The 135,395-nt window shown below is 43.6% G+C and overlaps 3 protein-coding genes across 3 annotated transcripts in view; 1 reads left to right on the top strand and 2 right to left on the bottom strand.

Moving 5' to 3' along the window:
• Positions 1–5,265, bottom strand: part of ADPRH (ADP-ribosylarginine hydrolase) — a 7,859-nt gene extending 2,594 nt beyond the window's left edge. Inside the window, exon 1 of the mRNA XM_060234456.1 lies at positions 4,898–5,265. Coding sequence (XP_060090439.1) covers positions 4,898–5,210 — 313 coding nt within the window. The 5' untranslated portion in view covers positions 5,211–5,265. The remainder of the gene's footprint in view (positions 1–4,897) is intronic.
• A 49,215-nt stretch (positions 5,266–54,480) lies between these two features.
• On the top strand, positions 54,481–118,269 carry CD80 (CD80 molecule). The gene is made up of 5 exons (XM_060235279.1): positions 54,481–54,599; positions 91,855–92,178; positions 103,699–103,974; positions 112,652–112,762; positions 118,127–118,269. Exons 1-5 carry the CDS (start codon positions 54,503–54,505, stop codon positions 118,246–118,248), a joined length of 930 nt encoding a protein of 309 aa, XP_060091262.1. The 5' UTR covers positions 54,481–54,502; the 3' UTR covers positions 118,249–118,269.
• A 5,322-nt stretch (positions 118,270–123,591) lies between these two features.
• Positions 123,592–133,332, bottom strand: TIMMDC1 (translocase of inner mitochondrial membrane domain containing 1). The gene is given in 8 exon segments (XM_060234452.1): positions 123,592–124,208; positions 124,210–124,278; positions 125,224–125,334; positions 126,931–127,009; positions 129,434–129,501; positions 130,410–130,498; positions 132,251–132,416; positions 133,121–133,332. Coding segments are annotated over 8 exon segments (753 nt in total). The 5' UTR covers positions 133,240–133,332; the 3' UTR covers positions 123,592–124,156.
• Positions 133,333–135,395: the final 2,063 nt, after the last annotated feature.

The raw sequence follows: 135,395 nt of genomic DNA, 5'->3' as shown, positions 1-135,395 counted from the left end.
TATACACTACCTTTTTCACATGCTTTCACTTGTTCCCCGCAGCTACACATCAGTTGTGGAGAACAGCTTTTTTAAAAAGTGCAAATAGGCTTGGAACAGCACCACAAGGGAGGGGAAGGACTCTTGCTCTCTCCACCCAAGTATTTTTGCATGAAAATGGTATTGGGAGGAGTTATTTTGCCAGTTTTGCAGTTCCCTGTACTCCAAGTGAAGTAGCAAGATCTGTGAAATAACTCTCCACCCTGTGCAGTTTTCACACAAGAACAGACAGAAGTCCTTCCCTCCTTCCACAATGCCATTTGGGTATGCTCTCTGTCTCAGCTGCTGTGTGGCTGAGGGGAATAAGTGAAAACACATGAAAAAGGTAACATGGTTTGGCTCTATAACAGGCAGTAGACCTGGCCTTCCCTAGTGCCAACAGAAAATGATGTGTGCTAGACCTGGTATCTAATTCAGACCAGCTGGAGACTGGCGTGCACTTCCTCTCCCTGCTCCTGCTGCCTCTGACAATTCCCATTTTATTGGGAGCAGAGATAAAAGCAGAACTGGAAATCATTGGGGGGGGGGGGTGTTTTCTGCAAAATCAGACATTGCCAATCTCATACCAGAAGTATCTAGTTGTACACCCCAGTCATTCAGATTCCTTCCTAAATTGTTTTAGCCATGACAGTGCCTTCAGCAAAGCCCCATGAACAGGTTATCTCTTGACCATGTGAGGGCCTGATGTCTGGATTTTCCATTTAAATCCCAAAGGCTGGTCTGTGGAAATAATTCCTGTGTGCACATACACACAAGTGTGCTCAGAAAACCAAGCATCCTCTTGTCTTTTGCCCTTTTCAGACATCTAAATGTTTAGACTTTAATCCAAAACAGTCATGCTAGAGCAGGGGTGGGGAACCTCTGTTCCGAGCGCCGTATACAGCCCTCAAGGTCACTTGGTGTGGCCCTCGGGGATTGCTGGACAGATACATAGATTGCCATGTGGCAGCCTCCCTGGGGCCTGGCTGGCCAGCGAGGATCGTGGGGCCCAGCCATGCTGTGCAGCAGCATTCCCAGGGCCAGGCAGAGATCACAGTACTGTGCGGGGGCCTGGCTGGCTGACCAGAATTGCTGCAGGGCCTGGAAAAGTTACTATCATGGTTCAGTTTGCACTTGATTATCCCAGATGGTGTGGCCTAATATGCTAATGAATGTGTGACCTAATATGCTAATATTAAGAGATGTGGTCTAATGTTCTACTGAGTCCTGCTGGGCTTTTTCTACAAAAAAGCCCTGGACCTATGCATTTGCCTAGGGCAGCGGGCCGAGTGTGTATGTGTGTGTGTGTGGGCCAGATAAGGCTCTCCCCACATGACTTCAATTAGAAAAACAATTATTTGCATTAATTTTGCTGGTCTGAATCATTCTTCCTCAGTGGAGCACTGTTTTTTAAATTGATAATTTTTTATGGCCTGCGAATAATGCTATAAATATTCATATGGCCCTTGGCAGCCCACCCCTGAGCTAGAGGAAGGTAACATCTCCACCTCTACCCTCTCACCACAGCCTCCTTTGCCCCCTAAAATTGTGCTCCTTTGGGTCAGCAGACCTAAAGGAACAGTGTCTGGGGAACAAATTAAGTGTCTGCAGGAGGAGGGAAGAAATCAGCAAAAAAATCCTCCACAAGCTCTGTCAAAAGAGCTGCTGAAGCTGCACCACCCAGCCAGCACCACAGAGTCCAACTAAGCCTTAGCCTTATCATGCATAAACAACATTATCTGGGTCTTTCTCCAGGTTCCCTGTGTTAACCCAGTAATCAGAGGAACTGATTAAGACTGGAAGGGTTAAGGAATTTATTTGTTCCCATATTGCAGATGGGTGGCTGTGGCTTAAAGTGTATCTTTGGTTGAAATGACACTGGAACGGGATTTCTCAGCTCATGGCTCATGCCTACCCCTTTGTGGCATCTGGTTAAGTCATGTGGCTTACAGCCGTTTCAGTGTTTACTTGGGTCTTCAGTTTTGAGTTTCTGTCCTTTTATGCACTCAGTTTTACTTCTTGGTGAAATCTTCATGTAGTAGATAAGGTGACAAGAGCAAAAGGAGCAAGCCACCTGCCCACTAGTTTATGTTGACAGAAATCTGAATGGCTATCACAATTCTGAGATACACCTTAAACCAAATACAGTCACAGGAGAACTCTGCCTCATGTAAGAAATAAATGTCTTCTGCTCCTCAAGATTCATGAATCAATGAGCTTCTAAGGGTACAAAAGGAAAGGACTCTGCCTCATGGACCCAGATATCTTCCATGAAGTATACAATACATATATGTAAGGAAAAATTCAACAGCATTTTTTTTTTAAAAAAGGTTTTAGAACAGATGTCCTGTGCCAATCCTATTTTGAGCTACTTTTCAATATTTCCACATCTGAGACTCAGATTGCTTTAAAAGCCAAAAGTCACAAGTTACATTTGGACCTAATGACCATTAATACAACACTCTTCTCCAAATTTCCCTATTCCAGCCATTCTGAAATTTCACAGGATGTAGAATATAACTACATAATCACAGGTGGGAATAGAAGAAGGTAGGAGAAGACAGAATAAGAGGAAACATCCCTTCCTCAATTTTAAGCGATTCCCCAACCACAGGACTGAAAAATCAGGCAGTGCCTCTCCTTAACAAGAAGAAACCCTAGATGAAGACAACTTTGCCAGTGCTGAAAAAGGTGGGGGCGGGGTCAAACCTTCAACACATAAATACACTGTGAAAATCTTAACAAATTATATAGCGTTTAATGCATATACAAAAAATGAATCAAAAATATCTTGAAGCACTTGTGTGTATCTGTGTGAAGTGCTGTCAAACTGCTTCTGACTTATATCAACCCTGTGAATTAATGCCCTCCAAAACATTCTATTGTTAACAGCCTTATTCAGATCTGCCTACTAAGGGCTGTGGCTTCCTTTATTAACTCAATCCATCTCATGTCGAGTCTTTCTTTTTTCTTGCTGCTTACAACTTTCCCTAGCATTTCTGAGTGTCTTGTCTTTTCATAATGTGATCAAAGTACAATAGCCTCAGTTTGCTCATGTTCGGTTAGCTTCTAGTGAGAGTTCAGACTTGACTTGATCTAGAGACCATGCCCAGGATATATTCTATTAAAAGCTTTACAGTAACCTGACAGCTTGCCTATTGTGCTGCTGTGCATATTCCATGTGCCAGTTCCATGGATTTGTAAATGCATTTTATCAATGAATCTAAAACATGTGAAAGCAAATCATGACAGTTCAAAAATGGTTTGAGCAGTAGATCTTTTTGGCCCATAATCTATCATCACGAAGAATGTTAGTCTATGAATCAGCATCCACAGTGATTAATAGCATTTCTGTCTGTGTATCTTTTTAAGATGACTTAATGTATTTAAAATGTAAAGTCTACCAATGTAATCAGCTACTGACTCAGAGTATTGATTGGTATTCCAGAACTGCCTTTGTGTGTATGTGCATACACATATGCACACGCACACCTGGAATTCAGGTTGACTTCCAGTGACCACTACTGGGGGGTTGGACACTCAGAGAGGTGGTTTCTATTGACTGCCTCTGCATCCCAGCCCTGGTATTCCTTGGAGGTCTCCTATTCAAGTACTTGCCAGGGTCAGCCCTGCTTATCTTCCAAGATCTGACGAGATTGGGCTTGCCTGGACTATCCAGGTCAGGGCATTCAGAACTGTCTATTTGATTAATCATAAGTAGCAGACAGATGATGACAGGATGGGGTTCTCCCAGCGTTATAACAAGAATGTCTAGTGTCATTAAGTGGGAGCTTCAAGAATGCCTTCAGTTCTCTTTGATAGTACCTCAGGAGGATTGTTAGTTAGCAGTCTGTAGAAGACAAATGCTTGTAAACAGTTATTCAGCCTTTTATGTAACAAATCCCGTTCACAATGACTGTTGCATGTCCTTTATCTATCTGCTTAATATAGCCTGGATCATTCATACAAATTTAGGTGGCCTTCTGTTCCTCTACAGAAAAGTTGTGTCTAGTTTTGCTATTCTCACTGTTCTTGTGGAAAGCCAGTTTGGTGTAGTGGTTAAGAGCAGTGGATTCTAATCAGGAGAACTGGGTTTGATTCTCCACTCCCCTCACATACAGCCAGCTGGGTGGCCTTGGGTCAGTCACAGTTCATTCCTTAAGAGCAGCTCTCAAAGAGCTCTCTCAGCCCCAAAGACTTCACAGGGTGTCTGTTATGGGGAGAGAAAGGGAAGAAGATTGTAAGCTGCTATGAGATTCTGAGTGAACGATGGGGTATAAATCCAATCTCTTCTTTTATATGAAGGACTAATTTAGGAAAGGTCCATGACATTATTCTCAACAGGGATTGGGCTGGATAGAATATCATCGCTGTGTGGTTCTGTGACATGGAAATATTTTTTAAACCAAAGAAACTGAAAGACAACCTCAAGATCACCATCTACGTGTGTCATGCTGGTTTGAAGGACAAAATAATAGGTTACAGGACACAGCACTCTTCTCCTAGCAGTCGGCCAAAATATTACTTTCATATATTTCTCATTAGTGAATGCCATTAAAATTTCTAGTAGTTAACAGTTCGGTGGCATTTGATAAAATATTTTAAAAGTCTAAAATGTGCAAATAGATTTTCTTAATATTCTGCAGATATTCTTGTTTGTTCTTCCTTGTGGAACTGAACTAGAGAAAGCAGCTGAGCAAAAGTGCCTTCATTTTTAGGCTCTGTTAATTGAATGTTATTGGGAATTAAGCCTTTCAAGAGTAGTGGAGGCAAAAACACACTACAAAATGTTCCAATCTAAACATTCCAGATGATCTGTGACACTTAAGAAATACAACCACATATTTTCTTATAAGTGCAAAACTTCAGAAAAGTTTACCTGGAGCTCTTCCACTCATATCTTTCATGCAGTCCCTATAGTTTCTTGCAAGGAGAGAATAGAGGTGTGCCAAATCTGGGTCTGTTCCAGCTGCTGCCAGGGCTTCCGCTGTAGCCAAGTGCATGACAGTATCATCGCTGACTTGCCAGCCCGCCACATTGATTCTGTCCACACCTCCCATTTCTGCCAGTTGTGCATGAATCTCTTCACCACAATAAAGGAATTCCCACTGCCCATTTCTAAAGCCCAGGGCATCTCCAGTTGCACTCAACACCATAGCTGCTACATAGTTTTCAAGCAGGCCGGAACACATGATCAGTCCCCCACAAATAAGAGCTGAAAAAAGACAAAGCCTTCAGTTAAAATGGGTTAAAGCTGTAGCTAGGATCCACAAAGTCCAGTGATTTTGTTAAATATCTTTCAGTCCAAACTGCCTATCACTGTATACCTGATTTCAGTATAAAGTTACTAAACATGGATGTTTTTAAGCTGAATCTTTTATATCAGCAGTCCCCAACCTTTTTTGGCACCAGGGGCAGGTTTTGTGAAAGACTATTTTTCCACGGACCGGGCGGCAGGGATGGTTTCAGGATGATACAAGTGCTCTTTATTTCTATTAGTTTGGTGTGGTGGTTAAGTGTGCAGACTCATATCTGGGAGAACCGGGTTTGATTTCCCACTCCTCCACTTGCAGCTACTTGCTGTATTTCAACTAACTTCTTGCAGAATTGTCCTTGAAAGGGCAGCTTCTGGGAGAGCTCTCTCTCTTTTTCTTGCTTCCACAACTGCGCATATAATGTCCTAGCAGCTGAAAGCAAGTACCAAATTATAGTTCTATCTTCTTTTGGAAATTTTTCCATTTGTAATCCCAACAGAAAAGTCTCTGCAACTTTCTTAAATTCATATCCCAAGATCCTAGAAATTTCTTGTTGAATCATCTGCCAATACTTTTTGCTCTTTCACAAGTCCACCACTTATGGTAGAAAGAACCTTCATGTTTTTTACATTTCCAACATCTGTCTGGCATCTTATTATTCATCTTTGCCAATTTCTTAGGAGTCATATGCCATCTATACATCTTTTGCATCTGTTAAAATTTTCATTTTAATTCTTGGTTTCTTCCCAGCCCACACAAACCCTGAAATTTTTCTTTGCCATCTATTAAATTGTTTACTGTCTTTCACAATTGGAATAGTTTAAAACAAATACATTATTCTTGGTAGAATATTCATTTTAATTGCGGCTATTCTACCCAACAGTGACAAATTAAGTTTATTCCACTTTAACATGTCTTCCTCCATTTTACGCCATAGCTTCTCATAATTATTTTTGAACAAATCAATATTCTTAATTGTTATCTCCACACCCAAATATTTTACCTTGGAGGTAACTTCACAGCCTGTTAGTCTCTGCCATTATTGTTGCTTATTTATTTGCATATTTTTACATAGAAGTTTTGATTTTTCTTTATTAATACAAAGTCCCGCCAACTCCCCACATTCTTGTATTTTGGCTAACAACAAAGGTGCGACTTGTATGGGGTTTTCATTTATAAACATTATATCATCTGCAAATGCTCTGTATTTGTAAGTAAATCCTTTTACTTTTAATCTTTCTATTTCTTTATCTTCTTGAATTTGCATCAGTAATATTTCAAGAGTCATTATAAACAACAGTGGGGAAAGTGGACAACCTTGTCTTGTACCTTTACTAATTATGTCTTCTGTAAGATCAGCATTTATACATAGCCTTGCACGTTGTTCAGTATATATTACTTTTATCATTCTTATAAAGCTTTCTCCCAGCTCCATTTTCTCCATTACTGCAAACATAAAATCCCAGTTTAAATTGTCAAATGCTTTCTCTGCGTCCGCAAAGAATAATGCTACTTCCTTTTCTGGATGTCTTTCATAAATATTCTACAATATTTACAACAATTCTGATATTGTCTCTTATTTGCCTTTTTGGGAAGAAACCCCGCTTGATCTTCCTTTATAAAATTTATCAAATATTGTTTAAACCGTTCTGCCAAGATTCTTGTATATATTTTATAGTCATTATTTAATAATGAAATTGGTTTATAATTTTTTACATTCGTAACATCTCTATCTTCATTAGGGTTTGTAGAATCTTTCGGGCTCAAGTGCCGTGTTCTACTGGAGAAAGTTTTTCTTCCAGACGTTTCATTCTCGGCTGCGGAGAACATCCTCAGTGGCGTTGCAACCGGAGCAGGCACTCTGACCTTCTTGGCTGCTGTGCATTGAGTGAGGCCAGGACTGCTGGAGAGCTGCTATTGCTAGGCTGGAGGGGGTGTGGTGAAAGGGCAATAGGTTTGTGGATGTGCCCATTGTTTGGTGGGGCTTCCTGGAAGGGTAGTGATAAGGAAACTGGCTGCTGAATGTGACCATTGTTCTGTGTTAATTGCTGGGAGGGTTGGAAGGGGTGTGAAGAAAAGGAAGATGGTGGTTGACTGTGCTGATTGTTCTGTGTAATGTGCTTGTTGTTCTGTGAATTTCTGCAATTTATAGCCTGTAGGATGTTTTGCAGAGCTGGATACCAAGATTGGTGGATGGAAATGCCTTCTTCCTTTCTGTTAAAGTTGTGCTGGTGTTTGTAAATCTCAATAGCTTCTCTGTTCAGGCAGGTATGATAATGTGAGGCCGTAGAAAGGACTTCAGTTCTTTCAAAGTGGATGACGTGGTCTCCTTCTTGAAGTGCATGTTCAGCTACAGCTGATTTTACTGGCTGAAACAAGCAACAGTGTCTCTTGTGTTCTGTGAGGCGAGTGTTGATACTGCGTTGGGTAGTGCCAACTTAAAGAATAATACTTAAGCATAATACTTAAAGAATTCTCTTTCTCCAGTAAAACACGGCACTTGAGCCCGAAAGATTCTACAAACCCTAATGATGTTACAAACCATGAAAACCTGAAATCTTTGATCTCTATCTTCCTTTGGAATCAACGAAATAACAGCTTCCTTCCATGTATTTGGTATTTTCCCTTTTGTTCTTATCATATTCATCAATTTCTAAAGTTTCGGGATTAACTCCTCTTTGAGGGTTTTAAAAAATTTAGCTGTATATCCATCTGGCCCAGGTGCTTTTCCATTTTTCATTGCATTAATTGTTGCTTCAATTTCTATTTTTTCAATTGGATCATTCAAAACTTTTCGCATATTTTCTGCTAAGGGTGCTATTTTTATCTTTTGTAAATACTCATCCATCTTTTCTTTCCTTATTTTAACACCTTTAAATAACTTGGCATAATACTTAAAGAATTCTCTTTTTATTCCTTCTTGATCTACCACCTCTCTTCCATCCACCACAATTTTATTAATAATTTTACTTTCTCTCTTTTTCTTCAGTTGGCAGGCCAAATATTTTCCGGGTTTGTTTACTCCCTCGAAAGATTTCTGCTACAATCTTTTCAAATTCCATTCCAGTTCTTTATTTAACAAATGTCTCATTTGCGTTTGTAATATTGTAATCTCCCTCATAATTTTCTTTTTCCCTGGCCTTTTTCTCAGTCCCCCTTCTTTTCTCTTTATTTCATTTTGAATGTCCAACATCTGTTTTTCTTTTGCCCTCTTATCTTTGTTATTCAATGTAATCAATATTCCTCTCATTACTGCTTTATAAGCATCCCAGACCGTCTGAAATTCTATATCCTCTTTATCGTTTATTTGGAAGAAAGCTTTAGTTTCATTTTCTAGAGATGTCACTATTTCTTTATTCAGTAGTAAATCTTCATTCAATCTCCAGCTTCTCAACTTCTTAGACAATTTTGTAATCCACATTATTGGGTTATGGTCAGCCCCAATTTTAGGTAAAATCTCTATTTTCTTTGTTATAAGGCCTAAGTCTTTAGTGCACCACAACATGTCAATTCTGGAAAAAGTTTTATGTCTTGCTAAAAAAAAAAGGTATAGTCCCACATTTTAGGATTAAATTTCCTCCATGTATCCTCCAAATTTTCTCGTTTGACCAATTAAAAAAAAGACTTTGGCAATTTTCCTTCCTTATTATTTTTTTTACCCCCAGACCTATCCAGTGTATTCTGAATTCTTCCATTAAAGTCCCCCATTATCAAAACTTCGTCATAAGTTAGTTCATCAAATTGTTGTATAATATCTTTTTTAAAAGCATCCTTTGAACCATTTGGTGCATACAGTCCCAATAATGTTTTTGTTTTGCATTTAATATTATTTCTACTGCTACAAATCTTCCATCTTTATCTTTAAACACTAATTTCGGCTCCAATTCTTGTTTAATATAGAATATCACTCCCCTTTTCTTCTGTTCAGCCAATGAGTAAAGTTCTAGTCCCAGTTGTATATTCCATAAAAAATTGTAATCCTTTTGTTTGATATGCACTTCTTGTAAACAAACTATATTACAATTTTGCTTTTTAATCCAATGAAACGTTGCCTTTCTTTTTTGTGGTGAATTTAGTCCATTTACATTCCAAGATAATAATTTGTAATCCATCATGGTGCAAATTCTTTATGTTCTTCATAAAACCTACGCAGTTCCTGTGTGTTTGTAATTGTAATCCTTTTTCCTTGCAGCTCAAAGCTCAGACCTTCAGGTATTATCCATCTATACCTCATTTCATTGTCACGTAGTTTTTCTGTCAATTTTTTGTATGCTTTTCTGTCATTTATCACTTGTCTTGGCAATTCTTTCATCATTCTTACTCTGCTGCCTCCCACTATCAATGTCTTTTCAAAAAATTTATTCAAGATTTTCCCCACCATTTCTTTTGTCATATATCTTATAACCACATCTCTTGGTAGATTATTTTTCTTGGCAAATAGTGAGTTCACTCTATACATATAGTCATACATGCTTCTAGTTCCTTCAGGATCTTCCTCCAAAAATTCTGCAATTATTCTTATTATATATCCTTTCAAATCAGTCTCTTCATCCTCAGGTACTCCTCTCAGACGTATCTGGGTTTCCATCAATTTGCAGTCATGAATTGCCATCTTTTCTTGTATTTTTAGCAAGGTGGAATCATATACTTTCACTCTCTCTTCCACCTTTTGCACTTTCTTTGATGTTACCACAGTCTCATTTCTGAGATCTTCTATATCTTTCCTTAGCTCTTCAATGTCTTTTCTAATTTCTTTTTTAGAAGCAGTTATCATGTCTCTCACCCCTTTCATCATTCTGGCTTCCATTGCTTCTAATTGCTCTTGCATTTCCAGGGTTGGAAAATGCTGAACTGAATTGCTTCTTAGAAGGGGAGCAGGCTGGGGTTCTGTTTGGGGTAGTGGAGGGCAATTTAATGCCTACTGCCTACTTTTCTCAGTCAGAGATCAGTCCAAGATATGCACAGGAAACTCTGAGGAGATTTACCCTGGCTAAAAGGGAGTCCCGGGGGGGGGCTCCTTTGAGGCTTTGAGGGGTCTCCGGAGACGAGTTGCATATTCATCATCTGCAGAAGTTTCCAGAGTCATTTATTTGACATAAGCTCGACAGGATCCTAACCTTCTTTGAGACTGCTAAACATCTAAAGCTATACAAGACCGGTGTTGGATCTGGATAACTGCAGAAAAAGATACTGATGACTATTTTCATTCCAGGACTATTTAAAGCTAAACAAAATAAAATCAGAAGGTGGGAAATAGAGATTCAGAAAGCTTGGAAGAAGAAGGGGAGAAGGGGCGAAATTTGAATTTAAAGGACAATGCTAAAAAGTGGAAAGGAATTTATTGTTCTGTCTACTTGCGGTTTTGGTGAAAAAGCCCCATCGTCACAGATTTGCAGCTCTCACAGTCAACACAGGAAATACGTCAAACATCGCGAGATCTTTTTACCAGTGAAAATGGGATTTGGTGGCAAGAAAAGCAGGAAGTGTTGGATGGAAAAGGGAAATCATTGAAGCAGCTAGCCTACTCTAGGACTATAATATCATAGAAAAACACTGGCGGCCATTTCTAGGAGGTCAAAATTTAAACAAAGTTTTTAAAGTGTTTGGGACATTAAAAATTGGTGAAGCTGACAGAGGTGACAATTATAAGGTAAATACTATTGGACATTATCACTGATAATTATTTTAAAAACCTTTTGAAGGAAATTTTTTTTTAAAGGGAAGCAGAAAGTCATGACCGCCATTTTGGAAGAAATAAAAACTTCAAAAATTAATATCTGCGCCCAGGAGGCTCTAAGGACGGCGAAACTAGGCTTATTGAAAAGGGCAAGCCTTACTCTATCAAACCTGATAGTTTAAATTTAATTTGGAGAGGTCAATTTTTTGTGTGTTTTTTTAAATGTCAGAGCATAAGTTAACCCGTGCAAGGACAGCCTCAATGGGAGCGCTCTCTCAGCCCCACCCACCTCACAGGGTGTCTGTTGTGGGGGAGGAAGGGAAAGGAGATTGTGAGCCACTCTGAGACTCTGAAATTCGGAATGGAGGGCAAGATATAAATCCAAGATCGTGATCTTATTATTACATTATAATAGATAATGAAATAATTATATAACTCACGGCCCGGTTGCTGACAGGCCACAGACCGGTACTGGCCCAGGGGTTGGGAACCCCTGTTTTATACCTTGCAAAAAAAAATCACAAAAGGAATCGCATAAGGTTTACATCAGTATGACCTGGAACCTCAGCCTGCCTGCAGCAGGTATATATTAAAAGCAAGCATTTTATAACTGATCAGGCCCATATATTTGTAAAAAGTCTTTCCCAAATACTAGGCTAGATTTGGAAAAACATGGAAGAATTCTCTTCACTTCCAAGGCTGCAAAGATTCTAAGAATTGCCCAAAACAAAATGACACTGTATCACATAGTTTATAGTTCTTTTGGCACCTATCACTCTCTCTCGGCTTGGCTTCGCGAACGAAGATTTAAGAAGGGTGCAATAGTCCACGTTTGCTGCAGGCTCGCTGGTGGCTGACAAGACCAATGTGGGACAGGCAGGTCCGGCCACAGCGGCTGCAGGGAAAAGTCTGATTTAGGGTTGGTCCTGTAGCAGTGCGATTCTTCCTCAATCTCCTTTTGTCCTCAAGACCAGCTATGCGTGCGTTCTCAAAGGAAGAGACAGCCTGGTGGATGGTGTGCCTCCATGCTTTGCGATCTGAGGCTAGGTCAGACCACTGGTGATGGTTGATGTGACAGGTGCTAAGAGATTTCTTCAAGGAGTCCTTGTACCTCTTCTTTGGTGCCCCTCTATTTCGATGGCCGGTGGAGAGTTCGCCATACAGGGCAATCTTGGGAAGGCGGTGGTTTTCCATCCTAGAAATATGCCCTGCCCAGCGCAGCTGCGTCTTCAACAGCAGTGCCTCGATGCTGGTAACCTCTGCCCGCTTGAGGACTTCAGTGTTGGTCACAAAGTCACTCCAGTGGATGTTGAGGATGGTGCGAAGGCAGCGCTGATGAAAGCGCTCAAGGAGTCGCAGGTGATGACGGTATAAAACCCACGATTCGGAGCCATAGATGAGGGTTGTCATCACAACCGCTTTGTAAACATTGATCTTTGTGCCTTTTTTCAGATGCTTGTTGCTCCACACTCTTTTGTGCAGTCGGCCAAATGCACGGTTTGCCTTTGCCAGCCTGTTGTCAATCTCCTTGTCGATCTTGGCATCTGAGGAGATGATGCACCCCAGGTAGCTGAACTGCTGGACTGTCTTCAGAACTGATTCACCCACAGTGATGCAGGGAGGGTGATAATCTTCCTGGGGTGCAGGCTGGTGGAGAACTTCTGTCTTCTTCAGACTAACTTCTAGGCCGAATAGCTTGGCAGCCTCTGCAAAGCAGGACGTCATATGCTGCAGAGCTGATACCGAGTGGGAGACGAGTGCAGCATCATCAGCAAACAGTAGCTCTCGGATGAGTTTTTCCATTGTCTTGGAGTGTGCCTTTAGTCGCCTCAGGTTGAACAGGCTGCCATCGGTGCGATAGCGGATGTAGACACCATCGTCCTCATCTAGATCTACTGCGGCTCTTTGAAGCATCATGCTAAAGAAGATCGTAAAGAGAGTTGGCGCGAGAACGCAGCCTTGCTTTACACCTGTGCCTATTGGGAAGGGCTCCGAGAGGTCGTTGCAGTGTCTGATTTGGCCTCGCTGGTCTTCGTGTAGCTGGATGATCATGCTGAGGAACCTTGGGGGACATCCTAAACGTTCCAAGATTTGCCACAGGCCTTTCCTGCTAACGGTATCGAAAGCTTTGGTAAGGTCGACAAAAGTCACATACAGAGCCTTGTTCTGTTCCCTGCATTTCTCTTGGAGCTGCCTGAGAACAAATACCACCTATCACTAATGCACTTGGAATCAGACAGTGTGATGCATTTTAAGAGATTTTTCAAGGACAAATCTAGCATGGTAGAGTTCTGGCATGCACACAAACTGGCAAATATGTACCTTGCAACACTGAAAACTTGGGGAGTTCACTTGGGCCTGTGCAGCAGACACACTTCTCCTTTCCTCAGCTATTATTTATATGGCACCATCACATGACACTTTAATTTATGCCAAAAAAAGAGAAGGCCCCTGCTCTGAGGAGCATACAATATAATTTCAACATAAGAGGGAGAAGGGAGTGGAAGGGCAAAGAGACTAATGATGAATAGTTAAACTTGGGATTCACTTCAGTCAGGGATGACTAAAGACTCTGCCTTGTTGATTCTAGATAGATGATTGATAAATAAGAGACAGATAAGATAGACAGACATACATGATAAACCCTAGATCAGAGACAGCAAGGTCATGATCACACACACTAAATAATGCACTTTCAGTCCACTGTAAATCCATTGTCAATGCATTGAAAGTGGGTTAAAAGTGCATTATTTAGTGTGATCACAGCCCAAGAGAACTTTATTTGTTGCTCATTTTGTGTTATATTAAAGCACCCAGAGATCAAGACAGTGGGTCTTTTTCTGGAGTAAATGTCCCTAGGCTTACAACCTAATGCTATAGTCTATGCACATTTACTTATATGAAAGTCCCAATGAACACCCAAGGGAGTAGCTTCTGAATAAACAAATGTGCCTGGAATATGTAAAAAGGTTCATAGGTCAGAGAATATCCGATCTTTCATTACAAAAGATGACTTCTGTGCTGCTCCTGTTTTATCTCTAGATGGCATTTCCTTGGTCCTGACAGTCTTGTCATGAAATGAACAGCAATGTCTGCTCTGCTGTCAGAAGAACACATGAAGTTGCCTTATTCTTTTTGCCTTCTCAAAACTATGGGAAATGAGAAAAACAAGCACAGGAATTTGCCTTAGTAAAACATGTAGCCAACCAACCTAGTAAGGCTACTGAACACACATCTTTGTCTCTTCCTCTGTTTGGAGTGGTGAACCAAGAGGCATATAAGAACATAAGAGAAGCCATGTTGGATCAGGCCAATGGTTCATTCAGTCCAGACTTTCCTGAAAGGGGGGGGGGGGCAGAGTCATGGGAATGATCTACTGCTGGGCTTGATTCCTTATGTTCTTAGAGAGAAGGGAACGAAGCAAACTAGAATGAAGGTCAGCAGGGCAGAATGCAGAACCACACCACCTCCCTTGCTAGGCTGAGATCTGAAGGATCCCTGGGTGGGGGTGGGGAGATCAGAACCCAACTCTGAATATTTCTCCTTTCTGAGAATGGATATATCTACTTTGTACGGTGGTGTTTCACGCAGTGGTCTACTTCCAGGAACCACAGTGTTATTTTAGATACAACTTTATTGTTTGCTTCTGAACCATAAATAGCAGTCAATTATTTTCAGAGAGTAATGTTAAAAAAAAAACTAAATGGGGTACTTTTGGAAACAATGCAGCTTGTCATAGCTGAGTAGTCAAACAGCTTTGTATGTGAAGGAGGGCGGTTAACATAGACAGTCTGTACACAGAAGTCATTACCTGAAGTTGTTATTCTTGAAATGTTCATGGTGTGTTGATAATGAATATTCTAGCTGTAATACAGGTAGCACTCTGTGTCACACAGTGGCAAAAAAGCCTAAGTGCCATCAGGAGGTCCATCAATGGGGCCAGGACACTAGAAGCCCTCCCACTGTTGCCCTTCCCCCCACAAAGCACCAAGAATACAGAGCAACACTGCTCCAGACAGAGTTCCAACAATACGCTGTGGCTAATAGCCACTGATGGACCTCTGCTCCAGATGTGTATTCAATCCCCTCTTAAAGCTTTCTATGCTTGTAGCCACTGCCATCTCCTGGGCCAGTGAATTACATGTGTTAATCACTTTTTGGGTGAAGTAGTACTTCATTTATCTGTTCTCGATTTCACTGAGGGCCCACAAGTGTAATCTGGGAAAAGTGGTGGAAACTGTTACTAAGAGTATTAGTAGGCACATTGATGAAGAAACGTTATTGAGGAAGACTAAGCATGAGTTCTGTAAGGGAAAATCTTGTCTCACTAACCTGTTAAGAGTTTTTTGAGAGAATGAACGAACATGTGGACAAAGGAGACCCGATAGATGTTGTTTACCTTGACTTCCAGAAAGCTTTTGATAAAGTTCCTCATCAAAGGCTCCTTAGAAAGCTTGAGAGTCATGGAGTAAAAGGACAGGTCCTATTGTGGATTAAAAACTGGCTGAGTAATAGGAAGCAGAGTGTGAGTATAAATGGGCAGTCTTCGCAGTGGAGGACAGTAAGCAGTGGGGTGCCGTAGGGCTCAGTACTGGGTCCCATGCTCTTTAACTTGTTCATAAATGATTTAGAGTTGGGAGTGAGCAGTGAAGTGGCCAAGTTTGCGGATGACACTAAATTGTTCAGGGTGGTGAGAACCAGAGAGGATTGTAAGAAACTCCAAAGGGATCTATTGAGGCTGGGTGAGTGGGCGTCAACGTGTCATATGAGGTTCAATGTGGCCAAGTGCAAAGTAATGCACATTGGGGCCAAGAATCCCAGCTGCAAATACAAGTTGATGGGGTGTGAACTGGCAGAGACTGACCAAGAGAGAGATCTTGGGGTCATGGTAGATAACTCACTGAAAATGTCAAGACAGTGTGCATTTGCAATAAAAAAGGCCAACACCATGCTGGGAACTATTAGGAAGGGAATTGAAAACAAATCAGCCAGTATCATAATGCCCCTGTATAGATCGATGGTGCGGTCTGATTTGGAGTACTGTGTGCAGTTCTGGTCGCCGCACCTCAAAAAGGATATTATAGCATTGGAGAAAGTCCAGAAAAGGGCAACTAGAATGATTAAAGGGCTGGAACACTTTCCCTATGAAGAAAGGTTGAAACGCTTGGGGCTCTTTAGCTTGGAGAAACATCGACTGCAGGGTGACATGATAGAGGTTTACAAGATAATGCATGGGATGGAGAAAGTAGAGAAAGAAGTACTTTTCTCCCTTTCTCACAATACAAGAACTCGTGGGCATTCGATGAAATTGCTGAGCAGACAGGTTAAAACGGATAAAAGGAAGTACTTCTTCACCCAAAGGGTGATGAACATGTGGAATTCACTGCCACAGGAGGTAATGGCGGCCACAAGCATAGCCACCTTCAAGAGGGGGTTAGATAAAAATATGGAGCAGAGGTCCATCAGTGGCTATTAGCCACAGTGTGTGTGTATATATATATATATATATATATATATATATATTTGGCCACTGTGTGACACAGAGTGTTGGACTGTATGGGCCATTGGCCTGATCTAACATGGCTTCTCTTATGTTCTTATACACACACACTGTGGCTAATAGCCACTGATGGACCTCTGCTCCATATTTTTATCCAATCCCCTCTTGAAGCTGGCTATGCCTCCTGTGGCAGTGGCAGTAAATTCCACATGTTAATCACCCTTTGGGTGAAGAAGTACTTCCTTTTATCTATTTTAACCTGACTGCTCAACAATTTCATCGAATGCCCATAAGTTCTTGTATTGTGAGAAAGGGAGAAAAGTACTTCTTTCTCTACTTTCTTCATCCCATGCATTATCTTGTAAACCTCTATCATGTCACCCCGCAGTCGACGTTTCTCCAAGCTAAAGAGCCCTAAGCGTTTCAACCTTTCTTCATAGGGAAAGTGTTCCAACCCTTTAATCATTCTAGTTGCCCTTTTCTGGATTTTCTCCAGTGCTGTAACATCCTTTTTGAGGTGCGACGACCAGAACTGTACACAGAACTGCACACAGTACTCCAAATCAGACAGCACCATCGATTTACACAGGGGCATTATGATACTGGCTGATTTGTTATCAATTCCCTTCCTAATAATTCCCAGCATGGCATTGGCCTTCTTTATTGCAATCGCACACTGTCTTGACATTTTCAATGAGTTATCTACCACGACCCCAAGATCTCTCTCTTGGTCAGTCTCTGCCAGTTCACACCCCATCAACTTGTATTTGTAGCTGGGATTCGTAGGACCTCCTCTCTCATCACCTCAATCTGACTCAGGTCTTTCAACACCCCTCCCAAAATTAGCGGTTCTGGAATGAGCAAGCACTTCTAATCTTCCACAGTGAAGACGGAGGCAAAAAAATGCATTCAACTTCTCAGCCATTTTTCTATCATCCTTCAGTAATCCTTTTACCCCTTGGTCATCCAAGAGCCCCACTGCCTCCCTGGCTGGTTTCCTGCTTCTAATGTATTTGAAGACATTTTTATTGTTCTTTTTTGTTTTTGCAATATGCTCCTCATCGTCCCTTTTCCCCTGTATGATCACAGACTTGCATTTGATTTGCCACAGCACGTGTTCCCTTTTATTAACCTCACTTGGACTAGCTTTCCACCACTTAAAGGAATCCTTCTTATCTTTTACAGCTTCCATTACTTTGTTTGTTAACCATGCAGGCCTTTTTCTATACTTATTTGTGCCTTTCCTGACTTGTGGTATATATTTTATCTGACCTTCTAGTATTGTATCTTTGTGTCTAGCTCCTACCAACTAACCTGTCTATGTTCTTCAGCTATCAAGCCTCAGTTCTGAGGAGCAGCAACATAAGACCCACTGGAATCTGTTCTTCTAGAATCTAACCACCAGATCTCTATTCTACTTGGAAATCAAAAGAACCAGAAAAGGTATATCAGTCTGTGATATGAAACATATTCCAAGCTGTAAACCTGGGGATTGAAGAGGATTGTTGGGTCATGGAATCATAAAGTTAGAAGGTGACATACAAGCCAGCTAGTCCAACCCTCTGCTCAATGCAGGATCAGCTTACAGCATGGCAATGGTTTTCCATTATCACAAGCAAATAATGATCTTTTCCAACCGAGACTATCTGAGATCCTTTACCTAGAGAGGCCAGGTGTTTGTCTGGGGTCTTTTCTGCATTCAAACCAAGTGAGCCACAACACTCTCTTCACTAGCATTACTTTAGTCAGTCTTCTTGTTTTATATTATGACATGTTTGAGTAAACACAGGATGGGTGTGCCACTTCTTCTCTGCTCTGAGCAGAGAGAGGGACTTCCCTCTGAGCAACTGCAACTGTTGAAAAGAGAATGTGAATTCAAAGGTTGTTCCTCAGTTCACATTACAGGCCCACTGGACATTGTTGAGAGCTCTGCTATATTTTCAGGTCATTTCAACACTAAAGGGGGGGTTCCCCCTCCACAAAAAAAGTTCACTTTCCACTCTACCTCCTTTCATGTTCTCAATATGGTTCTTTTCACTCCTTTAGACAGGTAGAAGAAGAACAGGTTTTTTTATACTCTGTTATTCTCCACCTTAAGAGTCCCAAAGAGGCTTACAATCCCATTCCCTTCCTCTCAACCCAGGCACCTTGTAAGGTAGGTGGGGCTGAGAAAGTTCTGAGAGAACTTTGACTGGTCCAAAGTCACCAAGCAGGCTTTATGTGAGGGAATTTGGAATCAAGCACAGTTCTTCAAATTAGAGTCCACTGCTCTTCACCACACTGGCTTTTTATCCATCTCATACATCTTAAGTGTCAATTTTACTCTGTTCAGCCTATCACAGGGAGAGCTGTGATAACTCCAAGTGGCTGGATGGCCTTTCTAAATTGCTCCTGGACTCCTAAGAACATAAAAACGGTCCTGCTGTATCAAACCAGTGATCCATCTAGTCCCGCATCCTGTTTCAACCCCCTCCGCCCCGCGTATATGTGCTTGTTGGAAGTAAACCCAGCTTATTTCCCTGAGGTTAGCTTCTGCGTAAACGTGTTTAGGATGGAATTATGTTTTAACACAGTTAAGAAATCCTTCAGCAGAAGTATGCCAGTCTACACAGAATCAGCCCTGCATCAGCCGTTACAAACAAGGTAAAGAGCATCTATATCGTATAGAAAATACTTGCGTTTGATGGGTAGTCGGACAAGGCTAAGCCCCGCCAGGAAATCCCCTTGGGCAAAAGTGAAAGTGATTGCTGGCTGACCGCGCGCTGTCACAAATCTCCAGCGAGCCGCTCTGGGAAACAACTGCTGTGCCCATCTGATCGGAAAAGGAAGGGAGAAGATAGGCGGCCCAGCCCCGCCCTTCCCCGCGTAGTCCGTGCTAGATTGATCTCATTAGATTTCAAAAGCTAAGTAGGATCAGCTATGGTTGGCTAGTATGTGGATAGGAGACCACAAAGGAAATTCAGGGTTGTGGCATGGAGCCAGGCAACGGCAAATCACCTCTTGCTTTGAAAACCCCATGGGGGTTGCTATAACTCAGCTGTGACTTGATGGCAAATAAAGTCAATCTTTAAAGGTTCAGGGGCCTTGTACCTTCATGTTTTTAATGCATGAGTTACCCATTCATTTCTAAAGAAAATGAGGGACATGTTGGTCTCTTTTTAAACAGGAACTATGTGTATAGGTGGGTAAGGGGAACTAAACACTGCTTCATTCATTCATTCATCCAGGAGTTTTCTGTTCCACCTCCTCATTCCTACTCATGGCAGCTTACAATTAAAATAATAAAATAACAGTATAAAAACAAGAAGACCTTAAAACAAGTCTGGGCACATAAACAGCATAAAACTATCCAAAAAACCCCCAAACATCAGACCAGAAGCAAACCAAAATTGGAACAATAATCCCTGTAATTATAAACCACATGATTAAATTGCATGAAAAGCAAACTATATATAAAAACTATAGAATGTAAAAAGAAATACAGAGAAGGGGGTCCTGGATGAGTGTCCCAGGCTCAGTTCCCAGCACCTCCTGTTAAAAGGAGTCTGAAGACGTAGGTGCTGTGAAAGACCTCTGCCTGAGACCCTGGAGAGCTGCTGCCGGACTGAGTAGACGGTACTGATCATGATGGACCAATGGTGTTACTCAGTATAAGGCAGCTTTATGGGTCCATGGTTGTATGTGAGATATATGTCTGCTGTAAAAAAAAAAGTTTACATCTGGCAAGTGATGTCCAGTGGAGTTCTATTGGGAAAGAGTTCTAACATAAGAACATAAGAGAAGCCATGTTGGATCAGGCCAATGGCCCATACAGTCCAACACTCTGTGTCACACAGTGGCCAAAAATTTATATATATATATATATATATATATATATATATATATATATACACACACATACACACACTGTGGCTAATAGCCACTGATGGACCTCTGCTCCATATATTTATCTAAACCCCTCTTGAAGGTGGCCATGCTTGTGGCCGCCACCACCTCCTGTGGCAGTGAATTCCACATGTTAATCACCCTTTTGGTGAAGAAGTACTTCCTTTTATCTGTTTTAACCTGTCTGCTCAGCAATTTCATCGAATGCCTACGAGTTCTTGTATTGTGAGAAAGGGAGAAAAGTACTTCTTTCTCTACTTTCTCCATACCATGCATTATCTTGTAAACCTCTATCATGTCACCCCGCAGTCGATGTTTCTCCAAGCTAAAGAGTCCCAAGCGTTTCAACCTTTCTTCATGGGGAAAGTGTTCCAGCCCTTTAATCATTCTAGTTGCCCTTTTCTGGACTTTCTCCAATGCTATAATATCCTTTTTGAGGTGCGGCGACCAGAACTGCACACAGTACTCCAAATCAGACCGCACCATCGATTTATACAGGGGCATTATGATACTGGCTGATTTGTTTTCAGTTCCCTTCCTAATAATTCCCTGCATGGCATTGGCCTTTTTTATTGCAAACGCACACTGTCTTGACATTTTCAGTGAGTTATCTTCCACAACCCCAAGATCTTTTTCTTGGTCAGTCTCTGCCAGTTCACACCCCATCAGCTTGTATTTGTAGCTGGGATTCTTGGCCCCAATGTGCATTACTTTGCACTTGGCCACACTGAACTGCATCTGCCACGATGATACCCACTCACCCAGCCTCAACAGGTCCCTTTGGAGTTCCTCACAATCCTCTCTGGTTCTCACCACCCTGAACAATTTAGTGTCATCCGCAAACTTGGCCACTTCACTGCTCACTCCCAACTCTAAATCATTTATGAACAAGTTAAAGAGCATGGGACCCAGTACCGAGCCCTGCGGCACCCCACTGCTTACTGTCCTCCATTGCGAAGACTGCCCATTTATACTCACTCTCTGCTTCCTATTACTCAGCCAGTTTTTGATCCACAAGAGGACCTGTCCTTTTACTCCATGACTCTCAAGCTTTCTAAGGAGCCTAATGCGGTACAGATATATAGCTGCCCTGAGCCTGCTTCGGCGGGGAGGGCGGGATATAAATTAAATATTATTATTACTATTACCACTGAAGACAATCAGAGAAGGGAGGAAATGTTGGTTTTAGAGAGAGAGAAGCAGTATCTGCCATGTGCCAGCTTTAAAGATCACAATTCAGCACTTTGCAGTAACCTGAAAACTAGATAGCAACCAGACAAAATGGCAGAAATGTTGCACCCATCAGTCAACAGGTAGTCAGTTACATTCTGTTCAGCCTGTAACTTTGAAACTTTTTTTTCAGAATAAACCCATGTAATAAACACATTTCACTGATCAAGCCAAAGGTTACAAAAACATAAATAATAGCTGCTAAAACTCTTTTCTTCGAAACAGGCTCTTCTTGTCCCATGCTGCAATTAATAAAATTAGTTTCATGCAATAGCCATGGGGATAAATGAAAGAATATAAGACCAATAGACACCACCCTTGGAGGAGAAGCAGGACACACATGACCATATAGTGCAGAGCAAGTGTTTAAAGCACATCTTGTGTGTTATATGTCATATGTCTCAAGGATCCTGTAAATTTTGCCAGTATGGTAGAGTAACCCCCCATGCAAAAAAAAAATGCTAGTCTTAATATTCTAACTAGGTATAAGGCACGATGATCCATGAGCCTTCATGAGTAAAGCCCCTCACCTCTTTCTGAGTAGAAACAGACAATTCTCTTGATTATGTTTTTAACTTTGACTATGGATGGCTGCTTGTCAGCAAAATTCCCCCCTCCCAGATGTTAAGACAGAGAGCAAATGATTTTATTTTTACATTTTATAAGTCTTTAAGATAGCAATGTATTAACGATGTTCTACAATTGTCCTTCCAAAAAGAGCTATTGTTGGAAGTTTATATATAAAGGAAGAAGAAAAAGCCCAGTAAGGACTCATTTGCATATTAGGCCACACCCCCTGAGGCCAAGCCAGCTGGAACTGCGTTCTTGTGCATTCCTGCTCAAAAAACGCCCTCTATACCTAACAACTTGCTTTATTAAGCATATTGTGAATACCTCAAACTAAGCTATATATAAGATATCTGTTTATAGGTATAGGATTGTCTTCTACTCATGCCAAGTCTGTATATGTTCCAAAATATCCTAATTGGCAAGAATAAGCCTTGAGCCCTTTTACAGGAAAAGGCGGAATATAAGCCTACTAAATAAATAAATTGATAGCATCTGGTTTATTTATGATAAGGTACATAAGTTAGCCAAAACTCCTACAGACCTACAGGGGGCCACTTCAACAGATAAGAACCTCAGAAACGTTTGTATAGTTTAAAATGTACAGCCATGTAAGATTTCTGTTTTGCTCATTAAGTGATGTCTAAGTGTCTGGGAACAAAACCTTGAAATTTTGGCTTAAAACATGGGTTTGGATTATTTTCTCACTAGTGGGGTCAATAGTACCATAGTCCAAAAGCACTAGTGAATCTGATTGTTGAACTTGTACACATGTCCCAGATTTCAAACAAAGAAATTGTAATTAAGCATGCCTGATGATGTAAGAAGAGGTTTTAACACATCATAATGGGTGGAGTCATCTCTATCTATTAAAAAGTTGTTGCTCCAGCAAACCCTTGGGCTGAAACACCTGCTGAAAAGAGTTCCCATTGTTAATAAAGTTTTTTCTTCTGCTAACCTTTATCCCAGCCATGGCGTGACTAATTGGCTCAAGCCACACTAGCCTAAGAACAGCCCCTGGGCTTATTGGAAACAACATGGCACCCTAAGCAGATGGGATGTTGGATTACTGCTGACTGAACCAGTCTTTTCAGCAGCTGCATTAGACACCTTTGTGACTCAGACTGGAAACTGCCTGCCTCTCTAGGATAGTTTAGTTAACCGCTGTCCCTATTTTTTTTTGGGGGGGGGGGTAGAGGAACAGATAGCAGAAGGACCAGGAACCACATGGGCGCTCCTCCAGGCCCCTGGGTTAGTAGTATAAGGGCAAAGGGGAGGGATAGGAGTCAGTAAGTAAGCCTAGAATCAGTCTTCTAGAGCAGTAGCCTCAATAAAAGAAGCATTAGCACACTGACTGAAAGGGAGGGCCTGTGCTTCTGGAAATCAAAAGGTTAAAAGTAGTACATAAATTATTGGGGGCGAGAGTAGCAGAAGGATTTGTCATCTTATACAGTGCACTTTTGCAATTTTTTTAATGGCCATCTAACATCTTAAAGTAATGTGTCATGACATATGTTTTGGGATTTATTTAGGAGTTCTTTTATTCTTGTGCACAAGAAGATAATTGAATGAAATTACATTTGGTACCATGGTTAAACTGGGTGTATGAAGTAAGCTGTGTTTTGTGAATTAAACAGAGAGAGAGCAGGAGAAAGAGGAGGCCCCTCCCTACTTTGTGAACAGCTGTTCTGTCCATGTGTTCTGCATGTTTTGCTGTGTGTTTTAGAATGGCTTTGTGATTAATTCATTGTATATGGAATGTATTTTGCTGGTATAAAAGAATGGTTTATGACTGAATATTTAACATCTGTGTCCATGTTTTGTGAACATGTGGCAAATTAGGTGATAGGTGATAAGATCTATGAATTAGATAAGATCTATAAATTAGGTGATAAGATCTATGAATGGTGTATGCTGATTGTTAAGACATTAACTGTTTGGTGTATATGGAAAGTGCTGGTAGAGGTTATACACTATCTGATTGCCAGAGGTGTGAATTTGTTCATGTTCATGGTATGAATATGATCATGGAAGATACATTGTAATGAGTCTTGATTTGTTAAAGAATTGTTAAACAATAAATTTATTTGTCTCACCAAAAGATTTTTCATGAAAAAAAAGTATTTAGAATGCAGAAGGATGAGTTGCTGGGGGTGGAGGAAATAATTGTATTTTAGAATAGATGGGGGAGAACTAGGGATTGTATTCTGCCTTCAAACACACACACACCTCCAGAGGGGGGGGGTGTTCTGCCTTGAACCCTTTTTTTTCCAGATCAAGTTAGCCTTTATTGGCATAAAATATATAGATATATATATATCAGAGCAAATTGGTTAAAAAAAAGATAAAATGGAACGATTGCATACATATACATCAAGAAAAGCATAAACATAAACTATTTCTATGAGATCCTCTGGCGTGCCTTTAAAACAGAATAATGAAACTTAGCCACTTTCTCAGTGACACTAGATGACGTATCGTTCAAAAGACTATAGACCTTACGTGCATCAGAACAATCAACCATGCTAACTAAAAGAGGATGTAAATACTTCTGACGAAGATCTGTATCAAATTACAAAAAGAAGAATATGAGTAACTGACTCCACACATTTTTGCTTACAGAAACAGTATCTGACTGAGTAGGCTGTCTTGTTAAATCTGCCATAAAGAATGGCAGAGGGCATGGCGTTGCATCTGGCAAGGGAAAAAGCTCTACGCTGCTGTGGCACCTGCAAGATGGATAGATATGAGGCCATTTCCCCAGTACTAAGAGAGATCTCAAAACTCAGTGGGGAACAAGTTTTCTTAGCCAGACTGTATAGGTCTTGGTGCTCAGTATCTAGCAATCTGTTTTTAATTTGTTGGACTGCGGTGGTGAAGGACAGCATGGACAATAGTTCTAGGGATAAACCCATTGCTTTTATTTTTCTCTCAATATGTGCTGACCAATTTGACAAATTAAATTCAGAGAGCACTTGAAAGATATAGCTCCCCAATTCAGAGTTGTAGTGCAAGCGTAGCCAGAATTTGAAGTCATGAGCCATGCACTAGTAACCACTAAAGACATGCCAGTTTCTAAGCAGATAACTGCATATGGGACACATTTTGGCATGCCCAGAATTTTACGCAAGAATTTGGATTGGACACGTTTGATAGCACACTCATAAGATCCAATCCAGATTAGGACGCTATACAGAAGTTGTGAAATCACTTTGGCTTTGAATATTTTTATGGCAGCTGGCACAAATTGGTTACCTCTGCCATAAAAAAGCGAGCTATGGCAGATGCACTGATGTTAGCTATCTTCACTGCATACTTGCAATGGGTAGACCAAGTCACATTATATTGAAAATAAACACCTAAGTAATTCAAATACTTGACTTGCTCTATCTCTTTACCATCAATAACCCATTTGTAAAGCCTCCACTTTTTTGAGAAAACTAAGATTTTGGACTTCTCATGATTGAGCTGGAACTTATTACTAGTAAAATACAGAACACAACGGGACAACAGACGTCTTAGGCCCACTCTAGAGCAGGACAGCAGCACCTTATCGTCAGCATAAAGTATCAAGGGCACATGTAATGCACCAAGTTTTGGACTATGGCAGTCAGGACCAGACAACTGAATAGCCAGGTCATTATGGAAGAGATTGAATAAAAAGGGAGCCAAAATGCAACCCTGTTTGACACCCTTATTCGCAGCAATCTTTGATGTTAGGTTGCCTGCTAATGAGCATTTGATCTGGCAGGTGGTAGAAGTGTGTAATCTCTTAATAAGCATAAGGAGTCTTTTATCCATGTTTAGTTTATCTAGCTTAATCCAGAGGAGGTCCCTGTCAACTGAATCAAATGCGCCTTTTAAATCTAAAAAAGCAACAAATAATTTCTGGTTATTTTGAACACTGTACTTGTTGACTAGATGGGATAGGGTAATGCAGTGTTCTAAAGTGGTCTTCCCTTTGCAGAAGCCCAGCTGCTCAGGGCCGAGAATTTTTTCCTGCAACATCCAGAGATTGAGCTTGACTGATAGATGTTTGGAGTAAAGCTTGCCAATGATGGAGTGTAGGCTAACCAGCCTGTAATTGGCAGGGTCAGTGTGATCACCGTTTTTGTATAGCGGGACCACTATTGCATTCAACCATGCCAAGGGAATTATGCCAGTTCGATCTACGATTGTAAACAGAGATAGATGCAAGGGGAGAAGCCCACCAGTCTGGGTATAATTTTAAGATTTCAGAGGAAATGGCATCCAGGCCACAATTTCAGTTGTGTAATTAATTCTTTTATTTCCGCAGAAGGGACAGGAGGCCAGTCAGGTAAATCAGCTAGAGGAAAATCAGATGGTTCAGCACAAGTTAGATCTTGATGAAACCAAACATAAGAGGAAATGACGGACATAGATGGGTCATCGGCCCGGAACGCACCTGAGACTATGGCCCAGAATTTATTAGAATTTTTTAAGGTAGTAGCCTGGTATAGCTCTTCCCATGAGTTTTAATATAATTGTGCCTCTTTTTTATGATAAGGTGGTGCAACTGAGTCTTAAGCTCAAAGTATTGTGATGGCAAGGTCAGGGCCTTTGAATTGCGGTATTGGTTGTAAACTTTACGCAGTAGAGGTTTTGTTTCTTTGCATTCTCTGTCGAACCATCGGTGTGTAGAGTTTACTAGAATAGTTGCACCTCTGCACAATTAAAGAGGATCTGTATTCTACAGTGGGACCAGATCTGAAGAGCTGTTGGGTTTTCCAAACTGTACGATTGCTCCATGGAATTCTGGGCAGTAAGTCAGACTTGTAAGGTTGCAAGAACAAGTTACAGGAGGGATAAATGTGAGGACCAATTTGAAGAGTCAAAATGAGAGGAAAATGGTCACTAATAATAAAATCCCCCAATGTAAAATCTTTGACATAAGGTTTCAATAAAGGAGAGATTAAAATGTAATCAATTACACTACAGCCCCTCGGGGAGACAAAGGTAAATTTTCCTTAATTTGGGTAGCCAAGCAAACCATTTAACCAAATTCTGTTGTATTGCATACAGAATTTGGCAAGACAGATGCCTGCTGAATTTAGAAGGCTATCCTTGGAGTATCTTGGATAGGAGAAAATGGGTGGAAGGGTGTTGCCTTGGTTAAAATCAAGAACTTTAAAAAATATGCTACAGTCCTTTTTTTTCTTCCTTTGCTGCAGACACTTCATGGCTTCACAATTAATTTAAAACAGGGGTTGTCAAACATGCGGCCGCCTGGGGGCCGAATCAGGCCCTTGGAGGGCTCCTATCAGGCCCCCAAGCAACTGGCTGTCATCTGCTTCCTTCATCCTCTCTCTTGCTTCCTTCTGCATCACAGCTTGTTCTGCAAGGCTTGCTCAATCACACAGGAACTACAGAGCAAAGTCTCTATTTTCTCCATTGGCTAAGGTTTCTCCCTTGGGGAAGAAGGGGGAAGGGAGAGCTTGCTTTGCCAGGCTCTCTCAATTATGCAGCAGAGTTACTGAGTCAAGTCTCTTTTCCTTCTTTTGGCTGAGGCTCCTCACCCTCCTGATCTCCTGGGGAAGAAAGGAAAGAGCCAGAGCTTCCTTTGTCCAGTTCCCTGGGAGAGATACATAGAAAGCACCATATATATATATATATATATATATATATATATATATATATATATATATATATATATATATATATATATATATATATATATATATATATATATATATAATTGTTTTTGTCTATGCATGCCCTTTATAAAGTTTATATCTCTGCTACCTAATCTTAAACACATGGCCCTGCCCAGCATGGTTCGGCCTAATGTGACAAGACCTGGGCCAGCAAGGTCTAATTTATGTCAGATCTGGCCCTCATAACAAATAAGTTCGACATCCCAGATTTAAAACTTTTGCTCCAGCTTTCCTTTTTAAAATTATTATTATTATACTCCCCCCTTCCCCTGTTCTCTGGAAAGTTGGTAAGGAGAGGAAGGTATTTTTGACTCTTGTGTAAACTGCTGTTTGAAGCAAATCTTGCCATCCTCATACACATCGCTGCAAGAGGAAAGGAAGTAAAGGGGGAAGAAAAACAGATATGTTGCTGCAACCGAAAAGTTGGTAAACTATAAATCATCAGCGCCCCCCCCCCCTTCCACAGCTGCCCCCTCTGCCTCATTTAAAGGAAGTGGGGGTTTATCTGCTGTGCTTATGAGCCGTGATTTGAAACAAGCATGCTTTATGGTGTAAAATTGCTTGTTGGTTAGAGTGGGATGAAGGCAAGCCCTCTCATTTAACTTGAATATGCACGTGCTTTTGAAAAGGACAGCTAAAGAGGCATTAAATTTTTTGTAGCATATTGTGGAAAGGAGAGGTGAAGACAAAAAAAGGAGAAGGTTGGAGACTTGGAACCTGAGGAGGGGCTAACTTGTCTGATTATTGCAAAGGGGATAAAACAATTGAAGAATTGTGGAAGCAAAGAATGTGAGCCCATCCCCCCCCTCCCAAAAGAGGTGATTGAGAAATGTTGTTGCACCATGGGCATTCTCATTCTTTCAAAGGGACAGAAGGGTGTTCCTTCAACGGTAGCTGTTGGTGCATTGCGAAAGCCACCCGGAAAAATGTGGAAATATGAATAAAGAGATTCTTGAACGGCACCCACACACAGATAAAACAGTCGTGGTTCAAAATTAACCTGTTTGTGTACAAATAACAGTTTGAAAGTTTCAGGTGGGCAACCGTGTTGGTCTGAAGCAGTAGAACAAGGGAGGAGTCAAGTAGCACCTTTAAGACCAACAAAGTTTTATTCAGAATGTAAACTTTCTTATGCATGCATACTTCATCAGACAAGGGAATGGGGCACACTGAGCAGAGCTGTTTATAGCTGGTAGACAGTGGTTTAGAATGCAAAGTGGTATAAAGTTAGAATCCAGCGGCAAAATAGTGACATTAACAAATTAAAAGAACATTTGGTCTGGATAGCATTTGCATGGGAAACCAATAAAACAGTAACAGGTCAGAATGGGAGAATTGGGCAATAAATTTGTTAATTACTCTATTGCTAGCAAGTCTGGGTGAAAATGAGGACATATCTTTCTTAGAGGTTTTTCCTGTCCACTTAATTTACTTTTTAACATGTAACATACATATAAACAACATTCTAGTTTGCCATTAGAAAAAAGAGAACATTAAAAGAAGATGGGTTTAGTATATATAACGAGATAAACAGCCAATATCCCTTATTTGAGTATGTCAATACAAAAAACATTATTCTGATACACTATTCTAAAAGAGAAATACCTTGGAATACTCTGGATATATAGCTATACTTGGTGAGAGTGGGTTTAGCATATGTAATGAGATTTTTTTTAAACCCAAAAGCCCTGTTCAGTCCAGGGGAAGTGTTTGTTCCAAGTTTCATAATAATTTGTAATTCAGCAATTTCCCTCTCCATTCTGTTCTTGAGGTTCCTTTGCAGTAAAACAGCAACTTTGGGGTCACCCATTGAATGTTCTGGAAGGTTAAAATGTTCTCCTATGGGTTTCTCAGTTTTGTGATTCCTGATGTCAGATTTGTGTCTGCTTATCCTTTGTCATAGTGTTTGTTCTGTTTGCCCTATATAGAGAAATGAAGGGCATTGCTGGCATTTAATTGCATATATAATGTTGGAAGATGAACAGGTGAATGAACCTGAGATGGTGTAGTTCATGCTGTTAGGTCCTGTGATTGTGTTGTCTGGGTGTATTTGGCAGCAAAGTTGGCACTTGGGTTTATTGCAAGCTTTGGTACTGTAAGCCAAAATGCCCTCAAAACGAGGTTGGGGAATTGTCAGGTGGGCACCTGGCTTAATCAAGATCTTTTTATCTCTATATACAGGATACACGTCCAGAAATTAATACTTAAATTTATCAGGGACACTAATTAAGTAAAAACAATTAAAATTTATTCCAGAAAAATATAGGCTTACATACAAGACAAATAATTCACAAAACACACATACAGTCCTAGGAAAAATAGAGAGATATATAGAGACAACACATGGATAGACAAACAGGGTGATAATTACTGACTGTAGTCTTCAAGGAAGGCTCCAATGGCGACGAAAGAGGACAGGGGAAATGGGACCTTCAACTGTGGCCAGAATCGGGGATGGATCTAGACAGCGGAACTGGGGTACTGCTAGATGCACACCTGTGAGAAGCTGGGTCACAGGTTATAAGGACTCCCTTGAGCCCTTAGGAGATGGGAGGTACAGGGGTGGATGACAGTGGTCAGCTGGTACATGACCTCAGCAAAAGGGGAGGCTCTGCAGTGACCATAAGGGCTGGACTTCTGCAGTAGCCAATAGCAAGTTATTTGGTGGCACCTAATTGGGTGCCCATAACTGACCAATGAACAAGCTTGGGCCCTGGTTACCTGATTGGACTTCCAGGTAGCAATGGGCCAGGATGGGAGGCTCCAGGGTGATCGTTAAGGGAAAGAAAGGGGGGAAATTACTGGGTGGAAGTGTGCTTGAGTTTACCAAACTTATCTAAAAAGGTGACAATAGATGGCCAAATTGCTACCTAAGGTAACACCCGGTTTACACAAAGGAACTTGGCTTGCTGAAAATGGTGTTCCTCCTCTTCAGTCTTCTATTGGTACCAGTCTTTGTCTTGAGTTCCGTTAGACAAAGGCTTCGGCGGTCTGGCAGGATCTATTCCTAAGATAAGCTTGATTGCCTTATGCAGAAGTTGAAGCAGCTGTTGGATACGTGAGTCTCTTGCTTTGCTGTAATGGAGTCAGGAAAACAAGATGGATTCTGGTGATATTATCCTTTGGTTCATGGAAACAGGCTGGAAACTGTTTGCCTGTACAGTTCATGGCGGCGTGGCTTCTTCCGCTGCAACGGCCGAGACTGGGCACACAAGGAGCAGCTGGAAGTTCGTCTGTAGTTCTGGCTAACACCCATCCAGAGATGTAGAATGCTGCTGCAAAGCTGAGGCTTATAGTATCCACATAAACCTTAGAAACCATGGGCAAAGTCCACTTCTTAGAGCAGATGTGTGCGAGTCAAAACTCCAGGCACCCTGGCAACCAAACTGGTGATCACGATGTCTATGTGTATGAAAAGTAGGGGGCTTTTTCTTACAGTACCAGTGTCCATGGTCAAGTGAACTGTTGTATTGTGGATGAAGAGTTGTTTGGGATTAGGGGGCTGTCTGTGTGCAAGAAAAGGTTTGCCCCCCCCCACTACTGTTGAAAGAGAGCTGTCACTGTCCAATAGAGGTTGTAAGGTGTTGATGATACATTGAACTGTTTTCAGTTGAGAGTTGTGCGTGACCAGTAGTGGTGTTCTGTTGTCTTTTTTTGATCTATTTTGTAACAGGTTTTCTCTGGGTATCATTCCGGCTTTGTTAATCTGTTTGCTAACTTCATCAGGTGGGTACTTTCATTCCAAAAAGGTTTGTTGTAGATCCCTCAGGTGAGAATCTCTGTCATTAGGATTGGAGCAAATATGGCTGTAGCGTAGAGTCTGGCTATATACAATGGATCGTTTGGTATGTTTGGGATGGTAGCTGGAGGCATGCAGGTATGTTTGTCGGTCAGTAGGTTAAGTAAGGTATGCATCCATTGTGTTTGAAAGTTTGTGATTAAAACTGTTTACGAAGAAGACCTGTCTTCACTTATAATGCTAGCATGTTTTTTGGGGGGGCTTGCAGTACAGAGCCTAGTGACAAAGCAATTTTTGTCTAAAGCAATATAAGGTTTAATGTTTGGAGGCTGTGCATGTCCTAGTTTTAACAGCTTTTGTTCTGTTTTAATTGTGTTTTGTTTTTTGGGACTGAAACCCTGTGTCACTATAGAAGTGACATGATTAGTCATGTCACTTAATGGTCAAGATTAGTGGTATTAAATTTTTTTTCATCAAACTGTTTTCCTTTTTCAGTAGACAATGGAGCAGAAATACTATGCTAGAACAATATCTACCTCACCCTTCTTCTCAGGCCCTAATCATGTACACACACACACACATGCATTCACTCCTAGATACATTACAGGGGAAAGTAAAGGTGACTGTGTTTAGGGTATTCATGACAGGCATTGTGAGGTAAGGCAGGAAAGAAGTGTTATATAGGAAAATCAAAGAAATGTAATATATTGATATGTGTCAATCAAGAATCCTTTTATATATGTTTCCAAATGTAAAACAACGCTATTGAAAGGTGGTACTTGTTTGAAAGTTGAGCACACAGAGTTTCAAAAAGAGAAAACAGTGGTTAAAGTTTGAGTGTAAAGTTTATTGGCTTTAAATATACATTTTGAGGATCATTCATGCTTTAACAAGAAACAAACTTGAATTAAATGATGAAAACATAGTCAAATGAACAGTATCTTCAATTTTCATATAACAGTATTTCTATTCCTGTTAGTATTAATTATCTCACAACTTAATGTTGAGAACCTTGCCCAGCAATTGTATTGGGTAATGAATAGCAATGTTCTAAACCCTGATTGTGCATATACTGAACATGTGTAGAGGAACGGGGATTGAGCTCTCCAGCATCACCCCTTACCTACATGCATTCATGTTCAGAGCCTGTTCTCTTGCTACCCACTGAGGGCTCCTTCTCTTCTGTTTTGTTTTCTGTTCTTGCTTGTGGCTATGCCTGGCATTCCCCCCCCTGCCCCCCCCCAAAAAAGTATGCACGAGAGACCTCTCACCTCACAGCTTGCTCTCTTAGCACACTGCACAAATTATCAGGATGTGGCAGAACAGTCACACTTAGGGTTGCTGAGTCCAATTCAAGAAATATCTGGGACTTGGGAGCCAGGAGACTTTGGGGGTGGAGCCAGGAGACATTGGGGCGGAGCCAGAAACAAGGGTTTGACAAGCATAATTGAACTCCAAGGGAGTTCTGGCCATCACATTTAAAGGGACAGCACACTTTTTAAAATGTCTTCCTTCCTAATGAAGAATAGGGGCACCTTCTTTGGGGGCTCATAAAATTGGACCCCCTTTGGGGAGAGGCACTAGATACTATATTGAAAATTTGGTTCCTCTACCTCAAATAACAGCGCTCCCAGAGCCCCTGAAACCTCCAGATCAATTCCCCATTATACCCTATGAGAATCGATCTCCACATAGGAAATAATGAAGTGCTCAGCAGACGTTTCCCTCCCCCCCCCTTTTCTGGCGACTCTGAAGCAGGGGATTGGCCTCTCTACTCACGAGTTGCAGCTAACTTCTTCCAAGTAACACAGACACACCATCCCAAGAGGAAGCCTTTCCAATTGGAGACTGGAGCCCCCAGAGGGGGATAGTCACATGGTGGCTTTGGGGGCGGGGCTTCCCCCCACTGGCCAGCTGACTGGGGGCGGGAAGCAGCCTGGGATAGCGGAAGAACCCCCGCTGGGACCTGGGGATTGGCAAGCCTAGTCACACTTACCTGCAGGTCCAATTTCACCCACTGCCACCACCTGGCCTTGGCAGGAACTACCTACTTAGAGGACCAGGGCTCCCTCTTTCCTTTCCCAATGTTGCTCCCAGGTCTCCCACCACTCAGCATCTGGTTACCACTGGGAGATCTTACTGCCCTTGTTCACCACTGGGGGACTGACTGCCTCTCCCTTTCTCGAGGTGCTTGTTTTAAAATAGTTTGTCCAAAACAGTGGGAGTGTATGTGGTACAGAGAACAACTACCAGCTTTCAAAGTTATAAAACATTTATTAAAAAGAAAATGCCACTCACATTTATTAAAAAGAAAATATCACTCAGCACAGCAACAGATTTAGTGAGGGATCCAAAAGAAAAGTGTAAAAATGCAGTTCTTTTGTATGTGTCCTAGATGATGTCATTCTAAGGCAAGCTCCTTAACTTAAAAGTTACACTGGTTCTAAAAGGTTCCCATTAGCTTGGAGTCTTTATTCCAGCCTACAGTTTCCCATGTGGCAATGGCCACCTTCAGCAGGAGCTCAAGTAGAACAGCTTTTTCCTCCTAGGTGGAGTCAGCACCAAAGACTCCCTCTTCCTGAGGCCAAAGAGTTTTATCGCCTTTGTTTGCATACTACTTGGGCAAGGCATGTCAGGTCAGGTCAAAGACGTTTCCAAGAAAAGACTTCTCTAAATTTTTCAGCCTCCAAAACCCTGTTTCCTACTTGATGTCACCTTATTTGGAGAGTGATGGAGTTTGACCATCCCATTGTCGCTTGCCAGAGAGCTATTAGCATTTGTAAATGGTGCCTGAGATGAAGATCAATTGAATTGACTTCCCTTCTTGCCTGTTCTCTGCCATGAGAGAGAGAACTTTTTAAAAACTAAGGGTGCTGGTTTTGTTTAGTCCAAACCTCCAAAGAAAAATGCATTTCCCCATATAGAGAAATCAGAAAAATCTGACTAAGTAGCAGTATTGTTTATTAAAAAAAATCAATACAATAATATATTGTCAAGGATTAGGTGGTTAGAAATAAGGCATAAATTGACCTGCCAGAGAATTTGAGACAATTAGAATAATTAAGGAAGGGATTAGATTTAAAAAACTTTTATCAAGCAGTGCATGGACTAAATCTTACCAGATTGTTTTGTTCTAGGTAAAGATAAAACCAATAAACAGTTATGTATGTATATGCTCTATGTGGGAGACAAACACAGGAGGCATTTATAGTAACTCCATTACCTGAGCCTGCTTCGGCAGGGAGGGCGGGAGATAAATCAAATAAATTAAATAAATAAATTGGCAGACATTTAAGCAAGGTTACACCTTTCTAAATCCAAAGTCAATGAGGCTTAGAAGAGTGCAACACTGCTTAGAATGTCACCTATAGGATAATTGCCTACATAAGAAGATGCAGCTACATTAGTGCTGTGCTACTGAACTATAAAAAACATAGGCTGTTTCTACACTCAGGGTTGATTTTGATTTTATGAGCATTGAGTCTGCCTGTAGAAAACTCCTGTTCAAAAGTACTCTTGTAAAGTGAGGAGCAATTTCAGAGTGAAGCCGCTTTTGGTGCAATTCAAGAAAATGAGTGTAGACAACTTAAGATAATGTAAAGCAAGACAGAAGTGATGGTGGTATGCAATGTAGATGAACATTTTAAATGTTCACCAAGAGAGGATCTTTTGTCAAGTGTAGAAACAGCCATAGTTGATTAATTGGTTTACAGAATTGACTAATTGGTTAGATCTGCATATGAGTAAAACACTAGTTCTGAAGATATATACATTAAAAATTATGATTTGCTGTGGCAGCATATTTTCAAACACCCCGGTACCACCTCTTTAATCAATCAAATAGATGTTTTAGCTGTAACTCAAACTGATGATCCTTAAAAACATACATGCTTTCAAGCTTACATGGAAGGTTGTTTCTGGTTGCTGATCACTAGCAGCACTAGAAGCATGTATTTGCACCTGCCTCCCAAACTTGCTTACAGTAATAACAGATAATGCAAATATCACTTATAGTGTGGGTAAAAAGGAGTTTAGGGAGGGGATTCTCAGTGAGGCATGATGGAAGGTTCCTAGCTGCTGTCTCCCTGTCCTCAAAAGGTCTCCATGACTGGTAACAGAGAGGAGGAGAGCACTCAGCTGGAACGAGATCTGGAAGGATGCCTGGGCACCACTGAATCTCCCTGTAATGCTCTAGTCTCTGAGCCATAGGGCAGAGGGACACCAAACTATGCTTATTATAGAGCTCCCTATAGAGCTGCCAACATTTGCTGCTTTTTGAAAGGAACTGCTGCTAGTACACATACACAGAAAGCAAGGGCTCCATGCTTTATCTCATTCTCTTTGCATATATGTTAACAGGATGGCAAGATGAACTCATTCAGTAATGGAAAGGATTCCATTTTAGCATAGACAGATCCATAAACCTCTTCCTCCCACTGCAGATGTTCTTCTGTTCTGACCCCTGTTCCCAAAAAAGCTTATTTCTAATTAATAGGAGAAAGTCAGGCCAGGAGAACTGGATGACAACATGGGTTGGAGAAATAATTGGATGGCAACCAGGTGGAGAATTGGATGGCAACCAGGTGGAGAAATAACAAGAGCTTTTGCAGGTAGGGGTGTTGGGGTCCTCTGAATCTTCCTGTGCATACTTTCTCCACTGCAATGTACCTCCTGGGACCAGTTTACATTTCCTGTCCCTTTTGGTTAGCTGTTCATGGCCTCAACACTGGGGAGGCTAAGGCTATAACTGATTCTTTCTCTTCCTGTCACATGGGTATGATGTTATATAACTCAATACCATGTGGATATGATGTCACATGACTGTGCTTGCAGCTCATTAGATCCTATATTACTGTTTCAGGGAGAGGGATTAACGGTGGGTCCACGGAGCCCCGTGGCGCAGAGTGGTAAAGCTGCAGTACTGCGGTCTGAACTCTCTGCTCACAACCTGAGTTCGATTCCAGCAGAAGCTGGATTCAGGTAGCCGGCTCAAGGTTGCCTCAGCCTTCCATCCCTCCGAGGTCGGTAAAATGAGTACCCAGCTTGCTGGGGATGGGGGGGAATGTAGATGACTGGGGAAGGCAATGGCAATGTTAGACTCTGTTCATTGATACTATTTCTGAATGCTGATTTCTGTATGCTGATTACTAACCAGATTGATTAATAAATATAGATGCCCACTAACCTGTAATAGTAAAATAGTGGAGGGGGGGCCAAGTAGGGAATAGCCAAGGAGTAGCTTCCCAAGAATATCAAAGGTTGTTAGGCAGTCTTTGAAGTAGAGAATGCCTGGCAGATTCTCACCTCCCCCCTAGAGGCAGCAAGGACATTGCCACCGGGAAATGCAACCACCAACTGTAGAAGATAAGGGGAGCCATGTGAAAAGTCTCACATGCAAAAAGCAGCCTTTGTTTTGGGAATTGGGGGTTAGTTACCATTGCTTTGATGTATAATGTTAAATACCAATGACTCGAACTGCTTGCCATCAGTTCCAATGTCTTTCATGCTGAAGTAACTTTGGAGAATACAATAAATGCAACTTTGTTTCAAATAACGAGTCTGCTCATTTGGAAACTTCAATGAACCTTCGCTGACAGGCAAACCACCCCGTAAAAAAATCTGCTGTGAAAAAGTCGTGATGCAATGTCACCCCAGAGTCAAAAATGACTGGTGCTTGCACAGGGGACCTTTCCTTTTCCCTGTCCTGGAAGCTTTGAAGATCACTGCTTCAATGGTCTTTCTGATAAGTGGAGGAGGTAGAGAAACTCTTTGTTTCAGCTATGGCTGCCAACATGGAGGTAGCATGTGGAGATCTCCCAGAATTCCCATTGATCTCAGAGATCAGGTCCCCTGGAGAAAATGGCTGCTTTGGAGGGTGAACTGTAGGCATTATACTCCACTGTGGTCCCTTCCCCAAACTGGACCCTCCCCAGGCTCTACCTCCAAATCTCCAAGAATTTCTCAACTTGGAGTTGGCAACTCTAGCTTGAGCTGATGTTGGAAGAATGAGGGAAGGATTTCCTGATGGCGTGATAGTTTAACTGCATCGCCAGTGTACTCTTTAAGCATGCACTGCAATATGAACTGCATCATGCATATTAAAACTCTTAAAACCTGGGGGGTGAACATGTGAACTGCTTTCAAGTCACAGGGTGACTAGTCAGGAAAAATCATGTTTGAATCTCCAAGTCCCATTGTGACAAAATAAACCTATAAAGGATACTGTTAATGGCATTCTTTAAAAATGCATGCGTTGAATATTTTAAAAATAATGCATGTTTACAAACTACAGCATACATGGCTTAATGGGACTGTGTATAGATGGCATGTAATACTGAAAGTGCCTCTTATTCCCTTTGTCTTTCTCTGTCTTCTCTTCCACATCCAGAGTATTCCTTTCTGCACATTCAATATTTTAGTACAATACATGTGCAGTACACTGTGAATTTTCCATCCGTCTTCCCTCGAGGTTCCACTTCTGCTGCAATAATTTCTCAATGGATGTGCTCTGGTTTTTGTCTATAAAACAATTCCCACTCTCCCCAGATACAGCACATCCATTGTTGTTGTGAGATTCAGACCTTAGAAATCCATGCGAGAATTTCCATGTTTTTCTTCTTTTAATAGCAGCTGGGGTGTGGGGAACATTGTAGAAATTGTTTTTCTGTGCAGTGCTTTCTTTAATATAAATCCCACACTCTAAGGTGTTCAATACAGAAAAGAAACAGAGCAGTAACTGCAGGGGTCTTACAGTGTCAACATGGCAAGGATAGCAGCTCATCCCCTGCTACTGCGATCCCGGTACAATGGCAGAGACCCTCTGTCTGCTTTTAAAGGAACTTGGATCCAGACTAAGGGTGGTGTCATTTCTGCCCTTTCCTCTTCTTGCTGTAGAACCTTCGTCTGCCTCTTACACTTTTCCAGAGGGCCTCTGTCCCCCAGGAGAAGTGTCAGTGGCAGGGCCAGATCTAGGGGGGGCAGAGGGGGGTGCTTGCCTTGGGCGCTGATGGAGGGGCAGCCCCAAATTGGGTATGGAGTCCATTGTATTCTATGGGACCATAAGATAGAATGGCCCATAAGGGGGTGTCATATTTTAATTTCCCCCCCCCCTCAAAAAACATGTAGATCCGGTCCTGGTTAGTGGACTCCAGCAGGAGGGGCAAGGGAAGAATATTCATTGTGTTCCATTTATAGGTGCCTTGTTTGCGTGGGAAAGGTCCAATCTGTTTTTAAATATAGAGGATCCAGTGACGGGTCTGCAATGTCTTGCTTAGTTTGACCCTGATTGTCATTGTGAGATTTGGTTGAATACAAATAATTGTCACTGCCATCATCAGGATATCAGAATATCAGGAGTATGGTTTATGAAGGAACTACTTCATTTTTTGTATTTGTGTTGTAGTTTGCATCAGAAGAGGAACAGATGCAAGTAGGTCATTTAACTAATGGTTTCAGAAAATGCTTGTAATAGGCAAGTTCTAGTAAAAAATAAATAGTCCCCTGGATTTCAATCAAAAAGATGTAAACATAGATAATTTTGCAAATGAAATTATTGAAATCTGGCAAATAATGCCTATTATTTGCATTTCAGTGCTTTGAGTCATGAAAGTAAATCCTCAGTTTGAACTGACAGAGACAGAAGAAAAGGTAGAATGTGTGCCCACAATTTTTTCCTCATTTTGGTGGGGAGTGGCTGGTTAGAGACAGAAGTTAGCAACATGATTACTTAATATGCCAACTGGATACCTTTCTCATAATGCATACTCATAATGAATACTCTATTGATAGCAATTGCTTAGTTAGTGGTAGATTTTCAGGTGAACTTGGTCCTGTCAAACATCCTCATCCAAACCCAGGCTAAGCACTTTTGTTTGGGGAGGGCAGCTGCAAAACAAAGTTGCAAAAATATTAGTGTGCAGGGCTCTTTTTTTGTAAAAAAAAGAAGAAAACAAGCCCAGCGGGAACTTATTTGCATATTAGGCCACACACACACCCCGATGCAACCACTGTTTCACACAGAGCTTTTTTGCCAACAAGTCTAGCAGGAACTCATTTGCATACTAGGCCACACCCCCTTATACCAAGCCAGATGGAACTGAGTGCGTTCCTGCTAAAAAAAAGCCCTGCTAGTGTGAGATGGCTCCCACTCAGAAGCTGCCACCAGTCCTTTAAGTCTATCCCTACAGATCAGGAGCAAAAGGACAAGTCTCCTGGCCTCTCAGGGGATTAACAAAAAAGAGAACCCTGCAAGGTGGCCCTGCAGACAAAGTTTCCAAACACAGATCAGTTACCCAGTAGGTGATCATTGGATCAGGATTCTAGAATTAGATTTGAGGTCAGTGAAGGCAAAAACCATGACAAAGTAAGTATATAATTATTTTTATTAAGGTTCAAAAATAGTTAAAAGACAAAACTGTGAGGGAAAATAAAAACCCTGAAGCTGACGTCCTGCTGTATCCACGGAATTAATTTTACAAAACAATCCAGTGCAGTTCTGACTGCAGGCACTAGAAGGCAGAGCATGATAAAAAGCACCAGAGTGTGCTGACTGGGCCTTTCAGCAAAATTTGCTAGAAGACTGAGGGAAACCTTTTGCTGATCAGGTGGCTCTAAACCCCTCAGCCAAGACAGCATTGGAGCAAGGCAAGACTAGTGAGGACAAGGTACAAGCAATGCCAGGATGCAGCCTCCTAACAAGCTCTATGGTTTCCTTTAGTTCCACCCAGCTCCTGCAAAGCCTGATCTTGCAAAGAGGCAGCCCTGTTAGTGTGTGATAGCAAAAACAAAGTGAAACAACACTTTTGCTGTCTTTCCCTACATTTTTTTCTGCTGGAACCCTGTTATGCTGGGGCTTGTCACCTAATGCTTTGCTGTAGTGTCTCCTAAGTAGGCATGCCTGGACTTGTTCTCTGGGAGCCTTAGAGGAGTTTGGAGTTCCTGAACAACAGACCATCAGGATTCTGGAATATGCCTGCTGACTGGGCATGCAGTTGCTGGCAGCCAATAGGGAGCAGGACAGCAGTTCAAACCCTCCAATAGTTTGGGGAGTGGGAGTTTAAGTATATATAACCAGGCTGAGGCCTGTCTATGCTTGTTAGCAGAAATCAGTAATAAACAGAACTGATAACTATGCCAGGCATCCCTCTTCCAATCAAACCCAGTATTTAACAAGCCCACAGGAGTGGAGCTCTGCCTGGGCTGACCAGGGCTCTGGCTGGCCTGACCCGGTGTGCAACAGCCATGTGCTTCTAGGCCAGGCAGTGTGGCCAAATATGCAAATAAGTTCTTGCTGGGCTTTTCCTCGCTGTTAATAGTAGTGTAGGAGCAAAGCTTTGTTAATATTATGAACAGAAGGTGCATGTGAGGCAAATAGGGTTGCCAAGTCCAATTCAAGAAATATCTGGGGACTTTGGGGGTGGAGCCAGGAGACATTAGGGGCGGATCCAGGAGCAAGGGTGTGACAAGCATAAATGAACTCCAAGGGAGCTCTGGCCATCACATTTAAAGGGACAGCACACCTTTTCAATTCCTTCCTTCCATAGGAAATAATGAAGGATAGGGGCACCTTTTGGGGCTCATAGAATTGGACCCCCTGGTCCAATCGTTTTGAAACTTGGGGGGTATTTTGGGGAGAGGCACTAGATGCTATACTGACAATTTGGTGCATCTACCCTAAAAAACAGCTCCCCCAGAGCCCCAGATACTCGCAGATCAATTCTCCATGATTTTCTTTCGGAATAAATTTCCCTAGGGAATAACAGAGTTCCCAGCAGACATTTGCCTCCCCTCCCCCCGCTTTCTGATGACCCTGAAGTGGGGGGAGGGCCTCCAAACCGGGGGATCTCCTGCCCCCACCTGGGGATTGGCAACCCTAGAGGCAAAGGATTTCTGCTTCCTCCTAAGGGTTACTGTGAATAGTAACGGGCCTATTCTGGCTTTCAGATGCCAGTGACTGGGCCTTCCTACCTATGCATTATTGTTGTCAAGGCCAGAGTCAAGAGTGTGGTAATTAGCTCTTCATGGGAAGTCCACTGGATGGGAGAAAGGAAGCAGGAGCGGTGGTATAATCTTCTAATGAGAATTTACTAGGCTTCCCAGCCCCCCCGCCCTGCTGGGGTACCCCTGGATTAGCAGCCTCCTCCCCTGCTCTCCAAAAATCTGGAAGGGGTGGGAGGGTGGGGGGGGGGAAACGGCGTCGTGTCTCTTTCCCTGCCTGCCTCCCTCCCTCCCTCGCAGGCTTTAGGCTTCTCCCTTCCTCCAGGTCACAAAGTAGGGTTGCCAAGTCCAGTTCCAGAAATATCTGGGGACTTTGGGGGTGGAGCCAGGAGACTTTGGGGGTGGAGCCAGGATACATTGGGGTGGAGCTAGGAGCAAGGGTGTGACAAGCACCATTGAACTCCAAAGGGAGTTCTGTCCATCACAATTAAAGGGACCACACAGTAGTCCAATGAGATGGTATTGTTTCTGAATGCTCCTCCTTGCACAGAAAAAGGGACTTTCTGCAAACACAATACCAGCAGCCCAGGGAGAAGAGACTGAAACCCTCCAGTCCAGATTTTTGTGTGTGTAAAGAACCCCCTCCACTTTTTGTCTAGGCTGTCATCCCCCAACTGCTATCATGCACTTGTTCTCTGAGGTGGTACAGCCCTTCCCACAAGGCACCTGAGGACTCTACCACACACACTGGGTCAGGGGTGGCCAAACTTGTTTAATGCAAGAGCCACATAGAATAAACATCAGATGTTTGGGAGCTGCAAGCCATGAACGTAAGATGTCTGAGAGCTGCAAGACAAGGAAGGGATGCAAATAGATGGAGGGGGAGGGAGGTGGAAAGAAAGTAACTTTAGTTTTAATGAGGCTGTGGGGGCTTCGAGAGTCACACAATATGTGTGAAAGAGCCACATGGGGCTCCTGAGCCACAGTTTGGCCACCCCTGCACTGGGTCAACCCAAGGAAGGTCGCTCACCAGCTGCTTAAGGTCCTCCTGAAGGCGGGCCGGCCTGCTCGCGGTACCGCTGCTGCTCGAACTCATAGCAGGTGGTCTTGGCCACCACCACCACCCGAGAGGGGCGGAACCCCCTGCCGGCGGCTTTCGAGGGGAGCTCGGAGGAAGCATCCGCGCTGAGGTGCCGTGGCTTCCTCAGCGGCGGCTCTCCCTGCGCCGCCCTCCGCTCCCTGTTCAAATCCTCGCGGCGGTGCCAGCAGCATCATCACCATCAACGGCGCTTCACCTTAACGTCTAAGCTTCTCCTCCTCGCCTCCGCCGGACGGTGAAGCACCGTTGATGGTGATGATGCTGTTGGCGCCGCTGCGAGGATTTGAACAGGGAGTGGAGGGCGGCGCAGGGAGAGCCATCGCTAAGGAAGCCAGGGAGGCAGGTCATAGCCCCAGGGGCTTCAGAACGTCCTGTGGGCGCCGCCGCCGCCACAGACCAAGGCCAGACAGTCGCGAGCCGGCCGGCTGGCCTTCCCTCAGCCTGCACCTCAACTGCACGGCACACGCTCTCGAACGGAGCCACTGTACATGCAGCAGAAACCTGCGCATGCCGCTTGACACACGCACGCACACCTCTTTCTCTTTTTGCCTTCTGCAAATTCAGATTCGCGGCTCACCACGGACCCACGCTCCTTGGCGCCGTTTCCCCCCTCTCCCCCCGCTTCGGTTTTTTTGGGGAGCGGGGGAAGAGGCTGGAAATTCTGGGGTCCCCCGCCAGGGCGGGAGGGTTGGGAAGCCTATCACAAAGACCCACCCAGCCCCAAAAGAAGGTGCCCCTATCCTCCTATGGAAGGAAGACATTTAAAAAGGTGTGCGGTCCCTTTAAATGTGATGGCCAGAACTCCCTTGGAGTTCAATTATGCTTGTCACACCCTTGTTCCTGGCTCCACCCTGATGTCTCCTGGCTTCACCCCCAAAGTCCCCAGATATTTCTTGAATTGGACTTGGCAACCCTAGAATGTACTCTGATTGGATTTGGACCAGCACCTGACACCAGATAACTTGAGACTATGATTGGGCTAGAAGCCTGAGAGACTGAGGCCTGGGCAATGAAAAACTTGCCTTTCAGTGGCTAGGTACATACATGTTTAAGCTTCTGTTTTAGACTTTAGAATTTGTGTTGCCTAGAAACCAATTTATGCTTTAACAAGTATTTAATACATTTGATGTATTTTATCAAAAGCTGATTTTTTGTGCACAATATATCTGGGAACCTATGGGGTTCAGGCTTGGATTCCTTGACAGGTGGAGCTAATATTTCCCCACCGGGCTTTTTAAAAATTTGAAATACACTGGAACAGCATTCCGGTTGGGTTGCTTTGCATTCTGGCTAGGGCTGAAGAAGGCAGCCATAGCTTCCTGGACCAGCAGCTCATGACCTGAAAAAAATTCCATGTCCTACTTGTGGAGGCGTGGCTGCGAGGAAACTTGCTTGTGAAGCCAGTGGGTTTCTTGAAAAGTGGGGCTTCTTATGAGGTCAGAGCAGTGCCATCTTTGATGGTCCCACTGTGCTCTGCAAGCACACATGGTTGGAATTCCCACCTCTTCCTGTGGAGTCCTGCAGTGTTTTCTCTTTTCCTGAGGCTGGCGTCATATTTTAGTGGGTTAGCTTGCCACTTGCGATAGAACTCTCTGGCTCATTGGAGTTAGGTAAGTGCAAGGCTGGGCCAGGAGAGGCTGTGAGGGGATGTATTTCACATGTGGCCAGAGGCGGAAGTGTGGGAAACAGGTGGGGTGATTGGTAAGTGCAGGGCCGGGCCAAGAACAGGCTGCTCGTGCTGCTTGCTTTGTATCGGGGTGTGTGGAGCTTGGCTGGCCCATGGGAGGGAGGTCTGGTGGGTGCATTGGGCCATGTTCCATAGGGGATTGAGGCACTTTCAGTTGTGGCTGCACCACTGAGCGTCCTCCCTGCGACCTTGTGCCACTTGCTTTGTGTTGTGGGAGGAGTACAGCGCTTGGCCAGCCCAAGGGGGGGGGAGGTTGGGGTGGATGCCTTGGGCCAAGATCCATGGAGGATTGAGGCCCTTTCAGTTGTGGCTGCGCTGCCAGACATCCTCCCTGCAACTTCATGCCACTTGCTCTGTTTTTTGCTCTGGCAAAGTATTGTTTTATTTGAGTGAGCCACTGTAAAAACTTGGTCTGACTTGGCTTACATGGAAAACATAACCCTTTCTTCATATACTAATATGATCCTCTATTTCCCCTCACTCCTTGTACACTTTATAGTAATAAACAGAAGCTCTTCAAGACGTATACCTCTCAGAAACATACATATCCAGCATCCTGTCTATCACATGATACTTGGGAATGTCAACTAACATGAGGTGCATGAAGAGTTTATTCCCTTTCTTAATGCTTTACAGCTTTTACTTCTCAAAGTGTTCTTCAATTATTTGGGCTGGATCGCCCACCCTTCTCTGCCACAAGTGCTTTTATTTTTCCCTTTTTTTTTGCTTCTTGCATTTTTTTTTTACCAAAAGAGCAAAACAAAAAAAGTGTTTTTATGAGTTTGGTGTTGATACCTAAAATACCCATGCAGTGGCATAACTGCAGTGTTTTAGAACACCTTGGTTTGTTTTAGACTAGTTGTGCTGTACCGCCTGAAATGATTGAGCTAAAAAGTTCAGGAGGTTCAGGAAGATAGCTTCAGTAATTATGTTTGTTATCTGGCTATAAAAATTGTGAGAAAACACTCCACCACATCTTAAGACAATAATGAAGAATCCCAAATTTGTGAGAATTGTGATAGGCCAGCTATATGGTATAGAACTTGATGTTAAAACAGTTGTTTGCTTTAGTGGGAATATATGTAATTTAAAAAAAATAGTCATTCCAGTATGCAGAATCTCCTGGGGAAAATCCCTTGATTTTTGTACAAGACTAGTTGCATCAAATTTTCTGAGTTTAAAAAGCAAACCAAAATGTTTTTTTAATTAGTAAAACTTAAGCAAATATAGTGTGGGATATTCTAATTCTTTACAGCCTTAACATAGGCACATTTGCTTACCATGATTAAACGTTTATAAGATTGCAGTGATTCAGGACAAAAGTTGCTCAGTGATATTCCTCCGTTAGGCCCATGAATACATCCGGAACATGATAAATATCAGGGGGTATGGCCTAATATGCTAATCAGTTCCTGGTGTCCAGGGTGTGGCTTATTATGCTAATAAGTTCCTGCTGGGCTTTTTCTGCAAAAAAAGCCCTGTTTCCCCATAATCTATCAAAGTAGTAAAAGGATGCTTCCCTCTGTCCCTAACATGGATGATAATAATCTCCCTCAGTGATAACTAATGAGGAACAAAAGTTAGAACTTATTTATTTGTTTATTCGTATCCTCTTTCTCTTCAAGGAAGACTCAAAGCAACTTACATCATTCACCTCTCCAGTCTTATTTTCACATCAATCTTGTGAACAGTGGCGTCACTGGGGTGGGTTGCACCCTGGGGCCAAGTGCGTGGGTTGCACCCTGGGGCCAAGTCGGTTGCACCCTGGGGCCAAGTGTGCCGGACTCGGAGGGAAGAGCAGCAGTCCTCGTGCGCTGCCCAGAGGTGCTAAATCCCTCGCGTTCGAACAAAGGAAGCCTCCGCCTGGAGAAGCCGAAAGATTTGGGGACGGTAACCGTCCCGAAACTTGAGGAGAGGCGCTGCTCGTCCTGCAAACTACTTCTTCCATCAGTCCGTCCCTCCCAAGGCGCTGGCGGCGGCGCGGGCTTGTGCAAGACCAGTTGCTAGCCGAGAGCGGCGGCTGGGGGAGCTCAGCGCACCTGGCGAGAACCAGCGAGAAAGAAGCCCGCTTCGGGTCCTCGTCGCCTGCCCCCTCCTCCCCCGCCGCCAGCAGCAGCGCCTGCGGTGCGGAGTCTTCAGCACTGGCGCTCATGCGCACTGCCGGCAATGCTCCTGCGCTACCCCTCACCCGCTCCTCCTCTTGCTGCTGCGAGCGCGGCCGATGCCGCCTGTTTTCCTCCTGCGTGAGGGACTCCCTCGCTCTCTGCCTGCCTGCCCCCTTCCCTTCCCTCCTGCGCCCCGCGCGTCTAAAGCCTCCTTTCCCTCGCTGGTTGGCTCGCAACGTCCTCCCTTCCCTGGTTTGCCTGCTCGCCCTCTGATGCCTGCCTGCGGAGAGCTGCGCTTTCCTCTTCCCTCCCGGCCTTCTCTCGCTTCGCCACTGCCTTGAAAGAGCCTCCCCGCGTCTCCCGCCAATAAAGACTGTGATTGCTTGCCGCCTGCTGCCTTCAAAGAGCCCTAGGGGGCCAATGAGAATGCTCTAGGGGGGGGCCAATGGCCCCCTTGGCCCTGCCCTAGTGACGCCTCTGCTTGTGAAGTAGGTTATACTGAATGTGTGACGGGCCCAAGGTCACCCTGTAAGATTCCTTGGCAGAGTGAATATTCAGACCTTAGTTATCCAGATCCTAGTCTGACACTTTAACCAGTATACAAGCTTAGCTTCCATTGCAAATAGTGATTAGATAACCTGGGCCAGGATATTCCAATTCTTTTCATTTTTGGCCTTGGAGCTCCCATGTTCATCCAGAAGCTGGTGGCCGATTTTGAGATTCTTAGTTTTATTTTCTGTTATGCCTGCCATAAATGGACAGACAGATGGACACTGGATTCTTTTATTATTATAGATGCATGGTAAAAGTGAGCCAAGGGATTTGTTTTGGATCAAGGTCCATAATAGGGGACAGATGGAGTCTTTGTCTGGGGGCCCATGGTGACTCTCGCCAGCACTGCTGAGAGCCAAAGTCTACTTCAGAGCCCCGCTCTACTTCTTCTTGTGACTGTTTTAGCAGCAAAGAGGGCAGACTGTGTTTGCTGCTGAGAGGATCCTCTTGCAAGTGGTGGCGTTAGTAAAAATAAGATAATCTTATAGGGAACTGAATTGGCAAGATAAAATTCTACAGTCAAGCTGAGTAACAGCCCTCCTATCAATACAATTTCACTAAAGTCTTTATAAATGCTGCCTCGAAGAGTAAATTTCCCTGAACAATTTGCAATTTTAAGAATAGGTTCTATTTTCCACCATTTGATTTCTTTCTTTCAAAAAACCTGTAGTGTGCCTGATGTTTTACCATCTTCCTGTTTTGCAGGAATTGTGTTCTTAAATTACATACTTCTGTTTTCATTTTCAAGTACTTAAGTCCTAAAGAAAGTCCTATCCTACAAACTTGCATCCACTTACTTGGAAGTTTTAGTGTGATTATTCTAGTGAATAATAGGCTTTGTTGGCATCAGAACGGCAGTCTGGGTGACACCAAAGCATAATGCAGTTTTGCTTGGGCTTTCCTTCCCCTGAAATACAGGCAAAAGCAAAGCTCACCCATGGAGAAAAGCAGTAGTGAGGTAGACAAATAGTACAGCTATCAGGAATCAAGATAGCAGTGCAACTTTTAAAAGTGAAGACACCCTGTCAAGGTTGGAAAGTCAAAATATTAGCCAGGGGCCATGTTCATCTTCCCAAGGGTAGAATCCCCAGCTATGGCTGAGGATTCCTGGCACTGGGAGATCTGTGTGGCTAGACACCTTGCCAGTTCACATTCCAGATTAAAAAGTACAAAGGGCATCAAGAAGCTTCTTTTTCACAAGCATTATTGCACCACTTCTACTACACCCTGAGTAAAATATTATCACATAGTTTTTTGGTTTGGTCTGGCAAACCTTCTGTTGTGTCTTGCATTTCAGTCCCGAAATTACAACACAGCAGACGCTATGGAGGTGACCAGTGGAAATCCACTGGTCCCCAGATGTAGCTCCGCCAATCATGATCTGTGGCGGGAAGTTTAACTGGCCAGGATTGGACCTGGCCAGACTGAGGGTTTTTCCGGGGTATGTATATAATCGGGGCCCGGCCCATGTTGCCTTGCCTTGTAATGTACTCGCTAATAAAGCATGTTGCCTTCCACACGTCTTGTCACTCAGTGCATTACAGTGGCGACAAGGATGGGATTCTAGCCAGGTAATTCCCCAAGCGGGACTTCACTGACCTGGCTGGAGACGAGGAAGGCATGCATTCAAGGGAGACGGAAGTGCCCGCCGCCGCCACCATGGCTAACCCAAGTGGGACGATGGGCCATCTTGCAGAGTTCGACCCCGCCAACCTCGATAGGTGGGAGACCTACACGAAGCGGGTCGACTGCTACCTACGAGCGAACATGATTATAGACAACAGCCGTAAGAGAGACGTGCTCCTGAGTGTCTGCGGGGAGGCCACATTCGAGATCACAAAGGGTCTCTCAGCCCCTGTGAAGAACACGGAGAAAACGTACGAGGAGATAGTCCGACTTCTGACCGGGCATTTCTTGCCCCAGCCTTCCATCATTGCCCACCGATTCCTCTTCCGCAAGAGGGATCAAGGGGCGGGAGAGACAGCCGCCATCTACCTGGCCGCCCTCCGCCAAATCGCGGGGAACTGCAGCTTCGACAAGCTGGATGAAGCCCTGAGGGATCGCTTCGTCTGGGGCCTCCGAGACAAAAGACTGCAGTAAAAGCTCTTCGCAAAGGAAGAGCTCACCCTTCAACTCGCCTTCAATGAAGCCACCGCATTCGAGAGAGCAACCAAAGCTTACAACTACCCGCAAGCAGAAGCTGTCCACCAGGAGGAGATGGCACCGGGTAACCCAGAGGAGGAGGAGGCAAACCAGCTACGTCGCCAGCCAGGAATGGGGCCGAGAGCACCCACACAGCCACGAGTGACAGAGAGACCAGCCAACACCAAGTGCGCCAGCTGTGGGGATCCACATGAGCACCGGGATTGCCCCTACCGCAGTGTGGACTGCAGGAACTGCGGAAGAGTGGGCCACATAGCGCGGGCTTGCTGGGCCAAGGCCACCCGCAGATGCCAGTCCACCAACCACAACTCGACCGATGCCTACTCGACCTCATTGAATAGCCTGCAGGTAATGAACTTGCCCCTCACCACCCCAGATAAGGTAAGGGTGTCGGTCCTAATCGAGGGTGCTCCATGCCTAATGGAGCTGGACTCGGGCTCCTCCATCTCCATAATTTCAGAGGAGTCTCTAAGAAAACTTTGTCCCCATGGCCGGCCTCGGCTGCAACCAGCGGACTTCATACTGCGGGACTTCCAAAAAAAAAAAAAACCCTGTACAGATTTTGGGTTGGGCCACTGTAAGGGTAGAGTTTAAGAACTTTAAGGGGAAGCTGGACATTCTCGTGGTCAAACGCCAGCTCACCACATTACTGGGGCTGGCCTGGTTTCGACCGCTGGGTATTCAAATAGTGGGGGTGCAGCAGATGTGAAAGCAAAATTTCGAGCACATGTGCCGGGAATTCCTGGAAGTGTTTGATGGGTCCCTGGGGTGCTACAAGGGGCCTCCCATCACCTTACCCCTCGATCCCCACGTGAGACCGATAAGGCTGAAGGCCAGGCGAGTTCCGTTCACTCTTAAACCAAAAATAGAAGTGGAGCTGGACCACCTCACGGTCCAGGGAGTGCTAGAACCGGTATCCTATGCTGCATGGGAAACACCCATAGTCACTCCAGTGAAGCCGAATGGAGATGTGCGCATATGCACTGATTACAAGTGCACAATAAATAAGGCACTTCAGGACAACCCATACCCCGTTCCGGTGGTCAGCCACGTACTGGCAGCCCTAGCGGGCTCTAAGGTTTTTTGAAAACTGGACTTGGCCCAGGTGTACCAGCAACTCCCGGTGGATGCCGAGACAGCAGAAGCCCAGACCATTGTGACTCACATGGGAGCTTTTCGGGTGCAATGGTTGCAATTTGGGGTTAGTGTGAGGTAAGTGGAGCTGAGAGAGCTCTTATAGCAGCTGCCCTTTCAAGGACAACTCCTACGAGAGCTATGACTGACCCAAGGCCATTCCAGCAGCTGTTAGTGGAGGAGTGGGGAAACAAACCCGGTTCTCCCAGATAAGAGTATGCACGCTTAACCATTACACCAAACTGGCTCTCTGCTTGCTTCAAGAATCATCTTTCTTGGTGTCAAAGGGGGCTTTTTCTGGGGGGGGGGGAGGCGGAATGTTAGGAAATTCCATGTCCACCACTGCTGTCAGTTAGTTAAATATGACCTATCATGTTGAAAGAGAAAGTGTAGGGAGCCTGTGGCAAATGAGTTGGTGGAGGTATACAAGGCATAGAGAGATGAAAGTATGACAGAGGCTTAGCTGTACTCCTACATTTGCAGAGCAAATTGTAAGCAAAACTGAAATTGTGGGCTTACATAGGAATAACTCTGCTTAAGAACATTTAAGGATATTTTCTTAAGGACATCTCTATATTGTTACATTCTCACATCCAAATTCTAGGGAATTCACTACCAGTTCAGTTACTTTTAAAAAAGAGAGAGTACACTGGAAATTTGTGACATATTTATAATATTTGTTTTATTCACAAATACAAGAGAAGAGCTTGAGTGGAGGCAATCTATTTCTCATTTATTTAATTCATTTACACCTTGCCTTTCTCACCCTTGGGAACACAAAGCAGCTTACATCATTCTCCTCTTCTCCATTTTATCCTCACAACTCTATGAGGTATGTTAGGTTGAAAGAGCATGATTGGCCAAAGTCAGCCAGCAAGTTTTCATGACATGAGTAGGAATTCAAAGCTGGGTATTCAGGGGTCTGACAGTCTTAATCACTATACTGCACTGGCAAACAGGCACTCTTCAAGATAGAAGATCCTCTAGAATGCAACTCTGGCATCCTCCACCCTTAGCTACACCCCCCAGTTTCAACTGACATCAACTAGGACTCCTTGTGCCTCTCTTTTTCCCAAATTACGACGTGGTGTTTGCTCCAATAAACAAACCAGCTCCCTCTCCTCAGTGGAATGATATGCAGCTCTGATGGGAATATTAGGCTGCAATCAGATGAGCACTTTGATCCAAAGTCATTGCTGTTCCCTTCCAGATTGGCACCCCATTCTGGCCTGCCTTTGAAGTGGAATTCATAGGCACTGGGAAAAGTTTGGTCCTTAGGATGTCTGGATTTCTGAAATCCCCTGCTGTGAACTGAAGCTGGTTGGGAAGTGTGAACCTTCCCATCCAATCCCCCCACCCTTTAATAGGTAGGGATGTGCACATAATTACCCCTCAGTCATCAATCACCACTTGTCTGTTTATTATTTACAGTTTACAGACATGTCTCTGTCTCTCATGGGAACTTCTTAAGACGGTGTTTTTCTTAAGAAAACTTCCAAGGTGGTTTCAAAGACACTTTCTCCATGCTGAACTACGTATCACAGCAGTTTCCTTCAGTGATCCCATTGGCCACCAGCTGCTGCCATCCTGCCAGGAGTTTGAAGCGCTGCGTCCCTTAAGTGCTTATGTGCATGCTCACAAGACAATGAAAAAAGCTACCTGAACACCCACTCTATGACTACCACACAGCAGTAATTTGATCAATCAAGCACAGAGAGAGTGTGCACTGAAGCAAGTTATGGTGGGATGTCTAATCAAAACCCTCCATTACACGCCCCCCCCCCCCCGATTAATTAGAAGCAGGAACAGATCATACTAAGTCTGTTGACTGACAACAGCCTTAGTTAAAATACAGAGAAATTCCCAACTAACATGAGCATGGAACAAGTATTTTAGCTTTGCATCCAGCACATACTTGTAACAAGCCCCCCTCCACACCATCTACAAAATCATGTGTCATCAAAGAAAACATTGCTATGTTTCTGAAAATCATGACTATTCTATATATGTTTACAGCCTAGGCCATGTACCCTCCAGTCCCAGAAAAACATGCTGTTTCCCCTCATGCTTGGGTATGATTAGGAGAGCACTGCCTAACCATTATCTCTCACTGATGAGACATGAATGTATTACCCAGCAATCTGCCTAACAAAAGAATGGTTGGCTAGCCACTTGTGACAAGATTATCAGTGTTGCCTGTCTTTTGGTTTCTCTAGTGACATGAAACAAATCATGCTAGGAAAGGGAATGAAAGTTATTTTTTTCAGACACAGAAAAGGGAAGTTGTGGAGGCGGGTGACATTTTGGCTTTTCTTACAAGTTGTATTGCTCATCATTAAATGCATTCATTCACAGGTTAAGGATGAGCTGCTTGGAGTTTTGTTGCTCTTAAGACATGGCCAGGTAAAAATATTCCTGCTGTGTGCTGAAGGAAGAAGAGAAGCACCTATTTGGAATGTAAGTCATTTATCTCAGGTTTCTGCTTACCATAAGTTCTGCTTTTCATAGAGGGCTTTAGCATATTTTTTGCTTCCTTCCTTTTCTTAGTTTGCCGCTATCACTACAGACTGAGTAGATTGTTTCTGGCAGGTATGGGAAGTTAGAATACATTTAATTATTTCCCCCACCCCCAAAGATTTATTCTTGTCTGTTTGGCTTAGGAGAAGACTGATATGATAAGTAATGAGAGGGACAGGGAGGGTGGGAAGGAGCTGGCATCTCTGTTCCCTTCCACTTTTTGACAAAGTACTATCAAGGGCACTTTATTTACTTGGGGATCTTTAAAACTGAAAGGACATCCAGGAGATCCAACCTAACTGTAAGGCAGGAACCTTTAAAACTTCCAGCAAAGACAACTCAGCCAACTTGTCCCAACTATGAACCTACAACTCCCCCCCCCCCCCAATATTTACATTTAATCAACCTTAACTTTTTAACTTCATTGGGTATGGTGAACAATTGTTACTCTTTTTAAAAAAGCTTTTAACATTTTTGTCTCAGAAAGAAAATGCCTTATCCCTTTACCTTCTGTCTCTCCACTCTTTCTCAGATGATTTTCATTAGAGACCTTTTATCATCCTTATTACTACTCTGGAACACATTCTACGTTGTTGCTAATCTGTGCAGCATCTGAAAACCATACGCCATCTACTGTCTTAATTATGGATTAGTTGTAAACTCTTGAACTCAGCTTCTGTTAATATTTGCCTTGAATAGAGATTACACTGCTCCTTTTCACTGTTACTGCATACTGGCTCAGCTTCTTTGCTATCCACTGTGACCATTTTAGTCCTTCGAAATACTATTGTCTTTTTTACCTCTGATTTTTTCATTGCTTTTTAAATAATTTCTTTTGCTGCGATTCATATTACTCCTATAAGTCTGATCTAGGGTTGCCAGGTGTCTCCACTGACCACCAGTGGGGGATGGGGTTGCCAGATCCTGGTAAGGAAACTCCTGGGGATTTAGGGATGGAGCTTTGGGAGGCCAGGGACTTCAGTATGGTACAATGCCATAGAGTCCACCCTCCAAAACGTCCATTTTTCTCCAGGGGAACTAATTCCAGGGGATCCCCAAGCTCCACCTGGAGGCTGGCATGCTTAGTCTAATCCTTAGGTTTGTTGTTTTAGCTTTTTCAGCTTTTGCTCAAGAATGTTTCATATGGTATGCATGTCACAGATACATGAATGATACAGGTACATGTATCAAGGTACTAGGATTGGTTGCAGTTCTCAATCATAAGAAATTATTGTGGCAGAGATGCATTTGCCAATGCATAACATATGAATTAGTATCTCTTGTACATTCAATAACTGTTTTTCTTCATTTTTTAAATCTAAGCAATTGATACAGATGTTGAACAGTGCTGTACCAGCACTGACCCTGGAATCCATATCCTCTCTCAGTTAATTTTGGATCATTCTGTGTTGATTTATTGAAGAAAAGTGTATCAGCTCTCCACCTTATTCTAGTTCCTTTAGGCCCACATTACAGTATGATGTAATTAATGTTAGTGGGCAGTTGTAATTAAACTGCTTTGCTAACAGGTAGAATTAAAATGTTTTAATAAATAAAAAGTGACTATTCCAAGATCACCAAGCAAGGTTCAGCAGCAGAGTGTAAATGTGAAGCTGGTTCTCCCAAATCCTTCTAACCACTCCACCACTCTGACTCTTATCATACTGTATCTAAATTCAGCTAAAACACCTAATGACCTAGAAATCCTATTTTGCTTTTTAAAACTTCTTTTTCACTGATTCAGTTAAAGTGGCCTTGATGAAATGATGCACATACAGAATACAGAACTGATGCTTTCCAGGCCCAGTCTAAAGGTGTTCTTCTGTCTTGGCTTCTTTGTGTTTCACTCAAATACTACAGGTAAGTCCAGTATTTTAATGTGTTTTTAGAACACAGACCATTTCATGACTTTCCTTGCTAGATGGTTATCAAAGAATATGGCAAAAAATATCAGAAAATCAGTATCAGAAAATGTATTTAGAAAATATCTGAAAGTTGGACATTGTAATTCAATTAAGGATTTAACTAGGGTTTTGTTCTTCTTAATTGTTTTTACAATCTGCTCCTATCCTAAGGCCTGTTATGAGGATCATTCAGGCTGCCAGGTGGTTTATGCGTCTACATATTTGTTGACTGATTTTGTTGATTCTATGTTGTATGATTTTCTTTTTTATGGTGGGACCCTCCTTAAGCAATTAGGGAAGAGGTGGCAAATAAATGTTTTAAACCAATTAATAAAGAGGATGAGATAAGACTACATATTTTTTTTTCCAGTTTCAGATATGTATTGTTAATATCAGGCTACCCCTGCTTTTATCTAGAGTACTAGAACTTATATTTATTTCCGTACTGACTACTGGCTCCTCTCAACCTTATAAAATTTCTTATGAGCTCAGTTTTTAGTGCGTGATATGTTCTATTGTGACTGACAGTGATGACTTCTGTATTTCTCTAACTTTTAAAAGCCCATTGTTAACTGCAGAGCTTAAATATTATTACATAGGAAACATCTTTATCCTGAGCCAGACCAGTGGCATATCTACTTCACTGCTGTTTTCTATGACTGATGGCAGCTCTCCAGATTTCAGTTGAAGAGAGAGAAATCTTCCCTAACACCTTTGAAATCCTTTGAGTGGAGATGTCAAAAATTAAAGCTGGTACTTTAAGAGCATAAGAAGAGTCTACTGGATCAGACCAGTGGTCCATCTAGTCCAGCACCCTGTCTCACACAGTAGCCAATCAGTTCCTCTGGATGACCAACAACAGGGCATAGAGGCTGAAGCCTTCCCCTGATGTTGCCTCCTGGCTCTGGGATTCAGAGGCTTAGTGCCTCTAAATGTGGAGGTTCCCTTCAGTCACCATGGCTTGTAGCCACTGATAGACTTATCCATTAATCTATTTAATCCCCTTTTAAAGCTGTTTATTCCTGTGACCATTACTACATCCTGTGGCAGCTGATTCCACATTTTAATCACTCTGTGTAAAGTAATAGTTCCTTATGTCCGTCCTGAACCTACTGCCCATCAGCTTCATTGGATGCCCTTGAATTCTAGTATTTTGGGAGAGGGAGAACAAATTCTCTTTGTCAACTCTCTCCATCCCATTCATCATTTTATAAACCTCTATCATGTCCCCTCTTCGTAATCTCTTTTCTAAACACTCTTTAGCCTTTCCTCATAGGGAAATTGTCTTTGTTGTCCTCCTCTGTACTTTTCTCAGCTTTGTAATGTCCCTTTGGATATATGAGGACCAGAGCTGTACACAGAATTCCAAATGAGGCCGCACCATAGATGCATACAGGAGCATTGCAATACTGGCCATTTTATTCTCAATCCTTTTCCTAATTATCCCTAGCATAGAATTTGCCTTTTTCACTGCTGCAGCATACTGGGTTGACACTCTCATTGAGCTATCCACTGTGACCCCAAGATCTTTTCCCCTCTCAGTCTCATCAAATTCAGATCCTGTTAGCCTATACGTAACGTTGGAATTTTTTGGTCCCAATGTGCATCACCTTACATTTACCAACAATGAACTACATTTGACACATTGTTGCCCACTCCCCCAGTTTGTGGAGGCCCTCTTCCAACTCTTCAAACTCAGCCTTGGTTCTCACCATTCTAATAATTTTGTGTCATCTGCAAACTTAGCCTCTACACTACTCAGGTGTGGCTCCTGATCACCGATTAATAAATAGTACTGCCTTCAGTACCAATCCTTGTAGTACCCACTATGTACTTCCCTCCATTTTGAGAACTGTCATTTAACCTGTTTTTAATCTATAAGAGAACCCATCCTTTTATCCTATGACTGTTAAATTTACTTAGGAATCTTTGGTGAAGTACCCTGCCAAAAGCCTTTTGAAAGTCCAGGTATATAATGTCTGCTGGGTCACTGTTTTCTACATGCTTGTTCACTTTCTCAAAGAGCTCCAAAATGTTCTCTTTGCAGAAGCCATGCTGACTTTCCCTTTGCAAGCTTTGTCCATTTATATGCCTAACAATTCTGTCTTTGATTACAGTTTCTACTAATCTGCCTAGGATAGACATTAGGCTGACTGGTATGTAATTTCTTGGTTCCCCTCTGGATCCTTTTTTAAAAATTGGTGTCACATTTACTACTCTCCAGTCTTCTGGTACAGCAGCTGAATTTAGTGATAGGTTACATATATGGGTTAGTATATCAACCACCTCAAACCTGAGTTCCTAAAGAACTCTTGGGTGTATGCTATCAGGACCTGGAAACTTACTCGTTTTTAATTTCTCCAGTAAGTCTAGAATTTCATCTCTGGTCACCTCAATTCAGCTCAGTTCTTCAGACTCCCTACCTTAATAGGGTTGCCAGACTCCCAGTCTAGATGGGGTTTCCCATTATTTTGGGGGCTTCAGCCCTCCACTGGGCAGCTGGCTAGCAGGGAAAGCCCAACCCCTGAATAGCTTCCTTGTGTGGCAATAGAGGGGCGTTTTCCAACACCTTTGAAAGAGGCCTTGGTCCGCCCCCTCTTGAAAAAATCTACAGCAGACCCGGCCGAATTGGCAAATTACCGACTGGTGTCTAATTTACCATTTTTAGGTAAAATTATCGAGAGGGCAGTGGCGTTGCAGCTACAGAGGTTTCTAGATGACGCTTCTGTCCTAGACCCGTGCCAGTCTGGTTTCCGGCCAGGCCACGGGACGGAGACGGTCCTGGTCGCCTTGGTGGATGACCTCCAGAGGCAACTGGACCGAGGCAGTGTGGCGGTGCTGATGTTACTAGATCTGTCAGCTGCATTTGATACGGTCGACCATCAGTTGCTGATCCACCGCCTCGCTGACATAGGGGTTAGGGGGTTGGCCTTAAAATGGCTTTCCTCCTTCCTCATGGGTCGGGGACAAAGGGTGGCGATCGGGGGTGAGCGATCCCAGAGGCGCACACTAGACTGTGGGGTGCCTCAGGGAGCAGTTCTCTCCCCGATGTTATTCAACATCTATATGCACCCCCTTGCCCAGATTGCCCGGAGGTTTGGGCTGGGCTGCCATCAATATGCAGATGACACCCAGCTCTATCTACTAATGGACGGACGGCCTGCCTCCGCCCCAGGGAACCTGGACCGGGCTCTACAGGCTGTTGCAATGTGGCTTAGGCTGAGTGGGCTGAAGTTGAACCCAGCGAAGACAGAGGTTCTCTGTGTGAGTCGTGGCACTCTGGGGAAGGAAATATCTCTCCTGGCCTTTGACGGTGCGCCGCTGAAGGCGGCGCAGCGGGTAAAGAGCTTGGGTGTTTTACTGGAGCCTTCATTATCAATGGAGGCCCAGATAACAGCCATTGCCAAGTCAGCATTTTTCCATCTGAGGCGAGCGAGGCAGTTGGCCCCTTTCCTAGAGCGTCGGGACCTAGCAACAGTGATCCATGCGACGGTCACCTCAAGACTGGACTACTGTAACGCCCTCTACATGGGGCTGCCTCTGTGCCGGACCCGGAAGTTGCAGCTAGTGCAGAATGCGGCGGCCAGGCTGTTGCTTGGTCTCCCAAGATGGGAGCATATACGGCCGGGGCTACGCAAACTGCACTGGCTGCTGATTGTATACCGGGTCCAGTACAAAGTGCTGGTCATTACCTTTAAAGCCCTATATGGCCGAGGACCGACCTACCTGAGGGACCGTCTCTCCCCGTACGAGCCCCAGAGAGCACTGAGGTCAGTAGGGAAAAACAGATTGACCATCCCTGGGCCAAAAGAAGTTAAACTTCAAAATACCCGCACACGGGCCTTTTCGACCGCGGCCCCATACCTTTGGAATCAGCTCCCAGAGGAGGTGCGGGCCCTGCGGAACCTTGATCAGTTCCGCAGGGCCTGCAAGACCACCCTCTTCAAACTGGCGTTTATGAATGGCTGAACTATAAGTGTACAATATAGGAAACATCAAAATGGTCTGGTTTAGAGATCTGCCATCACTATACCAACTGACAGGCATAGCGTCAAACAATAATGTTACTGTCAGACCTAATACTGTTAGATTTAGTAATGTTTTTAATTAAGTATTGATTGGTTTTAAGATTAATTCAATGTTTTATTATTGTATTGTTTATTTGGATGTTGTTAGCCGCGGGGGAGGGCGGGATACAAATAAAATTTTACTTTACTTTACTTTACTTACAATACCACTGATGCAATGACTTCATCACACTGGGGATATCACATAGTGGTTCTCTAGCAATTTTGGACAAAATTCTCTGGTTACCTTAGAGTTTTGCCCCAAATGCCAAAGTGTCACCATGTGATGTCCCCGACATGATGATGTCGCTTCCATGTGATATTATCACCACCCCGCTACCAAAAAGCTCCCTCCCACCCCCCACTGGCAAGCAACCCTACTTCCTGAAAATAGGGTCTGTGGCATGGGTGCATGTTCCACACTTTCCACAGTGAAGCACAAAAAAAAAGTCATTGAGCTTTTCTGCCATCTCCCCATCTTCCTTTAGGAATCCCTTTATTCCTTTGTCATCAAAAGACCAGTCTCTGGCTGGTTTTCTGCTCTGGATGTATATTTTTAAATGTTTATTGTTTGTCTTGATACTTTTAGCACTCCACTTGTCAAAATCTTTTTTTGCTTGCCAATTATTGACTTACATTTTTTTTTTTGCCAGAGCCTGTGTTCCCTCCTGTTCAATTCATTGGGGCAGATTTTCCACTTTTTAAAAGAAGCCTCTTCACTTTTTATAGCTTCCTTGACTTGTAATGTTAACCACTCAGGCCTTCTTTTAGACTTGCAGTGTCTTTCCTAATCTGTGAAATGTATTCTATTTGGGCTTTAATTTGTGTGGTTTAAAATAGTTTCCAAGCATCCTCTAGGTATTTGATTCTCTTATGTTTCCTCTTAGCATCCTTTTTACTATTCCCCTCATTTTTGTAATGTTACTTCTTTTGAAATTGAATGTTACTGTTTTGGACTTTAGCAGTAACTTTCCATTGATCTGAATGGTTAGCTTAATAGCATTGTGGTCACTGTTTACAGTTGGCGTAACAACCTCTACATCTCTCACTAGGTCTTGAGACTCTCTCAGAACCAAGTCCAAGATCACTACCCCTCTGGTTGGTTCTGTGACCAACTGTTCCAGTGCACATTTATGATGTCTAGGAATCTCATTTCTACTGCATGACTTGAGCACATGGTTACCCAGTCAATGTGAGGGTAGTTGAAGTCTCCCAGTGTTATTACATTATGTGCTTTAGTTGCCTCCCTTATTTCCTTCACCATCTCAAGATCAGTCTCAAGGGTGATCAGGTGGGTGACAGTACACTTCTATTTTTAAATAACCCTTAGAGACCACTATTCCTACCCATATAGCTTCTGTTGAGGAGTTAATTCTGCTGATGTTTTCTACCTTATTTGATTCTGTTCTCTCTTTGATGTATAGTGCAACACCACTACCCTCCCTTTTCTGCTTATAGAGCTTATACCCTTCTTTATGTAAAACTTGTGTTCCACCACAGCCTTTTCTCCAGAGACTTACTTCCAAGTCAACATAGCTAGGATTGAGAAGCACATTTCTGATGTGCCCTGAACAAGTGAATTGCTGGAACGCAGACATTCAAAAGAGACAAAATTCAATGCTGAAGTTTATTTGGAGGCTAAATTTATTTGGAGAAGCATTTATTTATGAATAAAAACATTTGTGAACAATAAATTAATTGATTCTCTCTTATTAGTCCAAAGATGTGGTAGCATTAATGTACAGCCAGCAGATGTGTGTTAGACCCTGGAGAGGTGTTTTCAAATCCCATTTCACTGAATAGCCTTAACCACATGACAGGCTCCTTAATGTTTCAGAGAGAACACTGTTCCATCATTCCTTGCTGGGAACATTAAGGACTCTCTTTACAGGGTTCTTATGAAGATTAATGAAACAAGGTCTGTAACCTCTTCATATACTAACATTGCTAAAGAAATTATTTTTAATAAAAAGATCCCTGAGGTGCTATGAGTGAGTAAATTATTTTCTCTTTACCCTGGAGTTATTTTTTTCTTTCATTGATGAAGCCAGAAGCTTCAAAGGCATTCCTAGTTTTTTTAGATGTGAACTTAGTATTTGAGAAGAATATAAACACATTTATCAAGCTGCTAATTCACCTTAGTAAATGTAACCATTTTGGTAAGCTACTAGCCTGTGCAATGTTGTTTGAGTGGTGAAAACAATTTTGCATTTATCTACCTGATAAGAAATCTATAGAAACTGGAGAGTGAAAAAATTTGCTCAACATTCAGGCATCTTCAGAAAGGTGATAGGGTTGACATCTCTGGTTTGGGAAATACCTGGAGATTTTGGGGTTGGAGCCTGAAGAGCCCACCTCGGTGGGGTAGGGCGGGATATAAATCGAATAAAGTAAAGTAAAGAGAGTGGGGTTTGGGGAAGGGAGGGACTTCAGTGGGATATAATGCCATACAGTTCACCTTCCAAAGCAGCTGTTTTCTGATGTCACCTGGAGAGCAGATGTAATAGCAGGATATCTCCAGCCACCACCTGGAGGCTAAGCAAAACACAAACAACACCATATTATGGAATTCAGTCAGTGCTGCTTTGAACAATAATGCTTGATGTATTCACAAACCAACACACGGAATGATCAGAGCACTTCAATATGACAATTGACACAGTCTCTAATTCTTACTACAACCGTCCAGCAGTCTTAAAGCTGCAACATCCACTGGCGTTTGTTTTTAGTTATTCACAATTGCTCCAAGGGATGTATTGAATCAATGATGAATATAGTACAAGCCTTTGTGACTGTGGCAATAATGTGGCAACATGCTTCCTAGGTTAATTCATCCACATGTTTCAAGAGAATAACCCTTCTTCAGGCTACCTTGTTTCCACCGTAACCACTGCTCAATGATAGCTGCAAGCATCGGGAAAACGGAGAAGACTAGTGCTTCAACATGTCCTCTCATGTTCTCTCAGAGCTGTTTGTCTTAAGAGCAGTTTCTGTCAGAGCTCTCTTAGCTGCACCTACCTTACAGGGTGACTGTTGTGGGGAGGGGAAGGGAAAGAAGATTGTAAGCCACTCTGAGACTCCTTTGGGTAGTAAAGGGTAGGATATAAATCCACTGTCGTCTTCTCTTCTTCTACCCCTGTCCCAAGTTATTATAAAATCAGTGCATTTGGAGCCTTTTGACCTGCAAAGCCTAATGAGGTCCACAATGAGTTTGATAAACCTCCTGTTTTGGTGCTGGAAAAACAAGGGGATTGTCAAACGTTTGGCAAGCAACAGTTTGCCACTGTTGAGCTGCATTTGTCCTTGTGGGTGAGAAATTGCATAAGCGTGATCTATTTCAGATTTTATTTTCTTGCTTTTAAATATATTTACCTTGAAACTCAAACCACAACTTGGAGATTACAAAAAGATTTAAAGAGATGACAACATTGGCACAAACTTTGTGGAATGTATGCAAAAATAAAAAAAAACTGCAGAACTTTCTCTGCAACACTTCATTCACTCACTCAAGGCATGTAAAATGAGCAATGTTCTAGAAATGAATCTTTGTAGCATCAATTCTAGAAATGAATTCTCCTATTTGTAGCATAGTGCTACACTGACATTGCATAATCTGTGGGCACATAACCACAACCATTACAGCTATGATCATATACCTATATGTGCACTTTGTTCATACTCCAATAAATGTGAGTTTCCCTCGCATTATTTCCCCTCAGAGCTCAAATAGCAGAGATCAAAACTACTTTTAGTTTGGGGACCTTGATTAAGGGCAGGTCTGAAACTGGTGGCTGCCTGTACACCAGTGTACATGTGGGACACTTGTGCCACTAGTGTTGTCACACATAGAAGCCTAAAGGAAAAAAACATTGCAAACATCTATATTAGTTGACATGTCCAGAATGAGAAATTAAATCCATGCAATACCAAAAGGGCCAACCAAAATGACACAAAACTTTGTGTAAGCTTTTGAGTTCATCAGAGCCCTTCATAAGTCAGATGTTGCAAATAAGGAGAAAAAAGGCAGACTATCATGCCATTTGTTGCAGCTAATGCTCCCCAAAGTAATAATGCTCCAAACTCTAGCTGGACCCATATAACTATGCCTGTATTTGTCTCAGGATATAATTGCCTGTCACCCTTATAAAAGAAATAATCAACATTCAGCTACTCTGACTGAGTACTTAAAGGGTTTTAAACAATTTTATTGATAACATATGGTAACAATTTCCGTTAATAACTTCTTTTCTTCTATCCCATATGCTTCTTTCTAATCACCCCTCCCCCCATTACTTGACCCCCGCCAGTGTTATTTACTCAAAATACTAACATTAAAAGGTACCCTTAATTACTAAAAAGTAAAATTAATATTCTTCTTTCTTCTAAAGTTTAATCATTATCAAAAATTGTCCAAAGTCCATTTACTTTCCATTCGTCTTCTACATAACTTCTAAATTTTTTCACCTCCCTTTTAAAATCTTCTAAATTATAGTCTCTTAAAGTTCTTGTTAATTTGTCCATCTCACTCCATGTCATAACTTTTACAATCCAATCCCTTTTTTCTGGGTTTTTTTCTTGCTTCCATAACTGCGCATATAGTGTCCTAGCAGCTGAAAGCAAGTACCAAATTATAGTTCTATCTTCTTTTGGAAATTTTTCCATTTGTAATCCCAACAGAAAAGTCTCTACAACTTTCTTGAATTCATATCCCAAGATCCTAGAAATTTCTTGTTGGATCATCTGCCAATACTTTTTCGCTCTTTCACAAGTCCACCACATATGGTAGAAAGAACCTTCATGTTTTTTGCATTTCCAACATCTGTCTGGCATCTTGTTATTCATCTTTGCCAATTTTTTAGGAGTCATATACCACCTATACATCATTTAAAAACAGTTCTCTTTAATACTCTGACATGTTGAAAGTTTCATAGAGTTCTTCCATAAATATTCCCATATAATAATAATAATAATAAATTTTATTTCTATCCCGCCCTCCCCACCTCGGCAGGCTCAGGGCGGTTAACAACATTTCATAAAAACATATAATGGTTAAAACTTTTACATTTAACAATATAAAACAGTAACATTAACTTAATAACATTAAAACAATCCAGTAAGTGCAGTTATTCAGCGGTGTGGTCTTAACCGCATTGGCGGGTGCTTAATTGCCGATCTTCTTAACAGTCCAGGTATGCAAGTTTAAAAAGGGCGGTCTTGCAGGCCCTGCGGAACTGGTCAAGGTTCCGCAGGGCCCGCACCTCCTCGGGGAGTCGGTTCCATAGGGTAGGGGCCGCGACTGAAAATGCCCGTACCCTAGTATTCTGATATTTAGTCTCCCTCGGCCCGGGGATGGTCATTAGATTTTTCCCAACTGATCTCAGTGCCCTCTGGGGTTCATACGGGGAGAGACGGTCCCTCAGGTAGGTAGGTCCTCGGCCATATAAGGCTTTAAAGGTAATGACCAACACTTTGTACTGGACCCGGTATATGATCGGCAGCCAGTGCAGTTCACGTAGCCTCGGCTGTATATGTTCCCGTTTTGGGAGTCCCAACAACAGCCTGGCTGCCGCGTTCTGCACTAACTGCAGTCTTCGAGTCCGGCACAAAGGTAGCCCCAAGTAGAGGGCATTACAGTAGTCCAATCTTGAGGTGACCGTTGCATGGATCACTGTTGCGAGGTCCCGGCGCTCAAGGAAAGGGGCCAACTGCCTTGCCCGCTTCAGATGGAAGAATGCTGACTTGGCAGTGGCTGCTATCTGGGCCTCCATCGATAGTGAAGGCTCCAGTAAAACACCCAGGCTCTTTACCTGGCGCGCTGCTTTCAATGGCGCGCCATCGAAGACTGGGAGAGCTATTTCCCTTCCCAGAGCGCCGCGACCCACGCAAAGGACCTCTGTCTTCGCTGGGTTCAGCTTCAGCCCACTCAGCCTGAGCCATGTCGCAACAGCCTGTAAGGCCCGGTCGAGATTCCCTGGTGCGGGGTCGGGCCAGCCGTCCATTAGTAGATAGAGCTGGGTGTCATCCGCATATTGATGGCAACCCAGCCCAAACCGCCGGGCAATCTGGGCGAGGGGGCGCATATAGATGTTGAACAACATCGGGGAGAGCACTGCTCCCTGGGGCACCCCACAGTCCAGTGTGCGCCTCCGGGACTGTTCACTCCCGATAGCCACCCTCTGTCCCCGACCTAGGAGAAAGGAGGAAAGCCATTGCAAGGCCGACCCCTCAACCCCAATGTCGGCGAGGCGGCGCGTCAGTAGCTGATGGTCGACTGTATCGAATGCAGCCGACAGATCTAATAGCATCAGCACCGCAACGCCGCCTCGATCCAGTTGCCGTTGGAGGTCATCTACCAAGGCGACCAACACCGTCTCCGTCCCATGGCCCGGCCGGAAACCAGACTGACATGGGTCTAAGACAGAAGCGTCATCCAGAAACCTCTGAAGCTGCGACGCCACGGCCCTCTCAATAATTTTACCTAAAAACGGTAAGTTAGACACCGGCCGGTAGTTCGCCAATTCGGCCGGGTCTGCTGTAGCTTTTTTCAAGAGAGGGCAGACCAAAGCCTCTTTCAGAGGTGTTGGAAACTGCCCCTCTGAGAGGGACCTGTTTATGATGTCCCGTAAAGGACAACTAAGCTCCCCCTGGCAAGATTTAATCAGCCAAGAGGGGCAAGGGTCCAGATCGCATGTTGTCGGGCGAGCAGCAGAAAGGATTCTGTCGACTTCCTCCAGGCTAAGCGGGTCGAAGTGGTCCAGCACTAAACCCGAAGACAGGCACGGTGCCTCAGTTTCACTCACTGTATCCAAAGTGGTAGGCAGGTCTTGGCGGAGCAACGAGATTTTATCTGCAAAGTATTTCGCAAATGCCTCACAGCCTATTTCTAATTCCCTAACGTTTGGTTTGCCTTGTGGCAGCGTTATAAGATCCCCAATTACTCTAAATAATTGTGCTGGGCGCGAGTTTGCAGATGCAATCTTGGTTGCAAAGTAATCTTTCTTTGCAGCCTTGACTGCCATCTCGTAAGACTTCATAAACGTTCTGTAGGATGTTCTCGTTGCTTCGTCCCGAGTATGCCTCCATTGCCTCTCTAGTCATCTGAGCCCTTGTTTCAGCCGGCGCAGCTCCAAGGTATACCATGGCGCCAGCTTCGTACGAGGGCGTAGAGGACGCCGAGGTGCAATTTCGTCGATAGCCCTGGACAACTGGTCCTGCCAGTTCTCCACCAGGTCATCGAGGGAATTGCCAGTGGGCCAGGGATCCCTCAGGGCTGTTTGGAACCGTTCCGGGTCCATCAAGCCCCGAGGGCGAGCCAAAATATATCCATCTGTATTTCTTTATTTACATTTATTGCCCATTTAATCAATTGAGATTTCACTACTTCATCTTCTGCAGACCATTTTAAAAGTAACAAAGGTTTTTGAAATTAATTTTTCATTATCTCCAAGCAGAACTTTTTCCATTTCTGTTTGCTCTCGTCTTATTCCTTCAGTTTTAATATCATTTTCCACCAAACTCTTTATTTGTTGCATTTGAAACCAATCGTATTTGTTATTCAACTCCACAGCAGTTTTCAATTCTATTTTGCCACTTTGTATTTTTAATAGTTGATTGTATGACAGCCATTTATCCTCACCTGTCTCAGCTGTTATTTTTATCACTTCTGCTGGCACTATCCATAATGGTTTTCTTTCATCACCATATTTCTTATATTTCATCCAAGTATTCAACAAATTTTTTCTTATATAATGGTGACAGAAAAAACTATCCCTTTTTCTTCCCATAATACATATAAGCGTGCCAGCCGAATTTATTTCCATGACCTTCCAATGCTAAAAGTTTTTTATTCAACAGCATCACCCAATCTTTTATCCACACTACACAAACTGCTTCATGATATAATCTTAAATCTGGTAATTGGAATCCTCCTCTTTCTTTAGCATCTATCAAAACTTTCATTTTAATCCTTGGTTTCTTCCCAGCCCATACAAATTCCGAAATCTTCCTTTGCCATTTGTCAAATTGTTTACTGTCTTTCACAATCAGAATAGTTTGAAACAAATACATTATTCTCGGCAAAATATTCATCTTAATTTCAGCTATTCTTCCAAGCAATGACAAGTTAAGCTTATTCCATTTTATCATATCTTCATCCATTTTACGCCATAGCTTTTCATAGTTATTTTTGAACAGGTCAATATTCTTCATTGTCATTTCCACATCCAAATATTTTACTTTAGAGGTAACTGCACATCCTGTTAGTCTCTGCAACTCCTTTTTTTATTTACTTGCATATTTTTACATAAAAATTTTGATTTTTCTTTATTAACATAAAATCCCACCAGTTCTCCATATTCTTGTATTTTAGCTAACAACAAAGGTGTTACTTGTGTAGGATTTTCATTTATAAACATTATATCATCTGCAAATGCTCTATATTTGTAAATAAATCCTTTAACTCTCAACCCTATTTCTTTATCATCTTGTATTTGCATCAATAAAATTTCAAGAGTCATTATAAACAACACAGGTGAAAGCGGACAACCTTGTCTTGTACCTTTGCTGATTATCATTTCATCTGTAAGATCTGCATTTATACATAACCTTGCACGTTGTTCAGTTTATATTGCCTTTATCATTCTTAAAAAGTTTTTCCCCAACTCTATTTTCTCCATTACTGCAAACATAAAGTCCCAGTTCAAATTGTCAAAAGCTTTCTCTGCATCCGCAAAGAATAATGCAACTTCCTTCTCTGGATGTCTTTCATAATATTCTACAATATTTACAACAGTTCTAATATTGTCTCTTATTTGCCTTTTAGGAAGAAATCCCGCTTGGTCTTCCTTTATAAAATTTATCAAATATTGTTTAAGTCGTTCTGCCAAAATTCTTGTATATATCTTATAGTCATTATTTAGTAATGAAATTGGTCTATAGTTCTTGACATTCGTGACATCTCTGTCTTCCTTAGGAATCAAAGAAATTACAGCTTCCTTCCATGTATTTGGTATTTTCCCTTTTATTCTTATCATATTCATCCATTTTTGAAGTTTCTGTACTAATACTTCTTTAAAAATTTAATTTTTTTTTGCCGTATATCTATCTGGCCCAAGTGGTTTTCCAATTTTCATTGCATTAATCACTGCTTCAATTTCTATTTTTTTTCAGTTGGATCATTCAAAATTTTTTTCATATATTCAGTTAAGGGTGCTATTTTAATCTTTTGCAAATACGCTTCCATCCTTTCCTTCTTTACTTTAACACCTTTAAATAATTTAGCATAGTACTTGAAAAATTCTCTCTTTATTCATTCTTGATCTACCATCTCTCTTCCATCAACCACAATTTTATTAATAATTTTACTTCCTCTCTTTTTCTTCAGTTGCCGGGCCAAATACTTTCCAGGTTTATTCACTACCTCAAAGGACTTCTGTTGTAATTTTTTCAAATTCCATTCCAATTCCTTATTTAACAATTGTCTCATTTGTGCTTGTAGTATTGTAATCTCCCTTATAATTTTCTTTTTCCCTGGCCTTTTCCTCAGTTCCCCTTCTTTTTTCTTTATTTCATTTTGAATGTCCAACATCTGTTTTTCTTTTGCCCTTTTGTCCTTATTGTTTAATGTAATCAATATTCCTCTCATTATGGCTTTATAAGCATCCCACACCATCTGAAATTCTATTTCATCTTTATCATTTATTTGGAAGAAAGCTTTAGTTTCATTTACTAGAGATGTCACTAATTCTTTACTTTGTAGTAAATCTTCATTTAATCTCCATCTTCTCACTTTTTTAGACAATTTTGTAATCCATAATATTGGGTTATGATCTGCACCTAACTTCGGTAGGATCTCTATTTTCTTAGTTATAAGGCCTAAGTCCTTTGTACCCCATAACATGTCAATTCTGGAAAAAAGTATTATGTCTTGCTGAAAAAAATGTATAATCTCGTACTTCAGGATTAAATTTTCTCCATATGTCTTCCAAGTTTTCTTGTTTAACCAGTTCAAAGAAGGATTTTGGCAATTTTCCTTCTTTATTGTTATTTTTCCCCCCAGATCTGTCTAATGTATTCTGAATTGTTCCATTAAAGTCTCCCATAATCATGACCTGGTCGTATGTCACTTTATCAAGTTGTTTTATAATGTCTTTTTTAAAAAGATTTTTGCACCATTTGGTGCATACAGTGCCAATAATAAGGCTTTTTTTGCATTTATTATTACTTCCACTGCCACAAATCTTCCATCTTTATCTTTAAATATTATTTTTGGGTCCAATTCTTGTTTAATATAAAAAAATCACACCCCTTTTCTTCTGTTCAGCCAATGAAAAAAATTCCAGTCCCAATTGTTTATTCCATAAAAATTTATAATCCTTTTGTTTAATATGAACTTCTTGTAAGCAAATTATATTACAGTTTTGTTTTTTAATCCAATGAAATATTGCCTTTCTTTTTTGTGGTGAATTTAGTCCATTTACATTCCAAGATAATAATTTATAATCTGTCATGGGGCAAATTCTTTATTCTCTTCATAAAATTTACACAGCTCCTGTGTATTTGTAATTGTAATCCTTCTTCCTTGTAGCTCAAAGCTCAAACCTTCAGGTATTATCCATCTATACCTCAGTCCATTGTCACGTAGTTTTTCTGTTAATTTCTTATATGTTCTCCTGTCATTTATCACTTGTCTTGGCGATTCTTTCATTATTCTTACTCTGCTTCCTCCCACTATCAATGTCTTTTCAAAATTTTTATTCAAGATTTTTCCCACCATTTCTTTTGTCATATATCTTATAACCACATCTCTTGGTAAGTTATTTTTCTTGGCATATGATGAATTCACTCTATACATATAATCATACATATTTCTAGTCGCTTCAGGATCTTCTTCCAAGAAATCAGCAATTACCTTTATTACATGTTCTTTTAAGTCTGTCCCTTCTTCTTCAGGTACTTCTCTCAGACGTATTTGTGTCTCCATCAATTTACAGTCATGGATTGTTATTTTTTCTTGCATTTTTAATAAGGTGGAATCCTGGAGCTTAAGTTTCCTTTCTACCTCCTGCACTTTTTTTGACATCACCATTGTTTCATTTCTAAGCTCTTCCATTTCTTTTTTAAAGTCCTCAATATCTTTTTTAAGTTCTTTTTTGCAAGCATTTATCATCTTTTCCACCCCTTTCATCATCCTAGCTTCCATTGCTTTCAACTGATCTTGCATCTTCTCCAATGAGGCAGCCCTTGCACGGGTTACCTTTTGACTCTGACATTAAGAAACAGCAAAAAAATTGATATGACCAAATTAAATTTCAACTATCAGGTTTGATAGATTAGAACTTGCCCTTTCAAATGAGCCTAATTTCGCCATCCTCCAACCTTCCCAGGCTCAGATATTATTTTTTAAAAAAATTTAGCCTCCCAATAATGGCCGCCGATGTTTTTCTATGGTAATACAATCCTAGAGTAGGTCCACTTCTTCAATAGTTACTTCCTGCTTTGCTTGCCCCAAGTCACATTCTCTTTCCCACCTTCTAATATTATTTTGTTTGCTTTAAAATAGTCCCGGAATGGTAGATAACAGTCAGTACCTTTTTCTAAGGTTATCCAGATCAACACTGGTGTCGTACAGCATCAGATGTTTAGCAGTCTCAAAGAAGATTAGGATCTTGTCAAGCTTATGTCAAATAAATGACTCTGTAAGCTGCTGCAGATGATGAATATGCAACTCTTCTCCGGGGATCCCTCAAAGCCTCAATGGAGCCCCCCCCCCCGGGACTCCCTTTTAGCCAAGGTAAATCACCTCAAAATTTCCTGTGCATATCTTGGACTAATCTCTCACTGAGAAAAGTAGGCAGAAGGCAAAAAGTTGCCCTTTACGACCCCGAACAGAAGTTCCAGTCTGCCCCCCTTAGAGAGGCAGGTCAGCTCAGCATTATCCAAATCCCAGAAGTCCTCTGACTGAGTACTTAAAAATGGCAAAGAGTAACTGATGGATTAATAAATAGACTAAGAAACCAATAGACTACCTTTCTTTAGGTAGAGTTTGCTGTAAGCAAAAGCTTTAGAATTTAAAATAATTGTTCTGATTTAAGTTACGTTAACAATTTGGGTTGTCAGGCATAGCCTGGCAAGCAACAGAAGCCCAGGAGACAAGAGGGCTGCTGTCAGCAACAGCATGATGTCACTTCCAGGGGGAACACGATGTCATGCCTCCCTACAAATCAGTTTACCTCTTTGGTAAAATCATAGAGTTTCCAATGATTCCTAGAAAGGACTAATGCCTCTTGTAGCTATTTTTGGAAGTGACATCACACTATTGGCCCATGATGTTGGACACGCTGAGGTAATCATTTATTACAGTCATAGATCAGCAGAATAAAACATATGTGAACAGAGTAGCTGCAGGAGCATATGTACAATCTGTGTTCATAGGGTATATATACATCTATTCCATATATGGAAGATTGTATATATGCCTTCAATTGATAGACAGACAGACAGACATGGAAGATAAGAACATAAGAACATAAGAGAAGCCATGTTGGATCAGACCAATGGCCCATCCAGTCCAACACTCTGTATCACACAGTGGCCAAAAAAATCAGGCGCCATCAGGAGGTCCACTAGTGGGCCCAGGACACTAGAAGCCCTCCCACTGTTGCCCCCCGACCAAGCACCAAGCAAACAGAGCATCACTGCCCCAGACAGAGAGTTCCATCAATATGCTGTGGCTAATAGCCACTGATGGACCTCTGCTCCATATGTTTATCCAATCCCCTCTTGAAGCTGTCTGTTCTGGCAGCTGTCATCACCTCCTGTGGCAGTGAGATTGTGCATATGCTCAGAAACTGGCAACTCTATCGGAGGTTTCAGATTCAAGGTCTGCAAGAAGAAAGGAGATATATACCATTCTTCTTATTTTCCTGGTAATTTTTGGAGGACAGATGTAATAAATATGCATCTATGGCCATTACAGAAGGAGCAGTTAAGCAGCATTTGTCCAAACATTTCAATTTCCCCAGCTGCACAAGGACAAAAAAATGCTCCTGAATTATTTCCCTTCTAATAAAGCAAATGGAAGAACATTGAGACAGGTCAAAGTGACAGCTATCCTGTTATTTGGGAATCAATAAATTAGCTAAATAGTTTAAAACTAATTTCTTGATTCTGAAGCGATGGTGTTTTGCAGCAGAAATTAAATGGTGTTGAAGTTCAGTGTCCCAGATCCTTTGCTTAATTTCAGATTTAGCTTTGGAAAAACCCAAGGTTATTAAGCTTTTAGGAGAATTTCCAATGGATTATAGATTCTCTGAAATTAACCTTTTCCATTTTAACTGAAAGGTGTCCGTTAGCGTTACAGGTGCAAGACCCACAGGAGAGAAAACAAGCTTCAACTAGTAATTGATCCTGTGTATTCATACATGAACTTCCAAATAAATTAAACTCACTTCTAGACATAAAACTGCATTAGGAACACATAGGGTTCCCATTCCCCTGCCTCCCCATGGGGGGGGGGGATTTCTCCCAATTTTGAGGCCTCTAACCCACCAGCATGGAGATGGCCAGCAGGTGGAGCCCCACTGCAAAGAGCATCATCATCACCCAATGTGCCCAGAGTGATGACATCACCCAGAAGTGATGTCAACATGCCAGGCACATTGCATGGGGGTGCTCTAGCATTTGAGTCCCATAGGTCGTTTTCGCACTCACCTCCAGCTGGCGCGACCCCCCTCTTCACCGCGCAGGATCTGTGCGGATTTCGCACTAAATGCCGCGGAGCAGCCTTTTGCGCCGGAAACTCCCATCGCAAAAGCCGCTCAAACGTAAATCGCCAAAAAGCAGTTTGCCGTTTGCGCGGCTTTTGCGACGGGAGTTTCCAGCGCAAAAGGCTGCTCCGCAGCATTTAGTGTGAAATCCACGCAGATCCTGCGCGGTGAAGAGGGGGGTCGCGCCGGCTGGAGGTGAGTGCGAAAACGACCATAGAGTTTTTACCCAAGTGCTCGCTGGACCCATGTCCATCCTGGCTTATTAAGGCAGGTGGCGAGGGTATCCAGGGCTCTTTAGCCGATATTATTAATCTATCCTTGGAAACAGGGACTTTTCTGGCTAAACTTAAAGAAGCAGTGGTCCGTCCACTTTTGAAAAAGCCAGCTTTGGACCCAATGGTCCTGGCCAATTACCCCCCAGTCTCAAATTTACCATTCCTGGATAAGGTAGTTGAGAAAGCGGTGGCTGAGCAGTTTCAAGCTTACCTGGAGGATACCTCGACCCTTGATCCCTTCCAGTCTGGCTTCCATCCTGATCATGGGGCATAGACTGCCCTGGTCGCCCTCACAGATGACCTTAGATAGCATCTGGATCAGGGCAGGTCAGCACTGCTGTTGCTGTTAGATCTCTCAGCAGCGTTTGACATGATTGATTGTGATCTAATGGCCCACCTCCTTGCCAGCATTGGAGTTCAAGGGGTAGCCTTGCAGTGGCTGTCCTCCTTTCTCCGTGGTCAGGGACAAAGGGTGGCAATTGGTGAGCAGAACTCTCTGCGACACCCACTGGAATGTGGTGTGCCACAGGGAGCTATTCTCTCACCAATGATGTTTAACATCTATATGCGCCTGCCCAGATTGTCCGAGGTTTAGGGCTGGGTTGTCACCAATATGCAGATGACACTCAGCTTTATCTGCTGATGGATGGCCAGCCAGACACTGCCCCAGACCACCCGACTGGGGCCTTAGAAGCTGTGGCTGGATAGCTGCAGTTAAGCCAGCTGAAGCTCAATCCAACTAAGACGGAGGTCCTATTCCTGAGTTGGAAGGGATTAGGATCAGGCATTCGACTTCCCGCCCTAGATGGTGCCCCTTTGGTGCCAGCTCAGCAGGTAGGGAGTCTGGGGGTGATACTGGATGCCTCCCTTTCCATGGAGGCCCAGGTCTCTGCAGTTGCACGATCTGCCTTTCATCATCTTCGGCAGGCCAAACAGCTGGTGCCCTATCTGATGCCCCAGGACCTAGCTACAGTGATCCATGCAACAGTCACTTCCAGGTTGGACTACTGTAACTTGCTCTACACAGGCTTGCCCCTGAAACTGATCCATAAACTTCGAGTGCAAGGCGCGGCAGCACATCTTCTGACTGGATTGCCTGTACGGGCAAGCGGTCGACCAATGCTGTGCACGTCGCACTGGTTACCAGTTGAGTACCAGATATGCTTCAGGGTTCTAGTATTGACATTCAAAACCTGGGACCGACATACCTGAGGGACTGCCTCTCCCCATATGAGCCCCGAAGGCAGCTACGATCTGCCAGTCAACATCTTCTTGTTATCCTTGGCCCAAGGGACATCCGTCTTGCCTCGACCAGGGCCAGGGCTTTTTCGGCCCTGGCTCCATCCTGGTGAAATCAGCTCCCGGTGGAGATACGGGTCCTACCGGATCTGTTACCTTTCTGGAGGGCCTGTAAGACAGAGCTGTTCCGCCAGGCATTCGGCTGAAGTGGGTGGACGCCCCCTGCCCTATTGCCTATACCATCGGCTATCCTCCCCCACAGTGGTCGGAACTTTGGTATCTGGGCTGCTAACTCTACCCTAACCTGTATTATGAGCCTGCCGCCTATGTCATACTGTATTGAGCTAAGTCATTGTTTTAACTGTATTTATTGATTTTATTGATTTATTGGTTTTATTGTACAGTATCTGTTTGATTTTATCTGTATGTGATCTGCCCTGAGCCCATTTGGGATAGGGTGGAATAGAAATTAACCAAATAAATAAATAAATAGAGCATCCCCCATGCAACATGTCCAGTGCAATGATGTCACTTCTGGTGATATCATGCCGCACTCACTATGTGCTCATAAAAAGAGTCCTCTGCCAGCAGCCAGGTAAGACCTGACAACCCTAGGAACACAGTGGGGGATTGCACGTCTTGGCTGTCAGGAATTTAGTCTGAATTATCTCTAAAGGTCTAAAGTATCCACCCAAAATTATCCCACAGAAATTCTGCTATACTATAATATCTCCCCATGAGATTTCCTCAGTTTCTTCAAGAAATTTCCCAGTCTTGTCATCTCCACTTAAAGTCTCATAGAAGTCTTAGAAATTAATTTTTAATGTTTTTGTAGCACTAGGCCACACCCATTGATGCCAAGCCAGCCAGAACTGCATTCCTATGCGTTTCTGCTCAAGAAAACCCTGTCTTGCAGTATATTTATCCTTTATAACCACCCATCACAGTACTACAGTGCTGTTGAACCTAAAGAATATGTGAATGAAAAGTTGCTTAGAAAGTCCAATGAAGTTATGTTTTAAATGGGAAATTCTTCAAAATTATAAGTTCCAGGGTTCAAAACTTGTCAGATTTCTCCAGGATGCCCCAAAATTAAGATACTGGATTTATAACCTGCCCTCCACTCCGAATCTCAGATTCTAAGAGTAGCTTACAATCTCCTTTACCTTCCTCCCCCACAACAAACACCCTGTGAGGTAGGTGGGGCTGAGAGAACTCTCACAGAACCTGCTCTTTCAAGTGAGAACTATGGCTGACCCAAGGCCATTCCAGCAGCTGCAAGTTGAGGAGTGGAGAATCAAACCCGGTTCTCCCAGGTATGGATATACCTGAGAGTCCTTAGATCTCAAATGTCCTTCAAACCAGACTCGTTGATTGGAATATGACTAATTTTTACAAGGGCAGCTGCGGAATCAAGCAAATTACTACCCAGATAGATTAACATCTCTTGGTAACTTGGTGAAAATGCATCATTAAAGCTAGAATTACTGAATATGTAGAAGAACAAAAATAAATTCTACTTCAGTAATCTTTTACTTTGCTATGAAAGTAACAAAAACACAGAAATGATATAATATCCAGATTTTTCTGCAAGCCTGAGGCCTTTCTGAGATTTATAGAAGGATCTGTCTTGTCTGTTCATGGCTCCAATCTTCTGATTTAAGTGTCCCTAGATGTGCCATGTTCAGAATTAAATGTATTTATGCAGTAAAACAGAACAAGATATACAATGAAAAATATAATGAAAACTGCCCAAGCTTGTACAGACATTAACTTTTTACTTTATAAAAATGCTTTCCTAAACAATTAGGAAGTGGCATAAAAATAAATGGCCAGCACTGTAATGCCCTTGCATAGACATATGCAGGAGCCACATTTGGAATCCTGTGTACCGTTCTGCTGAGTCCTTTAAAAAAAAACCCCACAGTGCTGAAAAACAATGCAGAAAGAGCAAACAAAGTTGTCAAGGGCTTGGAGCAAGAGGAAAGGTGTCTTTGGAGCTTCTTATTTTAAGAAAAAATACAAGGATATAAAATTTGGGCCATGGCAATGTAGAGAAAACAGATGTAGAAAGATTTTCTCCCAGTTTTGTAATACTAAAATTTAATAAACCCAATAGAGAAAATTATCTCTATCATATTTCTTCTATCTTCCTGAACTAGTGTCACCCAATTGACTGGCAGTAGATCCTAGACAGTCAAAACAGAGGGATTTGTTTGTTTGTTTTTTAACACAGTATGAAGTTGATTTATGAAATCCACTGCCACAAGATATGGTGGTATCCACTTATATTGTTTTAAAAGGAAATTAGACAAAATGATAGAGGATAGTCCTATCAATAGTTATTAGCCATAGTCAGGGCTTTTTTTGTAGCAGGAACTCCTTTGCATATTCGGCCACACCCCTGATGTAGCTAATCCTCCTGGAGTTTTAAAGTAAGCCCTGTAAGCTCTTGGAGGATTGGCTACATCAGAGGTGTGTGACCTAATATATGCAAAGGAGTTCCTGCTACAAAAAAAGCCCTGACCATAGCAAATGATTAAATGAAACCTCCAATTCCAGAATCAATATGCTTCTTCATACCAGTCATTGAGGTGCTAACAATGGGGAGGGGGGGATGGAACCTTCTTGCTCTGCTTGTGAACTTCTTGGAAATTCAAGTGATTGACCATCATGACTGACCACTGTAGGAAACAGGATGCCAGACTAGATCAACTTTTGGTATGATCCAGCAGGGCTGTTCTTGCACTTTCATCCTTCAGGAGATCCCCTAGGCCAGCCCTGTGGAATTCCCAGCCATTTCACATCATGTTCCATTTTTTTTTCAAATGTATGACAAAGAAAAGTACCAAATGTGATACTTTTTATTACTTTTCCAGCCTTGTCCTTTCTCTCCTTTGTTTTTTGTTTTTTTTAAAACCAGGCTGCTTCTGCTAAACTAATTCCCCCCCCCCCTTTTGAATGGGGGAAAAATACTTCTCTTTTGAGAAAGCCATGTGATTGCCCCAGCCACATAGTTGTACTACTGGTGTGGTATTTAATAATCTTAATGAAGAATTGTTGCATGTTCAGATGTAGGGAAAACATGACCAATTGTGACTTTCTACCACTTGAACTTGCACCAGAATAAAATGCAAACCTGGTCACAGTGCAGGGGTAAACTTACCTCCAGGCTCCTTATAGTCACTAGCTCCCAAGTTACTCAATTTTTGTTTCCAGGCACTGCCATTTTTGAGTGATGGCACTGCAGCAAGAGCAGAAAAGTTACAGACAGGTACCAACCCTTAGTACTAACTGATAAACTAGTACCTTGAGACTGTAAGGGTTCCCCCCCGGAACCATTGGAAGTAGTTAGTTGAGCCTGGGGATGCGGTTAGAATTCTATTTTTCCCCAACCCAAGGTTATTTAATGGAAGCCATGGTAATTAAACCACTGGAAAATCAACTTTGATTTTAATGCACATATAATCTTTGCTTATATCTTCTTTTGAGTCATTTTCTTTCATTGCTGAACACAGTGAAAAGACAGAGTTACAAATGTCTCTGGAAATTCTAACATCTTCAAGTTACATGAACTTATATAGGTGCTTATGCTGGCTCCATATTTTATTGACATGCATATCTTTAATGGAGGGAAAGGCAGAAACAAGTGAAGACCAAAGAGGTTCTTCTCTGTAAGTTATATTGATCAAGATGGGTAGCCCTGTCGGTTTGTCGGTAGCAGTAGAAGAGCAAGAGTCCAGTAGCACCTTAAAGACTGACAACATTTGAGGCAGAGTATGAGCTTTTGTGAGTCACTGTGACTCACAAAACTCCCAAGTTGTATTGAAGTGAATATGAGCTGCACAAAAGTGCTACCTTCAACAGCATATTCTTGTGCACAATTTGGAATACCTGGGGGAAGTGTCATGTTGAAGGCAGCAGTGATCTCATAGCCCCTCTGCAGACCCACTGAAAGGTGTGTACCAGCAAGGATTGTTTGTTGATGGGTATGCTGGGTCTGTGCATTTATTATATTTTTCATTTTCACCATTCAAGATCACATTGTGAAAATCTCAATCTCTTACACAGATGTGAGATGCATCAAAAGATCTCCATGATCTTTAAATTAATGTGTCCTTCTGACAGACTTCACTAGAAATTTCAAATCTGGAACTGAGAATACGTGAATATTCGTTTAAAACCAAAGTGCTTTTGTCTGTAGGCTGAGCTTCTGCTTTCTTTTGTTAGCTTTTAAGTTCACTCATCTTAGGGGATTCCCTGACTGAAAAGGAAAATGTTGACAGTGCCGGTCAGTGACCTTCCCAGGAAATAGATGCTAGATGTGGAGTGTACGTACATTTCCATTTCACTTGGTAGGAAACAGCTTTCCCCCCCCCCTTAATGCTTCCCCCTCCCCCCAAAAAGGGGGGAAATGGAATTGCTTTATGTATTGTATGTATGGTCAGTAAAGTAAGTAGGAGATGCACAGCTAGTCATGCTGTACATAATTAGAGGGAAGAACTCGTACGTAATTCAGCAACTGTCCATGCCTGCATAAAGAGATCTGGCTCATGCTTTGAGACAAGCATCCTAGTCGTCTATAAATATTGTAATCTAGTCTGAGAACTAGTTTATGAAAAGCATTTAGGTTGCAGTGTTTATTTCATGCTGTTTTAATGGTTTGTTTTGTTGTATTGATTTACTTTGTGAGTCACCTTGAGCAGGTCTCTGGACAGGCAGCATAGACATTTTTTAAATGAATGAATTAATGAATCTTCTTTTTCTGACTGGGCCCCATTGCCATTAATATTACCTAGTAGGCAGAAATTTAATCAATGATGGCTCTAAACCTAGACTATTTTTAAATGTACTTTTAAAATAAATCTAATGGTATGGAGAAAATTGTCAGAGAAAGAGAGAGAGTGCTAGGATTTGGGTCACTAATGAAATGGCAAAAGAAAGTACTGCTCATATAACATGTAACTGATTTATGGATTTAACTGCCAGAAAACAATGGTGATGGCCACTGTCCTAAAAAGGGAAATAGACAAATTCATGGATGATAGGCCTTTCAAGGGCTATTAGGCATTATGGCTAAATGTACCTTACAGAGTCGGAGAAACACATGACGCTGGGACTGGTACACCAGAAAATCTGGAAAGTGAATTATTATGGTACCACAATATCAAACAACATATTAATACTATCTGAGTCAAACCTTTGATTTGTCTAGCTAGGTATTTTCTACTCTTTCAGAAGCCCTCTAGGATCTCAGGTAGAGAAGAGTCTTTCTTAACACCTGTTATCAGAGACTAATTAACTGGTGATGCTGGGGATTGAACCTAAAACTGTCAGCATTATACCATTGCCTTTACATTAGCAGTACTAGATGCTTGGGGGAGAGGCAATACTTTGAGAACATTATTGACATCACTAGGAATAATGCCCATTGTGGGGAAAAACACAACAGGCTCTAGAAAGAAGAAGAAGAAATAGACTCTGTATTACTGTTACAAGTGTTTGGCTTTATATGTATAATAATGATATAAAAAAGCTCTGGGTGAGTGCCCCCCCACCATTGATAGCTTCCCACCTACCCGAGTGAAGGCATTCACTCATTCCACCCTTGGAGACTTCCCACCCACCCCCACTATCACCCATCACCCAACCACCTCTTTCTCTCATCTACCCCACACCCTTGGCACTCCACTACTCTCTCCACCTGTGACATTCACTCAGCCCCATCTTTGCTGTTTTTCCACCCACCTCAACCCTTCTTGTTCACTCACCTCCCCACACACACTTACTATCTTCCCACTCACTCTGTAGCTGAAACAGATGCCACTTCCTTCCCATCCAACGGGTGTGTGTATCCCTATATCTCTGGTGGCTCAAATCCCTGAAAGAGGCGCTGAAGATCTGGTATCACAACTGAACTTTAAACAACAAATTTATCTCCCCCTGGAGAAAATAACTACTTTGGAGGGTGGACTCTATATGCAGCTGAGGCCTCTGCCCTCCCCAAACTCTGGCTTCTGTAAACTCCACCACAAAATCTCCAGGAATTTCCCAACCTGGAACGCGCAACCCTAGTCAGGTCTGGCCCCAATGAATTCTCCCTCAAAGGTCAAAATAGGCCTGGAAAGTGCCTCCCCCCTACCTTTTACTGACAGAATCAAGCTTGGCTGCCTAGCAACAGCCACTGCCTAGCAGCTTCTCCAGTGGCCCAATCCTCATCTGTCCTGGGGTTGAAGGGTGCTCTTTCAGCAAATACAGTTCAGCCAAAGGGAGTGTAGGTGAGTCATCTCCAATACGGTTAGGTTTTATATCTATACTAGGAATAAGGCCCATTGTGGGGGAAAACGAGCTCTAGAAAGAGGCTCTGGGTGAGTGCCCCCCACCCTTGCTGTCTTCCCACCTATTCAAATGAAGGTATTCACCCCCACACACAAACCCTTGGTGTCTTCCCCCCCACTACCGCCCCCCAACCACCTCTTCCTCTCAGCTACTCCCACACTCTTGGCACTCCACTATTCCTCCCACCCATGACATTCAGTCTTTCCCCAACCCTTGGCCTTCATTCGCCTCCCCACCCTTGCTGTCTTCCCACTCCCCCAACCCTTGATGTCCACTCACGCCCCCCACCTTAGCTGTCTTCCCCCCCACCTTACAACTGAAACAGATGCCGACTTTCCATCCTCCCTTGCATATGTGTGTGTGTGTATCCCCATGTCTGTGGTGGCTCAAAGCTCTGAAAAAGGTCCAGAATGGAGAGAAGGAAGAATAATTATGGCAGGTATGTAGGAGGGGCAAGACAATGGTCACACAGGTGCTGAAGCGCAGCATTTATTTTGTTTGCAGTGCATTGTTGCTGTCTTTTCCTGTCATATTCAGACATGGCATTTAGCTTCAGCTTGAGCTTGTGGTGTAATCTGTGTTTTTTGGCCTGGTATGGTTGTGTTATGGTATACCACAGAGTATGCACCTCAAGGTAGTCATTTCCTGTAGGGAAATTTATTTGACTTTAGCTTTCCATCTCCTCCCCCCTTCCTGCAGTGTCTGTCTAGAAAAAGTACAGTCTTTCTCCATAGTGTGAACCAAAGCAGGAGGGAAGCATCATCAGCAGGGTATAATGACATAGCGTCCACCCTGCAGAGCAGCCATTTTCTCCAGGGGAGCCATGTGGAGAGCAGTTGTAATTCTGAGTGATCTCTAGACCTCACCTGGAGATTGGCAACAATGACTCTCCAGGCAGAAATGGCTGCTTTGCAGGGCAGAGTCTTTGTCATAGTACCTGACTGAGGTCCCACCCTTTCTCAAACCCCACCCTCTCCACCCCTGAAATCTTCAAGAATTTCCCAACCTGGAGTTGGCAATCCAGCCAACCATCAACTTACTTTGATCTGCCCTGCTGATTTCAGCTTTCCATGTTCTCCCTCCTCCCTGCAGCCTCTACCTAGGAAAAGTACAGTCTTTCCCCACAATGTAGATCAAAGCAGCCTACATCATTTCCCTCTCCCCCTGGAACAGTTGTAATTCTGCATCATCTCCAGCCCTCACCTGGAGATTGGCAGCAATGGCCATGGGAGAGTGATGGGGCCAGTGGCTGCTGGGAAGCTGGCTTTGTAAGCCATCAAATGGGTGGCAGAGGGCTATTGATGGTGGCTGGTGCTGGTCAGGAGGGCATGGTAGAGCAGCAGGGCCCTGTGTGAGGATGTGGAAGGCCACAGAAGACAGATGGGGCTGCATGTGCTGAGAGGCCATCTCTGGGGCAGAGGTCTGTTGCTGGCGGCAGCTGTGATGCCCTTCGTGAAGCCACAGTAGAGCAGCAGCCCTTTCTGAGTCCGGTTGACAGAGAGGACACGGAGAAGCATCAGAGATGTGTCTGTGTCTGAGGTAAGGCTGCTTTTGGTAGTTTGTTCAACATTCCATGGCCTGCAGTAGGTGGGGGCAGAAGAGTCAGCCAATAGGAGGCCAGAGACACTGACTGAGCCATGATGGGCCAATGGTTTATGACAACTTTGAACAGGTCGTGATCTGTTTTTTCCGGACAAAAGTGCTGGTGATCTACCACAATGAAAATTAAGTTTCAAATTAGATTTTAACCCACCAAAGTTGAGTTCCACCCCTCCCCCCCATATACAATGCACCTTCTGTCATTTACTGGTAAGCAAAATAAGCAAAAGCAAAACAGAGAGATGAAGATCCAGAAAGAACTGCGAACAGTTTTTTTTTTAAATTTATTGTTATAACTTTAACTGTCTTAATAACTTTCTTTAACTTGTATTGAGTAATTTGTGTTAAATGTAGGTCAAGTATTGATCCAGGCTGACCTTGCACAATCTTTAAGATGTCTGAGCCTGCATTTCATCCACCAGCTTTTTGAAGTTGGGTGAATATTGCGTGAGGGCCAGTCTCAGGAAATCCTGGAGATGTTCATCTGCCATGTTGGAATGCTTTGTACTCTTTGTCATTTTTAGATGGGAAAACGCAGATTCACACAAATAAGTTGAACCGAAACAGGAGTGTACAGCTGCACTGCATCTTCTCAAGTTGGGAAATTTGTCTCTAGGCACTAGCTTCTAAAACAATTCTTGCTCAGCACGGTTTTGAGAAAAATGTCATTTTTTAAGGGTTACTATTTCATTTTCAAGAGATGCCTTGTTCAGTGAGTAATTTTTACTGCCAGCATCTGCAGTTTCCTTAATGTCCATATCTGCTTTGAATGGGTATGACAGGTACTCCACAACTTTTCCAATTCTTTGGAAGTCACAGAATCTTTTTTCAAATTTTTGGATAACAGAGGAGATTTCTGTCACATACTTCTCATTCTGAAAAACAAAATTTGGATATTGTCTCAGATGGTCCTGCATATTAGGAAAATGATCAAAAGTGTTGTTTGCAAGGTCAGTCATCATTAGCTCAAATTTGCTCTTGTAGGATGAAACCTACATCATCTCACCAATGCATTTGTTTTTGCCTTGTACTTCAATGTTCATATCACTTAGTTTGCCTGTAAAGTCAGCGAGAAATGCCAGATCACATAACCACTGCTCATCTTCCAACTCTGCTTTGTCATCTCCCCTCCTTCAAAAACCTTCTTATTTCATTCAGCAAATCATAAAATCTGCAGAAATTTGTGCCTACTTAGCCACCTTATATCTGTGTGCAAAATGATTTCCGCTGCCCCTTCATCAAGAGTAAGATTGAAAAGCCGTCTTTGAAGTGATCTTCCACGAACTGAATTTACAATATTGAAAGTGATGTCCATGACAGTCTTTGTATTGAGTCTCTTGCTTGCCAAAATTTGCTGGTGATGATGCAGTGGTAAGAAAGGAAATCTGGAAAGTCATCATGCTGTCTACAGAGGTAATCTAGAAGGGTTCTTATGTTGCTATAATAATCAGTATTGTTGAGCATCAGATATACTTTGAGCCAGAAACAAAAGGGATAAAATAGCACTTCAGTTCCTACCCTCCACACACATTCTATCACCTTTAGAATTTTTAGTTGCATGCTTTTTTCCTTTACATATTAATCTTGCAGAATAATAAAATTTGGAGGGAAGGGAAAGGAATGCTGTTCCATTATTTGTTACTGTATTCTATTTGAAATATTTATTTAAACATATTGGATATATAATGTGCACAATCAGTCTGGAAGATTTCATGCACAAGTTCTATTGAGATGAATAGAAGTAATCACAAAAGTACTTTTGTGGAGCTCCCAGTGTCTTGTGCTCAGTTAAAAGTGTTCCTGATCACCCTCCCCCCCAACCCCCCCCCCCCAAAAAAAAACCTGGCTACATATAACTTACTAGATACAACTGATCAGTTTCTTTTGTGCTCCTTACTTATTCTGGACTGTCTTGTCCTAAGCCAAAAAGTACAAATTAGTTGTTCTTTTTTGGTATTTGGTACATCTGGTTCCCTGCTTGCATGTATTAAAGATTTAAGGCCTCACTCTACGTTTCAAAGTCCCATGTCTTCCTGTTGACCAGATTTGTGTTGTCAGTTCTTCTTGGAATTTAATTCCCAGGTGTGGAAGAGGAGAGAGGATTTAAGTTTTCCACACCTGACAGCACTATTTGCTATGTTAGGGAAACTTATGTGCATCTCAGTTGGCAGCCATGTTGGTCTGAAGCAATAGAACAAAGTTTTATTCTTGTGCAAGCATACTATTCCATTTCATGGTCTGACAAAGTGTGCCTGCACATGAAAGCTCACCTTGAATAAAACTTTGTTGGTCTTAAAGGTGCCACTGGACTCTGACTTTGTTCTATTATGTGCATCTCATTAGTACACAAGCATTTCTCCAACAGAGCATATAGCATAAACCCTGGCCTGTTTCCAGTTGGGAAAATGCCCCAGGGAGTGGGGAAGCTTGAGACCTCTCACCTGCACCCCACAGCCCTGATCTACATTGGGTCCATTTGAACCTGGAAGCTCCCAGCCCAAAGGTAGTTGACAGGACCTCGCTTATACTTAGACCATGCATACATGAATTGTTAATAGGGTTGCTAGCATCCAGAAGAGGCCTGGAGATCTCCTGTTTTTACAGCTGATCTCCAGCTGGTAGAGATCAGCTCCCCTGGAGAAAACGGCTGTTTTGAAGGGATCCACCTACAAAGTCTCCAGGTATTTTCCACCATAGACCTGGCAACCCTAGTAATACTGGCTTTTTAATATCCCCCTCTTATGTAATCAAGTATTAAAACAACAACAACACTTGGACATTGAGTGTATGGGGTCCCAAACCTTTAGCATTATAAGGATCACTGCATGAAAAGCTATTCTTTGATGTTATGGATGAATGATTTGTTTCCAGTTACCCCATAGGCAAGTCAAAGAACTACTATTGGCAGCAGCTCTTTCTTGTGTGTGCACACAATGCCAAAAGCATTTTCTGCTTCATAATGGGAGAGACAGTCTTACTTAGATCTTGAATTAGAATTAATAACCTACATGCTGATCAACACAGTCTAAATGGCATGAGAAAAGAGAACAATTTGCTCCCTTTTATTTTTCTTTGAGGAAGAGAAGATAGTTGGGGAGCAGGGGGCTGTGGACAGGTATATAGGGGAAGGGGGTGACACTGGCTGCCACTTTACATCACTTCTGGTTTCAAAAAAAGCAAGTGACATAAGCAGCTGTAGGAATCGCTGAAAGCTCTACTGCATCTTAGGGGGCTTTTTGTATTTTTCTCCTCCTGCTGCTCAGTGGTGGTAAGTAATAATAAACAAACAAGCAAAATGTATTTCCCTGGTATCTTCCCCCTTCCTCAGCCGCAAACCTTACTTTTTCAAAGGAGAAGAGGAATAACTGGCCATTGGGGACACACTTTAAACAGAGGGCTTATCTTTCCAGCGAATTACTCTCCCCATACTTCACCAGCACAACATCCTGCTGTGGACCACGCAAACTGTATTTTTTGCATCATCCTGGTTCACTTTGGGTCCACAGAAACCACAGTTCCCATCATTGGTAGCAGGCATTTGGTGAACCATTTTGAGCTGAGCTTAGAGATTTGCCTTATTTGAAGCTTTTAAAACATTGGAAGTTCACCTTTTGCGCTCCACTGCTTCAAGTTCATCAGCATTACTGGTTATAATGACAGATGTCTCTCACAGGTCTGAGTTACAATATATACACTCTAAACCAAACTGGATTTCCATTTGTTGTTTTGCAGCCCACCCTCAAAATGAATTAAGTGAACTTGCAGATTTCTGTGGGCTGTATAATTCCCCTTTGACTTTGGCTGTTTCATGCTGTAAGCAGATTCAGGTTGCAGTTTCATGGCTAATCTGCCTTGCAAAGAAAGGTATGACACTAGCAAAAATTTCCCATATGTTTGTGTGTGCGCCTCCAGGAGGTTTTTGTTCCTCTTTTCTGGCCAGAGCAGATATTAGGTTGTAAACCACTAAGAACCTTTGGTAAGTCACAATGGAACATCTCACTGACGTAATAACACCCACATTCTTGCTCTTTTGATTTCCTCTGTTAGTGTGGTTAGGGATTGGTGTAACCATTCCATGAAATAAAAAGGCATTGGAATTTTGTGAGTAGATTTCTCTATTTCAAACAATTTTTATTAGTAACATATGGCAATATATTCAATTTTTTATATAATTAATAACTACTTTTTGTGAATTTTGTGAGTAGATTTCTGTGAACATTTTAGAGGTGTTGGTAGATCCCAAGCTTTAAAAAAAAGTGGGCCAACTGGACTTAATTGTGTCACACTTTAGACTTCTCCAAGGTGTGTCAAGAGTTCCAGTGTAATAAAAAATAACAGCTGAGATAGGTGAAGAAAAGTGGTTGTCATATAATCAATTATTAAAAATACAAAGTGGCAAAACAGAGCTGAAAACTGCTGAAGAGTTGAATCATAAATATGATTGGTTCCAAATGCAACAAATAAAGAGCTTGGTGGAGAATGATATTAAAACTGAAGGAAAGAACAACCAGAAATGGAAAAAGTTCTGCTTGGAGACAATGATAAATTAATTTCAAAAGTATATAAATTACTTCTACAATGGTCTACAGAAGATGAAGTAGTGAAATCTCAAATGATCAAATGGGCAATTAATGTAAATAAAGAAATACAGATGGAAACTTGGGAATATTTGTGGAAGAACGCTATGAAACTTTCAACATGTCAAAGTATTAAAGAAAATTGTTTTAAGATGATGTATAGATGGTATATGACTCCTAAAAAATTAGCAAAGATAAATAACAAGATGCCAGACAGATGTTGGAAATGTAAAAAGCATGAAGGTTCTTTCTACCTATGTGGTGGGCTTGTGAAAGAGCAAAACAGTATTGGCAAATGATTCAACAAGAAATTTCTAGGATATTGGGATATGAAGCAATGAAAGTTGCAGAGACTTTCTTATTGGGATTACAAATGGAAAAATTTCCAAAAGAAGATAGAACTTTAATCTGGTACTTGCTTTCAGCTGCTAGGACATTGTATACGCAGTTGTGGAAGCAAGAAAAAATACCAGAGAAATGGGATTGGATTGTAAAAGTTATGACATGGAGTGAAATGGACAAACTAACAAGAATATTAAGAGACTAAGATTTAGAAGTTTTTAAGACGGAGTGGAAAAAGTTTAGAAGATATATAGAAAAAGAGTGGAAAATGAAAGGATATTGGACAATTTTTGATAATAATTAAGTTTTAAAAAGAAGAAGAATATAAATTTTTGTTTTAATAGTTAAGGGTACCTTTAATATTTTTTTTAGGTAAATAACACTGGCGGGGGTCAAGTAACGGGGGGAGGGATGGGTGGAAAGTAATATATGGGGTAGATAAAAGAAAATTTTAAAGATAAGATATAGATTTATTACCATATGTCACTAATAAAAAAATTGTTTTACCCAAAAAAAGAGTTCCAGTGTTCATACCAATGATGTTATCAGTGTGCCCTAAGGCCCAGAAAATTCCACAAAGGCTGCAAATTACACAGGTGATGAAATCTGAAGCAGAGTGGTCTTAATGATTCTGGAACTACAAACAAAAGTCAAGAATGGGGCTCTAGAATGGGGCAGTATGCAGCGCAGCATGCAAGCTTCCACGGGTCAAGTTAGGGTTTCCCAGCCCAACTTTAACTATAGGTGTAGGGGAGTGTTACCAAGAGCCCTCTTCCTACCTAGATGTCTGCCCTGATTCCATCCTGGCTAAATTTGTCTTGGCAGTCATATTAGGAGCTAGCAATTCCTTGTTTTGGAGGAGGAGGAGGAGAAGCAGCAGCAATTGGATTTATATCCTGCCTTTCACTCTGAATCTCAGAGCAGCTCACAATCTCCTTTATCTTCCTCTCCCACAACAAATAGCCTGTGAGGTGGGTGCGGCTATGTTGTGTCCGGTGTTCGTCCCCGAAAGTACAGCACAGCGGTGCCTGGAAAGGACGAACGCAGCCCACCTGTAATGATCTGTGGCGGGAAGTTTAACTGGCCAGGATTGGACCTGACCAGGAGGAAGGTTGTTCCGGGAAAGGTATATAACAGGGGACCCGGCCCCGTCATGTTGTCTTCGTGATCTACTTGCTAATAAAGCATGTTGCCATCTGAACGTCTTCGACATCAGTTCATTACACTGGCAATGAGGATGGGATACCGGTGAGCAGAGAGCAGCCTCCAGCCGCCCACAAACCCTGCGATTCGAGCTCTAGTGCTTCCGCGGCCGAGGTCATGGCTAGTGCTCCCGTACAAACCCTACTGCCGTTCGACGTCACCCGGCCTGACCTATGGGAATCATGGGTGGATCAGATCAACTACTCCATAGAGCTGCACAAAATGGAGGCAGCAGCAGAGAAGAAGGTGCTTGTCCTGATTTCGTGCGGGGTGGAGACCATCCAGCTGATGAAGCGACTCATCGCGCCGACCAGCTGGTCAAGGCGATGATGAACCACATGGCGCCACAGCCATCCCGTCTCACATGCAGGCACATGTTCTACACGAGACAGCAGAGACAAGCTGAGTCCGCCGCCAAGTATCTTGCAGAGCTCCGTGGATTAGCCCTGAGATGTGATTTCACGGGGGACCTGGAAGAGATCCTGCTGGACCATTTTGCGGTTGGCGTCTGGGAGGAAAAAATGCGCCAAAGTTGCTAGCAAAGACATCGACCTCGCAAAAGCACTCCGACAGGCAACCGCCTTCAAACAGACACACACCAGCCCTTCCGTGAACCAGGCCACTGCTGCCTCGATCTTGAACGGCTCCGACAAGGAAGGGGCACATCAGCTTCACCACCAGCCACGCAGCAGGCTGAAAACACCAAACTGACCACGGGCAGCGGAGAAACCAAGCACCAAGTACGCCAGTTGTGGGGACCCACACGAGCGCCGAGAGTGCCCCTACTGTAATGTGGACTACAGAAGCTGTGGAAAAGTGGGCCACATCACCCGAGCTTGCAGGGCCGGAGTGGATACCAGCTCGGAGGAACCGGCAGGGTCATGGGGAGTGGGGAACAGGGAGAGCACGGGGCCGCCGCATGAAGCAACCTTGCCGAGCTCGCCGGGGTTGCTGGCAGAGGACCCTTACAGGGCGGGGGAGATACCTCCGCAGGATCGAGACAACGCTTTGCCAACTGTGGCCCAAAACGAGAAACCAGCGGTTTAAGAACCCCAGGCAGCAGCCCCAGCTCCCCAGATCGAACCTCGGCAGTCGCTCAGAGAGCAGTAGCCATCCACTCATTTGAAAGACTATGTATCTTGAACTGGGGGGGGGGGGAGGAGTGATGTGTCTGCCATTCATCCCGGAAAGTACAGCACAGCGCACCTGTGGGCGGTGCCTGGAAGGGATGAACACAGCCCGCCTAGGATGATCAGTGACAGGGAGTTTAACTGGCCAGGATTGGACCTGACCAGGAAGAAGGTTGTTCCAGGAAAGGTATATAACAGGGGACCCGGCCCTGCCATTTTGTCTTTGTGATGTACTTGCTAATAAAGCATGTCACCATCTGAACTTCTCTGACATCAGTACATTACAGGTTAAGAAAGCTCTCACAGAAGCTGCCCTTTCAAGGACAACTCTGGTGAGAACTATGGCTATCCAAGGCCATTCCAGCAGCTGCAAATGGAGGAATGGGAAATTAAACCTGGTTGTCCCAGATAAGAGTTCGCACACTTAACCTCTGCACCAAACTGGCTCTCAGGAGAAGTCAGCTAGGCACTCACCTTGATCTATCAAGGTAATTTCATCAGGAAATGCAAGTCTTCCTGAATGCAACATCTAATTACTACCAATCAATCAGGTTAATTGAATCCCTTTTGCTGACTTTCCCTGAATGTCTCCCAGGTATGGGGAAATCCTCTACCCTGCCAGCCCCTTTGTCCACTCTGCCCGGATGCAATCTGTTTTTGTCACCTTTCTGGGAAGCCCCTTCTCTCCTTAACTCTGTCAGTGCCAGGGGATCCATAGATTCTCATCCTGGACTCACCTTGAATTCCTCAACCGTATGTCTTTGAAATTCTTTAGTGCTGGATCCTTTAACTATGGCTGGTCTGCCAGGCAAAACTATGCAGTCTCACCCTCTCCACTTGCTCAGAGGCTGCCAACTCCAGCTTTTCTTTCTCTGGGACTTTGAAACATTTACTTGCCACCCAGGAGCACCCTCCACTGCCTTACTTTATTCTTTTCCTTGGGATCTTTGGAAGTTCTGCATAAAGCCCCCACTCTCAACCTGTGAATTGTTAAAACATACAACATAGTTAAGGTGATTTTTGGTATCCTGAAACTTGCAGTTTTGCAGGCTCCTCCATGCTGCCAGCCAGCTGGCCGACCAGGGGAAGCCCTGCCCCAGCAGCCATAATGTGCCTTTAAATCTGTGCATGCTTAAAAAATGCTTGCAAACTGCTTGTGTTGGACTGTGTGTGTGCCTTTAAATCTCAGCAGGAGGAAAGCTGCACAGGTGGGGTGAGCAGGCAGAGCCACATGACTCTTCCTGGTGAGTGTGTGAAGCATGTGAGAAAGGAAGAGAAGTGAGCACAGACCCTCTATTTGTTTTGCAGTCATTTCAGAAATCATGTGTATAGTAAAATGTATAGTAAAGAGTTAACTAGAACCTGATTATGGGATGGAGGAAAACTCCACTCCCTAGACTGCTCTCTTTTTGTTTTTCTGTTAGTCTGAAGAAGTTGGTTGAACTACAGCAGATGGTTACATTCAGCAACTCCTGTGACTAAATTACCCCAGTGTTTGGTTGCCAGGTCTACATTGGAAAATACCTGGAGACTTTGGGGGTGGATCTGGGAGAGGACGGGGTTTAGGGGGGGAGGAACCTCAGCATGGTACAATGTAATAGAATCCACCCTTCAAAACAGGCATTTTCTTCAGGGGAAATGATCCCTGCCAGCTGGAGATCAGTTGTAAAAGCGGGAGATCTCCAGGCTCCACCTGGAGGCTGGCATCTACCCCAGTGAGATCACAAAAGTGTGTGCTTGCAAACTGTGTTTATTTTGGCTGCTTTGTGTGTGTGTGTTCACTTTCATTTAGTGGAAGTGCAGCTGCTGGAGAATCCTTTCAAGGCAAGAGAGAGGATGAGGGAGTGACGATTGTATTCAGGGGAACTGCAGTACTGTATTTTTATTAATTTATTATAGGGAATGGGAAAGTCTCCAGGCAAAATCCCCAAAATCTCTAGATATTTTCTGAGTTGGACCTGGCAACTCTATATGCCAGGGGGCAGGATGAAGGAGAAAGCTGGTTCCCCAGATATGGGAAGTAAAGTGATTCTGTTGTCCTGGACCCTACTTCAATCAAACAAATGCTCTCATATTTTCAGGTCAGAGTATCCGAGAAGGCAGAATTTACTGTGGATTCTGAGATGCATTTGGAGATTCATATTGAGTGTCCAGTATGTGAGTGGTATAGCTGTTAGAGTGTTGGTCTAAGATTGGGGAGCCCAGCATTCAAATCTCTACTTGGCAACAAAGCACCTTGAGTTAGTCACTCTCAACCTGACCTACCTACCTCACAGGGTAGTTGTGAAAAAAGAGAGGGGGGAGGAAATATTTCCTTTTCATACATGAATTAAATATTTACTGAAATTGTTTCAGTGAAGGAGTGTATGACATCTTTCTTCTCACAGTCCTCTTTCTTTGAGATTCAGACTATTACGAGTAAAAAAAAATATTTTTAAAGCCACATTATTGATTGCAAGTGTTTTTGGAATTATAAATAATTTCATATTCAAACAATTTAATATCACTTACTATAAGTATGTGCCTGAACCAGGTTCATTCCTGTGCCATACCCTGAGAAACGGAAAAGTCTATGCCCCTGCCCTCAATATATTATTTCAATGCAAAAAAGCAAGAGAAGACTTTAAGAACAGATAACTGGCATTCTATCATATTTTTCCTTGTTTCTCCTCAGGCATTGTCCAGATGATACAAGTGAAAGCCAAAGTAGGGGAGGTGGCCACACTCCCTTGTGATAATGATATACATTTAGACAATCCCCTGAAGCACTACGATGTCTACTGGCAAAAAGATGTTGGCTCCGATAAAACAGATCAGGTCGTGATAGCTTACTGGAAAGGCAAAGAAGAGAAAAAAGACCCACATTTCAGTAACAGAACCACGATGGACCAGCAGAATTTTACACTTTGGATTTCCTCGGTGAAAGTGTCAGATGAAGGCAAATACAAGTGCATCATACTGCATCATAAATGCACTGAGTTATACTTATCTGTGGTGGGTAAGTGATGTCTAGTAGTACAGTATCTTTAAAACCATAGGAACACTTAATTATCCATTCCTGTTAAATTGTTTTAGCCACTATATTACTAACAGTGGCTGCTATTGGTACATAGATTTGTGAGTCAGCTGTCTGTCTGATTAGATATATTCAACTTGAAAAATAAAATTTAAAATCTTCCCCTCTTGCCCACACAGCTTAAACTTGTGAGAGGGTTTGAATGTGTCAGCAAAACTGAGAGCAATATCATAAGGGGTCTAAACGCCTAGCAAAGTCACGCAAGGCAGAATGGTCACAGCTGAGATGCCAGACCAGACGAAGATGCATCCAACCTCTTTGAGGATCAACAGTCACATCAGCAGAAAAGAACAGACAGTTCCAGTAGTGATGGGGTGAAGAAATGCTTGAAAGGTAGCTACTGGGGAACAGCAGTTATGGAAGCTGAAACCGGCAGAGAATTTTTCGTAGACAAAGGCAGTATCACTTCAGCTAATCCTGGTAAGTACTGCACAGAAGAAGGCAATGGTAAACCACTTCTGACCAACTTTTACCTCAAAAATGCTATGAAGAAACAATCCAAAATGAAAAAAAGATATAGTGCTAGAAGATGGAACCTCCAGGTTGGATCGTGCTTAATGAAATTCTGAGAAGACCCAAGGACAACTATGACCTGAGGACAATTGGACTAAAGTCAAAAGGACATTTAGTTGTTGATGTGAATGAATGCAAAGGAAAGTCCAAAACTATTCAACTGATATAATAGGAATATGGACCATGAGACATATGAATCAAGGTAGGCTCGAAAAAGTAAAACGAGAAATTGAGCATTTAAACACTGTAGTTCTGGGAGTGAGCAAACTAAAGTGCATTGGATTAGGACATTTTCAGTCAGAAAATTACAGTATTTTCCTCAGGAAATGACGAACACAAAAGGAACAGTTACACTGATAATGAGGCAAGATGTAGCACAGGCAGTCTCAGGAGCTATAATGCAAAGTTTGTCCAAATAATATCAATCTGACTTCATGGAAAGCTTATCAATACAACCAACATCCAAGTTTATGCATCAATTACAGATGCTGAAGATGAAGAAACTGAAAGTTTTTATTCAATTGTTTAGGAAGAAATTGAGCACACACCTAAATAAGATGTGCTGATAATCGCAGGTGACTAGAACGCAAAAGAATCCAATATTGTTAGAAGATTTGAGTTTGGAGCATGAAATGAAGCAAGAGACTGACTCATAGTATTCTGTGAAGACAACAATTTGCTCATTGCAAACATGTTTCAGGCAACCAAAAGAATTATTTATGTGGACATCAACAGATGACCAATGTAGAAATCAAATAAATTACATAATCAGAAACAAGATGGAGAAGTTGCATTATTTCTGCTAAAACAAGACCAGGAGCAGATCATGAATTGTTAATATTGGAAATTAGAATAAAGTTGAAGAAAAATGCCAAAACAGTCACAGTGCCAAAATACAATCTAAACAGTATTCCTGAAGAATTTAAAGACTTATAAAGAACAGATTTATATTACTATGTTCAAGTGAATGTGAACCAGAAGAACTATGGGTTAAACCCAGACATATTATCAAGGTACAATGCTCAAAGACTTATTCCTGTAGCCAAAAAGAAAAGAAAAGCCTTGATGGATGACTGATGAAATACTGAAAATTGCTAAAGTAAGACAAGAAGCAAAAGTAAAAGATGACAGAAACAGAATCAAAAGCCTGAATACAGTGTTCCAGTGACTCACATGTAGAGAAAAATATTATAATAGACAGGGGTAAAGAAATTGAAGAGAACAACAACAAGGAAGAACAAGAGATCTGTTCTACAAGATCCAAGAAATCAAAAGGAAATTTAAAGCATGGTTATGCGTGCTGAAAGATCAACACAGAAATACATTAACTGGACAAAATAAAGAAAAGGTGGGAACAATACACTGAAGAACTATACAAATTAGATGAAAAAGATTCCTTCCAAGAAGAATCCTCCAAAAAGAATTGGTGAAAACGGTACTGGAGAAATAAATCATCAGGAGTAGATGGGATATCAATGGAACTATTCCAAGCCACAGAAACAGAGTCTATCAAAATCTTAACAAGATTGTGCCAACAAATCTGGAAAACAAATAGACTACAGACTGGAAATGGTCAATTTACATCCCAATTCCAAAAAAAAAAAAAGGAGATGTCAAATCCTGTAGCAACTATTGGACCATTGCATTAATTTCTCCTGTGAATAGAGTGATGCTCAAAATCTTACAACAAAGACTGTTGCCACATATGGAATGAGAAATGCCGGATGTTCAGGATGAATTAAGAAAAGGAAGAGGCACTAAAGATCATATTGCAAATTTACATTGGTAGCTAGAGCATATGAGAGAATTTCAGAAGAAAATCAGCTTGTGTTTCATGGATTATACCAGCCTTTCACTGTGTGGCTGGTTATGGTCAGTTTTAAAAGAAATGGGAGTGCCACAGCATATGATTGTTTTAGTTTAGTTTAGTTTAATTTATTAAATTTATACCCCACCTTTCCCATTGAGGCAGCTCAGGGTGTCATGAGCCCTAACGAGGAGAAGTTGGAAGGGTTAACAGACCTGGAAGAGTTGCCAGCCAGTTCCTCAGCTGAACAAACAGCAGCTGGCCCATCAATCACTCTCCAGGCACCAGTGTCAGCTGTTGACAATCAATCTCCTCCAAGCTCTCCTCCTCCCATCTCAAGAGTTCGAAGCAGGCTCCGGAAAGAACTTTCAGAGCGAAGACATGAGGCACGCTGATGCTTCAGATCTCTCAGTCCTGAGTTCTAGCAGAGTCACTGCCACTCAGGAAGCAGGCTGATTGAGACTCCCATATAGCTCCCACCCAGGACCTGGTAACCTTGTGGAAGCAACAGGTCTATTCTCTGGCTTGCATCCACGCTCCTTCCTGATCCTGACCTGCTTGATTTCCTTGGCACCCTGACCTTTTGGCTTTTGGACATTGACTTCTGATTCCGGTTTGTGATTCTGAATTGATGACTTGGCTCCTGCTTGACTTCCTGGACTTTGACCTTGGACTGGCTTTGGACTCCTGCCTGCCTGCACCCTGAGAATGTGACTGTCGTGGGTGCTGGGGACCCTGCAGAGGAAGACGAGTCTGCCGAGGAAACTGTACCCCTGCCACCTGCACCAGTACCCCTGCCTCCTGCTGAAGAAGATCCCAGCCCCCCTGCCTCGCCCTCTCGGGTGGCTCGTGTGCGTGACCGCCTCCGTCAGGACCTCAGGGATCGGAGGAGGGCGGCACGCTCACAAGCAAGACGCTCCCTGAGTCCTGAGTTTTGAGAGGATTCTGGCCCTCCTAAGAGCAAGGATGCTTGAGTTGTAACAGGATCCTGGCTGCCTCCCAGAGCCAGCAATTAGCCCAAATGGGCAACAGCCAGCAGAGGGCTATATAGCTGTGGGCTTTGAGAGGAGGCTTTGTGGAAGCAACTAGTCATCTCCCTGACGTTCTAGCATCCACTCCGGCTTGACTTTGGTTCCTGACTCCCTGACTTTGGCTTTTGACTTCTGGACTCCCTGACCTCGGCTTCTGGACCTCGGACCAGCGATACTTGCACAGCGATTCGGATTTGGCACCTTGGACACTCCTGCTTGCTGGCTACAGACCTCGGACTGCCTCTGGACTTTGCCTGACTCGGCCCCAGCCGTGACAGATTGCTTCCACCCGACAAACACGCACTCCACAGGATGGAGGCTGAAGCAAGTGAAACCACAGAACTACTGGCTGCGCTCCAAGCCCAGGTACAGCAGCTAACACAGGCAGTAGTGCACTTGCAGCAACATCCTGCGGCCAGTGCTCCAGCCAAATGCCCAGTTCCCCCACCTGACAGGTTTGGGGGTGCCGTGGAAGAATTTCCTGCCTTCCTAGCACAGTGCCGGCTGTACTTTGAACTGAGAGCACGGGACTTCCTCAGTGACAAGGCAAAGGTGTGTTTCATCATCAGTCTGTTAAAGGGGCAGGCGGCCAAATGGGCCACACCCTTGCTGGTCACGTCCTCTCCCCTACTAACTAATTACCAGGGGTTTGAGGCCCACCTGTCTGCTGCTTTCTCTAGCCCAGTCCAAGCAGCCACAGCCAACCGGAAGATCAGGGCACTGAAGCAAGGCAACTCCTCGGTGGCCCAATATGCCACCGAATTCAAGCTCCTGACCCAAGACCTGGTGTGGAATGAGGCTGCCCAGATGGACCAGTTTACCAAGGGGTTGGCAGAGGAGGTCCTGGATGAGCTGGCCAGGGTGGAGCAACCACTCACGCTCCAACAACTTATCACCCTCTGCCTCCGCATCGATGGCCGCCTGGAAAGTCGCCGCCAAGCCAAGACCAGAGGGCGCCAGCTCCCTGCACCGTGCCTCTTGGCTCCTAGCCCGTCCCTAGCTAGTACCAGTGCCAAGGATGAGCCTATGCGGCTTGGAGCTGCTCGACCCCGCCTGACCCCAGAGGAAAAGGCCAGACGCCGCACGCAGAATCTGTGCCTCTACTGCGGTACGGCAGGCCACTATGCCTCCGGCTGTCCTGTTAAGCATCGGACACCCGGACCTTCACTGCCACCGCCGCCAAAAGGGCAGTCCCAGGCGTAAGTGGACCCCCCAGCCTGGGGCGACTAGCTGGGTCCTCCGAACAGCAGGCTGAGACCCCGGGCCCGTTCCTGCTACCCGTCAAACTCCATCTGCCTGACGAATGCTGGCTGTTCGTGTATGCCATGCTGGACTCGGGAGCAGCCCACTGTTTTATAGATGCCGCCTTTGTGAAGCAGCACCAGATTCTGGTGCAGACAAAAGAGATTCCGTCGCTGGTGGAGGCTATTGACGGGCGCCTCCTCCGTTCTGGGCCCGTCACCCAGGAGACCTGTCCCATCACTTTCCACGTCCAGCAGCACCAAGAACAGCTGCAGTTTAATGTCGCCCGCATGCCTCGCTTCCCACGGATTCTGGGCCTTTCCTGGCTGAAGCTGCACAACCCCATTGTGGACTGGGCCCAGCAGGAACTATGTTTCCGAGACCCATGCCCCCACCTGCCTCCTCCCACCACTCTGGCAGCCAGCATCCCGAGTGGTGGTCCTCAGCTCCCTCAGAAGTATGTGGATTTCGCCGATGTCTTCGAGGAGACAGGGGCGGATCAGCTTCCCCCTCACCGGCCCTATGACTGTGCCATTGACTTGGTACCTGGGGCACCACTCCCGGTGGGGCGTCTGTATCCAATGTCGGAGCCTGAGTTGGCTGCTCTGCGAGACTTCCTAGATAAGAACCTGAAACACGGATTCATCCGACCCTCAACCTCTCCCCTGTCTGCCCCAGTCCTCTTCGTGAAGAAGAAAAGTGGGGAGCTCCGGTTGTGCAATGATTACCGGGCCCTGAACAAAATCACCATCTGCGACCGGTACCCTCTACCACTGATCCCTGAACTCTTGGATCGCTTAAAGGGGGCCCAACTCTATACCAAGCTGGACCTCCGTGGAGCGTACAATTTGGTGCGCATACGGCCCAGAGACGAATGGAAGACCGCCTTTGGGACCCGATACGGGCAGTACGAGCACCTGGTGATGCCCTTCGGATTGACCAACGCCCCCGCTGTCTTCCAGAGGTTCATGAACGACATATTCCGGGACCTGCTCGACCACTTCGCAATCATATATCTAGATGACATCCTAATCTACTCCCACGCTCCTGCCCAGCACGCCGAGCACGTCCGCCAGGTCCTGCAGCGCCTACGAACCCATGGCCTCTACGCCAAGCTGGAGAACTGCGACTTCGACCTGCGCTCTGTCGAATTCCTCGGTCACATTGTGTCACCGCAGGGGATCCTCATGGACCCGAAAAAAGTGGAAGCGGTCCTGACCTGGCAGGCTCCTCAGAATCGCAAAGACCTGCAGCGGTTCCTTGGGTTTGCCAACTACTATCGGCAATTCATCCCGGCCTATGCCTCCCTGACAACACCCCTGACTCAACTACTCCGCCCCAAAGAACCCTTCTGCTGGTCCCCAGAGGCCGACAACGCCTTCTCCACTCTGAAGACCCGTCTTGCCACCGGGCCACTCCTGAGATACCCTGACCCTCAGCTTCCCTTTACGGTGGAAGCTGATGCCTCCAACGTGGCCCTGGGAGCAGTGCTGTCCCAGCGCGAGGAGCCGTCTCAGCCACTCCAGCCCTGCGCCTATTACTCGCGCCAGCTCACCGCTGCGGAGAGGAACTACACCATCTGGGAGAGAGAGTTGCTCGCAATCAAGGCGGCTTTTGAGGTTTGGAGGCATTACCTCGAAGGGGCTCGCCACCCTGTTCAAGTGCTCACCGACCACCGGAACTTCGAGCACCTCCAGACCACCTGCCGTCTCAACCAGCGCCAGATCCGGTGGTCCCTATTCTTCTCTCGCTTTGACTTCCAGATCTCCTACATCCCCCATACCCAGAACCGGAAAGCAGATGCACTCTCCCGGAAACCGGAATACGCCCCTGCTTCAACTGAGGCTGCGCCCGCTGCTCCCATCCTGCCGCCCTCAGTGTTTGCAGCCACCTCCACTTCACCCACACTCCTGGAGGACATCCGTGCTAGCCAGGCCAACGATCCCTGGGTCCAGCAACACCTCCAGGCCCTCCAAGATGAATCGGCAGGCGAGTTCACGACTCGAGGCGGTCTCTTGCTACACCGCAAACGCCTCTATGTGCCGCCCGGGCCCTTAAGGGCAGAAGTGCTACGCCTGACCCACGACTCGTTGCCCGCCGGGCACTTCGGACAGCATAAGACCACCCACTTGCTGACGCGAGAATTCTGGTGGCCACGAGTTCGCTCCGATGTTGCCCGTTATGTCAGCTCCTGTGACGTCTGTCGGCGGGCTAAAGACGTCCCGGCCAAACCCTCGGGGTTGTTACAGCCCTTGCCCACACCCTCAGGACCCTGGGATACAATCTCGATGGACTTCATCACGGAACTCCCACGATCCAAAGGTCAGACTTGCATCTTGGTGGTCGTCGACCTATTTACCAAGATGGCCCACTTCATTCCGTGCCCGAAACTTCCCACAGCTCAGGAGACAGCTCAGCTCTACCTGCAACGCCTCTTTCGTCTGCACGGACTCCCAGCCCACCTGATCTCAGACCGGGGGCCCCAGTTCTCCTCTCGGTTCTGGCAAGCCCTCCATTCCAGCCTGGGTACTCGAGTGCACCTGTCCTCAGCCTACCACCCACAGACAGATGGTCAGACAGAGTGCACCAATGCCACGCTAGAGCAATATCTCCGCTGCTACACCTGCTACCAGCAGGACGACTGGACCACTCTGTTGCCTCTAGCGGAGTTTGCATACAACAACACGGTCCACTTGTCTACCCAAATGACCCCGTTTGCTGCAACCTACAAATGTCCCCGCCGTCGAGGCCTACCTGCAAGAACTCCGCGCCAGCCAAGACTTGCTCCGAGAGCAGCTACAGCGGGCCAAGGAAGCCTATAAACTGGCTGCGGACCGGAAGAGGCAGGAAGGTCCCCCAGTCCAGCTGGGGGATCAGGTGTGGCTCTCAACTCGCTACCTGCGCCGGCCTGGTCGGTCTCACAAGCTGGATGCGCGGTTCATCGGACCCTACCCCGTCATGGACCAAATAAACCCCGTCGCCTTCAGGCTCCAGTTGCCACCTCACCTCCGCATTCACCCTGTGTTCCATCGCTCCCTCCTTGTTCCAGCTGCACCCCCTGACCCAGCTCGGCCTCCTTGCCCACCACCGCCACCACCGGTGTTGGTGGATGACGAGGAAGAATACGAGGTGCGCCAGATCCTGGACTCCCGGTACCATCGCGGAGGCCTCCAGTACCTTGTGGACTGGGAGGGATATGGCCCAGAAGACCGGTCTTGGAAGCCCATGGACAATCTTCATGCCCCGGACTTGGTGCAACAGTTCCACAACGACCACCCCGACCTCCCAGGTCCCTCGACGGAGGGGGGCCCTGGGGGGGGGATAGTGTCGTGGGTGCTGGGGACCCTGCAGAGGAAGACGAGTCTGCCGAGGAAACTGTACCCCTGCCACCTGCACCAGTACCCCTGCCTCCTGCTGAAGAAGATCCCAGCCCCCCTGCCTCACCCTCTCGGGTGGCTCATGTGCGTGACCGCCTCCGTCAGGACCTCAGGGATCGGAGGAGGGCGGCACGCTCACAAGCAAGACGCTCCCTGAGTCCTGAGTTTTGAGAGGATTCTGGCCCTCCTAAGAGCAAGGATGCTTGAGTTGTAACAGGATCCTGGCTGCCTCCCAGAGCCAGCAATTAGCCCAAATGGCTAATTGCACAGCGATTCGGATTTGGCACCTCGGACACTCCTGCTTGCTGGCTACAGACCTCGGACTGCCTCTGGACTTTGCCTGACCCGGCCCCAGCCGTGACAGTGACACAGGGCGGCTTACAACATTAGTCATAATAACAATAAAAGACTAACACATTGGTACCTCATAATAATAAAGTCAATTAATTAATAAAACAATTTAAAACAGTTGGTGCTAATAACATTTTGGTGTTATTCAGTTATGATGACATCAATATTTCCTGGATTCCTCCTGCTGTTGTAGGTCTCAAAGGTTAGCTGAAAGCAAGCCAGAAGAGTATGGTCTTACAGGCCTTGCAGAACTGAGCGAGGTTTTGATGCGCAGCCTGTACTCAAGGCAAGAGGCTATGGTTAGGACACAGTATAGAGAAACAATGGTTTCCAGTTGGCAAAGGTGTCAGACATGGATGTATTTTATCTCTGTATCTCTTCAAACTACCGTATTTTTCGCACCATAAGGCGCTCCAGAGGATAGGACGCACCTTCCTCCTGGGGGGCGATCCGCTGCCTCTGCCTCCGATCCGGCGCTTCCCCCGTGCCTGCCTGCCTGGCTCCATCTTCTTCAGGCAAGCACTGGGATTGCTCCACATGGCCCCACCGCAAACCCAGCACTTTGCAAGCGCCGGCTGCGGAGGGGGCAGCGTGCTTCCTCCTTGCCTGTGTGCCTAGCTTCAACTGTGATGTTTAAAGCAAGCGCTGGGATCGCTCCCTCCGCCCTCTGATCCCAGCGCTTGCTTTAAACATCACAGCTGAAGCCAGGCACACAAGCAAGGAGGAAGCACGCTGCCCTCTCCACAGCTGGCGCTCGCAAAGCGCTGGGTTTGCAGAGGGGGTGGGTGCTTCCTCCTTGCCTGTGTGCCTGGCTTCAGCTGTGATGTTTAAAGCAAGCGCTGGGATCGGAGGGCGGAGGGAGCGATCCCAGCGCTTGCTTTAAACATCACAGCTGAAGCTAGTCACACAGGCAAGAAGGAAGCACGCTGCCCCCACAGCAGCCGGCGCTTGTGAAGTGCTAGGTTTGCGGTGGGGCCACGTGGAGCGATCCCAGCGCTTGCCTGAAGAAGATGGAGCCAGGCAGGCGCGGGGGAAGCGCCGGATTGGAGGAAGAGGCAGCAGATCACTCCCCCCCCCCGGAAGGTACATACCTTCGGACCATAAGATGCACACATTCCCCCCCCCACCACTTTTTTTGGGGGGGGGGGAGTGCGTCTTATGGTCCGAAAAATACGGTATATGCAGGACGTATCATGAGAATAGCTGGATTAGTTTTAGATGAAGGTGGAGTGAATGTTGGTGGTAAGAACATTAACAGTTTGAGATATGTGGATAATGCCATATTACCGGCAGAAAATACTGAAGACTTGGAACAACTCCTGATAAAGTTTAAAACAGAAACTGCCAAAGCAGGATTACAACTGAGTATCAAGAAGATAAAAGCAATGACTGCTGGAGAATTACAGAACTAAAAAGTTGATGATGAAGAAATTGAAATTGTTCAAGAGTCTCTATTTCTCGGCTCCATCATCAACTAAAAGGGCGATGGCAAGCAATAAGTCAGAAGGAGATTGAGGCTAGAAAAGATCCTTAAGTTGAAGGATGTGTTGGCAGCAACCAAAATCAAGTTAATGTAGGCCGTAGTATTCCCCATTATTATGTATGGCTGTGAAAGCTGGACAATGAAGAAAGCTGACAGAAAGAAAGTTAATTCATTTGAAACGTAGTGTTGGAGGAGAGTTCTACAGATACTGTGGACCACCAAAAAGACAAATAAGTGGGTTCAAGATCAAATGAAGTGTGAACTCTCCTTAGAAGCTAAAATTACTAAACTGAGGCTCTTGTACTTTGGTCACATCAGGAGAAGACAAGTCACTGGAAAAGACAAAAATGCTACAAAAAGTTGAAGGCAGCAGAAAAAGAAGAAAACCCAATGTGAGACTCAGTAAAGGAAGCCACAGCCCTCAGTTTGCAAGACCTGAGCAAGGCTGTTAGCAATAAGACATTTTGGAGGATATTGATTCATAGGATCACCGTAAATTGGAAGCAACATGACGACACTTAAAATACACACATACGCACATGACAGTAGAGTCCTATATTTCACTTTCTGCATTGTTAATGATCTTTGGATATATTTAATCTCACTTTCTTTTCCAAAACTATTATTCCACTTTCCTTCTTCCCCTGAGGAGTTAAAAGGTAGGATTAAGAGCCATCTGAAATAGTACTGGAGTTAGGGCTGCCAACTACGACTTAGACAGTTCCTAGAGATTTAGAGCAGCGTGTGAGGAGAGCAGAGTTTGGGGAGGAGAGGGAGTTCAGCAGGGATATGATGTCACTCTAGCTCTTCACAGGTGGCAATGGAGTTCCAGCATCTGGTTGGTACAGGCACAAGATGATGAAGTAACCTTCCTTACTCTGAACAGTTCTGATTGGAAATTTAGGAGCCTTATATATACAATCTAGAGTTGCATGTTAAAAGAAAGGCATTGTATAAACATAATTCTTCAGAAACGTCTTTTGAATAAGTCATAATGAAATAAACCAGAGCATTGCAAGCATGTGCAGGAGGGATTTGCGATGGCTCAGTTTGAAACAACCCTCTCACTGGGGGGGATTTATTTATTTAAATCATTTATAGTCTGTCTTTCTCACTGTAACTCAACAATTCAATAGGATATGGACCTATGGAACCAACCAGAAATCTAACCAAATGGAAGCAAGCATAAATATTTATTTACATGACAGGTTAAATGATGCAAAAAAGTATATAGCAGGATCCATAGTGGCAGCAACAGGCAGTATGAACTATATGCTGCAGTACAAACCACAGTCCCTAACCCTTTACTCAAGTAACTTTCTGAACCATTTTTGTTACAGAGCAGCTCTATTACCTGTGTAGAAAATGGTTTAGCCAGTTCAAAATGAAGTGTGAATGGAAAAGGCACTACCAGTCCAGAATTTAATTAGTAAACTAGAGCAAGTATTATGGAATTCTTGGTAAAACAGCAGTGTATAGATGGGAAGCCCTCCAGTGCATGCCATTTTGAAACTGGTGGGACTTGTTCCTGTGCAAGTCCTAAATTTTGGTGGGGCTTGCTTAACATCATTTAGCATTGCTTAACATCATTCAGACAGAAGTGTTACTGAAATTTTGATATTTCTTTTTATTCTATAGCTGACTTTAACAAACCTGTCATACATGCTCATCTACCTGCCTGTGGCTCAACATTATTGAAACTGACATGCTCTTCTCATGGGGGATATCCAGAGCCTACCATGTCAGGGCTTCTGAATAATAACAAAGTGGAATGGATCCCTATTTCTACATATGACAATCAAACAGAACGCTTCAATATTACCAGCAAGTTGCAGCTCAATGTGACTGAAGATATATATTTTCTGTGCTCAGTTTCTTATCATGGTTTCAAAGCATCTACCAGCTACAACTACAGTAGGTTTTTCTGCATCTCATATAGTTGTTGCATTCATTTATAGAATGTAGTGATGCAGTGATGTATAGAGCTTTCATACCAACCTTTAAATGTGTTGGAAGTCAAGGACTGTTTCCAGGGGTGTCAAACATGTCGCCCAGAGGCCAAATTAGGCCCCCGGTGGGCTCCTATCAGGCTCCCAAGCAATTGGCTGTCATCTGCTTCCTCCTCCCTCTCCCTTCCTTCTGCATCACAGCTTGCTTTGCCAGGCTTGCTCAGTTGCACAGGAGCTACAGAACAAAGCCTCTAGTTTCTCCATTGGCTGAGACTCCTCCTGTAACATACTGAGACAGGAGACGTTGGTAGGGCAACATGCTTTAATGGAGGCACGTTACAAGAAAGGGAACACGCGGGCCGGGTCCCGCATATATACAACTCCCGGAACCTCCTTCCAGACAGGCCAGTCCAATCCTGGCCTGTTGAACTTCCCGCCACAGCGGGTGATTGGCTGGGTGTTCGCGCCCTGCGCTGAGCCGCCCGGGGACAGCCCGGTCGCTCTGCACAGGGTCGCGCTGGCTAGTTATATGTCCTTGTGTTATTGCGTTGTATCGTTATCTCGATACACTACACCCCTCCCCCCCTAGTTGCTGTACATAGTCCCTTAGGTAGGCGGGAGGTTGGCGCTCCCGGGTGGATCGTCTAGGAGCTGCTTGTGGTGTAGGCGCTGCTTCGGCAGCGGGAGTCTCTCCGGGGGCTGAGGCTGCTGCGGGTTGCTGGTCGATCTCTGTGGGTCACTCGGCCTCTGCTGGTCCTGGGTGTTCGCTAGTGGGCAGGGTCGGTGCTGGCTCTGTGGTCTCTGGCAGACCCCTAGTCGTCTCTTCTCCGGGTAATGCCTCCTCCCCGACTGTAGGCACTTCTGGTAAGGTGCGGCGGCGGAGTTGGTCGATGTGCCGCCGAAGGACCTGGCCCCCCTCTGTGGATACCTCGTAGTGGCGGGACCCTATTATATGCAGCACCCGACCTGCCAGCCACTCCGGTCCCCGAGTGTAGTTTCGGGCGAACACTGGGTCCCCAGCGAAGAAACCCCGGGCTGCGTCCCTGATCTCGGGGGACCCCCTAATGTCAGAAGCTCGGTCGGGGTATAACCGGTCCAGCCTCGTGATGAGTTTGCGCCCCATGAGGAGCTCTGCCGGACTGACTCCCGTGACCGGGTTTGGGGTTACCCTGTTGTCAAACAAGAAGGCGGCTAGTCTGTGGTCCCAGTCGCCCTGCACTATCCGACCCAGGGCTTCCTTGGTCATTCGGACCATGCGCTCTGCCTGTCTGTTGGTGGCAGGGTGGAAGGGGGCTGACCTTATGTGTTTGATCAGGTACCTCTGCAGGAATGCCTGAAAATCCCCCGAGGTGAAGGCTGCCCCATTGTCTGAGACAATAGTGTCTGGGATGCCGTGGGTACTCAGGGCCCTGCGCAGTGCCCGGATTGCGGCGGCTGCGGACGTGGACGCTGCTGGAATAACCTCCAGCCATTTGGTGTAGGCGTCCACCATGATCAGGAAGATCTGTCCCTGGAATGGCCCCGCGAAGTCTAGGTGGAGCCTGGACCACGGCTTCCTAGTGGGTTCCCAACGTGTAACCGGGGCACTGGGCGGCTCAGGGCATGACTCCTGACACACGCTGCACCTCCGCACCCAGCTCTCGATCTCCTCATCCATCCCCGGCCACCAGACGTAGCTCCTGGCTAAAGCCTTCATCCTGACTATGCCGGGGTGGGTCTCGTGAAGCGACACCAGAACTCGCTTCTGTAACGGGGGGGGGGACCACCACCCTGCTACCCCATAAGATGCACCCTTTGTGGGCTGCTAACTCCTCTCTCCTCGTTTTGTAGGGCCTAAACTCTTCCCCCATGTTTCCTTCCGGCCACCCCCTCACCACCCAGTCGAGAACCCTTGCCAGTGTTTTGTTCTTCTCGGTAGCCTTTGCCACCTCCGCGGCGTGGAGGGGCTGCTCCGGGAGGGATTCGACCAACATGACCTGGTGTGCGGGGGCTGGGGCTGGCTCTGTCTCGGGTAGGGGCAAACGGCTGAGCGCGTCCGCATGGCCCATAGCCTTGCCGGCCCGGTGGACTAGTGTGTACCTGTAAGAGATGAGGAATTGGTTCCACCTCAACACGCGTTGTGAGAGTATTTGGGGGGTTTGGCGGTCAGGGGCCAGCAGACCTAAGAGCGGCTTGTGGTCAGTAGCTATTGTGAACCCCCGCCCATACAGATAGTCGTGAAACTTGCGGACCCCCGCCACAATTGCCAGAGCCTCCTTATCTATCTGCGCGTAATTGCGCTCGGCTGGTGTGAGTGTACGGAAGTAGTACGCCACCGGTACCTCCCTCCCGTCCGGGAGTTGGTGCCCCAGGACTGCGCCCACACCATAGGGCAACGCATCGCAAGCCAGGATGACCGGGAGGCCCTCGTCAAAATGGCGGAGCACCGCATTGGACACCAGGATGTCCTTGACCGCCTGAAACGCGGCGGCTTGTTGTTTGCCCCAAACCCAAGGGGCTTGTTTGTCCAGCAGCCGGTGTAGGGGTTCTGCAAGGGCTGCCTTGTGGGGGATGAACGAATGGTAAAAATTGAGCACCCCCAAGAAGCTTTGTAGCTCCACTTTGCAGGTGGGGGCCGGGGCTTGCACGATGGCTCGAGTCTTTTCCTCCGTTGGGTGGATTCCCGCTGCGTCTACGGCGAATCCCAGGAACTCCACCCATGGTACCCCCAGCAAGCATTTCTCCCTCTTGACCTTGAGCCCCGCTGCCTGGAACCGGCGGAGCACTTCTCTTAGGCGGTTGCCAAATTCTTCGGGGTCTGGGGCGGCGATTAAAACGTCATCGAAGAACGGTTGGACTCCGGGGATCCCTTTAAGGAGAGCGTCCATTATACTTTGGAAAATCCCCGGAGCAACGCTAACCCCAAACTGTAGCCTCTTCACTCGGAAGGCCCCCCTGTGTGTCACAATAGTTTGGGCCTCCGCCGTTTTAGCATCTACCGGGAGCTGTTGGTAGGCCTGTGCCAGATCCAGCTTCCCGAAGATCTTAGACCCCGCTAGGGCTGCCAAGACGAGGCTCACCACTGGCACGGGGTAGGGGTTGTCTTGCAGTGCCTTATTTATTGTGCACTTATAGGCGGCACAAATCCGCACCTCCCTGTTTGGCTTGATGGGGGTTACGATGGGGGTCTCCCATGTGGCGTAGTCCACCGGTTCCAGGACCCCTTGGGCAGTGAGGCGGTCTAGTTCGGCCTCTATTTTTGGTTTCAAGGTGAACGAGACCCGCCTCGCCTTGAGCCGGATCGGCCTGACTGTCGGGTCGAGCGGTAGGGAGATGGCCGGCCCTTTGTAGCTTCCCAGGGACCCGTCAAACACGTCGGGGAACTCTTGGCATACCTCCCCAACCCCCCGGGATGTTAGGGTTTGCCCCACCCCCTCCAAGCGGATCCCCAAGGGTTTGAACCACGCCAGTCCTAGCAGGGTGGTAAGCTGGCGCTTTACCACCAGGATGTCCAGCGGGCCGCAGAAGGACCCCCTCTCAACTTGCACCCGGGCCCACCCCACAATTTGCACTGGGTTCTTCTGAAAGTCCCGCAGTATGAAGTCCGCCGGCCTTAGTTGAGGCCGCTGGCGGGGGCACAGTTTCCTCAGGGTCTCCTCTGCTATAATGGAAATGGAGGAACCCGAGTCCACCTCCATTTGGCAGGGGTTTCCTTCTATGAGGACCGCCATTTTGATCTTGTCAGGGGTAGCGAGGGGCAAGTTCAGTACCTGTAGGGTTGTGGAGGCCGTGGAGTGGAACTCCGCCGACTCGTGGTGCGTGGTCGGCCTCCGGCGGTTGGGCTTGGCTCGGCAAGCCCTTGCAATGTGGCCGGTCTTCCTGCAGCTCCGGCAGTCCCAGGTCTGGTACGGGCAGTCCCTTCTGTCGTGGGGGTCGCCGCAGCTGGCGCACTTGGTGGCCGGCGGTCTCTCCATCGCGGGGGATCGTTCGGCCGCTCGGGGTCATTGCGGCGTGCAGTTGGTTGTCCCTGCTGGGCGGCGCAGCTGGAATGCTTCTCCCTCGTCCAGACGGTCGGGGTCCAGCTCCTCGTGGTGGACCGTGTCGGCCCTCGCCTTGGGGAAGGTCCTCGAAGTTCTCTCAAACGCCACGGCTTCACTGAAGGCGCTCTGCAGGGTGAGGTCTTCCTTTGCGAAGTGCCTCTGTTGGAGCCTCTCATCGCGGAGGCCCCACGTGAACTGATCGGCCAGGGTCTCTTCCAGCCGAGGAAAGTTGCAGTTTCCCTCAATCTGGCGTAGGGCCTCCAGATAGTCGGCGGCCGATTCTCCTGCTGCTTGGTCCCGCCGGTGGAAAAGGAACCGGCGGGCCACCCGAGATGGTTGGGGCAGGAAGTGGCCAGTGAGGAGCCTGATGATCTCCTCGAAGGACTTCTCGGTGAGTTTTGCGGGGACCGAGAGACCCTTGGCGATCTCGAACGTGGCCGCCCCGCAGACACTCAGGAGAACGTCCCTCTTCATGCTGTCCTCTGTGATTCGGTTGGCCCTCAAGTAGCATTCAACCCGTTCCGCGTAGGACTCCCAGCCCTCGGGATTTGCGAGGTTGAACGGCTCGATGTGACCGGTGGTTCCGCTTTGGGTAGCCATGGTGGCTGTGGCGGCGGTCGTGGCCCGTGGGTTGCCCTGTCTCCGATGTAGCCGACGTGGCTAGAATCCCATCCTCGTCGCCACTGTAACGTACTGAGACAGGAGACGTTGGTAGGGCAACATGCTTTAATGGAGGCACGTTACAAGAGAGGGAACACGCGGGCCGGGTCCCGCTTATATACAACTCCCGGAACCTCCTTCCAGACAGGCCAGTCCAATCCTGGCCTGTTGAACTTCCCGCCACAGCGGGTGATTGGCTGGGTGTTCGCGCCCTGCGCTGAGCCACCCGGGGACAGCCCGGTCGCACTGCGCAGGGTCGCGCTGGCTAGTTATATGTCCTTGTGTTATTGCGTTGTATCGTTATCTCGATACACTACACCTCTCTTGGGGAGGAAGGGGGGAGGCAGAGCTTGCTTTGCTTGGCTCTCGCAATCGCACAGCAGAGCTACTAAGCCGAGCCTCTCTTTATTCTACTGGCTGAGGCTCCTCCCCCTCCTGGTCCGGCCTTACATGGCATGGTCCAGCATGACAAGGTCTCATTTATGTCTGATCTGGCCCTCATAACAAATGAGTTTGATACCCCTGGTTTCTGCCTCAGACTTCAGAGAAAGACTACAAGAGAGTTAGATTGAAGCTAGGGCAATAAAGATCCGTTCATTCTCTCTCTGATACTATCCTCTTTGAACTGCAGAGTGTTACTCTCAGGGAAGGTTTCCTTACTTCTGGCTTCGCACTCATACAATGCCATGTTTTTCCATCATGGCAACATGAGAACAAGATGCTTTCCTGTATCTCAGTCCATCTAGCTAGTTAGAATCATAGAGTTGGAAGGGAACTCCAGGGTCATCTAGCCCCCTGCACAATGTAGGAAATTCAGAAATACCTCCCCCCAACACCCACTGTGACCCCTGCTCCAAGCCCCAAAGACGGCCAAAAAAAAAAATCCCCTCCAGGATCCTTGTCAAAACTGGCCTGGAAAAAAATTGCTGCCTGACCCCAAAGTGGCAAACAGCACTTCATCGTGCATGTAAGAAGGGGCCATGAGAATTAAGCATTAATGCATCCCTTCCTGCCCTCCTTCACAGAATCAGCATTGCTGTCAGATGGCCAACTAGTCTGTTTAAAGAACCTCCAAAGAAGGAGAGCCCACCACCTCCTGAGGAAACCTGTTCCACTGTGGAACTACTCTGTCAGGAAGTTCTTCCTAATGTTTAGTCAAACACTCTTCTGATTTAATTTCAACCCAATGGTTCTGATCCAACCTTCTAGGACAACAGAAAACAACTCTGCACCATCCTCTATATGACAGCCTTTCAAGTACTTGAAGATGGTGATCATATCACCTCTTAATCATCTCCACTCCAGGTTAAACATACCCAGCTCCTTCAACCTTTCCTCATAGGACTTGGTCTTCAGAATCTGTATCTTTTTTATCTATAAATGGAACTCCTGTAATAAACTCTTGTTATTAGTGTTCAAATATTTAAAAGACTCTTTGTAACTTTTGTTTCTTGTTCACACACACATACTGCCAGATGGCTCTGCTGCATTAAAGCCTCAGAGCAGTCTGCTCACTGTAAATCCCAACAAAATGAAACATCTTCACTTCCAAGGGAGCTTTCTTTTTGGATTAGTACCATGAAAATTACTAATAAAATGTTTCCTTTCTGCATAAACAATAAGATTTCTGATGCCAGTGTACTATTAAAATTGAAAATATTTGGGTTAATAATAATAATAAAAATGTTATTAGCACAATAAAATGTTATTAGCAAGGAAATATTAGTAAAACATAGGAATTGTTAATATTGAACCAAAACCATGAGAAATGTTTACAAAACTAAATAACTTGGGGAGCTAGTTTGCATGTTTCTTTTTTCAAGTATAGCCAGGGTTTTTTTGTTGAAAAAGCCCAACTGGAAATCATTTGCATATTAGGCCATACCCCCTGACATCACCATTGTTTTGCACAGGGCTTTTTTGTAGAAAAAGATCCCGCAGGAACTCATTTGCATATTAGGCCACACACCCTGATCCCAGGCCATCCGGAACTGCATTCCTCTGTGTTCCTGCTCAAAAAAAGCCCTGCGTATAGCAGAAATTTGTCCTCCTTGGCTCAGAACAACATTTTAACTCTTTCACCTCTAGAAAACCAGGAAGCAGTTTTCATATTTAGAAGATGAAGGGAAAATTTAAAATACTGGGATAGAATAGTCATTATAAAAAGCAGGGCAGATATTAGGGATCAGTTTCTTCAAAGAGATGCTAAGTCACTAAAGCACCTCCTCACCTACCACTGCTACTCACTTGTCTGCTAGGAATACCAGCTCTGGGTTGTAGAATACCTGGAGATTTTGGAGGTGGAGCCTGAGGAGGGGAGGATTAGAGGAGGGGAGGGACTTCAATGGGTTATAACACCATAGAGACCACCTTCTAAAGTGGCCGTTTTCTCCAGGCATGCTGATCTCTGTTACCCAGAGAACCATTGTAATCCCAGGAAATTTCTAGCCATCATTTGGAGGTTGACATAAAAGGGAAACACCAAACTGGATTTAACAACATCTCAATAACTCTTATGCAACGTCAAAATTATGTAATAAAATAAAAGTTTAATCCTATCAAAGTGTCTATGCTATATATTCTTATTATTATTATTATGCAATTTCAGTCAATTTCAATCTTCCTAGCGTGATAAATCACTGAAAACTTCTAGAGCTGAACAAGCAGACAGCTCAAAAGTCACAAAAGTGTTCTCACAGGCACTCATCCAAATATACATTCCAATATAAATAGGTGCATGCAGGCACTCTATGGAATTACAAGTTTCCACCAACAATGACAATTAATGTTAATTATATCCTGAATAAGACATGAAAATCTTAAGTTTTTCCAGACCAGACCATATATATATAAATATATATATATATATATATATATATATTTGAGAACGCACGCATAGCTGGTCTTGAGGACAAAAGGAGATTGAGGAAGAATCGCACTGCTACAGCACCAACCCCAAATCAGACTTTTCCCTGCAGCCGCTGTGGTCGGATCTGCCTGTCCCGCATTGGTCTTGTCAGCCACCAGCGAGCCTGCAGCAGACGTGGACTATTGCACCCTTCTTAAATCTTCGTTCGCGAAGCCAAGCCGAGATATATATATATATACACGTCACGTTTTGGAAAATAAACCTTCAAGTCAGAATAACTGTTTGTAGATGGAATCCAAACTGCATTTTTCCAGCCTGTCATGATTATCCTGTATTAATTGTCATTAATGGTGGAAACTTGGAATTCTGTAGAGTGCCTGCATGCACCTATTTGTATTGGAATGTATCTATGGATGAGTGCCTGTGAGCACATTTTTGTGACTTTTGAACTGTCTGCTTGTTCAGCTATAGAAGTTTTCAGTGATTTATCATGCTAGGAAGATTGAAATTGCATAGAACATACAACATAGAGACTTTGACTGGATTAAGCTTGTATTTTATTATATAATAATTTTGACATTGCATAAGAGTTAAGTTGAGCTTGGCATTTCCCTTTTGTGTCAGTTTCATACACTGAATGTCCCAGTTTTTTTCTGCCTGGTGTTTGGCAACCCTATGCCCGCCCGCTGGTAGTAGCAGTGAGAAGTCATTCTGTTTTATTACCTACCTTTCTCTCTGGAGTAGCATCCAGTGACTGTTCTTCTAGAACCTCCTCATTCTTCCTCACCCATCCATTCATTCTCTTGGTGAGTGAATGAGAGCAGCAACACTGAGGAAAAGGACTAGCAGCTGCTGTACAAGAGAATAATTGCTACTGATTATGGGTAGCCAAAATGTGGAATTGGCAGTGATAAGAAGATGATGGTTATCAACAGTTAGGCAGCTTTCAAATGTAGGTATAAGAGGAAAACAACTCATGTACATATTGATTGTGTTTCTGGGCAACAGGCATTCTGGCCCACTCATGATGATATATCCCATGTTTCATTATGGATCTGGATTTTTCAGTACCATTTTCTGCTCTTTTCCTTCAGCAATACCAAAGGAGTGTTCTGTGGTAAAACCTCTGTCACACTGGATTCTGATTGCTTCAAGTGTGAGCATTGTCTGTGTTGTGGTTTTGGCAGCACTGGCAAACATCCAATGTAAGTACAGGTGCTTTTGTGACCAATATTTTGAGAAGCTGTTGAACCCTCCTCAAAACTAGTGAATCAAAAGTATGTCAGAGAAAACAGCATTTTGTTCCATTTCCTTGGTCTCCATTTCCCATGTCCTATATCCAGGGCTTTTTTCTGGGGGAATGCATCAGTACAGAGTTCTGAAACCTCTTTTGGAAACAAAATTTCCAAAAAATTGTTAAAAGGTTCACCTTATGAATTTCAGTTGGACTGTTTCCAAGTTTGGACATATCTATTCATTTGAGGATGGAGTTTTTTGGCCTCTTGGGGTTTCTGTTACTTTAAAAGGCCCTAGCATCGCCGGCCTCTATCATTATTGTATTGTTTATTATGTGTTGTACACAATCCTTGTAATATATATTTTTTGCAAACTGAAAGACAGTGCATTACTTGGTGGCTTTGGTCAGTCTACTAATTACACCAAGTGCCCTTCAAGCAGCACATTTTCTCTGGGGGAGCTGATCTCTGCCACCTGGAGAATAGTTGTAAAAGTGGGAGATCTCCAGGCCCCACCTGGAGGATGGCAACCTCAAATTGTGCACCATATGTTTATCTCAGGGCTGAACTATTAGCTATATACTGTGGTAGTCCAACTAACATAAGTACATAAGAGAAGTCATGTTGGATCAAGCCAATGGCCCATCCAGTCCAGCACTCTGTGTCCCTCAGTGGCCAAAAAACCAGGTGCCATCAGGAGGTCCATCAGTGGGGCCAGGACACTAGAAGCCCTCCCACTGTTCCCCCCCCCCCCCTGCAAGCACCAAGAATACAGAGCATCACTGCCCCAGACTGAGAGTCCCAACAATACAGCTCTCTAAAAACTTGAGAAGTAAAAAGGACTCCTTTAGGAATTGGAAGGAGGGCCTTATAACCAAGGATGAATAGAAACAAATCACCAGTGCTTGTAGAGAAAAAGTTAGGAAAGCTAAAGCTCGGTATGAACTTAGGCTGGCCAAAGACGCTAAAAACAACAAAAAAGGGTTTTCTTATGTTCAGAGTAAGAAAAAGAGCAAGGACATGGTAGGCCCATTGCAATGGCAGGAAAGTGAAATTGTAACAGGTAATGAAGCGAGGGCGGAAGTGCTCAATTCCTACTTTTCCTCAGTCTTCTCTTCTGAGGGAAACAGTGCTCAACATGGCAAAAACAGAACATATAATGAGGGTATAGAGTTTCAACCTAGAATCAGCATAGAGGTAGTACATATACACCTAGTTTCTTTATATGAAACTAAGTCCTCAGGGACAGATAAACTGCATCCAAGGGTTCTAAAACCTCTGGCTATTATTTTTGAGAATTCTTGGAGAACAGGAGAGGTGCCAGAAGATTGGAGGTGGGCGAATGTTGTCCCCATCTTCAAGAAGAGGAAAAAGGAGGTTCCGAGTAACTGCCAACCTGTCAGCTTGACGTCTACACCTGGAAACGTTTTAGAACAAATCATCAAACAGTCAGTTCTGGAACACTTAGAAAGGATGGCTGTGATTACTAAGAGCCAGCATGAATTTCTCAAGAACAAGTAATGTCAGACTAACCTGATTTCTTTTTTTTGAGAAAGTGACTACCTTGCTGGATCAGAGGAATGCTGCAGACAGTTTCAGTAAGGCTTTTGATAAGGTTCCACATACTATCCTTGTTGACAAGTTAGTAAAATGTGGTTTGGATCCTGTTACTGTTAGGTGGCTCTGTAACTGGTTGAAAGATCGCACCCAAAGAGTGCTTGTGAATGGTTCCTAATCCTCTTGGAGAGGAGTGACAAGTGGAGGGCCTCAAGGATCTGTCCTGGGACCTGTTTTGTTCAACATCTTTATAAATGATTTGGATGAAGAAATAGAGGGAATGCTTATTAAATTTGCAGATGATACTAAATTGGGAGGGGTTGCAAATACAGTAGAAGACAGAAACAGGATACAGGATGATCTTGACAGGCTGGAAAATTGGGCTAAAACCAATAAAATGAATTTTAACAGGTATAAATGTAAATTTCTGCATTTAGATATAAAAAATCCAATGGCTGGTTATAGGATGGGGGAGACTTGTCCTAGCAGTAGTATGTGTGAAAAGGATCTCGGGGTCTTAGTGAACCATACGCTGAATATGAGTCAACAATGTGATGTGATAGCTAAAAAGGCAAATGCAATTTTGGGCTTTATCAACAGAAATATAGTGTCCAGATCATGTGAAGTGATGGTATCGCTTTACTCTGCTCTGGTAAGACCTCACCTGGAGTACTGTGTCCAGTTTTGGGCACCACATTTCAAGAAGGATATAGACAAGCTGGAAGGGGTCTAGAGGGGGGCGACGAAGATGGTGAGGGGTCTGGAGACCAAGTCCTATGAGGAAAGGAAGTAGCTGGGCATGTTTAGCCTGGAGAGTAGGCGGCTGAGAAGTGATATGATCACCATCTTCAAGTACTTGAAGGGCTGTCATCTAGAGAATGGTGTGGAATTGTTTTCTGTGGCCCCAGAAGGTAGGACCAGAACCAATGGGTTGAAATTAAATCAAAAGAGTTTCTGGATCAACATTAGGAAGGACTTCTTGACAATTAGAGCAGTTTCTCAGTGAAACAGGTTTCCTCAGGAGGTGGTGGGCTCTCCTTCCTTGGAGGTTTTTAAACAGAGGTTAGATGGCCTGTGAATTTAGGGGGAGGTATTTGTGATTTTCTGCATTGTGCAGGGGGTTGGACTAGATGTCCCTGGAGGTCCTTTCCAACTCTATGATTCTAATACGCTGTGGCTAATAGCCACTGATGGACCTCTGCTCCATGTGTTTATCTAATTCCCACTTGAAGCTGTCTGTGCTGGCATCTCTTCTACCTCATGTGGCAGTGAATTCCATGTGTTAATCATCCTTTGGGTGAAGAAGTACTTCCTTTTATCAGTTCTAATCCAACTGCTCAGCAATTTCATCAAGTTCTCGTATTGTGAGAAAGGGAGAAAAGTACTTCTTTCTCTGCCTTCTCTATCCCATGCATAATCTTGTAAACCTCTATCATGTTACCTCTCAGTCGACGTTTCTCCAAGCTAAAGAGCCCCAAGTGTTTTAACCTTTCTTCATACAAGTTGATGGGGTGTGAACTGGCAGAGACTGACCAAGAGAGAGATCTTGGGGTCGTGGTAGATAACTCACTGAAAATGACAAGACAGTGTGCGTTTGCAATAAAAAAGGCCAACGCCATGCTGGGAATTATTAGGAAGGGAATTGAAAACAAATCAGCCAGTATCATAATGCCCCTGTATAAATCGATGGTGCGGTCTCATTTGGAGTACTGTGTGCAGTTCTGGTCGCCGCACCTCAAAAAGGATATTATAGCATTGGAGAAAGTCCAGAGAAGGGCAACTAGAATGATTAAAGGGCTGGAGCACTTTCCCTATGAAGAAAGGTTGAAACGCTTCGGACTCTTTAGCTTGGAGAAACGTCGACTGCGGGGTGACATGATAGAGGTTTACAAGATAATGCATGGGATGGAGAAAGTAGAGAAAGAAGTACTTTTCTCCCTTTCTCACAATACAAGAACTCGTGGGCATTTGATGAAATTGCTGAGCAGACAGGTTAAAACGGGTAAAAGGAAGTACTTCTTCACCCAAAGGGTGATTAACATGCGGAATTCACTGCCACAGGAGGTGGTGGCGGCCACAAGTATAGCCACCTTCAAGAGGGGTTTAGATAAAAATATGGAGCACAGGTCCATCAGTGGCTATTAGCCACAGTGTATGTGTGTATATAAATTTTTTTGCCACTGTGTGACACAGAGTGTTGGACTTGATGGGCCGTTGGCCTGATCCAACATGGCTTCTCTTATGTTCTTATGTTCTTATGAGAAGGTGTTCCAACCCATGAATCATTCTAATTGCCCTTTTCTGCCCTTTTTCCAGTGCTATAATATCTTTTTTGAGGTGTGGTGACCAGAATTGTACACAGTATTCCAAATGAGGTCGCACGATAGATTTATACAGGAGCATTATAATATTGGCTGATTTGTTTTCAGTTCCCTTCCTAATAATTCCCAGCATGGTGCTGGTCTTTTTTTATTGTAGTTGCACATTGTCTCGACATTTTCAGTGAGTTATCTACCATGACCCAAGATCATTGTGAGAAGGAGCAGTTCTCCATACCAATGTGTATCTTCAGTGGGTTTTTCCTTCTGGGGGTTTCTAATCTTTGTGTCCTTGAAGTATGTTTTTTTCCCTTAGTCATAAAGAACATGTACTATTGTCATTTCTCAAAGACTCTCTCCTCTTTATTTCTCTTTTATGTGCTACGAGGCCAAACTAAACCCTCCATCTCAATTAAATTCTGTTTATGATAGAAATGACAGAAAAAAGGGGGTTTAATGAATTATCAAAACAAGCTGAAGCACTGGAGAGATTTTTTAAAAAAATACATCCACTCATTGCACCTAAAGAAGTGGGCTCTAGTTCACAAATGTTTGTGCTGGAATAAAATTTTGTTAGTCTTTAAGGTTCTTGTTTCTTTTTGCTGCAACTATTCTGCCCCCTGGAATCATCACCCTTTACAAATTTGTTCAATTTGCAACTGCAATTGCTGTTACAATAATTACAATTGAAACTATAAATTAAGCCCCGCTTAATGGCCGCGCCTCATAAGCAGTGGACTACCCATCTTGCATATTGCACTTGCTTAGAAATAAGGCTCCATGCAATGCTTTGGTTTTTTCTGCTTGACGGTGGCTCAGATGATTGTGCCTGGGTATAAATGTAAAGGTACAACATTTGCAAATACTCACTACATAGATATCTATTAAACCTCTGAATTATTCCTTCTCACCCTAGCCATTAAACATTAAAGCTATTATGTCCAGAATAAGAGAAGTTTTGCTCAGTGACAGCATTAACATTGCATTCTTTTTTTTTTGAGGGGGGAGGGAAGAGGAGGTAGGATTCCCAAGGGAGGAACATTAGCAGAGTTCACAACACATTCCTGCTGAGGGTTGGGCAGGAGGGGAAAGTGTGACAGACCACCTGCTGTCTGTGTCCATAAGGAATACAACAGGGAATTGAACATAACAGGAAAGAAAATGATTAAATGGGGGTTTGTGTCTTAGGAATGATGGAGGTTAAATTGGGCAAATTTGTTCATGACAGTATCAGACCAAACAATTATGCAAATAAAGATTTGTACTGGAACAAATCTTAAAAGTTACAGGTCTTCCTCTTGCTTGACAAACAAATCATTAATTCCTTAGATCCTTCTCCAGCAGTCATTTTTCCAGTGATATTTGCAAACCGTGTTGTTCAAGCATTTACCCATAACTTGACTGAATCAACTGGTATTTCAAAGTTTACAGCAACAACAACCCTTTCTCTTTACATTAGGCTGCAAAAGGCATAGGTCTCTTTGCCACACCAGATCTCTTCAGCCAGTAGCAAGAAGTGAAGTCATCACTGGTGCTGTTTTGACACCCCTGCAGTTCTCCAGTGGGACATCAGAAAAATAACCTCTCTGAAGATACTAGGCTTAGAAGGTAAGGTTGCCCCTACTACATTTTTTTCTTGACAAAATGGATTGCTTATATTGCATGATGGCAATATGAGGATAAAGTGCCTGCCTGTCACATGCCCTATATGTATATCAGAGGCTCCCAGGAAGTACCACCCCTCTAGGTGCAGGACACCTGAAGCCCCTTCTTCATATGTACCTTAGTCCTAATCTTAATTGGGCAACAGATGTGCAGGATTTAGGAAAAAGCCACAACTCATGTATGATTACTTTGTTCAACACTTTTAATTGACCCAATCTCAATCCATGTATTTCGTATTGTATGAGGAGGCCGTTCTCCTTTTCAATTCCCCATACACCCTGTTGACAGGCAATCATATCCATTCCTTTTCTTGGTATGTCCCTGTGCTGTTCTTTGTGCAGTTCATTCAGACAATGACCAGCACAGGAAATGCTTGTAGCACACAAGAAGCAGCCCAGTACTGAACAGGGTCCATCAAGATCGCTCACACTGGCAGCAACCCTCTGGGGTCTCAGGTAGAGGTCTTTTCACATCACCTCCTATCTGATCATTTTTCATTGGAGGTGCTGGGGATTGAACCTGGCAGATACACTTACCATTGAGCCATGCCCCTCCCACTATGCAGTTTCAAACAGACAATTGGGTTGCTTACCTTTAAGCCAACCTGCTAGCAGAGAGCTCCAACATGCTGCTTGAATTAAAGACTGCAGTGAAACACTTTCTGAAAAGCTGATCTGCACAGACCTTCTGGTGAATGTAATGTCAAGCCAAAGGGACTGAATAAAATGCTTTTTCTTGCTTCCCCTCTCCTTTAAAAGGAACATCTGGAAACTGGTTGTGAGGTTCTCTTCACCAGAAGAAGTACCACCAGAGAACACTGACTAGAACAGATGCTCTGGCTTGGATGGCTCCTTCCGCTTTATGGCATGAAACAGCAGCCTGTGCAACCCCTTCACCAGCAAACAATAATGGGCTGTTTCAAGCAATGCACTTGCTAGGCTCTGCTTTTTCACGCCCTTTGTTATGCTGGAACTTTGCTACCGGCTGAAGCCATTAAGACTGTGGGTTGCCTATGCATGACTTTCCACATGGTATTTGACACAATCTTTGTTTGTCCTTAGATCACCTCTTCTGTATTGGGCTCCAGCATTCGCTCTGCCAACTTACTTGCATGCTGAGATTTTGCTGACAGAAGCTGAAAGAAAGATGTTCAACTAGTTTTAGAAGGATTTGTGGGGAGAGACAACTCAAAGTGGCAACTTAGCAGTGGTTGTAAATCACATACTTGTCTTTATAAAAATATCTCTTTGTGTAGAATGTGAACAGTGCTGAGGTACTGTCTGTATCCTTAACTCTGTGGCATATCAGCACAGTCTGTACAGATCTACAGCTTGTCCAAAGCCATCCTGATCTTTGCTGAAAAGTCTCATTGCAGCGGAAGGTCCTCAGCGAGAGGATGTGTTTTGTAAAGTCACGAGATATTCTCATAATTCATAGTCATTCCATTCCATCAACAACAAAATGGAATATACCAGTACAGCTGTGAAGTTGGTTAGGATAATATTATTGCCTGCTATGTAGGAAATCATTTTTTGTTTGTTTTGAAAACTCTTGGGCAGTGTCCCTAAATGCAGCTTACATACAATTTATTTGGGGATTAGCCTTACAGTGGCTGACCTCCTTTCTCCATGGTCGGGGACAGAGGATGGCTCTCCGGGGGGGGAGGGGGCGGAATTGTCCCAACGGCACCCACTAGAATGTGGAGTGCTGCAGGGGGCAATCTTTTTCTCAATGCTATTTAATATCTATATGCGCCTCCTCGCCCAGTTGGTCTGAAGATATGGGCTGGGTTGTCACCAATATGTCGGTCCTTACCTTTAAGTCCCTTTATGGCCAGGGGCCTGCATAGCTTTGGGACCGCCTCTCCCCATATGAACCCTCCCAGGCTCTGAGGTCTGCTGCTCAACATCTCCTCATAGTCCCTGGTCCTAAGGATGCCCAGCTGGCTTCAACAAAGGTCAGGGCCTTTTCGGTCCAGGCCCCTACCTGGTGGAATGAGCTCCCGCTGGAGATCCAGGCCCTGCGGAACTTATCAAGGTTTTGCAGGGCCTGTAAGACGGAGCTCTTCCACCAGGCTTTTAATTAAACCAGCGGGCATCCTTTGAAAGTCATCACTTTCCTCAGCAGTTCACCATTATGTTAGTGTCAGCCGAATGCTGTTTACCGCCTATGTCTGTAAGATCTGCTGCTCCTGTTTTGTAATGTCTGTTTTTATGATATTATTTTAACTGTTGTTTTATTGTTGTAAGCCGCCCTGAGCCTGCTTGCAGTTTACAGCGGGATATAAATCTAAAAATTAAATTAAATTCTCACATCTGTGATTAGGTAGAACGGATGGGTTGGAGTCTGCACATAATATTCAGTGAGGGAAGGAATTTCTGTCAATGGAGCAGGATGTCCCTGCCTCTCCTAAGACCTGGATCCTGGAACGTTCTGAGGTCTGCTGCAGCAGGTGAAAATCACCTGGCTCCTTTCAGTCGTCAGAAGAAACTTTTGCTGGATCCAAACCAATAAAAAAGCTTTATTGCCTTGATAATCTTTTCACTGGTCCCTTCAAAAGGATATGTATAAAGACAAGTCCCAGTAGATACTATATCCTCATTGGCTGAGAGTATTCTTGACACTAGAGTTAATGTGGGGATGAAGGTGCTGGGATTTCTGTAGCTGACTGCTGAACTGTGTTCTTTGTATTAAACATGATACTAATGTGATAGACAACATAGGGAAAGTGAATTATGAAGACTTGGATGGTGGAAATGGCAGGAGTAAAATGGGGTACGAGATTAGAGATGAAAAGCTCAAAACAATTGTGGAGATTTGTATTAGTCAGGCCACTCAGTTATTCTAATGTGTAACATGTCCCTAAATGTTCACATCAGTGAATTTTACAACGTACAAGATGCCTCATGATCTAGTGCCCTTTTTAATTTGGACTAGGAGATGATCTATGCTTCTTGCACCCATGGGTACCTTCAACTTTGGTATTCTGGATTCTATTAAGCCTTTCATATGTTAATTCTTAGTAGATAAACAACAATACTGAAATGGTTTTGTGAGCTAATGTTTCTGTGCACCAGCCAAAGTTTTTTATTTGTCCACCCACACTTGCCCTAAAGCAACTAACAGATCTATGCATTTCTCTAGCAAATGTTCTCTTTATCCACACTTTTATACCTGGCACTGTTTACACAACTGTCTTAAGATTGTGAGGAACTTGAAACCAAAGATTTATTTCTGGAATCATTGCTTTAAATTCATATTATCTTCACTCATTGAACATGGGAGTTAAATTAGAGGTTGAGTGAGTGATCGTGAATAAAAGTTTTAAGCAACACTTTTTTTAAAAAATTTGACCAATGGCTGCTTCATTCGTTGAGGTACAGAAGTTCCCTGTCATGCAAGCTTTGATTTCACAGCTGGATTCCTGTTGGAAACTATGTGAAAATCCCTCTTCTTTGAGCTGGTGATCCTTGGCATGGGTTACGATTTTCCTGTAGATACGTTCTCAAGATAAAACACCCTTCCCTCTCTAAATTCTTGGGAACAGTTTCTGATCAGTTCCCATCAGACAAACTGGAGCAAAACAAGCACTGCAGGCTGTTTCCAAGAATGCCTGACTCAAAGAAACAGCAGCAAGATGGGAGCGGTAACTTCCATTCTCTGCACCCAGGCTCAATTTTCTCAGTTTGTGCATATTTATTAAGCAGCACTCTGCAATAAAAATTGTAATTATGCCAAGATACAATATACCCTAACATCAGTGTTCTCCACCAAATCTTCTCAGAACTGTATGTCTTCAGGCTGTGGCTGCCTTTTTGTATATTTATACAGACATAACTATAAAGGAAGGTTAAGTTTTGATCTTGTACTTTATAACATAAAGCATGTTTATGTCTATTTCTGCTTTTCAGGGAAATGTATGTAATTAGTCTCCCTACAGCTTTTCAGTGTGCTTAAGATGTTAAAGTTATAAGTGAATTGTTTTCAATTTAACAGTTTTATTTTGGATTGATACAATTAAACAAGGAAAACTTAACCATGTTTTTTGGTGTGTGCTTTTTCCTTCCTGACAGCAAGCAAGTGGGCTGGGCAAGCGTGAACAATGATTAGAAGTTCACAAATCTATAGAAGTCAATTCTCACAACCAGTGATTGCATACGGTTGATTGATTCCCTTTGCATACTCACCTCTTTCTTTCCCAATGTTTGTGGCAAATAGATTATGGGCATCATTGCACAAAAAACAAAACAGAGACCAGAATATTTACATATGTTCAAGTTAGGACTTTAGCATAAAAGCATGACTGTCAGGCAACTCCCCTTCCAGAAAAAAAAACAGCCAACTATGTGATTATTTGTGGTAAAAAAGATTGTATGACATCGTCTAGTTTCCCAACTACACACATTTTCGGGGGGGGGGGGGGGAGAGAGGATGTATGTGCTAAATATTGTTCCTCTTAGAGTTGCCAAACAGTTTTGCCATAAAAAACCAAATTGTTTGATTTTTAATTTGGACTAGGAAGATAATCTATGCTGTCTGTGCCCATGTGGGTACCTTCAACTTTGGTATTCTATATTCTATAAAGGCTTTCATATATTAATTATCTGTAGTATCTGTTGGTCAAATGACCAACAGGAATCAAGGCCTGTCATGCCAAAAAGCTAATAATACATCATGTTTACACATGATGTTATGTTTATACTGCAGGAAAACCAGGCATATGTGTCTTCATAATTCAGAGCTGTGTACAATGATATATTGATAGACCACTGATAGAATGAACACACAAAATAGCCCTATAGTAACAGTTATGTGATACTTAGAACATGCTTGGGTATCCTTGAAAAATAAACCTTGACATTTTTTGGCAGTGGAGTTGGGAGATGGACAGAAATGAGAAAGGAGCACACCCTGCAAGCATTCATACTACACTGTTATGCTGGACACCACCCTATATCTTAACTCTTCAAGGGGTTATAACCCACTCAAGGATTACAGGAAACGGTGGGATATAAATCCAAAAATTGCCCCAAATAGCCATAGATATTCCTGTGCCCAGCCTATGTAAGGAAAATCCACACTGTGAAAACTGAATCCCCATATAAAATTATACAATGTAAAGATAATGTACATGTTTTCTTGATTTGACAAATTCAGAATCTGAACTGCCATTCTGTAAGAGTTGGATTACAGAAAAGGGCGGGATATAAATCCAAAAATTAAAATTAATTAAAATTTTAAAAATAATAACATTACATAGACATCTCCATGTGTATTTATTGAACCAGCTTTACACTGAAAATATCAGGCAATACATTATATTGGAGGTCAGATTACTTTATTAACTCTGTGTGTTGATCAGTGACCTTATTTTTTTTAAGAGACGTTCTTAAGAGCAATACTATTCAGGAAGGTAAAGTGTACTATATTACAAGTTATTGCTGGATTTATATCTTGTTTCCACTTTAAATATTTAAATAAATGTAGCTGTTCTAAACTCTTTCTTAAAGTTACTCCACTCTTAAAAAAACAAACTTGGAATACCACCTCAACTTACCCATCATCACACTTACAGCTTACCCCAGTAAAACTTGATTTTTTTGCTTTTGATTTTCTATGTTCATTTTATTCCATTAACTGCCCCTCTCTAATCAAAATCACCATTCAAAGTTGAACATTCCGAAGTGTAACTGAGCAAACCTGTGTATGGGCCCTTGTCATTTAGAGTCCCTGGGAAACAGGGCATGGGGAGAATTTAAGCACAAGAACTACTGACACAGATGTTATGAGTCCAGTTTGTGCCACAAATCCCATTGCAGTTCAGTCAAGATTCAGAATTTGGGACAAGATTTACACATTTCTGGAGCTTTTCATCATTTCTCAGTCCCTTCTTGAAGGTAATCTGATTCTTTTGAGACATTCTCAGTGATGATGAGGCTGGTGTTCCTGAAGCAATAAAAAGGGTTAATAGGAGTAAGACACTGCAACTCATCTCATTCTCCAATTATAACAGGAATCTGAAGCCAACCCTCTGGTATTATTTTATGGTGTACAGTCCATCTTGGAAAAAAGAAAATTCCTTCAAAGAGGCCTTGACAAAAAAGCCAATCCCTCCATTCTGGAATGCCTGTTGTTCAGCAGTAATTTATCTAGCTGTAATTTATCCAAAATTGACATAGAAACCAACCACTTTAAACAACCCTCTATGCCTTTTCATATATTCTGGTAAGACTACACGACTGAATGGCACCAGTAATACCGTAAAATGCATCTCCTCAAATATAACCTGACCAGCCAACAATTTGTTCTGTGGTTAGGAAAGAACAAACCATCTCTGTATAGCAGGAAATGGATATAAATGCACCTTAGAAAGGACTTTACACAAAAAGCCGACAGGTGCATATTTCAAAATCCCAGATTATTAATCACTAAAGATTAGCATAAGATTTTAAGGACAAGATAGAATGCAAATTAAGCTGCTGAATTAAGCTTTCATTAATAGTATTATATTTCTTGGTTTGAATAAAAACAAAAGGTGCTTATCTCATTATAAAGAGCAATTATCCCATTGGTGGTGTCCAGCATTATACATCTTTACCTCTGGTCACCCAAGGTCACATTGACTAAAACTAACTAGATTACTTATTATAGCTGTGCTATTAGAAGGCATATTTTAATCTCAGTTTGAAAAAGATTTAAGGCCAGTATCAAGAGTATAGGCAGGACAGCTACAGTCGCATTTACAGTGGAGTGTCTGGAGAAAGACTGAGATTCAGCCCTGTGTTTTCTGTTAGAAACTCTTCTCACTAAATGAAAACTTGGAATTATGGGATTCTACCCTGGCTCAGTGTCAGAACAAGCAATTAAAGCAAAATAGCACAGGTTCCTTACCACTCTATGAGCTGCTGTTCATACAGTTCCTTTCGCTCCCGTTTTCTTTTCTCAATAAAAGTTTCACCAGAAAGCTTCTGCACTGCCATCACCAATCCTCCTGCAGGGACACTGTTGGAGATGACACAGGAAGCAGGAGTAACCGTGTGGAGCACATTAATGGTCACAGCAATTAAGAATAAGAGCCCCCAACCACCTTTGAATCAGATGTGCACATTAATGGTCACAGCAATTAGGAATGATAAGAGCCCCCAACCACATGATTACTGATACACCACTCTGCTAGTACTTTCATCGCTTCAATCAACAAGAAGTCTCTACTTTAAAAAACAATTATAAACAGAATTCAGTGCAATAAAGTGAGGCTCTTATTATCCACACCTCAGAGAATAGGATTCTCCAACTTGACATTTTATCATCTTTTCCTAATATGATGCCTTACATACAGACACTACTACTATTATTATGGATTTAATTTAGTACTGATAGGATCATGGGTTGGATAGCTGACTGAGAACAAATTCCAATTACTTAGTATATTTTTGATTCCACCCTTTTATTATTTACATAGGGGATGGATCCAGTGTTTGGTTTTCAATAATGGTTGGCATTCCATCAGCTGAATAGAATTCTTCTGCCTCCCCTCCTCTAGTAGCCCAGATTTCCCCAAAAGAGTTTATTGTCAATTAGCGGCAGTATTTTCAGGGAACTCAATAAGCTACACGAGAGGAGAGGCAGGAAAGTTCCATTCCTTGGACAGAAGTGCCTTCCATTAACAAGAAAATTACTCCAGATCCAATTCACGATATAAAGTATAAATGAATAAGGCCCCTTCTTGATTAGCAATGGCTCCACCACAAAAAGCATCAATTTTAAAGCAATTCAGCTTCTCTGGTCCTTTAAATATTAGGATCCAATTAGGAATACCTATTCCCATGACAGAAGTTGAGGTGAACAAAAAAGGCTGGAATGGGGGAAGCAGCTATATTCTCCAAGCAAGAAAATGGGTTTGGAATAATATCTAAATGCTACAGGGTTCGTTTCAAGGTGCTGGTTCTTACCTTTAAAGCCCTATATGGCCAGGGACCTGTATACCTTCGGGACCGCCTTTCCCCACATGTTCCCCGGAGAGCACTTCGGTCAGGGTCACAAAACCTGCTCTCAATCCCTGGCCTCAAAGAAGCCAGGCTCATGATAACCAGAGCCAGGGCCTTCTCTGTTGTAGCTCCGGGCTGGTGGAACAAGCTCCCTGGTTAGGGCCCTATGAGAGCTCACACAGTTCCACAAGGCCTGCAAGACAGTGCTCTTCCATCAGGCATTTGTTAATCAGATCACAGGCTACAACAGATGCTGAAACATCCAGTCTACCTCTAGCATGACCCTAGGAGCTGTTCTATATATAACATCCAACTGGAGCAGCAGAATAGTTAATACAAAACAGAATAGGCAGCCATCCATTTTATTAAACAGATTACCATCTAAAGATCAATAGCACCTCGAATGTTTCTTAATATTTTATGTTTTTATGTTTTAATATTTTATGTTTGTTTCATGTGTTTCATGTTCATACATGAATATGTAAGTCGCCCTGAGCCTGCTTTGGCGTGGAGGGCGGGATATAAATTGAAATAAAAAAATACATGCCTGGTACAAGTAATTTTACCTCTGATTACTGGTACATGCATGTGTATATGGCATGTAACCTACCCCAACAATGCTCCAAAAATGCTGCCTGCTGCAAAACGTCCCAAGCCCAAGTGAAACCTGAACAAGCCTCCTGTAACAGCTGAAAATAAAATAAAATAAAATCTGGTCATGAAAAGAGGTTTGCAGGAAGACTCAACCATAATGCTTTTGTGATAGCTGCTCAGACATTCCCATTCCATTTAAGAAATCCCATGTGTTCCTATGAGAAACACTAGCATCACACTGTTGTTTTTCTACATAAAGTATCCAAGGTTTCAGCATCACACACACAAATACCTGCTCATATTTGCTGTGGGAAACACCAATGTAATACTATGTTCTCTGCAGCAGTTTGAGTGTGAAGTGGCCTCACTTTAGCCCATAATGAGTAGTCTGTACTTCAGGTCAGGAGAATCCCCAACAACACTTATGTGCCTTTGCCTATTATGATAGCTGAGCAATACAAGCAATAAATGCACTCATTTCTATCTAGTAGCTTACCATGGTCAGAGATGAGGAAGTATCTCCTCCAGGTCAAAATAACAAACAACCTTTGGCTGTTTAAAGTGCAATGCATTTATTTCAGGACCAGCTTTCATGAAATACAGGCTACCTTGTCACTTCATATATCTGATGACATGGGCTCTGGTTTGCCAAAGCTGATGCCACAATGACTGTTTTAGTTTTTACATTGCCACATGACTCTTTGCTATTTCAGCTGCAGCAGGCTAACATGGCTACCCCTCTAGAAGTGATCCCATATAGCACATCCAAGAAAAAAAATGCAGGGTGGTTTTTGCTGTGCATCAAGTTGAGAAAGAACTTCCTGCATGTATATAGTGAAAGAGCAGCTGCCTGTCATGCATACAACGACCAGGCAATGTGATAATCCATTCTGATTCAGTCTCTCAGTTTACGAACTGGAAACAGGCAGAAGCTGGAAAAGTCAACTCACTATAAACTACAAACTTCAATAATGTATAGGAATACAGCAAAATACATCACAATGAAAGGCTCAGACTCAGTGGTAAAACATCTGCTGGCATGCAGAAAGTCCCAGGGTCAATCCTCAGCTAAAAAAGACTGGACAGCAGGAGATGTGAAAGACCTCCACCTGACATCCTAGAGAGCAGCTTTAAATATAGAGAAAGTAAATCAAGCCATCTTTAAATATAGAGAAAGTGGGCAGTGAGTTGGTATGTAGAGTCATGGGAATCTTTCAGCAGATTCCCATGACTCTACATACCAACTCACTGCCCACTTTCTCTAAATTTAAAGATGGCTTGCCATTCCAGTTTTGTCTGATGAAGTCTGCTTAAGAGCATATGAAAGCTTGCATTCTGAATAAAACTTAGTTGGTCTTAAAGGTGCACTTTTCTACTGCTTTGTTCTATTGCTTCAGACCAACACGGTTGCCCACTTGGATCTATATAGAGGATGATGCAGAGTTGTTTTCTGTTGCCCCAAAAGACTGGACCAGAACCAACAAGTTGAAATTAAATCAAAAGAACTTTGTGACAGTTATTGCAGTTCCTCAGTGGAACAGCCTTGAGAGGTAGTGGGCTCTCCTTTGGAGGTTTTCAAACAGAGGCTAGATGGCCATCTGACAGCAATGCTGATTCTGTGAACTTAGGCAGATCATAAGAAGGAGGGCAGGAAGGACTGCATCAGTGCTTGTGTTCCTTTCTTGCGTAGTAGTTCTTGTGTTGCTTTCTTACATGCCTTGAGAAAGCTGATCCCCACTTTCAGGACAGGCAGCAATTTTAATCCAAGCCAGTTTTGGTAGGGATCCCAGAGATTTTTTTGTTTGTTTTTGCCATCTTCTGGGCATGGAGAGGGGTCAGTGGGGTTTTTTTTTTGGGGGGGGGGGGAAGGTATTCATTAATTTCCTTCATTGTACAGGGAATTGGACTAGATTACCCTGGTTGTCCCTTCAAGCTCTATGGTTCTAAGTTTACACTTAAAACAAACTGATGAATCCACACAACTGGGAATACATTGTCCATGATAATGTATCTACTATGACTGGCACTGGCTCTCCAGGATCTCAGGCAGTGGTCTTTCATAGCATCTCCCTGGATATGCCAGGGATTGAACCCAGATGTTCTACCACTGAAGCTCTACCACTGAAGCCATGGCCATTCTCCAAACAAGATCAAGTTTTTTACTAATCCTCTAATTTAATAATACTTTAATAATTTATTACTTATTCCTGTAAAATTAATAATTTATTTATGATGTAATTAGAATTTATTACTTAATCTTTCATCCAAGATCAACTGCAAGCTACAATATTAATGCTATAAACATAAGTACACACATTTGGAAGGGATTGTTTTTCTAAGCTAACCAGCACTTAAAAGTAAATACACTTAAGATGGTTAAGATGCACTTAAGATATATCTCCCCAGTTTAAGAACAGTATTATTTCTGATTTCAAATATTAAACTTGGAAGAATAAGATGCAGCAATAAGATGCACACTCAAACTGGAGACAATTATCATTCAAAGTAGACAATCTCACCTCCTGCAGCAACAAAATGACTGAGTGAGCTTTTATCACGATACGCAGACAAACTGATGTTCACAGTGCTGCCAGAGAAATAAAAACAAGGGTTACTTGGATGGAAGAACCACAATTTCTGAATGCCCACACTGAAAGCCTGCAGATCCCAGTTGAAAAGGTGTACAAAATTTCATTTCTCAAACAGCAGCAAGACCATTTGGCCAACAAGAGCCATTTTACATCTGACTCCTCCTCCTACACATGACACAGCTCACATGTAACCAATACTCCCTCTAAGCTGTGGAGTCTTTTGAGCAAAAATTCTACTTCATAAGCTACTGGCATTAACGTTGTAAGCTACTGCATAATTGCTCTGGGGGTCATTTTTCCTGAGCTAAGACAAAAATGTGTGAGCTGGAGGCTAAAAAGCTGTGAGCTAGCTTACACTAACTCAGCTTTAGAGGGAACACTGAATGTAACATGTAAGAAAACCTGATTTCATATACATGTAGCAAAATTAAAATGCATGCCACAGAAGTGACAGCATCTATTTTTTTAATCTGCAAAGAGATTAAATATAAAGCATGTATCAAACTAGCTTCACAAGGTAGAGGTGGATGACAAATGCGTCAAGTGAACAAAGTTTTCAGTGATTGAAGTTTTAAAACTAGTAGCAAGATTTCAAAAGTTTAGAAAAGCTTACATACAAATCTTAAACAGCTTTTACATCTCAGAAATGCAAAGTATCTCCTGCAGTTTGCCCATAAACTGATGTTGCATTAACAGTTCACTGAGTGGCAGACATTTGCAATAGTTATGGATCAAAAAGCTCTAGATTAAGTGTAAGGAAAATTCTCTGCAACTGCAACAGGGTTGTGTGTGATGTTTTTGTACATTGTGTATCATAACAGTCTGGTAGCTGGATTGCTATGAATGAATGGAATCACTGAAGAACTACAAATATGTCTCCTACAAGTAATGAAGGCACACTTACTTGAATATTGCTACAAAGGCAGCAATTCTCCAGCTCCATCGCCAGCCGTAACGGATGAAGCCCCGTATAGCTGCACGGTGTGCAGATTGCTGTGGAGAAATTAAGACTGTTTTCATTACAGTTGTGAAGATGTGGCCACAGCAAATATTTGTAGTGCAATCCTAGGCAGACAGGCTCAGGTGGGGTACCCAGGTGGGTCTGAAGCAGTAGAACAAGGTTTGAGTCCAGTGGCACCTTTAAGACCAACAAAGTTTAATGCACAGTATAAGCTTTCATACACAAGCATGAAACACAGAACAATGGAACCTCCAGGACGAAACATTATCTCATTACAGATGTCAAGTCACTCAGTTCTCACTTATACCCAGAAATCAAACTTTGCTGGTCTTAAAAGTGGACTCAAACTTAGCTCTCACATATGTTGTTAACTCCTTTATTATCTGTATATTAATTTACTGCTATTTACATGTCATATAATGTGTTACTTCAATCTCAGCTGTATTTATTGCTCAGTTACTTAGGTGTCTTGACCCTTATTAGCTCCTCCTGGCAACTAACCCCCCACCTAAATGTAATATTTGAAGAAATCTGTTTCATTGAATCTGAAGGAGTGTATATACCAAGTCTCTCAGTTCTCACTTGTACCCAGAACTGAATATTATTTGACTTGTAGGTGCCACTGAACTCAAACTTTGTTTCCACATCTGTTTGTTAATTCTTGCATTTGTATGCTAATTTACTGCCATTCATGGATCTTTCTTGCATCCAATTTCAGCTATTTACGTGCATCGTGATTCTAAATGAACCTTCCTGACAGCAATCACACACACACACACACACCCAATAAGTAAGGCTTGAGGAAACTGTTTCAATGTATGTGACAAGGTATGTTTCTGTGAATGAAACTTTTTTGTCTTGCCACTGGACTCAAACTTTGTTCTGATCCTAGGCAGAGTTACTGTACTCCGCCCAGGGTTGCATTGTAAATAAACAGGTAGAAAATAACATTCCATATATGCCATTCCAGATGTTAATGAGGAAACCTGACATGTTTGTGATTGTGGAAAAAAACAAAAGGGCCACAGTGTGTGGCCATCACACCAGTCACCAAGAAAAAGAAAAGTAGGCAAAAAGCTAATGGTGCAATAAAGGAAAACAAATATTTATCCAGTTAATTTCCCCTATGCAGTTCACACTAGCTTAATTAGGGTCTGAGGAAAAATGCATTGGGTAATTAATTGATTAAATATCTGCTCTCTTTAATTGCACCACCAACTTTTCACTAACTTTTTTGCATCTGCCTCTAGCACACATCCGCTTGCTTCGTAGAACTACTGCCCCAGACCACATATATGCCTTTTAAACAAACAAGTGTGTATTTCACCCATGCACAGAACACAATTCCACTGGCTGTAATTTTGCCAGAACAAAAGTACTTTTACACTAGTGTACTTATGTTATTACTTGATTTCTCAACACTTGTTGCTTCACAGCTGAGTGTTTAAAATGCCTGCAGCATAAAAAACGAGTTTATGCTGATTCTGGTTCCTAATCTGTGAAGGCCCTTTCTCAAGACAGTCGGAAGCTAAACAGGGGTCGACTCTGGTTAGTACTTCGATGGGAGACCTCTTTGGAACACCAAGCTGAGAGGATATAGAGTAGGCTTTATTCAGTCACCTCTCTGAACATTCTCCAGGCCCACAGTTAGGGATCATTTACCAGAAGCTGCCATGACTTCCAGGTGCACACACACATACTCACTTAAAGATATATAACAACAAAAAAAGACAAACAAAAGCTACGGGGACACATGCTTTACAATGCCGGATCTTTCTCCATACCACAGCATCCAGGCGATTGTAGTATATCTCTGCACAGCTCTGTTCAATGTATCGTTTCTTGGCATACGTAAAGCCCGGAATGCCTCCATATACCAAGCCAATAATGCCTCCTGTAAATGTTGCTTTACAGATATTGACAGTTTCTTCTGGGTACTGATTTAATTCACTACAAAAAAAAATCATGAAAATTAAATCTTTAGTGGCTGTCCAATATATGATATTCCTACCATGGCTCTGACACCCTTTAGAATAATCACCCCAACCATAGATCAGCATCAGAATTAACATCCTATTGATGTTCAAATATCTGTTCCTGTCCAGTATATTTTCCCTAAATAGTATATATTTTCAAAAAGATCATATGATTACTACTGATTTTGTGAGTAGCTTTTAAAAAAACCCTCTAAAGATATATCCTCGACCTCTATTAAAAGTGAGACTTCAGAGTAAGAGAAGTTACACTACTTTTTGGCAACTCTAGCGGCCCCTGCCAATAGGAATTCCTTATTTCGGGAGCCTAGAGATGCTCTGGATCCCTGCTTTCCGGAATACCCCTTTCATCTGTGCACACATTTTCAAAAACGAAATTTCTCTCTAGCACTTGCAAAGCAAAGGGGTACTGTCGATCTGGCTGGAGATAAGGGCAGGCAGTTATTTGAGGACCAGAACGCCAGCCTCTTCTGGACTAGGTTAAGCCACAGATTCTGCTTCTCAATAGCAAGTGGAAGCCGCAACCCAAAAGGTCCTTGAGCGGGGTCGAGAGCCGCGCGCAGCACCCCGGAGCCGTAAAGGCGCTCGCTGGTAGGGCTGCCCTCCTTTCCTTCACAAGGTTGCGTCTTAGCCGGGCTTCTCTCGCACGCCTTCACTCACTCTTTGCGGAAGAGCTCAAAGACTCGTTCCCAGCCCGACTCCGGCGGCTGAGGCGTGCCCGAATACCAGGGCTTTGAACCCAGCTGCTCCGCGGCGAGCGCTGAAGACGGCGGCCCCATAGCCGCACCGCCCCATGGAGCGCTTGAGCCTCGTAGCTCGCTGCCTCGGCAGGCTCCGCCGCACCGGAAAAGGGCGACAGAAGAGAGCGCCGTCCTGGCGTCGTGGAGGAAGCATGGCGGCTATGAGGCTCCTTCCGGGCCAGGCCGCGGGATGGGGGTCGAACGAGAAGCCGCGAGAGCCGCGGTTGAACTGGGAGAGGGCGCCACATGGACGGACCTGGGCTTGCCATCGCTTGCAGCCCTTATGAAGCGCATTCAGAGTAGCCTTGCATATGGAAAGCCTGCCCGGGTTTGATGAGCGCCTTGTCTTATTTATAAGGTTTATCCCGCTCTTGTTGAAAGACATACACCCCAATTTCCCATTGCCTAATTGCTTAATGTTTTTGCATACAGGATCTTCATTCATTCTTCCCTAACCCAGAACACGAAAGTAGGTTTTGAGCAGGGAAAATATGAAATTCAAAATATTTCTAAATCAATTGGTTTTGACTGTCAAGTGTCAAGGCCATATTTTCTTCACAAGTTGGCCAAACTGAGGAGACTGAGCATTTGCGAGAGATTTTATGAACACTTTTCAGTGCTCAGTCCAATAATAGCATTACTATGTGAAGATACCACAAAGGCCTCCACCAGACCCAAATCCATAGACAGCAGGACTTTAAGCTAATACTAGTTCTTATAAGTGACATCAATGCTTGGATTCATTCTACCATGTCATTTTCATTCACGGCGGTATTAAAGTATTTCCCAGTTGTGCAGCCCGTCTGGAACTAGGGGCAAGCGGCACAATAGCCAGGTTTGCAGATGACACAAAATTATTCTGGATGATAAAAAGCAAGGATGACTGAAGAGCTCCATGACAATCTCCATAAACTTGAGGAGTGGGCAACAGTGTGACAGACGAAGTTCAGTGGTGGTGAAATGTAAGATGACGCACACTGGAACAACAACAAAAGCGAATTGGCCTCTAGAAGTAATTGCAAGTCCCTCACTTGTAGATATCACTGTGATCTAAATTCCCAGCTTTCATTTAAAAAAATTATCTAGCTCTTCTTGGTGCAGATATGTAAGCGCTAACTTTCCCTTCAGCCTCTGCAACAAAAAGGAATACAGCTTCCCCGCCCTTAATTGAAAGATTGGGGGTTGGAGGAGCTACAGCATGGCAATAAATTATTAATATTGTGCTGAAGTGATCAAGTGATTGCTGGGTTTTTTTAATAAAAAAAAAGCTATGGTGGCAGCAGCAGGGGAATGGCAGACATTAGCAAGGGGCTGAGGTAAAGAACGTGCAAAGAAAAGCGCCACATAGTTTTGCTACTTTGGGAACACCGGCAACAAGAGCTAAAAGGGCTGTGGAAGCCCAAAACTGTCCACCCTAGAAAGGCAATTTCAGTCACTTGGCAGCCATTTTGTTAAAAACCATTAGGGCAGAAAATTCATAATAAAAGAGAAGAATGAGTGACTGATCATACATAAACCTTACAATTAATAGCATTTAATTTGCACAGTGAAAATCTCATTTTTTCAAACTGTGTAAAAACTGGGCAGAGAAGAAAAAGGATTCTTAGGTTGTACCCTGTTAAATTTTGACCTCTATTATTTTTTATTTGCTGTTCAGTAATTTTGTGGTCAATTACACCAAGAAACTAAACATTTCAGTGCTCCAGTACATGCCTCATGCTTATAAAGTATTCAACAAACATTCATCTGTCCCCTTTGCACAACTATTGTGATGGAGATAGAACTGCTGCACCCTAGTCTTTGTAGTGATCTAGCATGCGATAATCTAGCAGTAGAAGTCAAGAAGCACCCCTCTTTGTACACCATTTCCTAAAGACCTTAAAGGGACTCAGATTTGGGCTGGATTTTTTTAAACAGCGAAGAGAATAAACCGTGAAGTATTATGAATGGGGAGAGTATAAGCTCATGAAACTTTAATGCATTTCATTAGCCCTTTCTATTCAAAACAGCTTGTTTATGGGGAACATCTCAATGTTTTTTTTTGGGGGGGGGGCACTTTAATACTACATGTTTATATATTTGAAAATTAAAAAGTGGTTAGAAACACAGGACTAAACTATTATACCATCACGTGTTGGAATGGTTCACTTACCATTTAGCCAACACAGGCCACTAAATAGGACTACTGTGAAGTT

Source organism: Heteronotia binoei, chromosome 3 (genome assembly GCF_032191835.1).
Source record: "Heteronotia binoei isolate CCM8104 ecotype False Entrance Well chromosome 3, APGP_CSIRO_Hbin_v1, whole genome shotgun sequence".
In the NCBI taxonomy this organism is placed as follows: Eukaryota; Metazoa; Chordata; class Lepidosauria; order Squamata; family Gekkonidae; genus Heteronotia; species Heteronotia binoei.
Note: the sequence above shows the minus strand (reverse complement) of the source record. Positions and strands in the feature narration are given on the sequence as shown.

What these genes read in the sequence shown, in the direction of transcription:
- CD80 (XM_060235279.1), top strand. Translation starts at nt 54,503, where the DNA reads ATGATGCACATACAGAATACAGAACTGATGCTTTCCAGGCCCAGTCTA. An exon ending in ATCTACCAGCTACAACTACA is followed by an intron (nt 103,975 to 112,651) that starts GTAGGTTTTTCT and finishes CTTTTCCTTCAG; the next exon opens with CAATACCAAAGGAGTGTTCT. An exon ending in AGCACTGGCAAACATCCAAT is followed by an intron (nt 112,763 to 118,126) that starts GTAAGTACAGGT and finishes TCTTTACATTAG; the next exon opens with GCTGCAAAAGGCATAGGTCT.